The 139,090-nt window shown below is 53.3% G+C and overlaps 4 protein-coding genes, 1 long non-coding RNA gene and 1 pseudogene across 26 annotated transcripts in view; 4 read left to right on the top strand and 2 right to left on the bottom strand.

Annotated features, from left to right (window-relative positions):
* The window catches only part of BHLHE23 (basic helix-loop-helix family member e23), a 6,296-nt gene extending 4,635 nt beyond the window's left edge, over window positions 1–1,661 (top strand). For both annotated transcript variants that reach the window (XM_015430066.4, XM_045364112.2), the window contains exon 2: window positions 1,085–1,661. The gene's annotated coding sequence lies outside the window, so the exon portion shown is untranslated. The remainder of the gene's footprint in view (window positions 1–1,084) is intronic.
* Window positions 1,662–24,895: 23,234 nt separating this feature from the next.
* On the top strand, window positions 24,896–27,503 carry LOC123567165 (uncharacterized). 2 transcript variants are annotated; one of them, XR_012418465.1, is made up of 4 exons: window positions 24,896–25,255; window positions 25,352–26,122; window positions 26,546–26,623; window positions 27,377–27,503. It is a non-coding gene; the product is annotated as an uncharacterized lncRNA (long non-coding RNA). The 2 variants fall into 2 exon arrangements; XR_006689967.2 differs by having other exon boundaries at window positions 27,348–27,503.
* Window positions 27,504–33,621: 6,118 nt separating this feature from the next.
* Window positions 33,622–51,251, bottom strand: SLC17A9 (solute carrier family 17 member 9). 13 transcript variants are annotated; one of them, XM_065523391.2, is made up of 13 exons: window positions 51,070–51,251; window positions 45,825–46,022; window positions 45,209–45,348; window positions 42,409–42,508; window positions 40,656–40,786; window positions 39,916–40,012; window positions 39,605–39,701; window positions 38,965–39,052; window positions 37,348–37,408; window positions 36,790–36,905; window positions 36,270–36,325; window positions 36,119–36,148; window positions 33,622–35,515 (listed from the first exon to the last, which is right to left on the bottom strand). In XM_065523391.2, exons 1-13 carry the CDS (start codon window positions 51,126–51,128, stop codon window positions 35,483–35,485), a joined length of 1,206 nt encoding a protein of 401 aa, XP_065379463.1. In that variant the 5' UTR covers window positions 51,129–51,251; the 3' UTR covers window positions 33,622–35,482. The 13 variants fall into 13 exon arrangements, 9 of the variants coding, with proteins under 9 accessions (XP_065379463.1, XP_065379462.1, XP_073861760.1 ...); XM_065523390.2 differs by having other exon boundaries at window positions 37,348–37,382; XM_074005659.1 differs by having other exon boundaries at window positions 37,348–37,434; window positions 40,676–40,786.
* A 4,562-nt stretch (window positions 51,252–55,813) lies between these two features.
* On the bottom strand, window positions 55,814–65,986 carry GID8 (GID complex subunit 8 homolog). The gene is made up of 5 exons (XM_045363287.3): window positions 65,772–65,986; window positions 62,930–63,059; window positions 60,997–61,193; window positions 60,490–60,687; window positions 55,814–59,466 (listed from the first exon to the last, which is right to left on the bottom strand). Exons 2-5 carry the CDS (start codon window positions 63,045–63,047, stop codon window positions 59,293–59,295), a joined length of 687 nt encoding a protein of 228 aa, XP_045219222.1. The 5' UTR covers window positions 63,048–63,059; window positions 65,772–65,986; the 3' UTR covers window positions 55,814–59,292.
* A 155-nt stretch (window positions 65,987–66,141) lies between these two features.
* Window positions 66,142–128,867, top strand: DIDO1 (death inducer-obliterator 1). 8 transcript variants are annotated; one of them, XM_045363286.3, is made up of 17 exons: window positions 66,142–66,236; window positions 89,673–89,886; window positions 90,872–91,069; window positions 93,533–94,373; window positions 95,143–95,464; window positions 98,089–98,301; window positions 99,956–100,169; window positions 108,844–109,300; window positions 109,438–109,597; window positions 110,997–111,113; window positions 111,247–111,351; window positions 111,648–111,783; window positions 112,008–112,536; window positions 113,260–113,413; window positions 114,138–114,227; window positions 115,034–115,229; window positions 124,178–128,867. In XM_045363286.3, exons 4-17 carry the CDS (start codon window positions 93,535–93,537, stop codon window positions 127,360–127,362), a joined length of 6,717 nt encoding a protein of 2,238 aa, XP_045219221.2. In that variant the 5' UTR covers window positions 66,142–66,236; window positions 89,673–89,886; window positions 90,872–91,069; window positions 93,533–93,534; the 3' UTR covers window positions 127,363–128,867. The 8 variants fall into 8 exon arrangements, with proteins under 8 accessions (XP_045219221.2, XP_045219220.2, XP_005569603.3 ...); XM_045363285.3 differs by having other exon boundaries at window positions 66,142–66,495; XM_045363284.3 differs by lacking the exon at window positions 66,142–66,236 and adding an exon at window positions 77,874–77,963.
* A 3,755-nt stretch (window positions 128,868–132,622) lies between these two features.
* LOC107131061 (ADP-ribosylation factor 4-like) lies at window positions 132,623–133,581 on the top strand (annotated as a pseudogene).
* The last annotated feature ends 5,509 nt before the right edge of the window (window positions 133,582–139,090 follow it).

Below are 139,090 nucleotides of genomic sequence, written 5' to 3'. Positions count from 1 at the left end.
TCACTGCAACCTCTGCCTCCTGGGTTCAAGCTATTCTTCTGCTTCACCTCCTGAGTAACTGAGATTATAGACGAGTGCCACCACACTTGGCTAATTTGTGTGTTTTTAGTAGAGGCGTCATTTTGCCATGTTGCCCAGGCTGGTCTTAAAGTCCTGACCTCAAGTGATCCACCTGCCTCAGCCTCCCAAAGTGCTGGGATTACAGGCATGAGCCACCGCACCTGGCCAAGACCCATTCTCTTGATGGCTTGGCCTCTCTTTGGAAAGGGGTCCTTTTGTGAAGCCTAGTTTGTGGAAGCTTGGGACAGGCTTCTCCGAGCCCAGTGGCTCTGTAAGAGTCCCTCGCTGGGGTCAGGAGACGCAGATTGCCTGACTAGGTCCCACTTGTGTCTTCATGCACTGATGGCCATGCCTGCTCCCTTGCTCCCCAAGGACTCTCTAGCTTGCTGGGTAAAAATAGAGGGCCCAGCAGGTTAAAAAACAAACAAGGGGTTCACAGGGCCTCTCCTTTTTTCATTTCTTAAAGAGACAGACGCTTCTCCTGCATTTCCGCACGTTTGGATGCCCCGTGGTCAGTATACCTCAGACAAGGCAGCCCTTAAAATGCAGTTTCCTGCCTGAAACCAAGGTGCCCTGGACTTTGCCACCTCCTGGGTGAGGCACCGTGGCCCTAGCACTTTTGGTTCCAATGGTGCCCAGTGTGTTACAAAGAGCTTTGCTTCCCCCAGTTAAGAAATTCACTCACCTGAAACTGCATCCCTGGTTTTCAGTAACAGGCAATTGGCCTCGTATCTCAGGGCAGAACTGCCCCAGCTCCAGCTCCACCCTAGGACCTGTCCGGTGCCACTGGGTCCATCCAGCCCACAGAAGTTCATGCACAGACCCTGGTCGACCAGGCACGCTGGCTTCCAACAGCTTCCTTTAGCTGATAATTTCATCCCAACGATGGGATTTTTTTTTCATGAGCGCAGCTGTCACTAGACTCGTTGGGGAACTTTGTTTTACCTTATGGTTAAGCCAATGACCAGCCGCCTGCTTTACAGACGCTTACGTTACCAAATGCGCGTGTCTGTTTCCCTTGCAGGAGGGGAACATGAGAAGAGGCACCTCTTCGTGAAGGACAAACACCGTTCTCCTGAAAGGATGGGTGAAATGCACAAACGGTCTCCAACCCCAAAGCCACTCTGGCTTCCCCATCGCTCTCCGAAGACCTCCTGTTGGAACCAGCCGCCAGAGGCTCCTCAACCCTGGTTAATCCAGCAGAGTGATTACAGCAATTTTCTAATGTGAATTTGCTTGTGATATGTTTTTAGTCTTTAATCGCTTTTGGCATCCCATTTGAAGAGATGGAAATAGAGGGATTTGTGATGTATTAAATTATTTCTCCAACAATTACCTCTTTGAACTCATAACCCTGGATCCTGTGTTCCAATACTCCAACCAAAGTCTGTTTCGTAAAATTAGAAAGTTGATGTGCGTTTGCAAATTTAATCCCAAAGGGACAAAACCTGTGCTACCCCGAATGCAGAAAAGGTTCAAACAATTAGCAAAGTCACCTTTGATTCAACTGTTTTACTTGTTGTAAAAAGTGATTTATGCTGTATTATTTCCAATCTGACGTGCCTGAGGCACATTTACTCACATAAATGTATAAAAGCTGTTGTGTAGTAGCTGAGTGGGAAGACAGTCAGAATTATCCTCGAAGTTAACATAAGAGGAGGAGCCCCTCTGAGGGGCATGGATGGAAGGGGGTCTCTGAGCACACCAGTGTGCTCTCTCCTGTCTCTGTATTTCCCTGGTGTGTCTTTGCCCAGGCATCTGTGGGCATCCTCTGAGAGCCGCCCTCGCAGGCAAGCTGCCTCTGCGTGCGTTTCTGGGGGCCATGGTGGTCAGAAACAGCGCAGAGCGGCACACGGGCCTGCCAATGGTCTCTGTTGCCCTAGACACACACGGCCAGCACGCGTGCCTGCCCCACCTGGGACCCCAGGGGACGGGACCATGATCTTGGCTAAAGTGTGCCTCAGAGAATGTCTACACCTCTTCCTAGCCAGCCTCGTTTTGCCTCCAAGCTGGGTTTTGTCAAAAGTAATGAGCCCACAGTCAGTTGCTCCCCTGGGACCCCCTGATTCGCCCTGACGTGAGGCCAATCTCCCCATGCACGTGGGTGGCCCTTGCTGTCCTAATGAGGCCTCCACCAGTCCGGATCTGTGGCCGCAAACCCCGAGACACAGACAGGACCCACGGTGCTCTCTGATGGCCACAAGGCATCTGACAGGACGCATTTTTGTCACCGTTGTCCAGAGCCTCTACGCGCTCTTGGCATCTGGAGCTGCTTCCGGCCCCTAGCACTTCCTGCTTTCCGAACACAGATAACACCAAAGCTACCAAAGTTACAGGGTCAAACGGTCTCTGCGTTTCATGCACGGAAACAAAACCATCGTCCACAGCCAGCAGACTCCTGGGGCATTGCGTCCCGGTGGGTCCACGTAATGCAAACTGGTGGGAGACTCCTCGCAAGGGTGTTCCGTCCATGAACACACCCACAGCTTTAGGGACTGGGATTCCGAAACCCACCGACCATGAGCCAGTGAGTGCCAACAGGCCCAGGCTGCTGGTGGAAGAAACAGAGGGGAGAAACTCGTTCTCCAGACCCCACACTAACCAAGCCCCTGGGCAGAACCATCCCACCTGCCAGAGAGTGTCCCCATGGCCCTCAGCTGAGAAGTTGGTGAAGCCCTCGCTTTCATTTCAAGCACTACAGACAAACGGGAAGGTGTTCATTTCACATTCAGGAATCTGAGTTTCCAAAATAAGCATCTTCACCTACTGCCAGGAGGAGAAAAGCACGCCCCTGCTTTTACTCTGGATCCACCCTCAGGGTGGTGGCCTCAGCGGTGTGTCCAGAATGAGCAGATGCATCCAAAGCCGTCTGCTCTCCTGCCCTCTACCTTAGCAGCTTCCAGAGCGCTAACAGAAGGAAAAGCATTGGGCTTGTTCTCCCCTGTTCCCCCTCCCCTTCCCCTCCCGCCGCCTCCTCCTCCTCTCTCAATGTTCTCTGCAGAAGATGAGGTGCTTCTGCAGTGCACCCCCTCTTGTCTGAGTAGCTCTGCTCCCCTAACCATCAACCCATGCTTTTAAAAATATCCCAAATGTATAGTGAGTCTCAAGCCCCTGGTCACTGGTTTCATCTGGCTTGTGGGAGGCCTGGCGGGTCTGGAAAGAAAAGACTGGCTTTGGTGGGGCAACTGACCGCCTGTCGTCAGCCTAGTCTCGAGACAGGCAGACATCAGATGGGGCAAAAATTATCTCTGCCCAAGTGTGTTACCCAAACTTGTGTTTGTGTCTGTGTATGTGTGTCTGTGTGTGCTGTATGTGTGTGTCCATGTGGTGTGCCTGTGTGGACACGTGTGAATATATGATGTGTGTGTGCATGCGTCCATATGTGGTGTGTGTGTGTCTGCATATGGGTGGTGTGTGTGCGTGCATCTGGTGGTGTGCATATGTGTGCACGTGTGTGATGTGTGTGCATGCATGTGGTGGTGTGCACGTGTGTGCACGTGTGTGATGTGTGTGCATGCATGTGGTGGTGTGCACGTGTGTGCACGTGTGTGATGTGTGTGCATGCATGTGGTGGTGTGCACGTGTGTGCACGTGTGTGATGTGTGTGCATGCATGTGGTGGTGTGCATGTGTGTGCACGTGTGTGATGTGTGTGCATGCATGTGGTGTGCATGTGTGTGCACGTGTGTGATGTGTGTGCATGCATGTGGGGTGTGCATATGTGCGGTGTGTGCATGCATGTGGGGGGTGTGCATATGTGTGGTGTGTCTTCATGCATGTGCAGTGTGTGTGCATGTGTGAGGTGTGTGTGCATGTGTGAGGTGTGTGTGCATGCATGCAGGGTGTGTGTATGTGTGTGCATATGTGTGGTGTATGTGCATGCATGTGGGGGTGTGCATATGTGTGGTGTGTGCATGCATGGGGGTGTGCATATGTGTGGGGATGTGTACTTGCATGTGGGGTGTGTGTGCATATGTGTGGTATGTCTGCATGTATATGCAGTGTGTGTGCATGTGTGAGTGCATGCATGTGGTGTGTGTGCATGCATGCAGGGTGTGTGTATGTGTGCACGTATGTGTGGTGTGTGTGCATGCATGAGTGTGCACGTGTGTGGCATGTGTGCATACATGTGGGGGTGTGTATGCATGTGTGAGGTGTGTGCATGCATGTTGGGTGCTTTCATGTGTGTGCATGCATGTGGGGTGTGTGCACGTGCGTGCATATATAAGCATGTTTGTGGTGTGGTGTTGCATACAGCTCTCTTTCTGTGTGGGTTTCCAGCCCCCTCGCCTTCATCCTCTTACAGCACAACCCTGACCTGCCAGGACAGCCCTGCTGCCCCCACTTCCCTCCGCCCCCAGCCCGGAGAGATCTCTGGGGCCCTCCTTCCCTTTCTGTCGAGTTTGCCTTGTGTGTTTCACCGAGGTGAGATGGGAGCCACCATTCTAATTCCCAGGACACAGCCCTTTCAGTCTTAAAACCTGGAAAGCCCTGGCAAATAGAATGAGTCGGGTGCCCCAGAGGTCAGGTCCTGTAACCCTTTCTGGAAGGAGAAGAGAGAGTCAGAGCTTTGGAGGTTCCCGGGCTGTCCCCACCGATGAGTGTGCCCATCGAAGGGGTGAGCATAGAGAGGGAAGGGAAGATGGGAGCAGGCCAGTGTGTCCTCATTGCCCGGCAGGAAGGCTGAGTGGCACCCAGGGCACACCCCACTCGCAGATGTCACAGCCAGAGGCACATGGAGCCTCCCTGAACCCAGACACAGAGGAGGGCGAGGAAAAGGGAGGATGGCGGCCTGTCCTCGGTGTGGGGGTCCTTCGGCCATGGCTCCCTTCAGGCTTTCTCCCCCCCGCAAGGGAAACTGGGGTGAACACCACATCCGGCCTGGGGTCACTCCAGGGCAGGCTTTGCTATCAAATGAGTGTTTTTTTTAACATTTCCGTTTTCAGAGCCTTTTGAAATGGAAGCTGTGGACTGGAGACAACAGGCCTGTGGGATTCCATTGACCATTTTTTCAGGAGAAACCTTAGGCTGGGAGAGAAGGTTACTCTTTCCAAAGCACCAAAGCTCAGATTTAAAACTTGACTGTCAGGCTGGGCGCGGTGGCTCACACCTGTAATCCCAACACTTTGGGAGGCCAAGGCAGACAGATCACCTGAGGTCAGGAGTTCAAGACCGGCCTGGCCAACATGGCAAAACCAGTCTCTACTGAAAATACAAGAAAAAAATTAGCCGGGCATGGTGTGCACCCATAGTCCCAGCTACTCTGGAGGCTGAGGCAGGAGAATCGCTTGAACTGGGGAGGCAGAGGTTGCAGTGAGCCGAGATCGTGGCCATTGCACTCCAGCCTGGGCGACAAAGCAAGACTTCATCTCAAAAAATATTAAAAATAAAATTAAACTTTACTGTCAGTCCCCGAGGCCACAGCTGTGCCCACTGCAGCATCGCCCCAAGACACACAGTGTAGAGATGTGGCCCGAGACCAAAGAGCATCTCGTGGCTGTGGCCTGGAGGAAATGGGGTGTCAGCCTGGGAGAAACGCCTGAGCCTCACACAGGGTGGGGTCACCTCTGCCTCATGGCTGTTCCGGAAGGTGGGCGAGAGCGTTCAGTGCAGACCGGAGGCGGAGGAAGGGCCGGTGCATGAGGTGGCAGCCACCTAGTCAGGATGGGAATGGCGGAATATGGCGAATATTGGCTCTGCAGAAAGGGATTAAGAACTAGGTTGGTGGGGCGGGGGTTCCATCCCCTGAGCCTCAGTCACTTCCTGGGTCCCAATATTTTGCCCCTGGAAGCCTCCACCTGACCCGCCCTGCTCAGCCAGCAGCTGGGCCTCCTGGGCCATCAGATTTGACAAGAGGAAGAAGGGGGGCTTCCTGCAAGGGCAGGGAGTCCGAGGTGGGGCATGGGGGGGTCGGCACCTTTCAGTGAGCATGGGTGTGGCAAGTCGGCTCTGATTTTCTGCTTAATGAGGCTTAAAAGGTAACTTTGAGGGGACATGGCTCCCCCAAACCTGCTGGTTATCAGTGAGGGACGCGTCTCCGGCACAGGTGGTGGTGATGCTGTGGCTAATTGATATTGTGTGGGAATGCAGCTGTGCGGACAGAGGAGGGGACGGGGACAGACGGACTCTCCAGGAGGCAGTGTCACTAAGCAGCCTCTACACAGCCTGCGGCAGCAAACTGTGTTGTGGAAAGAGGACGCTCCCCACACCTTGCCCCAATCATGTAGCTGAACAGGTGTTTCCAAAATAATTACAAATGAACAGACGCACTCAGAGGCTGGCGTGCTGGGGAGGGAGGGGCGTGTCCAGGGCCCTGCTGCTGTCCAGACACACTGCCTGGCAGGCTGAGGGTAAGGTCTCCACCTGGGCTCCAGCCTTGGCATTGTGCCCCTGTCCTTGGCAAACTCCATGCCAGGTGGCCGGCTGAGGGCTGCACCTGCAGGCTGGCCCTGGCTCCCCTCACCCGTCTGGCCACCTTCTCTGCTGGGGATGACCGTCATTGAACCGCATCCTGAGGGTTAAGGGGGGACCTCCCCACTCCAGGCCCACATGGGCACTGCATCAGCGTCAGCTGCAGTCCCACAGACGCAGCAGCCTCCAACCGGACCAGAGTCACGCGGCTCCACGCGTATGGTCGTGATGCAGGCACCACAGCCCTTCACTAAAGAGCAGCAGCCGGAAGGGGCAGGTGCAGCAAGTTCTCGCTTGAAGAGTCTGCAGTGGAGGAAACGTGGGGCAGCTCCTCCGGGCGGCAGTGAATTCCCTCGAAGGCGATTGTTTTCTTTCTCCTGTTGTGGTGAAATATGCATCACCTGGAGCTCACCGTGGTAACCGTTTTTAAGTGTATGGTTCGGTGGCATGAAGGACACGCAGTGTGGCACAGCCAGCGTCACGCTCCATGTCCAGGACTTTGCTATGATTTGATCATTTGTCTTGTATATTGAGGTATAATTTATGTACAGTAGCATTCACCCTTCTGAGACACCACGGCCGCGTGGCCCCCACCAGTCGAGACAAAGAACACTGCATCACCCCAAAGGTCCTGCTGTGGCCCCAGTCCCAGCCCCTGGGATCCCTGGCTTGTGTTCTGTCCCGAGTTCTGCCTTTTCCAGAATGTCATATAAACGGAGTCACGGGATTGGGGCCTTCGAGTCTGTCTTCCTTCCCTCCCCGTGACCCGGACTGACAATCCGCGCTAACGTGGCTGCTCTGGGGAGTTGAGGAGCTGCAGGAGGTGCTTCCGTGAACCCCGGCGCGGCCAGGCCAGGAGTTGCTGTCATTCTTATTCTGCTGCCCCACTGGGGCTCTCACTGAAGCTCTGAAAGTCATATACTGCCTTGATTTTTGCAGGAGGAGCCCTGCATGAGCCTTTGTGATGTGAAAGAGACGTTTGGGGAATGAAGTGATTGGCCTGGCCTTAATCTTGCTGGAAAGATCCACGGACCTGCCTGCAGTTCTGGGCCACTGAGCACGGCACACGGAGAATCCACAGTGCGATGCGTGCTTGGCAGCCCTTCGGAAGCAGCCCAGCTGTCTCCCACATTTCCAGAAACACTTCTCCAGATTCCAGCCGCAGCGCAGCACACCGAGCGCCGGGTTGACGGGTGGAGACAGGCAAGGGGAGTGAGTTGGTCAGGCACGCACGGGCGAAGGGAAGGCTGCGTGGCGTGGAAAGGCCTGGGGTGCTGGGGGCTGAGGCCCTTGCAGGACTGACAGATTGAAACAGCAGCAATGGTCTGGAGGGGACGCCAGGGAGGCCCCTGTGAGCTCAGCCCCCAGGGCTGCTGCTAAGCTGCCTGTCACTTGGCATTAACCTGGAGACGTCCCCAGCCCTGACTGCAAACACTGCAGAATATAAACCAGTCACGAAACGGCTATGCGATCTTGCAATAAACCAGCAAATGAGAAAGGACCAGACTAGCAGCTCCTGATGTGGAATGGGCCCAGCCAGAGACATGTTTTACAGTTCTTTGTCTCTAGAAGGTGCAACACGGCGGGTGGGTTTTCCTACTCGGATCTTGTCTCAAATTTTTCTCTTGTATGTCTTGATGGACAGGCCTTTAATAGACAAAGCAGGTTTAGGGTGCTCCCACCAGGGGAAGTCACGATGTTAAGACATCAGCACCCCAAACGGAGCCTGGTGCATTGCTCCCAGCCACCTCCCAGGCCGGGCCCAGACACAGCGGGGCTGTCTCCACAAGCCCACATTCCTAATCCCCCTCTAGGCAGCTCAGTTATCTGTCGGGCACTGTGGGATGTTATGGATAAGCTCTGATTATATTTCCCCCGTAACACCCTAAGTCAATCTTCGCAATTTTCATTTTGCCGAGATTTAATGTAGATTGTGCCCTGTTGTTGACTCCCATTTTAATCCAAAATCGCTCATTAAATGGAGACCAGCAGGCGTCGGTGGGTGAGGCCTGTGGGCTGAGCCTTGGCCAAGAGAGACCAGAGCAAGTTCCAGATGGACAGAAGCAGCTGCCCTCGTTACGTGCTGGGCGCTAATCTGAAACGCTGACCCGCTTCTCTGCACATTACGGTTATTAAATGCAACCAAAATTCCAGGGATGACGTGGTCCCTGGATGCCTCTGGACCAGGAGCCTGCCTGGGGCTGCACTCCTGCCTCAGAACCTCAATGGGAGGAGGACAGGCAGGTCTGCACAGAAGCGGCTGTCCGGCCCCAGGGTCTGCTACAGGCAAAGGCCCCCGACTCGGTACCCACGGACAAAGCCTGCCTGGAAACCGCTGGGATTCCCTGCCCACCTGGCTGAACACCCCCAGCTGGGGTGCCAGATTCAGAAACAGTAACTAGGTCCCAAGTATTGCATGGGGCATATTTACCCTACAAATGTATTTATAGTCATCTGAAACTCGAAGTTAACTGGGGGCATCCCGTGTTCTTACTTGCTACATCTGGTCTCCCTCCCCTGCCTCCCAGCCTCCCCTGCCTCCAGCTTGTCCTGCTCCCAGCCTCCCCTGCTCCCAGCCTCCCCTGCCTCCCAGTGTCCCCTGCTCCCAGCCTCCCCTGCCTCCCAGCCTCCCCTGCTCCCAGCCTCCCCTGCCTCCCAGCCTCCCCTGCTCCCAGCCTCCCCTGCCTCCCAGCCTCCCCTGCTCCCAGCCTCCCCTGCCTCCAACTTCTCCTGCTCCCAGCCTCCTCTGCTTCCAGCCTCCTCTGCTCCTAGCCTCCCCTGCTCCCAGCCTCTGCCTGCCTCCCAGCCTTCCCTGCATCCCAGCCTCCCCTGCTCCCAGCCTCCCCTGCTCCCAGCCTCCTCTGCTCCCAGCCTCCCCTGTCTCCCAGCCTCCCCTGCTCCCACCCTCTGCCTGCCTCCCAGCCTCCCCTGCTCCCAGCCTCCCCTGCCACACTAACCAGGTAAACTCCTGCAGCTGCCAGCACCTTAGATGCTGTTGCAGTTATTAAATGCAACCAAAATTCCAGGAGTGACCTTGCCCTGCTGCCCCTTCCTCCAAAGGATGATGTAAACACCTTTCCAGTGAGTTTCCTGGGGGCAGGACTGGCTACAGAATTTGCAGTCCCGGCACAAAATGAAAATATGGGGACCTTGTTCCAAAGCTGTCAAGGATTTCAATATGGCGACTTCGGAGAATTAAACCAAGCACAGGTCCCTGCTCATCACAGGGCCCTGGGCAGCTGCTCAGGGCATGCACGGTGAAGCCAGCCATGCCTGGGGAGGAGAGGGGTGTACCTCGAACCCCAGTCAGCCTGCACAGCAAGCTGGGCCCATGAAAAACCCACTTCTTACCACCCTCCTCTTCCTCCATCCCTCTCGGCCCCTTCATCCCAGTACCCAACGGTCACATCCATATATGTGTGCACACGTCTGCACACACACCCTGGGGCACACACTTCCACACTTCCATCTGGACACTGCTGCCTGTGTGGGAGGTAGAGACAGGCCTGGTCTAGCTGCTGCTGCCCTCGCTCCCATCCGTGGAACAGCGTCTGTTCAAACTCCATTTGGAGAGGAGACGGGCAGTTCCTATCTCATGGGAGAGGCTCGGGTTTCCCTGTGGGATCTGTCCCTCAGCATAGGCAGGCCAGAGCATGAATCAGAGCATTGCTGGTCACACAGGTGACATGGCCCCATCTGTCTTCACATCACCTTCTCCTCTTTGTGCATTCGTCCCCAAACTCCCCTGCCTCTCTCTTCTAAGGATGCATGCAGGCCAGGTGTGGTGGTACACACCTGTGGTCCCAGCTACTCAGGAGACTGAGGTAGGAGGATCACTTGAGCCCGGGGGGTTTCGGCCGCAGCGGTGAGCTGCGATGGTGCCATTGCACTCCAGTCAGGGCAATAGAGCAAGACCCTGTCTCAAAAAAAAAAAAAAAAAAAAGAAAAGGAAAAAAGCATGTATGTTGTATTAGTCATTCTCACATTGCTATAAAGAACTACCTGAGGCTGGGTAGTTTATAAAGAAAAGAAGTTTAATTGGCTCTGGTTCCCTAGGCTGTGCAGGAAGTGTGGCTGGGGAAGCCTCAGGAAACTTACAGTCTACGGTGGAAGGCAAAGGGGAAGCCAGGGCATCCTACATGGCTGGAGCAGGAGGAAGAGAGAGTGGGGTGTGGGGGCACTACGCACTTTTAGTCCACCAGCTCTCGTGAGAATTCTATCACGAGACAGCACGCAGGGATGGTTCTAAACCATTAGAAGCCACTCCCATGGCCTAACCACCTCCCACCAGGCCCCGCCTCCAACTCTCGGGATCACAATTCAACATGAGATTTGAGTGGGGACACAGAGCCAGACCATGTCACAGGTAATGGCATCAGGGGGCCCTCTGGGGACCCAGGATAAGCCCCTCTTCTTGGAACCCTCAACCTAATTACGTGTTTTGCCACATTCACAGGCTCTGAAGATTCGGGTGTGGACCTGCCTTCTCAGGGCTACCACTTAGGCCACTATGGATATTTTCTTCTGTTAAGAATGTTCCCAGTGGCGGAGGACAGTTTCAAATGAGACACAGCTCCAGGAATCAGGCCTCCCTGTCCTCCTGCCGGGACGAGCGCCTTCCTCAGAAGGTGCGCAGTGGCTGGTTTCTCATCTGCCTGCAGAGACACCGTGTATCTGAGTAAATATCCCTTCCCTAGAAGCAGAATGACAGCCTGTTGCAAACAGGGCTTCTGGCTGCTTCCTTAGTCGACCTGGGAACTGTGTGCATCGTGTGTGTGACGGAGCCCGGCTCCTCTGAGCAGCAGCCCAGGGTTCCATCTCTGACTTCCTGGCCTTTGCCAATGGCTTGTAGTGCTGCGAGCCAGGACTGACGGCCACCACCAGATGTAGACAGAAGCAAGGAGAGTCCCCCTAGGAGGACTTACGCCCCGCCCACACCTTGATCTAGAACTTTTGGCCTCCAGGACCATGAGGGGATCCGTTTCTCTTGGTTAAGCTGCCCAGTTTGTGGTGCTTCATGGTGGCAGCCCCAGAAGACAAAAGCAGCACCTGCTGTGAGATCTCCTAAACCTGAGCCGCAGTGTGGACCTGCGCCCCACGCCCTTTGGCATCCTCCTGGGGTGGCAGCTTTCCTTTCCACTTGGGCCTGTTCACATCTTCCCTGTACGTTTTTTCTCCCAGAGGAATGAGAGGAGAGGGTGGGCAAACTGTCAGTATGAAAGTCCACCAAGTGTGCATGACAGCAAAGCTGCTCCCACCCCATATGTCAGGTCAGCCAGGGTGCCCAGAAATTGGGCACAGAGACCCTTGTGTGGTGCTGTGGGCCTCTGCAGCCCAGCCCGGGAGCTCCCACTGTGGAGGTGTTGGATATTGGGTGGGTCAGGTACTGGGCACTCAGGAGCCCAGGGCAGGAGCCCCCACTGTGGAGATGAGGTGGGTCAGGTACTAGGCTCAGCAGCCCCCACTGTGGAGGTGTTGGAGATGAGGTGGGTGAGGTACTAATTGCTCTATAGCCCAGCTCAGGAGCCGCCGTGTGGAGTTGTTGGAGATGGGGTGGGCTCAGGTACTAAGTGCCCACCAGCCGGCACACTCCCACCTGGGACCTAATCACGCATTACCACATTCACAGGCTCTGAAGAGCTGTGGAGATTGGGTGGGTCAGGTCCTAAGCGCTCTGCAGTGCAAGCCACGAAGCCAGGCTCCCCTTCCCCTCTTGCAGATGGGGCGGTGGCAGGTGAAGGAGACCCAGGGCCTCCCGCTGCTTTCGGAGGAGCCGGAACCCAGAGTCCAAGGCAGCCGCAGGCGCGTCTCCCTGCTGGCCCCACAGAGGCAGCCCCTGCCTGGGGTGGAATGTGTGCGGGGAGGCAGCTCTCTGGCACACACACACGCTCTCGTGGTCCAGGCATTTGCGTTCTTGAGCAAAAGGTCATGCACCGTCCACCTCAGGATGCTCAGACCGAGGAGCACGGAGGGTGGGCTTGCCGGGCTCTCCTGAGAGTCGCGAGCACCTTGGGGGCCACCCCAGGAACGTTAGGAGAAGGCGATGCCAGCCGGGCCACCCAGAGGGGCATGTGCCAGTGGCTGGGAGGATGGCTTCAGTCCTCCGTGTCCACACCAGGAAACAGGTGTGGGGCCTGGGCTGACGGAGAGGAGACGAGCAGGGAAAGGGGTCCTGATCCAGACCCCAAGAAAGGGTTTTTGGGTCTCATGCAAGAAAGAATTTGGGGCGAGTCCACAAAGTGAAAGTAAATTAAGAAAGTAAAAGAATACAAGAACGGGGACTTCGTAGGCAGAGCCACCGCATGGCCTGCTGACTAAGGGCACTTACGGTTACTTCTTGATTATATGCTAAGCGAGGGGTGGATTATTGGTGAGTTCTCTGGGAAAGAGGTGGGCAATTCCAGGAACTGAGGGTTCCTCTCCTTTTTGGACCATATAGCATAACTTCCTGATGTTGCCATGGCATCTGTAAACTGTCATGGCCCTGGCGGGAGTGTCTTTTAGCCGCCAACGTATTATAATTAGTGGGTAATGAGCAGGGCGGGTGAGCAGAGGCCAATCTTCTCACCATCTTGGTTTTGGTCATTTTGGCTGGCATCTTTACCACATCCTGTTTTTCAGCAGGATCTTTACGACCTGCATCCTGTGATACCAGCGTCCTGCCAACCTCCTGTCTCATCCTGTGACTCAGAACGCCTCACCCCTGGGAGTGCAGCCCAGCAGGTCTGAGCCTCATTTTACCCAGTCCCTACTCAAGATGGACTCGCTCTGCTTTGAACCCCTCTGACCACAGTATCGGAGGAACAGGAATTGGGGTGTGGCTTAGCTGGGCGGTTTTCACAGGAGGTTGCTGTAATCCCAACACTTTGGGAGGCCCAGGTGGGAGGATAACTTGAGACCAGGAGTTGGAGACCAACCTGGCCAACAATGGTGAAACCCCGTTTCTACTAAAAAATACAAAAATCAGCCAGGCATGGTGGTGCGCGCCTGTAATCCCAGCTACTCAGGAGACTGAGGCAGGAGAATCGCTTGAACCTGAGAGGTGGAGGTTGCAGTGAGATGAGATGGTGTCACTGCACTCCAGCCTGAGCAACAAAAGGAGACTCTGTCTCAAAAAAATAAAATAGAACAAAATAAAATAATATAAAATATAAAGAAAACCACCCAAAGATCCCTCCACACATATAAAAATAATGATGGGGTCTAAATTCAACCTTCAGATGAGTCTCCAGCCTCTGGAGTTAGCATCCCAAAAGAGGGGCCACGTACGAAGGAATGTCCGTCATCGACCCTTCAAGACCAATCACCGTCCTCTCTCGGGGGTCTTTGGTGACAGTGACCTCTGTCCTCAGGGCGAAGTCTGTGTGTGTCACTTCATCCTCACTGCTCCTGTCCGGCAGGTACAAGTAGTCGCCTCACATGCCTGGCTTTCCCGAGGCTGGATGGGTGTGTCCCCCAAGCTCTGTGTTCACCGCGTCCTCAGGGCGGGAGCAGCTGGGTGTGAGAATGTGATTGTTTTGCAGCTTTAGCAGGGCCTCTCTGGGCCCCCCAGCTGTCTCTGCTGAGTCCCCCATCCCCACCCCCCATGTGCCCACCCCTGCAGCTACACTGGCTCCATCAATCCCCTGAGACTATCTTTTATCAGCAGTAATAATGCTCACGTTAATTAACTTAACGAGCTTAACCCAGGTCATGACTCAATCACAGGAGAATTCCAGGTCTCAGTAAAAACTGTGACATCATTACATTTCCTCCGCATGTTTACGTTAAGCTTCTATTGTTCTGAAACAAAGCGGAGCTTCCACAGGAACGTTCTGGAGGGGACGCTGGAGCCACACTGCTTGCCCCAATAGAAAATGGAAGCACACTGGAGTGCTAAAATCCCAAACGTGCCCCCCGGCTCTCTCTGCAGAACCCTCTCGCCCACCATGCTGGCCTGGCCCACAGGAGGGTGCAGGCTGCGATAGGAGACTGGGGCACCCCACAAGGCAGGGGCCAGAGCCTGAACCAATGCCCGAGAGACTGGGCAAGCCGCTGGCCACCGTGAGCCTCCGTGTCCTGGTCTGTGAAATGACACGGCTCCTGCCACCCTTGGGCTCAGCAGACGAGGCCCACAGACACCTAGGAGGGGTGGACACCCTCTTAAAAGTGAGAATGCACAACAGGACGGAGTTCACAGACACCAACTGGCACCGTTTTCAGGAGGATAATCCTGTTCTAGGGACACATTTTCCCCTGTTAAAATCAGTTTCCTAGCTCCAAGGCTCTGAAGTCGCAGGGCTGGACATTTGCATTTGAATTAAGGGCAGAGCGGAGAATTACACCTACAGGCAACCGTACACCCATGCCTACATCACCCCCATGTCAGCCTCCAGCCACCTGCACCCCCACCCACCTGCACCCACGCCCGCCTACACCCACACCCGCCTGCAACCCCCCCGCCTGCACCCTCTGCCCACCTACACCCTCTGGCCCCATCGCCCTTTTCCCACCTGTACCCCACCCATCTACACCCCTGCCCATCTACACTCCCACCTATCTGCATCCCCACCCACCTGTGCCCCTGCACACCTGCACCCCTACCCACCAGCACTCTCTGCCCACCTGAACAGTGCCCGCCTGCACCACTAACCACCTGTACCCCCTGCCCACCTGTACCCCCTGCCCATCTGTACCCCCACTCACCTGTACCCCAGTCCACCTGCACCTCAGTCCACCTATCCTGTCCCACTGCCCACCCGTACCCTCTGCCCACCTGTACCGCCTGCCCACCTGTACCCCAGTCCACCTGCACCCCAGTCCACCTGCACCCCAGTCCACCTATCCTGTCCCACTGCCCACCTGCACAATGCCACTTGCACCACCGAGCAGCCCCAGGCTCTCCTCCATCCCAGCCTCATCCTCAGAGCCTGAAGTGCCTGCTCCTGCTTCCGGGCCCTCCTCCCCAGGTTTCCTCACTGTTGGTCATTTCTAGGCTTAGGAGAGGTGTCCTCAGGCCTGACAAAGTCCTGAGGAGGGCTGGACACAGGCTGGAAGGTCTCTCCTCCCACAGCGCCAGCTCCTGTGAGGAGATGACTGTGGTGTCCCCCAGCCTGCCTGGGCAGTAACCAGGGCGAGGGACTTTGTCTGACAGAGCTGGGCCAAGCAGGTGTCAAGACCAACATGTTTGCATGAAAGATTGTGGTTCTGGGGCCCCCAGGGGCTGCCTGGTGCCCGTACCCGCCTCTCCTGAGAACCTCACCTAAACAGGGGCCACCTCACCCCCAGGTCCAAGCGCCTATCAGGTTTTGTGTTCTAACATCAGGAAGGAGACGCTTGCATCCTTACACCCCAGGCAAGTGTGGGCAGGGGGCACTTCCCTCTCAGAAGGACGCTGGGACCAAGACGGGCGAGGAACCGGGGTGGCCTCACCCACGTCGGCCAGCTCCCAGGTCCAGACTGGACCCTGGCTCAGGCGCCAGGCCCTGGAGCTAAACGTGTCCCCGGAGTCCTTGCCTGAGAACCACGTGCAGTGGCCTTTCTCAGATGCTCCGATGCCGGGGAATCTGGGGCCAGCACTCCCTTGAGGCCAGGCCTTTTCCAGATGCTGGAGTCCTCCCCAGCCTGCCCAGGCCCTGCCTCTTAAGACACCAGTTCTCCGTGTGGTCCGTGTCAGGATGGAGCAAGATGATTGGAGAGGGCCTCAGGAGAGCACCGTAGACCCTGAGCAAAGCCCCTGTGATACTGGCTGAAATCAACAAATCAGAGTGTGATGGATGGACAGGTCAGACCACAAAGGACCGGCGTCTCTGCGTGTCAGTGATGTCCCCTGTCCTGGACTCACGTCAGTCCCCTGGGGCCTCCATCCACTTGGCGAGCATCGTGTGAAAATCAACCTCTGCATTTGAAAACAGCCGAGGTCAGGCTGTCCGTGGATTCAGACAGGTGTTCTCCCTGGTCGTTCTCAGCTTTTTTGTTTTTTGTTTTTTTGTTTTTTGTTTTTTTGTTTTTTTGCAAAGGGTGCCTGTGTGGTCCTGGGCCTCCCTCCCAGGGCCTCCCATCCTTCCAGGGCCTTCTCTCTCCCTCGCTTCCCAGTCTGGGGAGCCTCTGGCTTCGCATGGAGCCTGGGCTGACCTCTACCCCTCATCCATTCGAGAACTGTGGCCTCTGTACAGTCCTGGCCCGTTTCTCAGAGGCTCATAGGGACTCTGGAGGCAGAACTTGTTCCTCCCTGCCAGCCAACGCCCAGAGTCAGTGCCACGGAGAGGTGTCCGGCCTTTGGCTGCCTTGTGCTCTCTGTAAACCCAGCCACGAAGGCCCAGCTTATGAATATTGATGGTGCCTCCTTTGTGGTGAGTGCGTGCCCAGCCACCCGGGCCTGATGCAGAGCAGCCACCCCTCGAAGATCGATCCGGCTTTGTTGAGTGTCAGGACACACGGCGGCGACAGATGGACGCTCGCCTTCAAGCCTCTGTGCGCCTGGGCCCGGCACAAAAGAGCCCAGGATGTTTTTAATATCACACACTTGCCTCAGGGCTTGTTTTAAATCCCCATTTACCAAGGGTTCCAGCTTTTTATCAGTCAAACGCCTTAAGCACTTTGTCAACCTGGACATCTGGCCGCACGTTTAAAAAATTTTTATTCACTAAAATATTTAGTAGTGTGGCAGGGGGGCTAGCTGGAGACGTGGGCGGCCACGCATATGCTCACACCCAGACACTCCTGCAAAGAGCTCAAGTTGCTTCGCCAGCTCGGGGCTTGGCTGCTCCAGCCCAGGATGGGGGAGGGAGGTCAGGAATTGGAGAGGATGAGCTCTGTCCTGGCAGGAGGGGCCTCCTATGGATAACCAGAATCTGCCCCAGTCGGGGGCAGGGTGGGCACTCTTGGGGAGGATTTGTAGCCCTCCCCACACACCAAAGACCAAAGGGGAATCTGCAACCTCAGGAGACAGTTGCAGCTGAAAACAGGGGATCAGCCAAAGCTGTACACGTGCATCTCGAGAACGGCAGAATTCAACGCGTCTTCAACAGGACACAGGAGCCACGCGGGGGTGTCCGGCCCAGTGCCCTCAGCCAAGGCCAAGGACAGATCAGTGAAACGCCGTCCACCCCGGCACCTCCATGCCATGGTCCGCCCTTGCAGTGTAAGTGAAGCACAGATTCCTGCTACAACAGGGGCGAACCTTGAAAACTCGACGTTCCGTGGAAGAGGCCAGACACAAAGGGTACTTATGATTCCACTTTCATGAAATGTCAGAAATGGCAAAGGCACGGAGACAATAAGGAGATTGGTGGTTGCCAGGGGCTGGGGGCAGGGGGTTGGGAGTGATGGCTTAGAGGTACAAGGTGTGTTTTGACAAATTGAAAAGATTCTGGAAGTAGATGGTGGTGATGGTTGCACAACGTTGTGAATGTCCTTAATGCCACTGAAAAGCACACTTAACAATGGCTGAATTTGCTGGGAGTGGTGGTGCAGGCCTGTAGTTCAGCTGCTCAGGAGGCTGAGGCGGGAGAATTGCTTAAGCCTGGGAGGTCAAGGCTATGGTGAGCTGTGATTGCACCACTGTAGTCCAGCCTGGGCTTGCCTCAAAAAACAAACAAACAAACAAACAAAACAAAACAAAACAAAAAAACAATGGCTGAAATGGTAAGTTTTCTGTTATGTGTATTATGGCACCTTTTTTTTTGAGACAGAGTCTCGCTCTCTTGCCCAGGCTGGAGTGCAGTGGCGCGATCTCAGCTCACTGCAAGCTCCGCCTCTTGGATTCACGCCATTCTCCCGCCTCAGCCCCCCGAGCAGCTGGGATTACAGCGCCCGCCACACACCTGGCTAATTTTTTGTATTTTCAGTAGAGATGGGGTTTCACCGTGTTGGCCAGGATGGTCTCGATTTCCTGACCCCATGATCCGCCTGCCTCGGCCTCCCAAAGTGCTGGGATTACAGGCGTGAGCCACGGCGCCCGGCCTGGCACATTCTTTACAAAGATAATCACAAAGAAGAGATGGCGCTGGTGTCGATGGTCTCGGCCTTAACCCTGTCAACACTGACTGATGGTCACAGGCCTCTGCGTGCCCGCTGAGGACATGACAATGGACAAGAGCGGCCTGGCCTCACCTCAGTAGAATCCCCAGTCAAGAGCAGGCACAGCAGTAACTAGCCCACTCAGCCTGAGAAGAAGGAAGACTTCCTGGAGGAGGTGACCCTTGGGGTGGGCATCCAGGCAGGGGAACAGCACATGCAGGGCCCTGAGGCAGCAATGAGGGTGCTCAGGGAAGGGGAAAGGGTGTGTGGGTGGGGCAGGGGGACTAAGACTGGGGAGGGCGGTGCCAGGTGCCTGGTTGGAACGGAGGTCAGGGCCTGGTGCCCTGGTTGGAATGGAGGTCGGGGCCTGGTGCCCTGGTTGGAATGGAGGTCGGGGCCTGGTGCCCTGGTTGGAATGGAGGTCGGGGCCTGGTGCCCTGGTTGGAATGGAGGTCGGGGCCTGGTGCCCTGGTTGGAATGGAGGTCGGGGCCTGGTGCCCTGGTTGGAATGGAGGTCGGGGCCTGGTGCCCTGGTTGGAATGGAGGTCGGGGCCTGTACTGGGGACAGGGAGGGGTCTGCTCTTTGCCCTGAGCGCAGGGGTTGCCACTGTAGGAAGGGGGTGGGGATGATGAGGGTAGTTCAAATATCTGTGATGGAAACCCCCATTCTGTGTGCCCGCCGGGGAGGCCATGGGCCTGCAGTTTTGGGGCAGGGCCCTCAGTCCTCTGTGAGGGCAGGTAAGGAGGCACCACCATCCCCCACCCTCTTCTCAGCCACCTTTAAGGCCACCCATGGGTTCCACAGCTTCCCTATTCCCCATTCCAGGAACTACCCGGGTTCCCGCCCGTGTGAGCCATCGAGGTGCAGCCGGCTCCTCCGCCATCCACTTGGAGAGGGCTCAGCCACCAGCACCGCCCCGGCCGGGTCTCAGTCCCGCCTGCAGAGCCTCTGGAAGCCCCAGAATGCACAGGCCATGAAATGGATTTGTCTTTGCCTATTAATTAACAATGCATTAGCCCAATCACAAAGCATTAGTTGGAAAGCCAGGAAGGACGAGAGTTACAGCCGTGAAATGGTCCCAGGGGCAGTGGCCGTGGGCCAGGCAGGGTGAGGTGGGAGGGCATCATTTGTTTTCAGGCTTAAACCTGTGACCTCCTCCATGTTCCCTCCCCACTGCCCACAGGATTGGGACAGGGGAGATGGTGCTCAGCCCCAGGACTTGCCCCCAGGCCTGAGAACCTGAAGTCTTCTCATGCCAGATCCTGAGGGCAGGCTGCACTCCTGGCCCCTTGGGCTCACAGCTCTGGTGTCCAGCAGAGAAGGACACCCAGCTCTAGGGCTGTCAGGGACCCCCAGAGCCTCTGAGCACAGGGAAGACACAGGGCAGAGCACCCTCAGTGTGGAGAACTGGGTGGGGTCTGGAGAGATGAGGGTCCTCCCCAAGCTTATGGCCTGGCAGCTGTGGTCACTGGAAGGAAACCTCTGGGAGGAAGTGGAGAGAGGTGGGGAGGGGTTGGGGCATCTCTGCTGTTGGGGCCCTTCTGGAGGAGGCCAGAGCTGGGCACTGCTGGTTGCCTTCCAGGGTCCCTGCACTCAAGGCCTCACCAGCCTCAGACAGGCCCGGCCTGCTCCTGCTGCCTCCTGCTGCCCCTCTCTCAGCTTGTCCCCTTCTCCTGATGCCCAGGGCCCTCTGCTGTCCCCAGCCCAAGTGGAGTCCTGGTCCCCCAGTCTCTGTCCCACCAAGGGCCTGCTTACTGCTCCCCAGCAGGTCTTGGTGTGGCCGCTCCCTGGCCCACTGGCCCCTGAGGCCTCACACCTGCACCCACGGTCCACAGGCTTCACGCTGGCGAGGAGAGAGACAGTCCCGAGGCCTCAGAGTGGGTCACCCTCAGCATCGGAAGGAGCACACTGAGGGTCAGAAGATTCCGGAGGGTTCCGTGCAGCCAACTCACCCTTGGAGCCCTCGCCTGTCCTGGATTCTCACAAAGAGACGTTAAACCGCCGCCCCCAAACCCACCCAGCCTTTGCCCATACTGGTCCCGAAGCCCCGCCTGCCCTCCCCAGCTCTTCATGGCCTCTCTGCCCTGAGGACACCGCGCCTGGCTTCCCCTAGCCCAGAGTCCCACTTTCCCACTGCATGAGCGGATTCATGCAGTTTTCCGAACCTGGGAAGATGGCGGGACTTCCCAGCACCATGGACAGAGCCTGGGGCCGAGGGGAGCCCCGTAGGAACCCCAGAAGGGTGCACACGGCCCCATCCTGATGCACAGAAGGGACAACAGCACGAAGTGACTTTGAGCACGGGGGTGGCAGCGGCGCCCGCCCAGCTGAGCCTGCCCCAGAGGAGAGACCCACGGAGGTTGCTGGGGGGAGGGGGAAAGGGCGGAAAGGGGGGAGGGGGACGGGGGAGGGGCAGGGCCAGCCACCCGCCGCCACCCGCCGCCACCGCCCGCCACTCCAGAAGCCTCTCCTCTGACACCGGCCCCGCTCGCCGCAAACTTCTTCAAAGGCAACATTTGTTCTCCTCTCAAGGAGACAGGCACGTCCCCTCCCCTGCTTTCAAGTCCCGGCAAAGGCGCCAGTCAGCATGAGCGCTCTTGCCTGGAGCCTGCCAATTACGCCGGTCCCGGAACGCAGCCGAGCTCTCGTGTGACCCGCGTTTCAGCGACAGGAGGCTGCTGAGCCCCTCCCGCCGAGCGGCTCCGCGCCGGTCACCCCCGCCCCCTGCCTCTCTGTGCGCCCCGTGCCGCGCTGTGCGGTGCCGTCTGCACCCCGTCCCCGGGGGCCCCGGGGGGTCTGGGCGCGCGGCCCCTCCACCAGCGACGCCGGACCCAGGCCGCAGGTTTGGACTGTGTTGTCTCCTTTACCTTTAGATGTTCAGCAGCATGAATATTCTTATTTTTTATTTAAAACTAATTTGGAGTTCTCGCTCTCCAAGGGGCTTCTAATCACCAAAAAGTGCCTCCGGCGAGAGCTGATTGACAGGCAGCCTGGCCACTTCTGAAGAGCAAATTGGCCACTGGCAGCACGACGCACAAAGGGAACGCGCAGTGCTTATTATTTATGAGCTATTAGGGAGAATGCGATTAGCATCTGCTTCCCACATGGGCAAAAACACCTGTCAGACATCAGGAAACCGTAAAACATTGCACGTTTAACAGCTACTTTGTTTAAAAAGTCATTAAAATTGAATGTCAGCTAAAACTTAGGAAAACATTTATACTTCAACCCCCTTTGAATGGTGCTGGTGAGCAAAGGAAGATGGGACTGATTTTGTCCGGGACAGACACCCATGGTTTGAGCGCAGAGAGGGCCTCCCCCTGAGCAGGCACCGCTGCCGGGCTGGGCAGCGATGGGGAGTGCACTTGAGCCTGAGTTGCAGGGTTAGGACTGCAGGACCCTCGCCCGTGGGGTTCAGACCAGAACTGGCAGGGAAGCCCCCTGTCCCTGCCTGGGGCCGCTGGAATGAAAGGACCCAGTCAGATCTGGCAACTGTGGGCTGCATTCGTGCAGAGGCTATTCTCCTCTCTTCGTTTTTCTACAAACAAACCAAGTTTCCTTGCCAGCTCTAGACAGCGTCCAGCCAGCGGGGTTGGGCAGGGCTGGCAGGCAGTCCTGTCTCCTCGCCTCCCCTGCAGGGTCCCCTGCACACTGGCTGAGACGGCAGCTCTCCGCCCACGGGGGGATGGCCGCTGCCCCTCACTCTTCTCTCTGAGAGCTGCCGAGAAGCCGCCAATTAGGGCAATCCTGGAGATGACTGGGGACAGGAGCCTGTGGCCCAGAGCGGGTCTGCACCGCAGGCAGGGACGCTAATGAAGGAGCTGGAGCAGCCTGAGCCATGCTGAGGGGCTCTCCATGCTGCAGTGTTGAGCATCTGTCTGTCCTCTCCCAGGCCCCAACTTGCCCAGGGACAGGGCGGGCCTGAGCTGCTTGCTGTCCATGGTCACTACTCCGTATGGACTGATCTATATGGAAAATCCAAGACCATCACGAGCTTTGTATTGCAGTGGGAGGCACAGAAAGCTCCATTATGGGCAGAGCTGCTGTCACCTCAGCCTTCCTGGCAGAGGGGGCAGAGAGGGCCCAGCCAGACAGAGCCGCGTCCTTGGCCCTCGCTGGATGAGGGGAGGACCAGCCAGGGCACCGAGCTCTGGTCAGGCACAGGAGCCAGTATGTGTTCTCAGCTCTTATTGGGAGGCCCTGGCTCAGCTGTTTGGGCCCCAAACACTTGTGATCCAGGTTTTCGACTGCTTTTGCCTGGGGCCTGTGCAGTGCTGTTGAGCTCAGGGTCATGTTTGTTACCCACTAAAGGCCGATGGGAGAACAACCTCCACTTGACGTCAGCTAGAGCTTCAAACCTGGCCAGGAAAATGCAGGTGCCCAAGAGAGATGGGACATGATGATTGGCAAATTTTGACAGTGGCCAAGCCTTATTCTAAGTTTTCCACATAAAAAAATTAATGTTGGTAAAATCATTTCCTCCAATTAAACACGGAAATGGAAAATGTTTGAAAACTGGGTACGTGACTGGGGATCCTTGAGTTCCCTTGGCTTAGCAAGGGAATGTCCTGGAAAGTCCCTCCTAAAACCATCTTCTCCATGGGATGCTGGCAGAAACACAGAGACAGGTTGTCCTGGGGGCAGCGTGGGGGCAGCGGTCGGTCGCGTGGTGCCTTCCCGAGCCTGCGTCCAGGTTGTCTATTTGGGGGAAAAAATGGCGGCGCAGGGAGCACATAAACAGCCTAAAGGGCGGAGGCAGCTCCTTCCCTGAAAACCCCTCGGGCCCCGTGAGAAATCCCAAAGGTGACTGAGTGTCCACAGGAAACACCCCGGCCTCCGAGGGTCCCCCCGTCCCTGGGTGGCACCGTCATCCACCAAGCTCCGCCCCCCAGGACAATGGGGTGAGGAAGTGCTGCCCGTGCCCGGCTCGTGCCCTGAAGAGGAGGGGCCTGGCTGCTCAGGGCTTGTCTCCAGCTTCCCCACGCTGGCTCAGGCCGAGGGAACAGAGGATGCTTGGGGACAGGAGGAGCTGCAGAAGCAGAACCGAGACTCAGAGACCATGGAGGGGGTGGAGGCTGAGTCTTCCTGGGCTGAGCAGGGGGAACTCCAGCCCCCAGTTGCCCAAATGAGCTTCAGGAAAGGCTCTGGGCCTTACTCAGGTGAGCAATCCTCTCATCCTTGCCTGGGCACTATCCTGGCTCTGGGGGAGGAAGGAAGGAGGACGGCCTGGGTATAAATGGCAGGGAGATGCCCAAAGGAAGTAGCCAATCCCAGATCCCACTCTCAGCCACCTGGGACAGTTGAGGTGGTGTCCGGGGTTGGAAGCAGGGAGCAGTTTTCTTGGCCTCTGGGGCTCACAGCCCCCTGGTGTGTGTCCCTGGTGAGGCCCAGGGAGGGGGTTGCTGAGCAGGGGTGTCTCAGCAGAGGGAGAGGGGGGTGGGACAGCCGCTGCCCTGGACAAGAGACCCTACGACCCGGCAGGAGAACGCTTCCCAGCAGGGGGCACAGGGGGACCACGGTGCACAGACATCCAGCATCTCGAAGGATACTGACCAAACCCCAGAGGATGACCGGGCAGCGTTTCTTCCCTCCGTTCACTCGTGTGTTTCACCTTCTCAGACAACGGTATGCGGTTTCTGGGACGTCCATCAAGGTGACATCCTGAAACCAGAAAAAGGAAGTGCACCAGGAGGGGAGACAGCCCACGGGAGCTGTGAGACCCCACCCTGGCCTCGTACCCTCTCAGGGACTGGCCGCCCCAGCAGGGTGGTGGGGACGGTTCGGGGCCACGTCCACGTGCTCCGCCTTCACAGGGGTATCAGCAGCTCCCCGACACCAGGCGGGCTCTCGGGACCCTCTACGGCCTCAGCCCCTCCTGATCCTCCCGTGGATCACAGTTCCAGCCATTCTAGTGCGCGCGGCATCTGGTGGGGGTTTCTATTTTGTTTACGATGACACGTAATAACAGTGCATGTTGCAGGCACAGCGTCCCGTTGCACACAGGGCACAGCCATCGGAACAGCGCAGCTGGCATCTCCACGCCTCGGGCGGGTTCTGTGGGGCTGACAGACACTCCAAGCCCAGCTTTCCCGGCTCTGGAGCTTGTGTCACCCCGCTCACCACAGAGCCGCGTCCCCTGTGGCAGCACCGCCTGCCTGGACCCATCCCCAGGGCTCCATCTGTCCCCAGCTTCCTCCTGGCTGGACTGAGTCCTGTGGGATTGTGGCTGAACATGTCATCTGCTGTGGTCCTCTCAACCTGGTTTAGTGTTTCTTTCCTTATTAATATGGAGGGTCTGCTGGGAGCCCTCCCAGCAAGGGGCTTGGGGTCTTGCCTTAGGCCGGGCCCCCACAAACTTGATGGAGATGGAGATTTGCCAAGGGAGAGTTCTGGGGCGGGGGGGCAAGGCGGGGCGGGGGGGCAAGGCAGGGCGGGGGAGAAGTTAGGGTGCGATGCGGCTCCGACAGAAGCTTCTGCGGCCCACAGGTGCTCTGGAGCCTCCGCGGCTTCAGCTTTGGGGTTGATCCCCCGTGCTGATCAGTCGTCAACTTGCCAGCGTGAGACCCAGGAGAGGGGCTCAGCTGTGAGCCGTCTGTTGCCACAACCCCTCAGTCCCCAAGGAGGTCGGGGCAACGCCAGGGCAACGCCAGGCTGTTGTACGCTCTCGGGCAGCCTCACTGCTTGGCAGGCCCTGGGTCCAGGACAGGCAGGAATGAAGCCTTGCTGTGCTGGGCTGAACCGTGTGCCTCCCGTTCCTGTGCAGAAGGCCTAACTCCCACCTCGGGTGCAGTCTCATTCGGAGTTAGGGTCTTTAAAGAGGTAAGGCGGGCACACTGGGAGAGAGCTCATTTCTTTTGTTTGTTTTTGCTTTTTGAGACAGGGTCTTGCTGTGTCGCCCAGGCTGGATTGCAGTGAAACAACCATAGCTCATGGCAGCCTTGACCTCCTGGGTTTAAGCCATCCTTCCACCTTGGCCTCTGGAGTAGCTGGGACTACAGGCTCGCACACCCACACCTGCCTAATATTTCTTCTTTTTTGTAGAGACGGGGTCTTGCCATGTTGCCCAGGCTAGTCTCAAACTCCTGGGTTCAAGCAATGCTCCTGCCTTGGCCTCCCAAAGTGCTGGGATTCTAGCCACTGTGCCCTGCTGAGAAAACTCATTCTTATTGTTTAGGCTGCCCTGTCACAGGGCCCTGCTAGGGCAGCAGAGGTTAACTCACACCACACCGTCAGATCCACCCCAGCACCAGCCTGTCTGTGTGAGAGTTCCGGATTCTGTTCACGGAAAACGTTCCTACAGGCAGCTCTAAAAATAGATGGCAAGGGGTGAAGGGGGCAGAAAGACCCAGAGCCTCCCTGCTGGGGGAAGGTTGGGGGGAGGTATGGGTGTGGGGCTGGTGTAGGTGGGTCTGGGGCACCAGAGGCAGTCCTGTGCCTGCTGGGGGAAGGCTGGGGGCAGATGTGGGTGGGTCTGGGGCACCAGAGGCAGTCCTGCGGCTCCTGTGCTGGGGTGGGAGCGTGCCCCCAAGACCCCCGCATCACAGGGGCACAGGGAAAACAGTAAAATACATTTCCAGCCTGAGTTCTAGCTGAAGGTTCTCCAAGCCGGAGGAAAGAGGGAAGATGTGAGCCACTGCAGGTTTGGAGGATGGTAATTAATGTTAAAGGCATTCAATAATTTAATGGGACAGGCTGTATTTTATCCCGCATGTCTCTGGCATTTTTAGTGGCCTCTCAGGTTTGTCCTTGGCACAGACACCATTGGCTGAGGACTTTTTCCTGAAGCAACTCTGAGGTCCAGCTGCCCACCTCAGGGGTGGGGTGGAGGTGAAGTCAGTGCTGGTCAGATTCTCTCTGAGCAACAAACAGCCATGAGCAGAGGCCAGATAGCCACAGAGGGCTAGGGCTCTCCGGGCAGCAGCTGGCTGGCACTGGCACTCGGGCCAGCACGCAGGCATTCCCTGCCCAGCACTCCCTGCCAGCCCCCTTCTGCCACCAGGGATCCTGGGACTGTTCTCTTAGTCAACAGCCTTCCCTCCTCCAACCAGCTCAGACACCCCCACCCCCACCCTAGGTGCATGTCCGGCCTCTCCCGGTGGCTCCTGTGTGGCGTGATTCAGCTTCCTCACAACATGGTGGCCAGGTCCTGAGAGTGAGTGCCCAGGAGATACAGGCAGAAGCTGCAGAAGTCACATTTAACTTCAGAAGCAGTCACAAGCCCCCACCCCCAGATTCAAGGGGAGGGGACACAGGCTCCATCTCTTGAGGGAAAGAATGTGGGCGCCAGTTTTAAAACAGCCTTAGCAGGGCACCCTCCCACGATGGGCACAAAGGTGCCCAGGCAGTGCTGAGATGGGAAGACCCTAGAATTTCTGCAAACCAGTGTAGGAGACAAGTGTCCCTGGGTGCCCCTCAGACATTATACTTCCAACCAGCAGATAGATAAGTTGGCGGGGGAGCAGGGGCAGAGAAGAGTGTTTGGACCCCAAGGGGGGGTCACAGGGGCCTTGGCCTCCCCATCCATGGCTCTCTGGCCCAGGGCCCCTCCTGTACCCCACACGGCCACCAGGTTGTCCAATGGACTCCAAGGAGGACCAGCCAGAGCTGGTCTGGAAGGCGAGGGGTGCCCTGAGGGTGGACGGCCCCGGCAGCCCCCACTCCCTTGCATGAGCACAGCCTCCCTGTCAGCTTCTTTGAAAGTTGGGAGCGTCTTTTGTATCGCAAAGGCCAAAGGGCCAAGCACGCCTTTAATTAAAATGCACGTCCTTTAATTAAAGGCCTCATAACACATGAAGGGCATCCACTGAAATACGATGCGTGACATAGTCATTACCCTGCTGTTAATTACTAATTAATGAAGCTATTTCAATTAATAGCTTCCCCACCGCCGCTCCCCCTCGGACAGGCCCCGTGCTGGATGCGTTAGAAGACAGACTTCAGCTCCAAGCCAGCAGCCGGCAACACTGAATATTCATGCCTCGACTTCCACGCTTTTCAATTAAACACAATAAAGTAAATTCCCGTCAAAAGTGTATTTCCAACCGCTGCCCATCTTTCCTTCTGACCGACTTGGCAGGACCCGGTGGAGGGGAGGGGCCGGGCAGCCCGGCGGTACCCACTGCCGACAGGCAGACCGCGGCTGGAGGGCTCCTGAGAGGTCTTCCCAAGAGGGCGTCCCCAGGCATCGTCCCAGCTCGGTGTCCCCATCCAGGGGGATGAATGTCCAGGGTCCCCAAGGGGGCAAGCGGAGACCTCCAGGTATTGCTGTCCCACAAATGAAGGACAATGGCCCGGAAATGGGAGGACAGACAGCCCAGAGCGGAGGAGGGGTTATTAACATACTAATGATGGCTATTAAGCTGCCATTAAAGATCCTGATTTAAAGAAAAGACGGAAAGGCCGGGTGCAGTGGCCCACGCCTGTAATCCCAGCACTTTGGGAGGCTGAGGTGGGCGGATCATGAGGTCAGGAGATTGTGACCATCCTGGCTAACACGGTGAAACCCCGTCTCTACTAAAAATAAAAAAAATTAGCCATGCTTGGTGGTGGGCACCTGTAGTCCCAGCTACTCGGGAGGCTGAGGCAGGAGAAAGGTGTGAACCCGGGAGGTGGAGCTTGCAGTGAGCCGAGATCGAGATCGCGCCACTGCACTCTGCCTGGGAGACAGAGGGAGACCCCATCAGGGAAGGGAAGAGAAGGGGAGGGGAGGGGAGGGGAGTGGGGAGGGGGAGGGGAGGGGGAATGGGGAGGGGAGGGGGGAGGGGAGGGGGGAGGGGAGGGGGGAGGGGAGGGGGGAGGGGAGGGGGGAGGGGAGGGGAGGGGAAGGGAAGGGAAGGGCAAGGCGTCTTACAGTGACCAGGAGGGGATGTGAGTAGGAGAGCCCTGGGGAGGCCGGCGTGGGGCTGTCAGGAGCCTGGGGACAGGACCTGGGGGTCAGGGAGCTAGGGCAGGAGGGCAGGAGGGCAGGCACAGCCCCAGCCCTGGAGGGACGTGCAGGGGGTGGGGTGGGAGGACTCAGGGCAGTGGGCTTGGGGAGAACCGGGGAAGTGACCAGGGTGAGGCCTCTGGGGCTTGTGGGCTGCGAGGCCGGCAGGGGCAGTCGCGGCTCCACTGCAGCCCGCCGGGAAACTCGTTCTCCCCTCGACAGGCCTCTGTGTTTCCCAGTTCTCCAGACCGGTCATCACAATAGTCAACATTTCCAACAGGACTTCCCGTCACGGGGACTCGAAATCTTCGTGCAAAGTCCGGTGGGAAAGAGCAAGCGCAGAGCTGGGGGTGGCACTGCGGCTCCGGGACCACCAGAGCCGGCCCCGCCCGCGCGTGACCCCGCCCCAGCCCGTGGTCCGGAGCCGGTGCTGCACCCACAGCCCTGTGCCTCGCCAGCCTCCCCAGCGCCGCGGACCCGGAGCCGCTCCTTAGACGCTGATCGTCCTGGATGGGGCCGGGACTGCAGCCCCCGCCACGGAACTCCCACCCGAGCCGTCTGTCCACACTGCAGCCCTGCCCGGCCCTGCTGAGCCTGTGCTCTGTGAGGGGCAGGGCACGGGGGCGAGCTGGGCATGGGGAGGGCGGCGAGGACGGCCTGTAGCTCTGCCCTGGGCCAGGATTCTGCCCCTTGTCCTTTAAGGGGGAGGCAGGACACGCCGGGCACCCAGGGGAAGGACGCGCCGGGCGCCCACGGGAAGGACACGCCTGGCACCCAGGCTGGGGACGGAGGCGATGGTGAAATTCTCGCCCTCGGTGCATCCGGCCCCTGCGGCACCCCCAGCAGTCCTGCGAGGATCCAGTGCCCACGCCTGTCCCCCGCCACGTCCCGCTCGTGGGCCTCACCCTCTCCCTCCTCCCATCCCAAACTGGACGTCACTTTGCCCCCTGCCGTCCCCCAGGCTGTTCCTCCACCTCCTAGGTCTCCCTTCCAAGCCGTCCCTCCTCTGCCAGCAGAGCGGCCGGCGCCTCCCCACGCGGGCGCCTCCCCACGCGGGGTCCCGGGCAGGAGACGGCTGTGCTGGGAGCGCGGAGAGCGGGCACAGGCCTGTCCAACGGCGCCCTCTGTCGGCCCGACCGGGAATGACCACCGCGGCCGGGTCCTGAGGTTGTGGCGCACGGGCAGGTGCACACTCAGACATGAACACACAGACGCGCATGTTCACGTGCACACGCACATGCGGCAACTCGCACACTCAGGCACATGCACACTCGGATGCGTGCACACACGTGCGTGCTCACCCACACTCAAAACACAGGGCTACACACTCATAAATACACAGACACTATACACTCCCACACACACCCAGACACAGGGCCACACACTCATAAATACACAGACACTATACACTCCCACACACACTCAGACACAGGGCCACACACTCATACACCGACACGCACGCTCCCACACACACACTCGGACACAGGGCCACACACACACAGACACAAGCTCCCACACTCAAACACAGGGCTACACACTCATACACAGACACGCTCCCACACACACTCAGACACAGGGTCACACACTCATAAATGCACACACGGACACATACATGCTCCCACACGCAGCCCCAGCCGGCCAGAGCCCCTGCTTCCAGGGCACGAGGGCGCCGAGGAGAGGTGCTGTGGGCCTGTTGCGTCCTCTTGGCTTTCAGCTGCCCGCAGGGCTCCAACCTAGCAGCAGAGTGGTTTGTCGGGCCCCAGAACAGTAGTGAGGGCCTGGGTCACCCTGGGGGTGGCACAAGAACTGCCTGGGGCTTCAGAAAATCCAGACTCAGAAATGGGAGCTCCTCGTGGGCCAGCCTCAGGATCTGAGGTGGGTGGGCTTCGGGAGCCGGGTCTGATGCGGCACTGACAGCACGTCCTGCCTTCTAGCAAGGTCCCAGGCGGCAGGCACCAAGCACCAGGACCAGGAGCCTATGTGCGGCTGGGGGTCTCCTGCCCCCGGCTGTCCTGTGCTGACCTGCACAGAGGCCTCCAGGCTCAGAATCCACCCAAGCAGGCCCTGACGCTCCCTCCGCAAATGACCGCAGGGCCTGGACGCTCCTCCCCAGCCTTCCCAGGCAGGTTCCCTCTCATTCCCGCCCACGTCCCAGCCCCTCTGCCCCAGCCCGTGGCAGGACTGCCACCCAAGCCTGGAGCTGACCTGGCCGAAGCAGAGTCAGCAGCTGTGGCCGCACAGCTCATGGAAGAAGGAGCCAGCACATGGGTGAATGGATGAGCAGGCTCTGCCACCAGCACTCACTCTGCGGCCGAGGAGCCTCCATCCCATGGTGCATCTTACTCCAGACCACGGGGCTCCCACAGCTCCTGCACCAAGATGCCGCAGAGCTGCCCCACAGGGTGCGGAGGGCATCCGGGCCTGTCTGCAGCGACAGCAACGTGCAGACCCCACCATCCCCTCTGCTGGAGCTGGAGAACAGCAAACCACCCACAAACTCCCGGACTCCCGACCGTCTCGGGTCCCAACATCCGCCTGACAAAAGGCCTGGGAAGTGGCACCAGAAGCCGCTGGGCGGGAAGGGGATGGGCCTGCCTGCTGTGCCTGGGCCTGTGCCCCCACATCCCACATGACAGCCTCGCCCGGCCTCCACTCTGCAAGGAAGTGACAGAAACTTGACAGAATCCAGAGGGCCTAGGAACCTTGGTCCTGCAGGACTGTGCAGCCCAAGGGGCGGCCCGCACTGCCCACCTAGTCCTGTATCCCTTCCGGGTTCTCCACTCCAGTTCCCTGGGCAGGGCTGCCTCCTGGCTCTCAGAGATTTTACAGCTGGCCGTGGATGTTAGACGGTGCTAACTGGTTGGGCACCGTGGTTCATGCCTGTAATCCCAACACTCTGGGAAGCCATGGTGACAGGATCACTTGAGCCCAGGAGTTCAAGGCCAGCCTGGGCAACACAGCGAGAGCTGGGCGTGGTGGTGTGCACCTGTGGTTCCAGCTGCTTGGGAGGCTGAGGTGGGACGATCGACTGGAGTCAGGGAAGTTGAGGCTGCAGTGAGCTGTGATTGTGCCACTGCGTTCCAGCCTGGGTGATGGAGCAAGACCCTGTCTCCAAAAAAAATAATAATAATAAAAGTTGGCTGGGGCCAGGCGTGGTGGCTCACGCCTGCAATCCTGGTACTTTGGGAGGCCGAGGCAGGTGGATCACCTGAGGTCAGGAGTTTGCGGCCAGCCTGGCCAACATAGTGAAACCCCATCTCTACTAAAAATACAAACATTAGCCTGGCGTGGTGACAGGCACCTGTAATCCCAGCTACTTGGGAGGCTGAGGCAGGAGAATCTCTTGAACCTGAGAGGTAGAGTTTGCAGTGAGCCGAGATCAAGCCACTGCATTCCAACCTGGGGGATAGAGTGAGCCTCTGTCTCCAAAAAATAAATAAAATAAAAATAAAAGGTGCTAAGTGCACACTCATGCTCATAGGTCCATCAGTGGGTGAACAGATACACAAAACATGGCTTATCCACACAGTATTTTATTCAGCCTTAAAAATGAGAAAAATGCTGACACTTGCTGCAAAACGAACAAAACCGGAGGACGCTCTGCTGAGTGAAATAAGCCAGACGCAGGCAAACCCAGCAGCCCTCCACTCGCACTGGTCCCCAGAGCAGCCACACTTCAAGTCGAGACACAAAGTGGAATGGGGCTGCCGGGGCTGGGGGAGAGCAACGGGGAGCTAGCGTTTAATGAGCACAGAGCTTCGGTTTGGGAAGATGAGAAAGTTCTGAAGGCGGAGGGTGGCAGTGGCTGCACAACACAAATGTACCTAATGCCACAGAACCGTGCACTTAAAAATGGCTAAAATGGTGAATTTTATGTTATGTGGATGTAGGCAAGAGGAGGAGGAGAGAGAGAGGAATTCATTCACAATGCACGGACCCCATCTCTGAACTCAGCCGAAGGTAGTTTCCTGGGCGTGGCTTCCCGGTCTCCAAACAGCAACTGCCAGGCTTCTGGAAACCCCTCCTCCCCCGAGACCCCCCAGCGGCGTCCAGCAGGGCCGTCCCCAAGCCTCTGTGGGGGTGATGCTCTGGGCTGTACCCATGGTGCCACAGGGCTAGGGCTGACCGAAACTGATGGTGCCACAGGGCTAGGGCTGACCGAACCTGATGGTGCCACAGGGCTACGGCTGACCGAAACTGATGGTGCCACAGGGCTAGGGCTGACCGAAACTGATGGTGCCACAGGGCTAGGGCTGACGGAAACTGATGGTGCCACAGGGCTAGGGCTGACGGAAACTGATGGTGCCACAGGGCTAGGGCTGACGGAAACTGATGGTGCCACAGGGCTAGGGCTGACCGAAACTGATGGTGCCACAGGGCTAGGGCTGACCGAAACTGATGGTGCCACAGGGCTAGGGCTGACGGAAACTGATGGTGCCACAGGGCTAGGGCTGACCGAAACTGATGGTGCCACAGGGCTAGGGCTGACCGAAACTGGTGGTGCCACAGGGCTAGGGCTGACGGAAACTGATGGTGCCACAGGGCTAGGGCTGACGGAAACTGATGGTGCCACAGGGCTAGGGCTGACCGAAACTGGTGGTGCCACAGGGCTAGGGCTGACGGAAACTGATGGTGCCACAGGGCTAGGGCTGACCGAAACTGATGGTGCCACAGGGCTAGGGCTGACCGAAACTGATGGTGCCACAGGGCTAGGGCAGACCGAAACTGATGGTGCCACAGGGCTAGGGCTGACCGAAACTGGTGGTGCCACAGGGCTAGGGCTGACGGAAACTGATGGTGCCACAGGGCTAGGGCTGACTGAAACTGATTGTGCCACAGGGCTAGGGCTGACCGAAACTGGGGAGATTGTAGGGGAACATTTGTGCTCAAGTGCAAAATTCCACCTTGTCTTTCCACAGCACACCTGGGCTGTCTGACTCCATGGGGGCCCCACATCTTGGGAAAGCTGGGTGGACAGCTGATAGCAGGGCACATCGCTGTCATCTGAGACACTCAGGACCCCTGCCGGCAAAGGAACCCCAAAACCCAGCCTGGCTCTGCTGGCACACTCATTTCAACACTCCCAGCCTACGAGTCTGTTCCTGGGGTTCTCCTTTGACCTGGTTCCAACGTGTTACAGGTTTCCTCAAGAATTAGTTATAAAAAGTCTTTAACATGGTGTTCACTCTTAAAAAACAAAGGTGTTAAATAAAGCAACAGTCTTCTTTTTGAATAGTTTAATAGTTGCTATTTAAATAAGGCTTTGGCGTGCTTTTCCACATTTTTAGGTTTTTTTCTTTACGTGTACACCTTGCAAGATGTATCATTAACTCATGAAACCACCAGCTCATCAGGCAATGAAAAGGGAGGTTGAAAAAACGCCAGAGGCCGGGCGCGGTGGCTCACGCCTGTAATCCCAGCACTTTGGGAGGCCGAGGCGGGCGGATCACGCGGTCAGGAGAACAAGGCCATCCTGACTAACACTGTGAAATCCCGTCTCTACTAAAAAATACAAAACAAAATTAGCCGGGCGTAATGGCGGCGCCTGTAGTCCCAGCTACATGGGAGGCTGAGGCAGGATGAAGCAGGAGAATGGCGTGAACACGGGAGGCGGAGCTTGCAGTGAGCAGAGATGGCGCCACTCACTCCAGCCTGGGCGACAGAGCGAGACTCCGTCTAAAAAAAAAAAAGAAAGAGAAAGGAGAGAGAGAGAGAGGGAGGGAGGGAGGGAGAGAGAGAGAAGAAGAAAGGGAAGGGAAGGAAAGGAAGGAAGGAAGGAAGGGAAGGAAGGAAGGGGGGAAGGGAAGGGAGGAAGGGAAGGAAGGAAAGGAAGGAAGAAAGGAAGGAAGGGAAGGAAGGAAGGGAGGAAGGGAAGGGAGGAAGGGAAGGAAGGGAAGGAAGGAAAGGAAGGGAAGGAAGGAAGGGAAGGAAGGAAGGGAGGAAGGGAAGGGAGGAAGGAAGGAAACCAGAAAGGTGGGTCTGTGTGTTCTGGTGCATGGAGCCCACCCCCGAGGAAGGTGCCAACCGTCCCTGGAGAGCAGAATCACCAGGCCTGGGAAAGCCATGTGGGTTCGAGAGCCTGTGCCACGGCAATGCTGGGCAGGGCCCAAGGGGTGCCCAGGCATCTGCCCACTGAGAACACTGCTAGTGTGGAGGGATCCACAGGAGGAGAGAGCGGCGCCAGGGTCCCAGAGATGGGCCAGGGTCTCTAACCCGCCACCCACCCACGCCCTGGGAGTCTCTGTCAGGCTGCTGGGAGACGCAGTGACTCTGAAGTCGTGTCTCGAGGGTGGCTACCTGGGGAGGCTGAGCAGAGTCTGGAGACATTTCTGGCTGTTGTCTGACTGGGAGGAGGGAGGGTAGGTGCTGCTGGCAAGGGGTGGGTGGAGGCCAGGGATGCCTTTAAGCATCCTACAGCGCACAGGGCGGGTCCGCCAGAGACACAGCAAAGTGGGCTGGGGTTGGGGAGGCTGCAGCCTGGTGCCGGCCTCACATTGGCAGGCGGGCGCTGCAGGAGGCTTGCGGAGAGCATGGCGGCTGCAGGAGGCTTGGCGGGACCCACAGCAGCCACGGGAGGCTTGGCAGGACCCACGGCACTGTGGGAGGCTTGGCGGGACCACGCGGAACAGATCGTGGTGGGAATGAGGCTGCGCCTACTAACAATAACTCCACTCACCCTAACGGCCACACCAGCCTGTGAGGAAGACAGGGCCGAGCCCGCTGGCAGGTGGGGAAACTGAGGCCCAGAGAGCAGCGAGCCTGGTCTGGACCCAGGCCCACCCCACCCTCCGGCCAGCTGGTGTGGACTCTCCTTAAGGAGCTTCAGGGTCTACAGTGGTTTGCGTTCCTCTCTGCTCATGTGTCTGACATGGAGTGACCAAGTCCCACACACTGAGTCCCCTCTGTCCCGGGGCTGCTGGTGCCTGGGTCCTCGGAGAGGCTGTGGGGTTGGAAGCTAGAGGTCCTCGTGGGTGGAGCTCAGGTCCACCCTCTGGGCCTGTCCAAATACCAGGAAGGTGCACAGCCCCAGGCTGCTGATGATGGCCACAAGGTTGAACAGGCAGGTCCAGGAGCCCGTGGTCTCGATCAAGTAGCCGCCCAGACACACACCCACGACACCTGCCCAAGAGAGGCCCAGGCGGGCTGAGCATTCCCAGGCAGCCCAGGCCCCATGCCCACCCTAGGTCCCAGGGTAGTGCCGGGGAAGGGCTGGGGGTCTAGCGCCTGATAGAAGCCCCCATGGTTCCCAGGGCTGAATTCGGTGTCCCAGCTGTGGGTCAGGCTCAGACTTGGAGGGTGTTGGAGGGGCAGAGATCTCAAAGGCCATCCAGGAAATGGCCTGGTAATGAGTCCCCCTTGTCCCGCTGAAGGGGAAATGGGAACCACAGGCCGACCCAGGCGAGGCTGAGCTGGAGAAGGAGCCCCCACCATCCAAGGCACTCAGCAGGGCCAGGCTGTGTCCCGGGGACCCTGGGCTACCAGGATTGGAACGTATTTGTGAGTCAGGGCAGATGGCGACCCTTGAGCCACCTGCTGTCAGCAAAGTCCAGTGGAACCTGGAAGGCAGCCACATCCTCCTCTCCTGGGCCTGCTCTGGGGTCTGTGCCCTCCCCTGACACCGGGACCCCCTCTGAAGGGAAGCACACCCCCACCCTGCAGCACCTCGGTGGGCTCAAACCCCACAGACAGGCAAACTCCTGGGCACAGAGCCCCGCCCCTCACCTGCCAAGGCCCCAGCTGTGTTGGCCACACCTGTGAACAGGCCGGAGCGAGAGAGAATACGGACGGTCAGCGAAAGCCCTCTGGGATCTCCCAAGGCCCACCCACCCGGAGGCCCAGGGAGAGGCAAAGCTGGGGTGGGCAAGGTCCTCACCAAACAGAAAGCCGGCACAGGACGGGGCCAAGTCCTGGATGTTAACGGAAATGCCACTGCGGGGAGGAAAGAGGGTGGTGAGCGGCCCTGGCCACCACCGAGCTTGCGGCCCAGGGCTGTCAAGGGGGAAGCGGGGAAACAAGGTCTAGTGGAGACACGGGAGGGGCTGGGAGACACTCAGGCCTGCTCCCTGGCCAAAACACTCCAGCCCTGCACACCACGCCAAGCCGAGCCCCAGCCGCCCGTCTTCATGGAGGACCTGGTGCAGGAAGCGTCTCCTGAGAGTAAAGCACTGTGGGGAAAGCACGTTCGCACCAATCACGCACACGTGCTGCTCACTGATGGGAAGTGCTGGTTCCTATTGAGTCTTCGATGCAGTAGCTGCCCAGCAGCTTGGGAAGGGGGTGAAGTGTGAGGAAGACACTCAGAGAAAGGCGGACAGAGACCCCTCTTCACATGCGCGGCCCTGGGGCATGCGGGCAGCATGGTGGCTCTGGTGGATGGAGCAGTCCGCCCTCACCTGTGGTTGAAGGTCTGGAGGCCGATGGAGGCTGATGCAAACACCACAGACTCACAGAAGCTGGAGGTGTGGCCCAGGCACAGAGCAAAGACGCTTGAGAGGCCAAGGCCCATGCCCTGCAGGAAAGCACCACTGTGACGGGCAGGCACCCGGCCTGCCTGCAGCTGGGCCCTCTCCTGACTCGGCCGCCCGACAGCTGCCCTGGGCACACTGCACAAGGGTCAGGTCAGCTGGGACCGAAAACTTCTCTCGGACCAGGACCCCTAGAGGAGATCTGGGAGGAGGCTCCCCAAGAATCAGCCCCGCTCCACGGAGAGGCCCTATTCGACATGGGCAAGCCCAGGCCTGGGCCCAGAGGGGCACAGGATGCTGACCCCAGCCTGCCCCCCAACAGCTGTCTAAACAGCCCCCTCTGGACCCCGGGGCTGGACACGTGGAGAGGCCTGGCATTTGCCTGGTCCCAGACATCAGGGTACTTGGGGACACAAGCCTGTGGTCCTGGGAGACCCTGAACAAAGCAGGGATATCCAGAAAGAATGACTGGAATGATTCTCCTACCTGCATGAACTTCCGCACTGTGATGGCTCTGTAACCTGCAGGGGAGGGACGGCCGTGTAACCTACAGGGGAGGGACGGCCGTGTAACCTGCAGGGGAGGGACGGCCGTGTAACCTGCAGGGGAGGGACGGCCGTGTAACCTGCAGGGGAGGGACGGCCGTGTAACCTGCAGGGGAGGGACGGCCGTGTAACCTGCAGGGGAGGGACGGCCGTGTAACCTGCAGGGGAGGGTCGGCCGTGTAACCTGCAGGGGAGGGACGGCTCTGTAACCTGCAGGGGAGGGTCGGCCGTGTAACCTGCAGGGGAGGGACGGCCGTGTAACCTGCAGCAGGGGAGGGACGGCCGTGTAACCTGCAGGGGAGGGACGGCCGTGGTGTAACCTGCAGGGGGAGGGACGGCCGTGGTGTAACCTGCAGGGGAGGGACGGCCGTGGTGTAACCTGCAGGGGGAGGGACGGCCGTGGTGTAACCTGCAGGGGAGGGTCGGCCGTGTAACCTACAGGGGAGGGACGGCTCTGTAACCTGCAGGGGAGGGACGGCCGTGTAACCTGCAGGGGGAGGGACGGCCGTGGTGTAACCTGCAGGGGAGGGACGGCCGTGGTGTAACCTACAGGGGGAGGGATGGCCATGGTGTAACCTGCAGGGGAGGGACGGCTCTGTAACCTACAGGGGAGGGTCGGCTGTGTAACCTACAGGGGAGGGTCGGCTGTGTAACCTGCAGGGGAGGGACGGCCGTGTAACCTGCAGGGGAGGGACGGCCGTGTAACCTGCAGGGGAGGGACGGCCGTGTAACCTGCAGGGGGAGGCCGAGGAAGGGGCTCCCATTAGGCCTTTCATGCTGACACCCCAGACAGCGCCCAGAGGGGTCCCATCCTGAACAGCTGCAGAGGGGCAGCAGGGGAGGAGGAGGCTTAGGGCTCAAGACAGCTATCCTGTGCTGTGGGCAAAAACGTGTGCACACACGTGTGTGTGGCACAGCTATGAGGCAGCGCCTGTGCCCTTGGAAGCTTCCCAAGGCGGGGGTCTGGGCAGAAACACAGAACAGTCACACAGCAGTTACAGAGGTGGAAACAGGCGAGTGGCCCCACTTCCTCTGCTGCTCCAGATTTTCTAACTTTTCCACAACGCGTGTGTATTCCTTTTGCAATTAGGAAAAACACGAATGTTCTAGGAATAGGCATACGTGTGTGGAGAGAGCATGTGGGCACGCGTGTGCACCTGCCTGCACCTGTCTGTGAGGACACTGCGCTAGGGGAAGAAACACGCAGCCCACTTGGGGCTCATCCCAGCGTGGGTCTGGAGCACATGGAACAAAGACAGAAGCTCTTCCAAAGGTTCAAGGATGTTTGCAACCTCTGGCCCCACCAGGTGCCTTCCCAGAGGGTCAGGGGCTGCATCTGGCCCCCAGGGGCGAGCTCCACGGTCACCGTGAGACCAGACCCTCTCACCACAGTCTAACCCCACCCTTTAAGGAGGAGGCCGAGCCTGGAAAGAAGTGCCCCTCTGTCCCAGCTCTCCATGTGCTGAAGCTGCACCCCCAGGAGAAGAGCATCTTGCCCCTTGAAAGTGAGGCGAATCAGGGTGTGGCCCCCGGCCCCGGTCCCCGCCCCAGGGCTCACCCTGATTGATGAGATGATCAGAGAGAAACCCGCTGAATAGACTGGCAGGAATCGCCACCAACCAAGGCACCACGTTGAAGATCCAACCCTGCAGGGGGGAGTGTGGCCTCAGAGGGGGCCAGGGCTAGCACCCGGCCATCTGGAAGAGGATACTCAGGCTGGACAGCCCCCACATGCCCACCGCTGCCCAGGAAAGTTCTCCGCAGGGCCAGCCCTGCTCCTGGGAATGTGCAGCTCTGGAGTCGACCACCACCCGGGGGGGCAGCAAGTCAACCTCAGAGAAGGAACCGTACTGACCGCAGGTGACCCCTCTGTCCACATCCCGGGTCCTGCACCGGCCTCCTCGGGCCCTGAAGTCGGGCTCTGCAGGCCAGCAGGTCACCGGTGAGGGCTGGGAGGGCTGCAGCCACAGCCGGAAGGCACCGAGCGCCCACATCGTTTCCAGCCTCAAACACAGAAACCTGCCCCGAGCGTGGACTGGGTCCTCTCCAGAGGAAAAGCCTGGCGGTGCCAGGACCCTCGGAGCCCAGGAGGAGCCGAGGGTTCCACCATCTGCAGGCCAAGGACCCGCGGTGCCTGGTGCAGCTCAAGCCTCGTGCCTTCTGGGCGCTCCTTCACCCTGTAGGAGCCCCCCACTCACCTTGGCGTCGGGGAAGGTCTCCTTGAAGAAGGTGGGCAGCCAGGAGATGAGGACGAAGAAGGAGCAGGCTGCAGAGAGCTGGGAGATGACGGCTGCCCTGCGGGGCCCAACGGTGGACCATGACTCTGGTGCTGCGCAAGCTGGCCGGGCCTGTGGGACCCACCCTGAGAGACCTCCCCTGGGGGCTAGAGTCCCACCTCTCTGAGCCCTAGGCCCTGCTGGCTTGGGGGCTGTCAGATCCAGCCAGGTTCACACCCCCATGGTCACCAGCCCTGCCACTGCTCCAAGGGGCGGCACAGGTCCCAGCTCACCAGACAGCAGGCTTCCGGAAGAGCTGTCTCCAGGGGACTCTGTTGTGCCTGGACACCGGCAGGCCTTGGGCCAGGACTCCCAAGGCCAGGACGAGATCTGAGGGAGCAATGGTTTCAAAGTGATGGCTATCAGGGCGGGAGGTGCCGTCTATTTCCAAAGGATTGGGTATTGGGGGTGGTTCCAGAGGGTCAGCAGCCCTCGTCCACACCTCAGGCTGCACACGGGCGCCGGCCTCCCGCTCACCCCTCAGGCTGCACACGGGCGCCGGCCTCCCGCTCACCCCTCAGGCTGCACACGGGCGCCGGCCTCCCGCTCACCCCTCAGGCTGCACACGGGCGCCGGCCTCCCGCTCACCCCTCAGGCTGCACACGGGCGCTGGCCTCCCGTGGCCTTCCCTACCAGGCACCTAACCGCGCTCTGAACGACCCTCCCCACAGCCTCCTCCAGAGCCCCCTCCTGGCCACCCAAAGACTCGGCTGCTCCTGCACCCTGCCTTGACCTGCCCAGCAGGTCTCCCTGGGTGTCTGCCTTAGCCCTAGATGGAACCTTCTAGACCGAATTAGGTGGCAGAGCCGCTGACAGCTCAGCACCTGAGCACTCTGCCTCACTGGTGGATTCTTTGAGAGGTCAAGGCCGCTGTCTCCGGGCTCCTGCTCCAGGCTGCTCAGTGGCTGCCACCAAGGGAGGAGGCACTGGGCAGCCGTGGGTGCCCGGAACTAGCCCGCCCGGCCTGCGTTACCTTTTCCACTCAGCAGGTACCTGTACACGTACCACACCCAAAGCAAGGTGAGGCCGCCGGAGAAATAGAAGACGCTCTGCCAGCCGTACCATTCCAGGAGCAGGGAGCCCACTGCCCCGGTCAGCAGCGTCCTGCAAAGACAGGGGAAGCGTGGCCAGGCCCCTCAGCGGCACCCCTCGGGCGAGGAGGGGCCTCTCAGAAACCCCACCTTGGTGCAGGCTGAGCCCCTGGAAAAGGGTGTTTTCATGGCCTTCAGAGCGGCAGCTCAGAGCCCCCATCCCGGCCTGTTTGGTTAAGGACTCCGGACACTCGGGGCCAGTGGGGCCAGTCGGGCGGCTGCTGTGGAACTCATGTTGTTTTTCACATCTTGCTTCTAGGCCTTCACATTGGCCTACAATTTGTCATGTGGATCCTTTTCAACTAAAAACGGCACCGAGGAGGAGACGGTGATGAGAGTATACTACAGTGAAACTCCACACGGATTTTGTGCTTCAAACCTCATTGAGGATAAAATTCACAAAGATTTCTAGATGCAAAAATACCACGACGGCCAAATCCAACAGCCCCCATCCCCTGTCCCCATGATCTCATTGTCCCAAATAGCTCCTCAGAGGCTCCTTCTGGGTGCAACCTGGCTGGTAGCCCAGCCCCCATCTGCCGCAGAGACCCCTCCGCTGGCACCTGCGGGAACAGTTAATATCATGGCAAAAGGAGGAAGAGAGAGACCCAAAGCCGGGCCTGGCATCCAGATGGGGCCTCTTTCCTCCCGCTGAGCCTCTGCGGGGTGGACACAGCTCCTGCGGCAGCAGGGCTTGGCCTTGGGCGCCAGGGCGGGCTGGGGTAGCACTCTTCCTGCCCCTTCCAGTCCACGCTTGACCCTCTCTCTGTTCCCCACCTGCGTGCAGAAAAACCGCAGGACACCCAAAGAAACCAGGTTTTGGAGAAGTGAGGATTCATTCTTTTAGTAGAAGTATATCCCCTCTGGTTTATCTGAAATTCACGTTCCTCTGGGCAGTCTGTTTTTATTTCATGAATCTGGTCACCCTGGGCCTGCCTGGGGCTGCTCCTGGCCCCACCTACAGGGGCCGCCTCCGCACTCTGAACCTCAGCAACAGTAACATGAGGGCCCGAGCCCAGCGACTGGGAAGCCCCTGCCAGCTCCTGCACTTATCCACCCTGCTACAACCATTGGGAAGGTCTCCCACCCCAGGCCTGGCCTTGATCCAGGTTGCCAGCATCGCTAGAGGGTCTGGAGCTGCCCAAGGAGTGGGCACTGGGAAGGAGGACCGATGGGCACAGGGTTACTGCCTTGTGGATGAGGACAAGCCGCCCTCCAGCCAGCTGATAGCCCACCCAGGGCTCACAGACTCTCCTGTGCTCCAGGGCTCACAGACTCTCCTGTCGGGGGTGGGGGCCAGCAGAGGGTGGGGATGGCATCTGGCTTCGTTAGCACAGATGAAAGAAAATGAGAGGATATGGCCACTCCCCCAACCCCTGTCCCCAAGTCCCAGCCTCATCACCTGCCAGCCACTCCAGAAAGGCAGAAATACGCACAAAGCAAGCGAGGTGCCCGGGGCTGGCACCTGCCGAGCACAGCCTTGGGCTACAGAGCCCAAAAGGCGCCTGCCGGACCCACCTCACCCATGGTGGCCCTGCAGGCCCATGTGGCCCATCTGCCACCCAGACCAGGGGCCACTTGGCAAGGGGCTCATCTGGTGGCCTCTCCTGGGCCCTGTCTGAGGCCAGGACTTACCCAAACTGGGAGCCGGCGCCCACGGTGCTGTAGGTGAAGGCTCGCTCACTGTCCCGCACCTTCTGCGACAGCAGGCTGGTCAGGGCGGGGAAGTAAACCCCTGCAACGAGTGGAGGGAGAGTCTCTCGGGGTCCAGCCAGGGAGGCTCATCCCGGCCCATCTGCTCAGGTTTGGGCTGTGATTCCAGAGGACGTCCACCTGTCCCTCTCGCTCACCTCGCCCACCCAAGGGACCAGCAGGGCAGGGTTTTTTGTGCCACTGAGGAAACAGACTCCTTTTGGGCGAGGCTCGCTCAGGGTCGTGCCACCCGCATAGCTGCGGGAAACACCCCTACTTTGAAGCCAGCCCTCCCACCCCACGCACACGCACATGTGCACACTCTCACCGCCAGCCTCCAGCTGTGCTCTACAGAGTCCTGGCACCAACACACACACACGCGGCATGTGCACACGCACCTGCACACGCACGGGTCCACCAGCACACCACTTCTCGGCAGTGCTGCATGGTGCTCACACTGACGCAGATACACGCATACGCACGAAGATACACACCTGCATGCACAGAAACCTGCCGCACGCGTGCACAGACACATACTTCCCCCAGGAAACCTGCCTTTCCCTGTTGTATTAACTGAGCTTCCTCCCGGGATTTCTTTTGGACCAAGTGTTCTCGGCCGCTTTAGAAGTTTGGAAACCACCTTACCACCCCATGCGGCCCCACAGCCAGAGGGCCCTGAGCCTGGCGCTGTGAGGGGAGGCACCACGGAGCCACCGTGACAACAGAAGCTTGTCCCCCAAACCCATGGGCCCTGTCTACAAGGCACTGATGCTACCCTGCAGGAGGGCATCGTCAAACAGACGGCCACACACAGGAAGCGCCTGCCTGGCTAGTGCCTGTAACTTCTAATCACAGAGCGCTCACTCACAGGCTCATGGCTCAGAGGCAGGGCCCATCCCTCACTCCCTCAAGGGAGGCTGGGGGCCGCCTGGCAGGGCTCCGTGGGGTTTCCTCCAGAAGTCCGATACCCCACAGCAAGAGCCACAAGTCTTGGGACACCCGGCGTCTCTACTCTGCCCGAGGACAGTGTGCACAAACACAGCAAAGCCAGCCGCAGGTGGTGCCCATGGTTACCATGCGGCCGCCATTGCTGACCCCCAGACCCCCAGAGTAGGCTTGTGGGCACAGGATGACATCTGACATTGAGACGTGCCAGACTTTGAAGTTTTCTAGAAAACGGAATATGCCACAGGTGCCAAATCATCATAGCACAACAAGCTGACCCCCGCAGAGGAAGCGCAGCTGGAGCCGGCAGCGAGCCCACAGGGTCTGGCTGCCTGCTGGGTCCTCAGAGCTGCCCACGAGGACAGCTGCCTGCCCCAGGGCCGAGGGTCTTCTCAGTGACACCTAGGAGGCATTGGTCAGCCCAGTCTGAGGCAGTGCCACTGTTTTCTTCACAGCTTCAGCCTTGGGACCCTCCTCCCTCACCCCAAAGACCCTCCAGTAAACAAAGATGAGGGCCCCCACCCCCCGACAGGCCTGTCCTCCCCTCCAGGTGGTTGCGATTCGTTCGTTCCTCCCCTCCTCCTCCAGCTCCTGCAGTGGGACCTGGGCAGTGCCTGGGGAGGTGGTGATGCTGGAGGGTCTGGCTCTGGGATGGGGTCTCACAGTAAACACACAATCCTAAGTCCTCAGTCGCACTCACTGCACCCTCTTCTGAAGGTGGGCCATGCACAGGGCCCGGTGGGCACTGGTGGTAGGGCCCTTGTTCTCATGTGAGACCCTGTGACCATGACAGTGGCCTCTCTCCTGGGCAGACCCCCTTCCTCTGTTACAGAGAGAGTCCCAGGCAGCACCTTCCAGGCGTCACCTTGGGGAGTGAGGGTGTGGAGAGGGAGGAGAAAGAGACCTGGGAGTGAACTCCCCAAAGTCTCTGGACTTGGGGGAGAGGTAGGGCAGAGGTTCTAGGGGAGCCATGGCCAGGGATCTGAACCTGAGGCCGGCTCAGGAAGGTAGGGGGAGTCCTCAGTGGGGAGTCTGGATGGCCCAGGACACTGGGGGAGGAGTAGCCCGGCCGGGAACTGCCAATGGATGGGGCAGCCAGGCAGGCTGGGGTGGGGCAGGCAGGCCCCTGCAGGCTGGAGGCCTAGCTGTTTCTCCAGGGGACCTCAGACAAGTAGGGGCCCCCAAAGCCCCCTTGGCCCCTCACCCACCTTGTTCTCCTGACAATTAAGGCGCTCCAAGGCCCTAGTATTGGAGGCATCATCGGCATACATGTGACCAAAATTCACAAAACCCAGAGTCCCACAGCAGGTCCCTTGCAGCTGGAATCCACCACTGAACTAAGGTGTTTGGTAACAAAATTCAGGGGCAGGAGCAAGTTCACTACGCAGGTGTCCCCTGTGACCCTGTGTGTCACTGCAGAGTGTGCACTTACAGAAGGCACATGCATGGCCACACATACACCTGCATACGGGCACGCTCACGCACGTACACACGCATATGGGCATGCACGCTACCTGCACACACACGTGCACACTCACACGTGTGCATGCACACATATGTACACACAAGCACAAGCACACACATACGTGCATACTGCTTGCACACACGTGTCTGCAGGGACATATGCACTTGCACATGCACACACACTGGTGTATGCATGCACACAGGCATACCCATACACACACACTTGTACACCACCTGCATGCACGCGTGCACCTGCACACACATCCGTGCACACTCCCCTTGTCTCCCCACCTGGTGCCAGAGAGCGTGAGGGAAGCGCCTGAGTGCCCCTTACCTTGGAGCAAGCCCATGAGGATGCGTGAGAAGGTCATGAAGGCCAGGTGGGCACTGCTCAGCTGAGCGAGCAGCGGGGTGACGGCCGTGATGGAGCCCCAGGCAGAGGCTGACAGCAGGATGACCTTCTCACCCCCAATCCTGGAGGGGAGACAGAAGGCGGTGAGAATGTGGCTGCGCAGGACCAAGGAGCACCACCCTGACTCAGGGCTGCCCTCGAGTGGGTGCTCGGAGATGGGCCTGGCCTATCTGCCTCTACAGGGCCTGCTCATGACCCCAGAGCTGCCTCGTGAGGAGACCAGGTACTCCAGGGGAGCCGCCTGCCTCCTCTGCGGCCTTGCCACGCCTGGCCTCTCCCCTCCCAGCTCCCATCTTCCCCTGGGTGTGTCTTCTGCCCAAATGTATCCACCAAGCTCCTTCCCCGGGAGTTGCATCCTCTGTGTGCAGCAGCACAGCCTCTGGAGGCCCCAGGGGAGCAGCCCCCACCAGCCTGGAGACGGGGAAGGGGCAGTTACCGGTCCCCGAGGTGGCCGCCCACAGCACAGCCAGCCCACTGGCCTCTGGAGGCCCCAGGGGAGCAGCCCCCACCAGCCTGGAGACGGGGAAGGGGCAGTTACCGGTCCCCGAGGTGGCCGCCCACAACCTGCGTCAGGCAGTAGCCCCAGAAGAAGCTGCTGAGTACGATGCCGGCCTCCTTCTTATTCCAGCCGAAGTCCTGGCTCATGGAGACAGTGCAGATGGGCATGCTGGAGCGGGCGCAGTAGAGCAGGCACGTGCCCAGCAGCAGCGTCCCTGTCCATGCCTGGCACTCGGGCCTGAGGGAGAGGAGATGGTCAGGCCCTGGGGAGGCCCCACAGCCCTGCTGCTTCGAGTTCATCACTCAGAGACCTCCCCCAGAGCTGGGGGATGTGGGACTGAATGGAGACAGCTTCGATGGAAGGCAACTTGGCAAGCATTCAAACGCCTAATCACACCTGTCTGCTGACCCCTGGGAGGACACAGGCAGCCAGAAATGAGGCACAGTGACGGCTGGGAGCAGCCGAGTGGCCAGCACTCAGGCAGGGCACAGCAACAACTCATCCCCACAAAAGGTGCCTGGGCTGGGCTCCGCTTATTCCCCACGATGGGCGACCAGGCCACCAGGCCCCCAAAGCCAAGGACCAGTAGTACGTGGTGCCACATTCTCAAGCCTCCCTCGGCCCAGGCAAGCACCAGACAGGCACCAGGCAGGAATGATGGCTGAGAGCCCACTGACTGTAGGGGTGGGGTGTGGTGGGTAAGGGGCCCCCAGAGCGGCAGGGCTGAGGCAGCACAGGAGGTCTTCACTGAGAACCTCAAGGCAGGTGGGGCTGGGTGGCCAGGAGAGGACACAGTGCCAGGGGGATGGTTGACCCCTTGAAGGAAGCTGGGCAGGGGTGAGGCCTTCCCAGCCAGGGCCTCTGAATTCTGCACATGGCTCCTGGCTCCTGTGCAAATGAGGCTCCTTGGCTGCTGTTGTCCCTGATTAAAGAGAGTTGTAGGGAAGCTCCATCCCTGGGTCCTGTGGCTGAGCCAAAGGCACCCGTTGGGGGTGAGCTGGGAGGCTGCTGGGGTGTGCAGGTGTGTGAGGAGAGGTGCACAGGCTGCAGGGCCATGGGGGTCAGCAGGACTCAGAGCAGCACACAGGGCTGGACATGGACAGTCCGCTAGATACGCAGACTTCTCTCTGTGCCCTGAGATGGATGGGGGCACTGAGTGGGGCCCCAGATGGGGAGAGGGTTTGGAACTTGCTGAGTCAGATGCTGGAGAGAGGGGTTGGGCAGGGTCAGCACTGGATCAGCAGCGACTCTCACAGAGGAGGGAAGGGCCTGGGAGGCAGGAGGGGAATTAGAGGATTTCCCACTGGCCACTTCCGATTTTTGTGAAGCAGGTGAGGATGGCCCCCTGAGAGTACAGGCTGTCAGGAGGGCAACAAGGACAAACAGCCACTGTGAGGTAGGGGTAGGGGCCAGGTCCTGATGGCACGCTGGGTGCTGGTCACCCCTGGGAGGCCGGGTCTGCACAGTGGGGAGGGGAAGCTGATGCCAGGGTCCCGCCAGGGCTCCAAGCCTGGGGCCTGAGTCCTGGCCAGCGAACCAAAGGGGTTCGAGGTATTAGTGCTGGGAGTCTTGATGAAGGGCAGGACTGAGGACCGGCAGGCCAAAGAGAGGAGAAGGTCAAGGGTGAGGGCCAGGGTGCCATATGGACAGCCCCTGTGGACTTCAAAGTCACCCAAGAGAATGGCAGGAGTCAGCCGAGGAGGCGTAGCCAGGAGCCAAGAGCCAGCATAGCCAGGGATAGGGGGACATCCAGGAGGAGGAGGCCGCATGGGCCTCAAAGAGAACAGGGCAGAGGGTGACCAGCAGACGAGTCGGACACTGGAGAGTCTCACCCCACCCTTCCCAAAAGGTCCGGTCTGCCCGTGCGGGCAGCCGGCTGCACTCGGGGGTGTGCTCCCAAGAACCTGCCAGAGTGGACAAGGGTGTGCCGTGGATGGAGGGGCAGGTATCTGGCCTTCCTGGTGCTCTCTGGAAGTCTGTGCCTGGACGCTTCCCACAGCAGAAAAGACCACCAAGTCAGGCATTTGGCGGTCTTGACCATGAGCTTGACCTTGACCATGCCTGAGGTCAGAGCCAGGCCGGCCAGCTCACACTCCCAGTCCCGGTGAGGGAGGCCCAGTGAGATCTTAGAGGCAAGAACAGCTCGCTCCAACACCTCCCGCTCTGCCAGAGGCTGTCCTGCTCCAGCCCCTCCCCACATCAGGGCCAACAATTAACCCCTGAAGTCTGGAGAAGGTCATGTGGGAGGAAGTGCTGTCTGTCCTGGAACTTGGCTGTGAGTGTGGTTTTGCCAGCATCATTTGCAGCCAGCTTCCACTCTGGGGACAACTGGCTTGCCCCATATCTGGCTGTGGCCTGGGTCTGGGGACCAGGTCTGCTCCCTGGGTTACCACAGAAGGACACAGTCCTCACTGCCAGCCCGCCTAACCCAGTACGGCCCTGGCCTCCACGCCCTGCCCTGGCATGGTTGATACCCGCAGCCCTGTTATTTATCTGGCCCCAGGCTCTCTGTAAACAGTTTTCATTGACTTAACGCAGGAGGCTTGCAGAAGGGACATGGGGGCCCCCCCACTAACTTTCCACTAAAAGTCACACAGTCCAAAGGTGCCTTTAAAAAGGAGCTTTAGGGACAGGTACGGTGGCTTATGCCTGTGATCCCAGCACTTTGGGAGGCGAAGGCGGGCAGATCACTCGAGCCCCAGAGTTCAAGACCAGCCTGGGAAACATAGGGAGGTCCCCGGCTCCACAAAAAGAAAAACACAACTTTAAAAATTAGCCAGGGCTGGGCATGGTGGCTCACATCTGTAATCCCAGCACTTGGGGAGGCTGAGGGAGGGTGGATCACAAGGTCAGGAGTTCAAGACCAGCCTGGCCCACATGGTGAAACTCCGTCTCTACTAAAAATACAAAAATTAGCCAGGCGTGGTGGCAGGTGCCTGTAATCCCAGCTACTCCAGAGGCTGAGGCAGGAGAATCACTTGAACCTGGGAGGCAGAGGTTGCAGTGAGCCGAGATCAAACCACTGAACTTCAGCCTGGGCGATAGAGTGAGACTCCATCTAGTGAGACTCCATCTCAAAAAAACAAAAACAAAAAAATGAAACAAAACAAACAAAAAAACAATTAGCTGAGTGGCTGAGTGTGGTGGTGTGCACCTGTGGCCCCAGCTGGGAGGCTGAAGTAGGAGGAGCACATGAGCCCAGGAGGTCAAGGTTGCAGTGAGCCAAGACTGCACCATTGCACTCCAGCCTGGGTAACAGAGATTCCGTCTTGAAAAAAAAAAGTGGCGGGGGGGGGGGGAAGGAGAGGGACCTGTGTCCAGGTGGTACCTGCCCCGCACTGTCTGGCTGTCAGCTAGAAATGGCAGAAAGCTCAGTGGCACTGATTCTCACCCCCATCGAGGCCAGCACAGTGCTGAGAACACAGAGCCACTCCCTGGCCTCCTTGGAAGGAGGAAGTCAAGAACAGCCCTTCCAGGCAGGCAATCTGCCCTATGCTGCAGGCGGCAGCCACAGCCCCTTCTCTGAGCTGGGCAGGTGGTGCTGGCCAGGGGGGCACAAGGGCACCCTCCACAGCCGCTGGGAAGACAAGGATGTCAGGCTGGAGAGGTTGACCCATACAGTCAGCTGCCTGAGGGCTCACTAGGACTTCAAGCCAGGAATCCTCCATCCTGCTGGGGGCGCGGGAGGCGGGGGGTGCCAAGAACCGGAAAGCTTTGGGCAGCCTGAGCAGCTCCCTCCCACCACTCTGCACTCCCTGAGCCCAGCAGGCTGCTTCCTGTGAACTTTCTAGAGCAAATCGCCCCTGTGCAGAAGCAGCATCCACGGCTGAGCAAACAGGTGGTCACATGGCCCATGATTCAGAAAAGGGAACTGTGCCGGGGCCAGGCCAGGAGAGCAGCAAGCTGGAGAGGACACTCGAGTGTGGGTGCCACCTCTCCAGCTCTGTTCTCGCCTGGCCCAGCCTCGGTGATGTGGCTGCAGGAGGGAGGGCTCTTGCCCCCGCAGAGGGCTAGGAAAAGGCGTGGGCGTGGCAGCCTTGACCCACAGGCCCCTCCAGAATCCTTGGCGCTACCCAGTAAGGGCCTGCAAAGGAAGTTGCCAGAGCTGTGGCAAGGGCTCTTTTTGAAACATCGAGCCCGGGAGGGACGCAGTGAAGGCGGAGCCACTCAAACCACCAGTGAGGAGGCCCCGAAGCCCCGGGGAGCTGGCCCTGCCTGGCAGGCCTGGATGAACGTGGGTGGGGGAAGAGGAAGAGAGCAAGGGGCAGGCCCGCCCCTCTAACTGGCGCCTGGCAGGGAGACTCTCGGGCTGTGATCTGGGCTGCCAGCTTTTCCCACGCAGCCAGCGCTCCCTTCATCTGGGTGCCAATGTCCGATGGTGGCACTGCCCCTTTGGGCCTTCCTGCAACTCTTCCCAGCACTTCCAGGGTCCTCAGCCCTCATAGAGCTGGGAACTGGTGAGGCCAGAAGGTGCTACTACCTTGCCGTGGTCAGGGTAGGTACTCTGGGGACTCAGTGCGGGAGTCTGCTCTGGAACCCACAGGGCCTGAGTCTAGGCCCAGGGTCCAGCCACTTGAGGGCTCAGCCCAAGACCCAGAGCAAGGGGGTTCAGCAGTGTGGGGGCTGCTCTCAGGAGCCCTGGCAGAGGCCCTCCCCAGCTGGCCAACGGCCCGCGGTCACCATCTCACCCGGTTTCTGAGGCATCACCTGCCCAGGGAGCCTCCTACCGGCAGCAGTGCTGGTGGCCAGGCAACCTGCCCAGGCCCTGCTTCTCCCCACCACCAAATGCTCTGAGCGCTGAAGCCAGCGGGGAGCTCGTCCCCAGCACACAGCTGGCACATGGTGGCAGGACCCCCCGTCCAGCTGCAGGCTCCAGCTCGTGCCCCATACCCAGCCTCCTGACTGTCTTGGCACCTGCCTGTCGGGGTCATGCACACACAGGGTGGGCCCATCTGGCGGGGGCTATGTCTCCTGACCATCCAGGACAATGCCCCTGGCCTGGGGAACACAGACCTGCCTGGAAGAGCCCCAGGAACACTGGCTGCCATAGGGCACTTGCCAGGTCCGGTCCTGGAATCTGATGGCAGGGAGGAAGGACAGGGCACTCACCTCCTTCCACCTCCCAAAAGGAATACAGGAAGCCCCAAAGCCAGAGGAGCCTGCACAGCTCAGCGCTCCCTGCCTAGCATAGTCCCACCCAGCAGCATCTCAGCTCCCTCCCCACAGCCCCACCCCGACTGCTCCCCCCCCACCCACTCCCCCGCTCCCCTCACCCCCGCCACACCTGGACCACTGGCTGTCCCCGGCCCTGTCCCTCCGGGCCTCATCTGGGGTTGGCTGCATCGGGCTTGGGGTGCTCAGACGGCGTGGGCACAGCTGTGTCCCGGGGCTGCCTCCCAGCCCGGGCCGACCCACCAGGGCAGCACCGCCCAAGTCCACGTGTCAGTCCCAGCGGCGCTTCCGTCTGGTTCTCCCAGGACTTGTCGCCCCCAGACGGCCACCAGGGCGGGCAGGCGGGGCAGGGCGGGGCATACCACTCTGGCGCCCGCCCCACCCTGCTGACGTCCCTCCCTGCTGCCCCATAGGAGCGGGGCCGACGGTCGCCCTGGCTGGTCTGACGCACCCTGGCTCAGCCCCAGCTGAAGTTAGTGTCGGAGCAGGGGGGGTTCCCAGCAGCAGGCCGCTCAGACTGGGGCTTCAGAGAAAGGCCCTGGTGGTGAGTCTAGTCCCAGAGGTGCCAGCCCATCCTTTGGACACCACAGGGAGCCATGGTCTGTATAGACATGGTCTGTCCTCTGTCTATAAAATAGGGGGTGATGGCAGTCCCTACCTCACCGATCAAAGTCTTTTTTTTTTGGTTTTTTTTTTGAGATGGAGTCTTGTTCTGTGGCCCAGGCTGGAGTGCGGTGGTGCGATCCTGGCTCACTGCAAGCTCCGCCTCCCGGGTTCACGCCATTCTCCTGCCTCAGCCTCCTGAGTAGCGCCGCCACCAGGCCCGGCTAATTTTTCTGTATTTTTAGTAGAGACGGGGTTTCACCGTGTTAGCCAGGATGGTCTCCATCTCCTGACCTCGTGATCGCCCGCCTCGGCCTCCCAAAGTGCTGGGATTACAGGTGTGAGCCACCGCGCCCAGCCAGGAATAAAGTCTTAACCAAGTGTAAAGAGAGTAAAAGTCCAGGGTGACTGACTTTTAAAATGGATCTCTCGGGGCAGGGATGGGTCCACTCCTGAGCTCTTGGACCAAGCCTGGGAGAGCTGGGCAAATCCAGCGCTGGCCAGTGTCTTCAAGCAGATGCCTGTGAGGTTGTCATTGGCCCCTGGGATCCTGGACAAAAGGTGCCCTGAGCACCTATCACAGGCCAGGCTCTGGGCTCAGGCGCAGGGGTGATGGGGTGATCACAGGCCAGGCTCTGGGCTCAGGCGCAGGGGTGATGGGGTGGGGCCCCCACTCTGCATGCTCCTGCTGCCCTGCCGAGGACGAAGCCGGCAGGGGAAGGCCTCGACCCTGTAGCCTTTCCCCAGGAGGCGGCAGGGCCTGCTCCTCAGGCGTCACCCCCACCTCCACTAGGGCCCACCTCAGTCCATCCTCCACGCAGCAGCCACCACCCAGGGGCCGAGGAAGACACACCTAAGGTGGGGCCCTGCGCTTACAACAGGACTCCTTCCCCCCACCCCCCAGCCCTCAGGTCTCCAACAGCCCAACCCACTGCACTGCAGAGCCTGCTCCCAGAGCCTAGTGCCGAACAGATTTTAAAGACACAAGTGCCTTAAAAAGCAAGGCCATGCTTTCATCCATCCTGATGTAGGGTAGGGTGAAAAGATGGTGGCAGAGAGAGGTTTATCGCCCCAAACAGCCCTCGCCCACAGTCAGAAAGTTTGGAAACTGTCGCTGAACGTATCACTGTCAACAGCATCCTCTTTGCAGTGATTCGCTTCCATGCACTCTGTGATGGTGATTTCCTACCAAGATCTGTGATCACGCTGCAGCAGACATTTGCCATCTGGTTACCCAAAGTCCCCTTCCTCCTGGAGCTGATGTTCTGGGGCCGGTAGACAAAAATCAAAGAAGTGAAAGGGGTAGGGAAGGGGTGTTACTTCAAGTAGGTTGGGCTAAGGAGGCACCCTTGGACACCTGAGTGAAGGCTGGATGAGCTGAAGGAACGGGCCGTGCAGGGATGGGTGGGTGGGCGAAGGGTTCATCTCACAGGGACATTATAAAGCTGGGTGTTGGTGGTGGCCAGATGGAGGCTCTCCAGGCTTCTGGTTGATTCTGAGAGCTGCCCCGCACCCAAGCACCTTTGAAGCCTAAGGTGAAAAATTACATATGGACAGTAGACAGTCAACACCTGGGTTTTCAAGGACAGTGGGTGACCTTGTGGACAGGGCAGTCACAGCCAGCACCCACTGGCCTCTGCTTCTGGAGGGCTGCGTTCCTCCCTCTTGTTGGTCTGGCCCACCTAACTTCCACTTGTTTATTCAAGTGCTGCTAAGGGGAGACGATGCTAGAGTTTTTTTTTTTAAAGCAAATTTATGCCTCACTACATGCGTGGCTCCCGTTTTTCGGCCTCTGCCTACACTCACCCCTGCAGAGGCCCCAGGAGAGCCCAGCACAGCCTTTTGTAAACCAAGACAAGCCAGCCCTGGGCCTGGGGCTCCTCCCTGCACCCCACTTAGCCCTGCACCCTTCCAGCCCAACTACAATTCTCAAGACAAGGAGTCCGTAAAAAGGAGACTGACAGATGACACTTTCCTCCGCCATGACTGACAGGCAGCAGCAAGAGGGGAGAACGCGGCACTGGACATCACATGCAGGAACTGCCTCAAAAGTAGGGGCACCTTTCGGGCTGAGTTAATCCTGTCAACAGCAGACTGGAATAAGACGAGGAACTGTGTGCTTGAAACCAGAAGATGGTGCTCGAAACCAGAAGATGAATTCTGTGATGACGATAAATGGACTCAGTGCAATGTGGGTGCTATACAGAGAATCATTCCTCAAGGTTCTGGAGCAGTTCATTTTTTTCAGCACCGTAAACTCACTGTTCGAATCTTACAAGCACTAGTGTTCAGCATTTCTAAAACTGGAGGGCCCAGTGAGGACTGGATGGGCACACAAATCTATAAACGAGCAGGGACGAACCCTGGGCTGCTGTGACCGCCAGCACCTCTTCCCGATCCTCCAAGACCCTCTGTGGCAGAGAATCCTTGGTGACGGGTCAGCCTGCTTCACTTTCAAAGCCAGCTGGGAAAATTATCAAAGCTGTCAGTCACACACCGTGATCCACAGGAGGGAGAAAAGCTCGTCTGTGTGAGGAACGCCTGCGGATGTGTCTCCAGGAAGCAGAAGTCACAGCCAGGCAGAGACCCTGCCTGACAGGGCAGCTCAAGGCAACAGCAACTCCACCGCTTCTCCCTGGTTCCCAAGCTCATCAATTCCATCTCAAATACACAGAGACCCACACAGGAGGCACTGCTGCACCCAGCACTCTTCATCTCCAAAGTGAGCCTGTGGGGTGAGCAACTGCCTTGTTTGGGTGGACAGCCGGTGGAAGAGCCTGCAACGTGACCTGCATTTAAAAACGTGGGAAAACCTGTGGAGGAAACCCACTCACCTTCGGTTGCTACTCCTTTTGTGAATTCTTTTGGTTATAGCTGTGCCTATGGGTCTACGGGCTTCACCTGACAAATGGTCTTCTGTACTACGGACAATCTGGACCCGTAAACCTGGCCTTCCAACTAGGCGACACTGAAATGTTGCAGACAAATCAGAATGTCACTTCCCTTTAAATATTCCCCACACACATGCACCAGGCTGACTGGTGGATACTGGGGTGTGAAATGAGAGAAACAGCCCCCAACGCACAGACGCGGGGACATGATTATTACCAATTAACCACAGGCTGCACTTCAGCTCCTGCGCACCAGGTGCCTCGTGCCGGTGGCTCTGTAGCACTGGCCTGTTTCTCTCCAAAGCCATTCTGTGGCTTCTGGAAAAGGCAAACAAGCTCAGGACATTGTACCTCCAAGGAGCACATCTCTTAGAAGATTCTTGCCATAGCTAGTTACACCAAAGGCCCATTCAAACCCCATGTTCTACTTTTACAGAAGTGAAAAATTACAGGCAAGGATGGCATTCCAAAATAAGGCAGAATATCCAAGACAGGAAGGTCACGTGTGCAAGGACGGTGTGAGCCTCCAGACTGTAGTGTGGGAGCTCACGCTAAAGCATTCCTGGTGACGCCCACGTCCACCAAGAACTACCGTGCTGCCTTCTGACCCGTGAGGCTAACGGACTGGCAGAACACTGTGACATGCCACTGCCACACAGGGAGGAGCAGCAGGTGAGGAGAGGCCTTCCCTGTTCTCTGATACCCAACAAACATCCAAGTGCTTGACGCCTCGCTCCATGATGCCCACTGCTCAGCTTCTGTGCACAGGCAGTTTCTGAATTTCACCTCAGGCCCTTGAAGTGGTCCGTCTGAGTCCTTTCCAAGAACCCTAAAACTGCCTTCCACTCATGAAAGCACTCATGGACCTGAAAGCATGGTAGCCACCCAGGAACAGACACCTGTGGTTATCTCCTGCCTGGGGCTCAGGCAGGCGGTGGTAGGTGTCAGGCTGACTGGTGGATACTGGGGTGTGCTGGCATATTCCCTCTGTTTTTAATATGCTTGGAAATTTTAATTAAGCAAGAAAAAAAAAGAATAATTACTTAGGCTATTCAAATCCGTTTAAAATCATGCAATGGGTAGCTCAAAAGTTCTATTTCCTTCATACCAAGGAAACTAGTTTATGAAACATTAAGTGCCCCAGTCTAGACAGCAGCTGATAGGTTTCAAATTAAACACACACAAGTATAGATTCACAAACTAAAAGGCGCGGCACTGTCAGAGCGGGAGGAGAGCCAACTACAGTTCCATGAGGCGAGCTTTCTTCTGTCCTTCCATTCCAAGATACCAACTTTCAATACAAATGCATTAGTATTTGTTATTAAAATATCCTTAGGAAAAAAGAGAGCTTCCAGATAACAGTTCTGAGAAAAATGTGAAAACTTTTACTGTTACATTAAGAACAGGCAGTAGAAGCAACCTATTCTGCACTTCTCAGAAGATACTGGGGGGCACATATGCCACGCTGGAATAAAGAATACAGAATCAAACATGTACAAAGGTACCACAGCAGGTTATGGTTCATACAGGACTTTAAATGACCAATGTTGACAATACAATTTGCAAAGAATATGAGAAAAGCAATACATATTTCTGAAACAAAAACACACCTGTTATAAAAAATAACACGCATAGTATCAGAATAGAACAGTCAACAGAGCAGCAGTTACTGAAGACAGATGGCAACAGGCAGCTGCACCAACCATGGGTCTGCTGTGTGTCCACACCCGTGAGGCCCTATTGTGAACAACGCAACGTTCTCCATCAGCGGGGAAGCACACAGACCACTTGGCCACCATGCTTTCCGCCCGGTCTGTTCACACTCAGATTTAGCAGTAATAGCCCAGAAGGGAATGCAGCTCCATGCTCCCTAAGACATCGATGTCTTCAACACATGTGTAAGATTCTTTCTGAAGCCCCTAGCTCCTCCACTCTTCCAAACTAACAACATACAGAAATAGAAACAAGAAAGCAAAGACATCACGTTGCCTTAGAAAAGCTGTCCTCAACTCATCTTCTCTACATGTTTTCAGATCCTATCCTGATGGAATGGAAAGAGCAGCTCCGCCTCCCCGAGGCTTCCGGGGACTCCTCACACACACGACCACCAGTCTTCAGTCACACACCATGGAGACTTTGGTCCCAACCAGTGTCTGCCTTTTCTAGAAACTGGAGACCCTGATTCAAATGGCAAGATTTGTTAGTTCCCATTTGCCTTGCAATAACCCTATGCTTCACAAAGATTCCAGACTAGGGGTTATTCCTCACCCAACTTCATGCATCAGGAACACAGAGTACCAGAATATTCTCACATTTTATTTCAAGGCACTCTCCACCAGAAAGTATGAAAAGAATAAACTACTCTGTAAAATGTGACTATATTTTTATAAACACAACAGTGAGATCCAAAATGAGACAAAGTAGAATTATACTGAATGCTCATTATCCCAAAGTGGCTTAATTTCATTTGCTTGCTGCAAAGACAAAGACTGTAAAAAGGAGCAGAAAGAGAAAGCGTGCAAAGCACTTCCTTGGAAGATCTCCAGTCCACTAACAGATCGCGAGAAAATCAGATGTGTCCCTCACAGAAGGGACGGCAGGCAGTCACTTCGCAGACTTCCCAGGCTCCCCGACGGCTGCTCACGCTGGGTGCTGGCACCGGCGTATCAGCTACCCACTGGCTGAACTGGCAATCAACACGAGCACTTCACGTGACAGCCAGAGTGACAGTCCAGGCATGTGATGACCCCACTCGTGTCCCCCAGTTTGTAGAGAGACTTCCCATTGCTGTGCTTCTCACACCCTCTAGTTTTAAGAATATGTCAAATTGATTATATATTATGCAAGTAAATTATCTTATATACATGAATAGTAAAAGGTAATTAGGAATATGCTGAATCATCTGCTGTTGTTGAAGAAAACATGCAGATGTATCTCTCTCACCTAACAGTTTTCTTCTAGCTTCCGCTATATTTCATCACCTATTAGTTACTCTCTTTCTCTCCAACTTCTCTTCATCCTCAAACCTCAGAGGAAATAATTGCAAAGGTCACGTCTGGGAGAGCGGTAGCTGGAAGGCAGCATTTCTAGGGGGTAGGGAAGCACCACCTCCCCAGTACTGCATCCTCACAAAATCCAAAGGGCAGCCAATGAGTCGGTCTGGAGGCCACCAGGTTTCTGTAACAACTGCAGCAATTTTACCTTTGCATCTCTTACTGGACTACACAAGCCATCTAGGTAAAAGTAAATACTGCCAAAAGCTCCCACCTACTGGAAAGAGAAGTAGAGGGCTTGAAAACACAACTTCGACAGGCTTCAACGGAGAAGGAAGCATCATTCAGAGATGAGAACAATGCTATGGACACCTCGTGATCAACACTCAAGGGATGCAGGAGCTCAGTGAGGATGATTCCTCAGAGGCAGACGACCTGACCGGCTCAGGCACTGGCGAGCTGGCTACCACACCCAGACTGCGCTTGTCAAGATGCCTTGCTCCTTGAAAATAAGGCAAGATCCCAGATTCAAGTGCTAGCAGCATTTCGCCCCTCAGATGCACCTGCAGGCTCCACTGGCTCCAAAGGACGCCCTTGGATGGGTCAGCAATTCCATGAACATCCACAAAACCAACACTTAGCACTGCTCAGTGGGATCAACAGTGCCCGTGGTCTGCTGCAACGAATCCAAACACATCTGCGCCCAGAGCTACATGGCCATGTGCCCATCAACTGTCCCGACTCGCAGGCAATGCACACGGCCCTGCACCACTTCCCTCCTGCCCACCATGGAGCAGGGGACAGTTCTGTGAGTGAACAGAAGCAGGACATCCACAGAGCCGGCTGACGATGGAAGATGAGATGCTGCCGAGATGCTGAAGGGCAGATCACTGAGGCTGAACACGCGTTCCTTCTGCCAAGAGTCGCACACACCAGCTGGGGCCCTGCGTCCCCACTGCCCAAGGGCTGCCTCGTTCTAATGAAGGCTGCTCACTCAGCACAGGGCCAAGTGGCCTTTCTAGCTGCAGGTACCAGAAAAAGCCACTGCCACTAACACAGGGGAAGAATGCCCCAAAGACAAAAGGTCATTTGAGATGATTAACACCTTTTAGAGGCCATTTTGGTCATTCTTGAAATCAAAGAGAAACCTTTATTTTCAACAAAACTGCCCAGAAGAGATGGTTCATTGATCCACTATGAACAAGTCTTTCACCATACACAGCACCAAAATATATATTTAAAAAATTAAAAAACACATAGCCCCTCACACGCATCTCCCAAAAGCCACACAACCCAGACCAAAGGGAAAACAGATCAAACTCAATGCCCTCACACACACGCCGTCTTTGAATTAGGATTTACAAATTTATATATTCTTTCCTATGGAAGAAAAAAAAAACACACAAAAAACCACTGGGGTAAGGAAAAACTTGTAGGTGAAGGCCCAATGTCTGCCTAAGCTAACAGAAAGCAGAATCATGATTCGTGCTTTTCCTGTATTTTGAGTGGGATGCAGCCTAACAGCACAGCCCTCCGTGGCCAACCAAATCCTTCAGCAGTCAGAGGCCGCCGGAACGCTGGAAGAGCAAACCGCAGCCTTCCAGATTCTTCAGCGAGTGCCAGAGTGCAGGCTCTGCATCAGACTGCCAAAGAGACGGCAGCTTTCCTTGCAAGTTTTCCACTGCCTACAAAGGCCATTTTTCCCTATAAAAAAGATGCCAGGTCAAAAAAAAGTACAAGGGAGAAAAAGAGTTCTCTACTGCAGTGAGAATCTTGCAGTCGCAGGCTGATCTGAGGCAAGTCCCACGACGCAGGGGTGGTGCTGGGTCCACCACACAAGCGCAGGCGTTACTTGGGTTCCTCGATCACGCCCTTGCTGAGGTCTGTCATTTTGGGATATTTTACTTTCTTCTGGTCCAGCTCGTTCTGAGCCCAAAGTAGTAGTTTCAGTAATTTTGCCAGTTTGGGTGTTGACTCGCGATTTTCATAATCTAGGACAGCTTGGTTAACTTCACTCCACACCTAGAATGTAAATACATCAGATAAAAACCACCACACACGCAGAGCACCAGTAGAGTCTATTAAAAATATGCAGTTTAAACAAAGATTAAGCCCTTAACTGCAAGACGCTCTCGGGACATGAAACACATAGTCCTTGCCTGGAGAAGCTCACAGTCTGGTCGGCAAATGTCACATCCAGCCTCGATGGCAGTTAAGTGCCATGAGCAAGGCTTGAACAAAGTGCTGAGGGGACTGTGGAGAGGCAAGACCAGCGTAGCAGGACATACCAGCACCCTCCTCACAAGCCTCAAGAAAACATCTCAAGTGGACTCTAGGACAGGCCATCCTTCCAAGACAGTGTAGGGAGGACAGAGCCCTAGGAGAGGACCTGGGGGAAGAGGGACCTGGGTCTGGGAAGATGAGGAGCTGTCATGTTCTGCCAGACAAAAACAGCAGTGAGGAGAGAAAAGTTTCAGAAAACAGGATTTTAAATGAAAAATACTTGGGACCTAAACAGGAAGAAGGTTCAGATAAACATGAGAAATCAGCAAAGGGTGTGAATACTCTGCAACGGACACCAAGTCTGTTGCCCCTAGTTTGACAAAAGATTAAAAGCCAGAGATGGGCCAGGCACGGTGGCTCACACCTGTAATCTCAGCACTCTGGGAGGCTGGATCACCTGAGGTCAGGAGTTTGAGAGCAGCCTGGCCAATATGGTGAAACCCCGTCTCTACTAAAAATACAAAAATTAGCTGGGCGTGGTGGCGCACTCCTGTAGTTCAGTTACTAGGGAGGTAGAGGCAGGAGAACTGCTTGAACACAGGAGGCGGGGGTTGCAGTGAACCGAGATCTCGTCACTGCACTCCAGCCTGGGCGACAGAGCAAGACTTCATCTCCAAAAAAAAAGTCATGAGGGAACCACTTAGCATCCCAGGCACAGAAGCCACCTCAGTCCACACCACAAAGCCACACACTTGGTGTCTTTGCGAAGCCCTCTCGGAGCACGCTGGGAGTGGAAGAAAGCTTCCCTCTGGTGGGCCCCACCTTCTGCCTCTGCATGGTGTGGAGGAGGTCTCCGAAGGGCGACTCCTCGGGACTGTCAAAGGCCAGCAGTGCCAGCGTACGCTCCATCTCTGTGAGGCACTCTCGGCTCTCCTCGCCCTGCTCCGCCAGCTGAGTCTGCGCAAACTCCAGCGCCGCCTCTGTCTCCCGCTGGCGGATCAGCTCGATCAAATGCTGTTGCTGGAGGCAGAGACAGACAAGCTTGACCCCCACACACCCAAGACAGGGACTCAGGGCAGGTGGTACCAGGGTCCCCATCAAAAGTACATCACAGAGGGAAGACTTCTCTTGCATCTCTGAGTTATCAAATTCACATTTTTAAAACAAAAAATAGCTTCTGAACTACATAAAAGAGCAAACTCAAACCCCTACCCCGCACATGCATTAAAATAACATTAAAGCAAATTAGCCTAGTTATTTCTCGATCATTGCAAATAACTTTAACTTATCAAGTATCCACAAACCAGATTGCTCTCTCCTGAAACTTACCTGCAAATGGAAGTAAAGATACCGGTTTGTGTCCAAGAGCTCTGGGTGGAGGCTGTTGATCAAGGCGATGGCCTCCTGAATCTGACCTTTCAGTATCATCTCCCGGATCTTGATTCGTTCATCAAGTGTTTCCAGATCCACACTAGGTTCGATCCCAGATTCCATTCGAAACTTCTCCGCTGCTTCCTTAAAGCCCTCTGAAAAGAGAAACCATCTTCACTGCTAGGAAAGTGAGCAAGGAATTAAGGCAAAGACTTTGTATCTCCAGAAACTCCAACTGCCTCAATTAATCACCTCTAATGTGAACCACACTTTCTCAGGAACCCGGTATTAATATCTTTGTAATTTACAAGTCATGCTCTCAAAATACATACAGAAAATGAGAAGAATATACCTTGTTATCCCATCCAAAAACTCTAACCTGTTAGCAAAGGGGTCAGAATGGCTGCTGACCTAGTGTGTTGGTGTGGGCTCCTTTGAGAGGACAGATAATAGGTCCAGATGCCAGCAGCTGCAGCTCTGGTGCCAGATTAGGCAAGTCACACTGGCTCAGCCTCCACAGCCGGCCCAGCCTCCACAGCCGGCCCAGCCTCCACAGCCGGCTCAGCCTCCACAGCACAGGAGCCCTCCACGGCCAGCTCCACCTGCAGTGGCCTGGTGACTCCCACCTCTTAAGAGTGTCTACAATTTTTTTGGCCGGGCGCGGTGGCTCACGCCTGTAATCCCAGCACTTTGGGAGGCCGAGGCGGGCGGATCACGAGGTCAGGAGATCGAGACCATCCTGGCTAACACGGTGAAACCCCGTCTCTACTAAAAATGCAAAAAATTAGCCGGGCGAGGCGGCAGGCGCCTGTAGTCCCAGCTACTTGGGAGGCTGAGGCAGGAGAATGGCGTGAACCCGGGAGGCGGAGCTTGCAGAGAGCCGAGATCGTGCCACTGCACTCCAGCCCGGGCGACAGAGCGAGACTCCGTCTCAAAAAAAAAAAAAAAAAAAAAAGAGTGTCTACAATTTTTTAAAGCTAGCATGTGTGCCCCTTCCCCTGCCCCCGACATAATTATAGGCCTAAATTTCCTCATCACCTTTCAAAAATATTTTTTTTTGAGATGGGGTCCCACTCACTCTCCCAGGCTGGACGGCGGTGACACAGTCTTGGCTCACTGCAACCTCCACCTCCCGGGCTTAAGTGATCCTCCCACCTCAGCCTCCCAAGTAGCTGGGACTACAGGCACAAGCCACCATACCCAGCTAATTAAAAAATTGTTTTTGTAGAGACAAGGTCTTACTATGTTGCCCAGGCTGATCTCCAACTTCTAGGCTCAAGTAATCTTCCTCTGTCTCTCAAAGTGCTGGGATTACAAGCATGAGCCACCATGTTTGGCCTAAAAAATTTTCACAGAGATTAATCTGGGAGTACGAAATGGGGACTAACAGGAGGGAGATTTTTCATGTCATGCCTTTTAAAAACATCTATTTTCTCGCCATATAAAGCACTGCCCTTCCTCCAGCCAACATCAAGAACAGCCTGAGTCTTATTTCCCTCTGCACACTTCTGCCCTTCCCCATTCTCGTCCTGAGTTGGGCATACCTTCTGGAAACAGGCCACCATACTCAAGCAGACTGGCCAGAGGAGATCAACAATTTGGCTTTAAATATACTTACTTCACAACAGTCTCAGTTATCTTGACTAACTATAAAACTGTCAAAGGCTGAGAAATGGGTTTGTGTTAGGGCTCAGAGACCTGGAATAATCTCATCTTCAGAAAAGGTTATCTTTCACATGATAATTTACAAACTTATCAGGTTAGCATTGTGTTTTTATAATGTCTGAACACAAATAACTACGTCATCAAACCTCACGGCTACAGCACTCCTTATGTATTCAAAAAGGGAGAATCACATTCGCGCAACAACATCCTTGCTGTAAGCCATTACCTGTGACCAGGTAGTTCATGATGAGGCGGTTCATGTCTGCTCTCTGGACGTGCAAGTTATTGAGCTTTTCCATCCACTCATCTTTCGTGATTTCATCGGGTTTTTCTGCATAACTCATTCTGATTTATTTCTACAGGAAAAAAATAACAGCTGAGGGAGGGGTTTAGATGCTCCTCCAGGTGCAAAGGGTAGCACTGGAGAGCTGTGAGCTAGAGAATCCCACACTGAGCATGCACTGAAAGAGAACGCTGCCATGGGACACCCACCGGACTGAGAACGCCAGTGCTTAGCAAAGAAGAAGTTCACTTGAACTTTTCTACTGCATTATCAGGAGAATGGACTATACTACGAAAACAATCTGGCATTCCTTATGAAGCTGAATATGTGTGCTCCTCACAACCAGGAATTCTATTTTTAAGACATTTATATTCTAGAAAAACTCATCAGGATGCACCAAACACAGACAACGCTGTTCATAGAAGCACTGTTCAAAGCGGCAGAAATGTGGAAGTCACCCACCTGAGCGTTCCTTCAACAGCAGCATGGACCAAGGGACTGTGGCACACAGAACAACTGTGTGTTTAAAACCCTTGGGCAGATGGGTTTTGGAATTCAGAATTCTTCAATGTACAACGATTATTTGGCACAATTTACCATATAACAGCCTCACTGGAGTTTGGGGGAGCTCCCCATCATCAGACATTATTTCTTCAGTGTAATGTGTTAAGTATCCATACTAAGTAGTAGAGGCTATTGAACTTCACCTGGTGAGGTTTTGGCCACCAAACAGGTTAAAAACAAAACCAGAAACTTTGGTTTTAGAGATGTTTAGATTTCAGCATTGCTGAGAAGGGACAGTGGTCATGTATTCACACAAGAGAATTTCATAAAGCAGTTAAAATAAATGAACATCACACAAAGTCACATGGATGACTCTCATAAAACAATCTGAATGAAAAGAGAGAGATGAGGGAGAGGCAAAATGTGGCCTGAGTTTTTTTAGGAACAAGAAGACAAAATACATGATATGTGCTTTAGCAACAAATATGTGGCAAACCTATTTTGTTTTTTAAAACAAGGGCATGAAAGCTGACACTCAGGAGGGGGTTATCTGTGGGAAGGGCAAATGACTGAAGCCCGAGGCAGTTGTTGCAGCTATGGGAGAATGAGCAGGTGCCTGAGACAGGCAGGGGCACGCCACAGTCCACTCGGTCTTTCTGTTTTGTCACTGATACATATGTTATACGATGCTACTTTATACAAAGCACTGCTGAGGTGTTTCAATAAATTAAAAAACTTTGGTCTCTTGGCTGAAAATGGGATGAATGCAGGGTGGTGAGAGCTGAGCAGCAGGTCCATTAGGGAGACACCCAAGTGAGAGAGAACATCGTCAGAAGAGATGGGGAGCAAGGTGAGATCAAGATGCTTTGGCCGCAGAGTCAATGGCTGCTGCTGGACAGAAGATTACCGGACAAAAGAAAGGGAAGAATCGAAGATGGTCACAGGTTTCAAGCATGAGAGGCCCTGCAAGATGGGACCACAAATAAGGAGGAAGGACTGGAAGAAGAACAGGTTTGAGGAGCAGGGCAAGTTTGACGTGACTATTAGACATGCGGCTGGAGAAATCAAGCAGGTGCCTGGATTACAGATCCTGAGCTCACTGCTGAAAACATGAATTAGTGAAACGGGGGGGGGGGGTGGGAGCACAGGGATATTTAAAACCAAGAATTCAGCAAAGACCATAGAGTGAGTGTAGATAGGGAATGAGAATCGTCATTACTTGGAGGATGCCATCCTTGAAGGTCAAGCAGAGAAAGTGGCACCAGCAGAAGAAAACTTGCTGCGGAGCGGCAGGTAAAGTGGAGGAGAAACCAGGAGTCAATCGCTGTCACACACGAACACCCATTCTCTCATAATCAATTGCAAAACTCACTGAGACCAAATTTTTATTCACGACAATTAAAGGTAACTTAAGGACCCATTTTCTCTTTCTTTTTTCTTTTTTTGAGACAGGCTGGAGGGCAGTGGCGCGATCATGGCTCACTGCAGCCTCGACCTCCTGGGCTCAAGCGATCCTCCCACCTCAGCCTCCCTAGGAGCTGGGACAACAGGAGCGCACCACCCCGCCTGGCTAATTTTTTTATTTTTAGCAGAGACGGGAGTCTCGCTGTTTCCCCGGCTGGTCTCGAACTCGCGGGCTCAAGAGATCCGCCCACTTCGACCTCTGCCACCGCGCACGGCCCTAGGACCAAGGTTAAGAGGTCCCTAAGGTTAAAAGGCACCTTTTTCTCTCAGCCCATTCGGTGTTGGGCACTCACAGCGCTTCCACTCCGGGCAGTTACATGCGCCCATGAAAAGCAACAACTTTGTAGAACTGGCCCGTCCTGTTGTTAGCAGGAAGAGCTCGGTAGTCTCAGACTCCAGCATAACAAGATTCAACAGAAGAAAACCCTACTTTCCATGCCACACTTTACGTCCTCACCCGCTCGGTTTCTGCTTTAAAGCAGCAGATTTTGTTTAAAAGACCTCGTTACAGACGTCGCTCCTCCACAGAGACAGCTACCGCCGCCCCTCAGGCTGGCAAGGACCGCCCCTGAACACCGGCGCCTGAGGCCGCGCGCCTGGAGGCTGAGCCCTGACTGCCCCCTGGGCACCGGCGCGGGGCGGCCATCCGGAGCGGGACTCACTGCACGCCCCAGCTCCGCACCTGCCAGCGCCGGCGCTTCCAAGGCCCCCAAAACGCGGGCGGCGCGCACCCCAGCCGCATCCCGCCTGCCCGCCCGCCCCGGTCCCGGGAGACGCTCGGCCCGGCCGCCCGGGCCCGCCGCCGCCGCCATCTTACCGTGCGGAACCTGCCTCCAACGCTGCGCGGTCTGGGCGGCCGCGATTCCGCAGCCTCTCCTGGGCCGGGGAGGGGTGGCGGCGGCTGGGGCGCCCGAGTAGAAGGAGGCGGAGGCGGGGGCCGCGGCGGAGGCGGAGGCGGGGGCGGGGGCGGGGGCGGGGAGCGGGAGGGCAGGCGCACCGGCGGCCGCCCCTCAGCACCTCTCGCGACAGCACGAGAGCGCGAGAGCGCGAGCCGATGACCAATGAAGCGCCCCCGCGAGGAGGCGGGGCGGACGGCCTCCCGGAAGCGCGGGACCTAGTTTCCGTCCTTGCGCAGAACTCCCCTCGCGGAGTCGTCGCGCTACGGGTTGGCGCGAGAGTCAAAAGGCGTCGGCCGCCTCTGGCAAGATGGCTGCTGCGGAGGCGTTGGAGTGCGGAAACCTGGAGCCGGGATGGCGACGTCTACACTGAGTCGGAGGCGAAGGTCCCAGCTCTTTTCCTGTCGTTTGCGTGAGGCTGGACGGAGTGGGGCGGGGGAAAGGCGCCGGGTGTCCGCGGCCGCCCCTGAGACGGGGAAGGAGTCCCCTCCCGACCGGCGGCCTTCCAGGGCTGGTGTCCCTGAGGCCCAGGGAGAGACCGCGGACCCGAGACCGGGCTGGGCGAGAGCTGTGCTCTTTGCTCGTTGAAGCGAGTTCCTCGGCTTTACTCGAGATGTTATTGAGCGCGTCCTCACTCGAGGCCAGGTGGGGAATCAGAAGGGCCCTGCCCTCAGGGCGCCTCCCAGGGGCTGCGCCGAAGGGCGGGTCGCGGCCAGGGCGCGCGGGACAAAGGAGACCCCACATGCTTGCGGGGCGGAGTCCCGGCGGCGGCGCGGGGCAGGGCCGGGGGTACTCGGTCACTGGAGACCGCCGGGCAGGAGCGCGGGTTGAGGCCGCACTTGGGTATTTGCGCGTTTGCTTGCTTATTGCCTGTCCGCTCGGGAGGAATGCAAACTCTGTCATCGCAGGGTCCCATGTTTCTGTTGCTGGGAAGTAACTTAAAGTATGTAATAGAGCCGAAGGAAGAAATAGAGTCTTTGAGGGGCAGCCCCTGATTTCATCTGCGAGGAATTCACGGGACGGCTTCTTTCTGAAGTAGCAGTCGGGGGTGAGGTGGTTTCGTGTGTTTGCTTACAAGTGAGCTGAATAACGTGTAAGCTATGTCCGTCTGTCTACTCAGCGACAGTAAGTCCAGTTCGGCAAATAGTTTGGAGGAAGACTGGTTTTGGACATTTTCCGTTAATCGAAGGAGCTAAATCTACAGGTCTAAAGTCTTGACAACATTATGCTTCATACACAGAGGCAGTACAAGCCAGTAATTACATCATTTGCAACTACCTAACCCTCTGGTCAACAGTTCTTGGTATTTATGTATTTGTTTATTTTAGACGGAGTCTCACTCTGTCGCCAGGCTGGAGCGCAGTGGCGTCATCTCGGCTTACTGCAACTTCCACCTCCCGGGTTCAAGCGATTCTCCTGTCTCAGCCTCTCGAGTAGTTGGGACTACAGGCGCGCGCCACCACGCCCAGCTAATTTTTGTATTTTTAGTAGAGATGGGGTTTCACCTTGTTCGTCAGGCTGGTCTCGATCTCTTGACCTCGTGATCCGCCCGCCTCAGCCTCCCAAAGTGCTAGGAATTACAGGCGCGAGCCCCGGCGCCCGGCCTATTTTTATTTTATTTTATTTATTTTTTGAGAAGGAGTCTCACTTTGTTGCCCAGGCTGGAGTGCACTGTCACGATATCCGCTCACTGCAACCTCTGCCTCCTGGGTTCAAGTGATTCTCCTGCCTCAGCCTCCCGAGTAGCTGGAACTACAGGCACCCGCCACCACGCCCAGCTGATTATTTTGTGTTTTTAGAACAGGCGGGGTTTCACCATGTTGGCCAGGCTGGTCTCGAACTCCTGACCTCAAATGATCACCCACCTTGGCCTCCCAGGGTGCTGGGATTAAACCACTGCGCCCGGCCTATTTTTATTTTTTAAGTTTTTTAGAGACGGGGTCTTGCCTTCTTGCCTAGGCTGGTCTCGATCTTCTGGGCTCAAGCCATCCTCCCACCTCGGCCTCCGAAGTGCTGGGTTTACGGGCGTTAGCCACCACGCCCAGCCTGAACGTCAACGAAAAAGTTGCAAGGGGATGCAGGTGTGCAAGGGGATGTGTGAGCAGAAAGCTTGAGTGCTAGCGCCTTCAGGGGACATTCCTTAACATTCCAGGTCAAAGAGGCTTTCTCAGTGCTTGCCTGTGGGTCACAGGTTAATACCTCTCCTCCCAGCAGCCAGCCAGTTACCAAGTCCTACTTGAGCCCCCTCCTTAATCCTCTCTAGAAACTGGCTCCTTTGTGTTGTTTCCCAGCCTCTTCCACCATAAATGGAAACCATCATCTTTGCTTTTTGGACTGCCAGGTCGTCTCCATAACTCCTGTTGAGTTCCAGAAGTCCTGTCACTACCTCTCACATAGCAGACGGGATGATCTCTCCAAAAGCCATCACTCATTGACTCTAGCCTCCTAACATCCCTTGGGGACTCCCAAATTGCCTACGTAAAGTTAGCGCAGCTGTAAGTCTGCACTCCTGATCTTACTCTCTGCTCCAGCCATCCCAGCCGACTGGAGGTTTTCTCATGTCAGCAAGCTTTGTTATCCCTGTGCTCTCACAGTCTGGGCCCTGCGTGTAAAACACTTCCCTAGGCTAACTCCTGCTCACCTCCTCAGTAGAGACGAGGCTTTCTTGGGGAAGTCTTCCTTAAACAAAGCTGGATTGAGTGCCTTTCCTTTATACTTGCACACAATCCTAAATTACCTGTTGGTGGCTCTTAGCACACGGTCCGTGTGGTTACCACCTGATGGGATGTCATGATTCACCGTAAAATGGTAAGCTTCATGCGAGTTGATTATGGCTGAAGTCTAGTTCGTAATAGGAGCTCCATAAATATTTATTTGTTGAGTGATGAAGGAATAAATGAGAGAATGATTATGAGGATCTTAACTAGAAGCAATACTAGCAAAAATGGAAAGAGACCTTCAGTCAGGGGGGAAATGAGCAGTCCTTGGTGGGACTGCTAATTTGTGGGAGCTAAGAAGGAAGACCAGAGTGATGCAGGTGAGTAGCACAGCTGATGAGGTGGTGGCACCAACTGAGAATGATCATGAGGAAGAAGGAGGTGCAACAACGAGGGAAAGGTGGTGCATTCAGCGTGGGCCTCATTGAATTGGAGGTGCCTGTAGGACACATCTAAAGCTCAAGGGGAAGAGCAGGGTGAGAGCTGAGAGTTGATGGGTACAGTATTCAGAGGAAGTCTGTGGAGACAAGGAGTGGATCAAGTCCGGAATGCAGAGCTGCAAGCTGTATTCGCTGAGGAAGAAGTTGCCTATGAACGGTAGCAAGAAGATGACCAGGGGGGTCTGACAAGAACCAGGGGCTTCAAAGGTGCTCCTTGAAGCCACAGGGTGTTGAGTTTCAAGAAGCTATGTTAGCAGTTTCCAGCAGGGAAGTCCAGGGTGAAGCTGCCACAACTCGCCTTTTGATAGTTTTTGGTGAGAGAGCAAGAAGTTGAGTGATGTGATGGGAATGGGAAACATTGGAGTGTGTTGAACAGGGGTGAGGTGAAGACAGCGTAGTATATTGAAGGCGTTCAGAAGCCATTCGGGCCACACACATATGTACTGAGAAGTGAGCAGTGAGCTAGATGCCACCAAATGCTGCAGCAGCAGGTGAGACTGAGGAGCAGGGAGGGGGGTCAAGGATCATTTCTCAGCTTCTGGCCTATGAATGTATAGAGTGGTGGGACCATCCTCTGGATAGGGAACGCCAGAGAAGAGTCTGGATGTATGTAGTAGGGAGGTCAGAAGTCCTAAGCTCATTTTGCTTGTGTTAGATAGGTTTTGAAGTGCATTTGAGGCATTCACGTGGAGATGCCAGGGGAGCAGGTGAATGATGGTGCCTGGATCCAGGCAGAGATAAAGGCACCTACAGCCAGGTGTGCATGAAGTCTCCGTGGAGAAGGTATGGGTGGAGGGAGAGGAGGAGAGCCTGGGCCAGAGCTCTGAAGACACCAGCATGGAGGGTCACCAAGGGTGCAGGAGAGCAGGAAAGAGGTAGGTGGGTCCTGGGACAGCTCGAGAGGGTGCAGGGCTACACCGGTTGACATCTGGGACAGTGACAAGGATTTCAGCCTGCTGAAATCACAGTCACAACTGCCTGAGCTTTCCTGTGACAGAGGTGGGCCTGTGGACTAGAGAAACCACAGGCTTGGCCCTTACCGTCAGCTGAGGGGCAACCACGTGTTCAGAGCTTCCAGTGTCTTGCAAGCTGAGGTGGTGGCTTTGAACTTGAGTTCTTTCATATTGAAAGAGATGAACAGAAAGAGGAGTGCTAAAGGTATATTAGTTGTAAAAGAACATTAGTGAGTTTTTAAAAGGGGGAAAGCAGTTTGCCTAGGCTGGAGTGCAGTGGTGTGATAACAGCTCACTGCAACCTACACTTACACCTCCCAGCTAATCATCCCATGTTAGCCTCTTGAGTAGCTGGGACTACAAGCGGAAGCCACCACACCCAGCTAATTTCATTTATTTTTTGTAGAGGAGAGTTCTCACTATGTTGCCCAGGCTGTTTTCAAACTTCTGGGCGCAAGCAATCCTCCTGCCTCGGCCTCCCAGTGTGCTGGGATTACAGGTGTAATTACGTAGAGTGTTTCCTGTACTCAAATCATAGAATGTTTAAAAAACCAGGATATCAGCCGTGTTTCAAAACCACATTATTCCCATGGATGTTTTGTTTTACTCTGAAAACCCAAAAGCATAAAATCAAACCCCTACATACTGGAGACTTCAGGCTTTCAAAGAGATTGGGCAAATCAAACCACCTTATTTTTCAGGATAGTTGATAAACCCATCCGTTGTTGATGCTCAGAATGATTGGCACAAGTAGGAAGGAAACATGCAGACCTCAATTTTCATAGACTTCACTTTTCACAGTATTTTAAACAATTATTCTTAGACATGTTGGAAAGGGGTAAGGAAGAATTTTCCTGTAGTCTGCTGCACATATTATTATTATTATTATTATTTTTTTTTTTTTTGAGACAGAATTTCGCTCTTGTTGCCCAGGCTGGAGTGCAGTGGCGCGATCTTGGCTCACCACAACCTCCGCCTCCCAGTTTAAGCGATTCTCCTGCCTCAGCCTCCTGAGTAGCTGGGATTACAGACATGTGCCACCACGCTCGGCTAATTTTGTATTTTTAGTAGAGATAGGGTTTCTTCATGGTGGTCAGGCTGGTCTCGAACTCCAGACCTCAGGTGATCCGCCTGCCTCGGCCTCCCAAAGTGCTGGGATGAGAGGCATGAGCCACCACCCCTGCCCTGCTGCACATATTCTGACACCATGTGTTTGGTGAACCCAGACCCTGTAGAGCATCTTTAACTGGCGATTGTTTGATACAGTTGCCCTTCCCCCTCCCTCTATTTGCCTGATTTTATTTCCCTTTCTAGATTATACCACTCAGTCAGAAAGCACTGAATATTTTGTAAGTTTGTTTGGGTGAGAGCAAGAATAATCTTTTCTTGATTTTTTTTTTTTTTTTAAACCTTTAACTGCTGCTGAGGTTGAGACATAAGCTATCTAGCATACTGTTACCTGAAACACACATGGCGGGAGGGAAGGTGATACAGTCCTGCCATTGCAGACCAGTGGGAAAGGCCAAAGAGTGTTTTGAGTAGCAATGTACATGGTCAAAGCATCATGTATGTACTATTTCATTTGAGTTTGATTATGCACTTTGAACCTGGCTGGTTAGGATTTGATAGACAGTTATTGGTTTGGGATTTTTTTTAATGAAAATTAACAAAATATATATATAAATATACACACATACATGTGGATAGTTCTTTCTGTGTCTTAAGTTCTTTGTATGCATGCAGCTATTGTGATCACATGTCTGATGGGCAGGTAGAAGTAGGCATAGAGTTCCTGTGTTTCCCAGGCTGGCCTTCAACTCCTGGGCTCCAGTTATCCTCCCTCCTGGGCCTCCCAAAGTGTTGAGATTACAGGCGTGGGCCACCGTGCCTGGCTCTACATTTACTCTTTAAATACTTTCCTATTGGAATGAAAGAGGCAGGGTGGCTCACACCTATAATCCCAGCACTTTGGGGAGGCTGAGACAAGAGGATTCCTCGAGGCCAGGAGTCTGAGACTAGCCAGGTCAACAAAGCAAGACCTCCCTGCTGTTTCTTAAAAGAAGGGAAAAAATCTCAAGTTCCCATTGGGGTATCTTTTGGAAACTGCTGATAGCTCAGCCTTTGTTGCTATTGTTGGTATTTTCTCCAAACACACTCTCAGTTTTACCATTTTGTTTTTGTGAACTAAGCAAGAACAGGAATTAATTTATACAGTTAATCCTATCTGGACAAATTCTGGAAGGTTACTGAAGTCTCTTTCACTTCTTTTTTTTTTTTTTTTTTTTTTTTTTTTTTGAGACGGAGTCTCGCTGTGTCTCCCAGGCTGGAGTGCAGTGGCGTGATCTCGGCTCACTGCAAGCTCCGCCTCCCGGGTTCACACCATTCTCCCGCCTCAGCCTCCCAAGTAGCTGAGACTACAGGCGCCCGCCACCACGCCCGGCTAGTTTTTTGTATTTTTAGTAGAGACGGGGTTTCACCGTGTTAGCCAGGATAGTCTCGATCTCCTGACCTCGTGATCCACCCGCCTCGGCCTCCCAAAGTGCTGGGATTACAGGCTTGAGCCACCACGCCCGGCCTCTTTCACTTCTTAAAGTGTTTTCATTTAAGAAAAAAGTCTATAATTGTAGTCTGCACAATTGTAGCCCTATCCCTCCCCGTGAGGTCCCATACTCTGGAGGCATTGAGGTTAGGCAGAAGGCACAGGAATGGGGCCAGGGCCCATTGCGTCTGGAACTGATGGCTGCCTCTGACCTCATGGACATCCCTGCACCTTCTTCCTAGTGCTCACCAGCAGGTGCAGGTATTCAGCCATCCATGGGTATTCAGCCATCCATGGGTCTATATGCCGTGGTGTGAATAGCCTGTAAGGGCAAGTACCCTATTTGGGTACAACCACTTTACTCTTACTCTGTCAGAATCTGTGAAAGCGTTTTTTTGGCTTTCTTGTTTGCTGTGTTCCTTTAAAGACGGTTGAGATAAAACCACTCAAAAATAAATAGTTTTTTGCCTTATACTTACTAAAATATTAATTTATTCCAAAGTTGTCTTTATTTACTTTTCACTGACCTCATAGGGAAAACTTAGACAACTAAGAGAAACATGAAACATTCTCAGAGGAAGGAGTAATGAGCATGGTTCTGCATTAATGTGTTCTCTCCTTAGCAGAGGATATAGAACTACTGCAGCTCGGGCCAGGCGTTGTGGCTCATGCCTGTAATCCCAGCACTTTGGGAGGCAGAGGCGGGTGGATCCCTGGAGTCCGAGACCAGCCTGGGCAACATAGTGAAACCCCATCTCTACAAAAAATACAAAAATTAGCCAGGTGCGGTCACAGGCGTGCTGCGCCTGTAGTCCCAGCTAGCTACTCAGGAGGCTGAGGCAGAAGGGTTGCTTGAGCCTGGGAGGCGGAGGTTGCAGACAGCCAATATCACACTACTGCACTCCAGCCTGGCGACAGAGTGAGACCTTGTCTCAAGGAAAGCAACACCACAAACTGCAGCTCATTCTTTCTAAAGATATCTGGAAAATGACAAAAGAGAGAGTAACACATCCAGATTCAGTTCCCTACCATGAGAAGTTCCTTTTGCCTTGTTTGTGGATATTGTTGTAAGTTCATTGCAGCTGCCTTGAGTAACGTACAGAGGCTAATGTGATCAAAGAAAGATTCATCCCTTGTTTTTCTAGTTAAAAGTCATAGCACAGGTTTCTAGTAACATTCAAATGATAAGACACTGTCCGTAATGCTAATTACAAAAATGCAGTATGTATAGTAATTTGGTACAGCATTTAAGGGGGATGATGCCCTCCTCCCATCTCATTTCCCTCCCTTTTTCGTATTTCACATTTATTCTTTTGCCTAAAAGACAGAAAATTGGTATGATTCTCATATGCTGCATAGAACATGTAGCTCCATCACATCCCACGGCTTTCTAGAGGTCTTCGGGGTTGGAACACGAAGTGTAACTTCTGTTTCTGTTTTTCCTTGAATTCTTTTGTTTCCTGGCCCTTTTCCATCCTGTCAGTTCCCCTTAACTTACCACCCACTGTCCTCCATACTCCCCCTCTGTGTTGGTTGTCTCAAAACAGCATTCAGCGGAATTCACTGAGTGGGTGAATTCTAGTGAAGTTGCCTTTTCTGGCAGTGCTGTTGCTCAGTGATGCACAAACGTGGCATTTGCCCTTTGGTAGACAAAGATCTGGGTTTTTTTGTTTTGTTTTGTTTTGTTTTGTTGTTTTTGTTTTTTTTTGTTTTGAGACAGAGTCTCCCAGGCTGGAGTGCAGTGGGTTCAAGAAATTCTCCTGCCTTATCCTCCTGAGTAGCTGGGATTACAGGCGCCGCCACCACGCGCGGCTAATTTTTCTATTTTTAGTAGAGATGGGGTTTCACCATGTTGGTCAGGCTGGTCTTGAACTCAGGAGCTCAGGTGATCCGCCCGCCTCGGCCTCACAAAGTGCTGAGATTACAGGCGTAAGCCACTGCGCCCGGCAAATCTGGCTAATATTCTTTAAAGGAGCCAAAGGCAGTGCTTTACTGTTTGCTTTGAGGGGAAGTAGTGGCCGATCTGATTGTGACACCTTTTAGCATTGGTGACTTGATTTATCTAAAGTTAACTGTTAAAGTTAGCTGGCCTTATACAATGTAAAAGTAATGAAAATTCAGTTTCTCCAAAACAACAACAACACCACACACACAGCACACAGTGGCTGAAGTTGTTAGCAATAAGAAAACAGTAGGCATATATATATATATGCATATATATACACACACATATATGCATATATATATACACACACATATATATATTCCCCGCCACCGGGAATCCACGTTCTCCTCCTGGGTAAAGGAGAGGGTTGTATTTTGTGATTCCTTTTTCCTGCCCCAAGTGGCTAGCGATATAGCCCCAGCGCGCCGGGCACTGAGTCCCTGGAGCACGGCGTGGGGCGCCTGGCGCAGACACGACTCAGGCCCAGGTCGGTCTCCGGCCAGAAAGAACTATGTTCCGGCCGCGCGGGTCGCGGGTCCAGGATGCATCACTGCAGGCCTCCATCCTGCCTCGGCGGAAGTCTGCAAGAATCCTGCGGGCGTCCTCCAGAGCGAGCAGAGGAGGAGCTCAGCGCCGAGGCCCCTCCCCGTGCCCCTCCGCCGCTGCTCCCCTCGCAAAGGGGAGACCTGGACGCTGCCCGGTGGCCTCGGCGGGGGCCCTGTGCTTAGCGGCTCTGAATCCCAAGTGAGAAGAATGAAACGTCCTGACGCTGTCCGGCTTCCGGTTCTGGAGAGGGCGGGAACTCTCCGCCGAGAGAACGGTGCGCAGCCAGGAAGCGCTGGCGCTCCTTCGCTTTCACGGCACTAAGCGAAATCCGACTTTAAACCAAGTAAAGCCGGCTGCCTGCTGGAGTATTTTTGTCATAGTATTTTTATTTTGGGATCAGGGTATTCTGCTGCGGACCCCGAGTCCCAATGGAGGAGGCTTATAACCGCGGAAAGCAATTTTTTTTTTTTTTTTAAAGAATTGCTGAGTTTTCCGGATTGTACTTTCAAAAACTTTCCTTAAACTTTGCGTGGCGTGTGTGTTGCAGAAACTGGTGTCTACACGTTACAAAAGTGTACTGTCTACACCTATTTGTGATGCACCCATCGTGTTTTTTTTCCATGGACCACCTATTAAACTTCCTGCTGGAGCGCTCTTGGCCCCCTTCCTGCTTTCGGGGCCACATCCTGTTGTAAATCGGTGCTACTTGTGGGGTTTTGTTTGTGGATTGGGAATATTTAAGGAACAATTTATCGAAACAACTGAAGACTTTGTTTTCTCCTTTGGGTTTTACTTTTTACATAAATTCGGTTAGGAAAAAGCATTCTTTTGCTAGTGGAGTTCAAATTCAAATACCCAGACTGTAGATTCTCCAAATGCCTTTCTCACCAGGGAGGGCAGCTCCCAGGTGTAGTGACGGCAGGTAAGCTGGGAGAGGCTGACTTCATCACCTTGTAGGTGGGGAAGGCCAGAGTGGATAGTCTGGCCAGGCCTCCACAGCTGAGCCAGCTTCTGGGTGGCGGGGAAGATGAGAACGAGAGGCAGGTTCCAGTATCCTCTGGACTTGCAGGAAGGCAGGCATTCTGCGTATCGCTGAGCACTGCGGTGAGCGTTCCGTTTACTCATGTATTCCTGCCTTTTTCTTTCTCTTGGTTCTCTTGTTCCTGAGCCGCCTTGTCCACTCTTTCTATTCCCTTAGTGCCTTTCCATCTATCTCTCCTGAGTGCCCAACCTGAAACTGCACCCAAGAGTTAAAATCTCTTAAAATCTCACCGTCTTGCAGAAATAAATTGAGGCTGGTTTAAAGATCCTCAGCAAAAGAGAGTGGGCTGAGGTTCCCCCATACCAGTAGGATTCAGAGAGAGCCTCTTGTAGGGAGGCCTCATGTGGTCTTCACCTGGACCTCAGCATGTGAGCCCTCCTTTAACAGAGAGCTCGCCCAAGACCACAGTGCTTGTTAAAGGTGGTCTCAACCCCGTCTAAGCTTCCCACTACCCCGTGTCTGAGGGCAAAAACCCCTCTTTGCAACCTGAAGACACACTCAAGATGGAAGACTGTCAAGGCCATCCCTGCCAGATTCCATTAATGTGGTCCTAATGGGCCACACCAGCAGAAATAAGCTGCGTTGTATTCCTTTGAAGAAAACTAAGTCCGCCTCAGAAACTGGCAGACCCTGTAATCTTCAGAGGTAGTATTTTAAAAAGCACACCTGCCTCAAAGCCCCCTGGTTCATCCACGGAAGCATCGCAGAAGCCTCTCTGTATTAGGGGCAGCTTTACGGCACTCTGGGCCCCTTTTGCTCTTGACCAGGGCCGACGCCAAAGGCTAGATGGTGCATGCTTCCAGGTAGCCCATCACTAGTGGTTCACAGAAGCGAAAGCAATGGGGCCACCTCCCCCTACAAGTCCCTGCCCTCGGAGCAAGTGGCCAGTGCTCATGGTGCCTCAAGGCAGCAGCTGCCCCTCCTGCCCCCTCCCAGTCTCTTTCCTGCAGTATCTGGGGACAGACAGGTGATGGGGTGTCACACTAGTTACTATTGAGCGAATTGAAGAAAATCCACATGGAAGGTTAACATCTACCATACCTCACTTTCCCCTGTCCTGATTGTAAATGTCTAATCGTTCCCTCCAACCCCTGTGGGCAAACATATCCATGCATTCTTTTTGAGTTCTAGCTACTGGTCAGTAGTTCTGAGTGTAGGATTGACATGGTGGGACACCGCCAAGGTGCCTGGGGCCTAGAGGTCCAGCGTGCCCGCCTCCTTTCCTCGCTGTGCTCCTTCGGCTCCCCCCACCCCACGCTCTTGGTTTCTGGCGCCGAGCTTGGGGTGGGGAGGCAGCTGGGTAGGGTCTTCAAGTTGGAGAGAAACCCCGCCCACGCCTGGACCCCGCCGCTCCCTGCCACTCCCAGCGGAGGCCGTCAGGGGCTTGCGGTTTGAGAAATACAATCTGAAAGAGAAAACTTGGGCCTTTTCTTCCATTATCCTCTGTCCCCGCCCCCCACACCTCTTACAAATTTAGCCCAGGAGCTTCCTATCCCCACCGACTTGAAGGGTTTATCGGTCTTAAGAGCGAAATCCTGGCGGAGTGCAGTCCCTCAGGGCTAGCATCCACGTTCCGCCTTTGCCCTGCCCGAGCTGTTCCGAGGGATCCCCGCAAGGGCAGCGCTCCAGCTTTCACCCTTGGGGTCGGGGAAGTAAGGCATCCACAAAGGATGCAACCACGTCATCGTCAGTGCAGACCCAAAGGACGCACCCGAAGTGCAGGTAGGGAAGGCGGGCGCATGCGCGCAGTACGGGGTTAGGCTTCCCAGCCTGGGGCGCCGCTCTAGCCCCGCAGCGTCTCGGTGGCCGGCCTCGTCCTCCGCCTGCCGCGCGGGGGCGCCGCTCTAGCCCCGCGCCGTCTCGGTGGCCGGCCGCCCACTCCGCGGCGTTCGGGGAAATGGCTGCGAGACCCTACAGGCCTGCGGCCTGCGGTAAGTGGCGTCCCGGGCGCCGGGTAGAGGAGCCGGCTGCCTCTTGGGCCGCCCTTGGGAGCGGGGCGGGGCCGGCATCGGAGCCCGGCCGGTGAGAGCCGCGGATCCCTCACAGGCCGCTCCCGCCGAGAAGATGGCGGCCGCGGAAGGGAGCGAGCGGGCGGGCGGGGCCGGTGAGACCAGCCCCGGGCAGGGGGCGCGGGCCTCAGACGCCGGCCCTGGTGGGCTGCGTGAGGTTGAGGCGACTGGCGAGCACTCTGTGGTCGCGGCAGGAACGGTTTCGAGGGTGGAAGTCGGGGAGGCTGCTCGCGGGGAGGAGCGCAAGACTGGCCTGGGCGAGTGCGGCCCTGGGCTCGGGGGGCTGCGCAGCTGATTTCCCTAAGCATCCCCGGGAGCCTTGGCGCTTTCTCCCGGGCCGTGGGTGCGGCCACCCCGTGGCCGGCTTAGCTTCTGGCGTGCCTTCGGGGGATTCCGGCACTGCGGGGCGGCTGGCGCTGCGGGAAGCGCGAAGAGCGGGGTTTCGCTTCCTAAAGAATGTGTCCTTACCTCCCCGCGCTGGTTTTCAGTTTTTTTGTGGAATCGTTTGTTGCGTTGGTGTGTACTGGCCGTATCTGTGACACATTTTGCCTTCCAGTGACCCTGGAAGCCGAAAAGGCCAGTTCCTGCGCTCGGCGGGTGGGGTGCCCGTACTGCCTCCGCTGCGGCGTCCGGGGCTCCTCCTCGCGGTTCTGAGACAGTGGAGGTCAGGGCCGGCTTTTCTGCTGTGAATAAAGCACCTTAATATTTAAGTTTAGAGTTTGGGCCATAGGTAGTAGTAGCTTACAGAGTTACCAGTTATTGAAAATACTCTTTAACTTGTGCCTGGGCCATCGATATCCATGTCATCTGCCTGCTGATGGAATGAGATTTGAGCTTAGTGTACTCAGGGACTTAGAGAAGGGAAAGGCAGATGGGAACGCCTTTTCGGTATATTCACATAGCCTAGCTATACCTCGTTTTGCATGGTTTCCCTAGGGCCACGTATGACTTGGTTGAAATACAGTTCTCAAGAGTGAAAAGGTCCTTAGCAGTGCGTTTTAAGGAGTAAATACAGTCGTTTTATTAATGGACATTCATTGCATACTGTGTTAGCACGAGGGATACAGCAGTGACCAAGGTGGCCCCTGTCCCAGTCCTCCTGGAGACAAGTTCAGTGGGGAACTTGAGAGATTATTCCACCTCCTTCCTTTAAATCAGGTGTTGCCAACCCATTTACCCTGGACCCTAGGGCTCGTTAGTGGCCCTTTGGGTTGCTGTTTGTGTCTGTATGTGTGTCTGTGACTATTCCACTATTTTTCTATTTTAAATACAGTATAGACATCTCAGAAGTGTCACCCAGGAAGACAGACACAGCCCTGTTGTGAAAGTCCCTGCCTAATGCACACTTGGTTTCCTACTTGCTGTGTACATGGGGAGGAGGTGTCTGTTCTTGTAGACTTGTTTCAACAAGTTTCATGAGTACGATACTGCTTATCTTGTTTTGGAAAAGCGTATATCTTGAATTTTCTTCAGGCTTTCCACCAGAGGCTGACCCTTATTAGTAGGTGGCTGAATTCAGACTATGTCAAGCAGAGCAAATTGTGCTGTGATGAGAAGACAGGGCACAAATAAGATAATTTGTGATTGACTGCCCAGCTGTACCCATGGTTACCAGACAGCCCAGCCCATGTTGCATGTGTATGTGTGAGCATCACAATGGCTTGTCTAGGACGTGTGTATCATCAATTGGGCCTTGAAGGGTGGTGGAGTTTCTTCATGTGAGGAGGGAATGATTGGAATGGGCATTGGCTCCCGTTTTGTTTCGCGGTGAAGTTGGCAGGTTCTGCTGTTGATACTGTGAGTTTTTCTACAGCCTTAGGGTTATAATTTCTTAAGGTCAGTTCTGTGGAGCCCAGTGGGGTGCTTCTTTTTGGTGTTTATTTTTAAGCTGTGCCACGTCTTCATTGTTTGGAATCTCTGTAAACAAGGCACATTTTTCCTTTTTGTATACCTGTCCCATGATACCAAGTGGCTTGTTTGGCTCTTGAAGAGCAAAGATTGAATGTGTTTAACAGGTGACTCCCTACTGTCCGTGGTCCCTGCACTCTCCACTTGCCTGAGAGGTCTCATCTCTGTCTGGCAGGCTTAGAAGACCACTAGGAAATTCTCTGTAAACAGAGTCTCTCACTTACCTTTCTTATTTAAATGATGGGGTCCCTTACAGTGGTGGATACTAAGATCAGCCTCTTTATGGCTACTATCAAATGATGTACGTTAACTGCATTACAAAGGTTCTATGATAAACAGTTAATGGAAATGTACTAATTGGGAAAGAGGAGGTCAAAGAACAAAGTCCGATTTGCTTATTTCATGTATGTGTAGACACTCATCTGTGAGACAGTCTGTGTTGTGTAGGCCTCATTTTATTTTTTGAGTAGTAATTTTGAGGGTAAGTTGTTATGTGAATAGGTAATTGTACATATTTTGATAAGAATTCTGTAACCATGACCATAAAACTTAATAGGTGGTAATAATTGTGTGTTAAATTGTAAAGGAGGCATTTCTCTCCTTGGGTATCACATTTTGATGCCGTGGTTTTGTTTTGCATATACTGATAGAGACATTTAAGTGGTATTTAATATACCTTTTTAATAAGATCAACTTTTTTTCCGAAATGAAGATACCTTAATGTGTTTGGTTACAAAAATAATACACATACGGGAAACTTAAACATTATGTAAAAATAGTAAAAACACCAGAAAGGGCACTGTCCTGAAAAGCTCCACATTACAGCTGTTTTGCACTGGTGAACGCGATGTATTGGAGGCTGTGGCCACTGCCCTGGCCAGCTTGTCCCCGGCTCTCAATCACGTGCCAGGGAGTTTTTCTCACGGCTGTGCATGTGATGATTCATCACCCTTAAAGAATTCCCGGCCGGGCATGGTGGCTCATGCCTGGTGTCCCAGCATTTTGGGAGGCCAAGACACTTGTCAGAAGTTCGAGACCAGCCTGGCCAACATGGTGAAACCCTGTCTCTAATTAAAAATACAAAAATTAGCTGGGTTTGGTGGCACCTGCCTGTAATCCCAGCTACTTGAGAGGCCGAGGTGGAAGAATCGCTTGAACCTGGGAGGTCCAGGTTGCAGTAAGCCAAGACCGCACCACTGCACTCCAGCCTGGGTGACAGACTGTCTCAAAAAAAAAAAAAAAGAATTCCCGGCTGGGCGTGGTGGCTCAAGCCTATAATCCCAGCACTTTGGGAGGCCAAGGCGGGCAGATCACGAGGTCAGGAGATCGAGACCATCCTGGCTAACATGGTGAAACCCCGTCTCTACTTAAAAAAAAATACAAAAAACTAGCCAGGCATTGTGGCGGGCGCCTGTAGTCCCAGCTACTCAGGAGGCTGAGGCAGAAGAATGGTGTGAACCCGGGAGGTGGAGCTTGCAGTGAGCTGAGATCCGGCCACTGCCCACCAGCCGGGGTGACAGAGCCAGACTCCGTCTCAAAAAAAAAAAAAAAAAGAATTCCCTTAGGCCAAGCGTGCAGATGCGCTCTTGTAGTTCCAGCACTTTGGGAGGCTGAGGCCAGAAGATCTCTTGAAGCCAGGAGTTCCAGGCTGTAGTGAGCTGTGATTGTGCTACTGCTCTCCAGCCTGGGTGACAAAGCAAGACTCTGTCTACCCCTCACCCCCCCAAAAAAAAGAATTTCACTATATAGATGTTTCTTGATTTTTCAAAGTAGTGTGTTAGTTTGTATTCAGTTTGTCACCTTTCTGAGAAAAAAAACCTCGTAAGTTTGTGTGTACTTCCTGCTTATTTCTTCTGGGTCACCGTGAAGCACTCCCTGCCCTCCATGAAAACAGTATGTCTCCTGCTCTCTTCCCTGTGCCAAGCCCATATGGGGCTGTTGGCAAATATGTCGGACAAATAGACTCACCTAAGAGGGCATTTCTCCAAACCCTCGCCAGCACAGGCTGTGTCACTTTCTCAGGTGACACCTACCATCTGTTGCACACTTGCCACAGATGATTTGGCACTTGACATGTCGCTTCAGAAAACCTTGTAGGAAGCTGTGAGGTCATTACCATCCCCATTTCACAGACAGGAAAGTGCAGCCCTTAGAAGCACTGCCTGGTACACTGTGGGCCCCGCATTTGTAGACAGATGCACTGCCTGGTACCCTGTGGCCCCCGCATTTGTAGATAGATGCACTGCCTGGTACCCTGTGGCCCCTGCATTTGTAGACAGATGCACTGCCTGGTACCCTGTGGGCCCCTTCCCCCCTGCTGCCCCACTGCCACTGTTACCATTTGCAGCTGGGGTCTAACCCTGCATTCATAGACAGGTTCCCCCTTGAGCCCCCCAACCTCCCATCTGCTTAACTGAGGACTTGTCCTGTTTGTAAATGTCTGGGTGGGGGTGGGCACTGCTGGCTGCAGCTGTCAGGACTGGGAACGCGGAACCTGCACCAAGGGGAGTGGGCCCCAGAGATACTCCCAAGACCCTGGAGACACAGGCCAGGTAGACACTAGCCTGGCCTCTTTGGATTTGCTAGACTGTAACTAAAAGATAATGTTTTCCCTTTCACATGTTTGAGTAGTAAAACGCCTTTCTGCTCACTTCTTCCTACCCATGCAGCAGTGATTGGGGGCCCGGGAAGTTGCTTGTCATACATGTTTGACTCTGTCGAATCCAGCTGTACATGTAAAAATGGATACAGAAAAAAAAAAACAACCTTTTATGTCAAAACTCCTCTTTGTCTTCAGCTGGGACCGTCCTCCTACCCCCTAAAACAGAACTAGACATTGGCCTCTCAATCCCGGGGAAAGAAAGGAAGATTCCAGCTGAAATACAAAGTTAATTCTTGACTTTTGAGTTTACAAGGTCCCCAAGCAGTAATTTTGCCCCTTAGGCTGTGACCTTCATGAGTTGGAATTCCAGGCTGGGTGTGAGGGCTGACGCACTTTGAAAGACTGAGGCGTGATGATCACTTGAGCCCAGGAGTTCGAGATCAGACCGGGCAACATGGCAAAACCCTGTTATTGGTTGGGGGGGAATATATATATATATATTCATATATATAATTTATACATATATGTATAACTTATTTATAATTTATGTATTTTTATATATTTACATATAATTTATATTAGGTATGTAATATATAGATGTACAACATTAATTTATAAATTTATATATATACAAATAGCCGGGCACTGTAGTGCATGCTTGTAGTCGCAGCTACCAGGGAGGCTGAGGTAGAAGGATAACCTGAGCCCAGGGAGATTGAGGCTGCAGTGAGCCCTGATCATTCGCTCCACTGCCCTCTAGCCTGGGTGGCAGAGACCCCATCTCAACAACAACAAAAAAATTGGCTGCAGCTCCAATTTGAGAAGCAAATTCATGTGAGAGAAAGGGTTTTAAAGAAGAAACCGCATTCTCTCCACCTGAACTTAGGTGGACATCATCTCACTTGGCCTTGTCAGTAATCACACGAAACTGAATGAGAATAGACGGGGTGTCTGGAACAACGGAATGTGAAAGCAGTACCTGTCACTGCGATGAGGATCGTGACTGAACCGGAACGGCCTCGGGGTTGCTCTTGTGAGTCGGGGAGCAGCCTTTCTGGCTTCAGCAGTGGAAGGCGCTGCTCTGTGTCAGTGGATCCCAGACTGGCTGGACCCAGGACTGCTTTACACTCCTAAAAAGCGTGGAAGACTCCAAAGAGCTTTTGTTATATCTGTTGATAGTCACCATGTTTGACATTTAAAAATGAGTCATTTAAATGCTTAAGTGCCTTCTATTTAAAATTGTAAACCAGCCTGGCACGGTGGCTGGTGCCTGTAATACTAGCACTTTGGGAGGCCCAAGTGGGCGGATCACCTGAGGTCGGGAGTTCAAGACCAGCATGGCCAACATGGTGAAACCCTTTCTTTACTAAAAACACACAAAAAATAACTGGGTGTGGTGGCACACGCCGGTAACCCCAGCTATTCTGGAGACTGAGGCAGGAGAATCCTTTGAACCTAGGAGGTGGAGGTTGCAGTGAGCCAAGATGGTGCCACTGCACTCCAACCTGAGTGAGAGCAAGACACCATCTCAAAATAAATAAGTAAAATTGTAAACCATTATATATTAACATAAGTAACGTTTTGTGGAACCTGTTTTCAATGACCAAAACAATTTAATGAGAAAGATGGTTTTGTTTTGTTTTCACAAATCTCTTTGGCTTAACTGACAGCTGCTGGATTTGCACATCTCCTTCCGAATTCAAACTTGGTGTCATCTTCGTTCAGCTTCTGAAATGCTCTAGCATATACTCAGAGTGACTGTGGAAACAGCACGGAATGTTAGTGTTGTGCAGACTGCTTTGATCCTGGGGGCCTCCCAAAAGGACCCCTGGACCACCCTTTTTGAGAACCACTTCTCTAGGAGTTGTAAAATAGTTGGCTGTAAACACTTGGGGAAATTGATGACTTCTAGGAAGATAAGCTGTGTCTTTGAACAGTTTTTAGTGGTTCAACCACGTGCTTGCCACTTGGGGCAAGTGTGGAATCAGTCTTCGCTGTCACCTGTAAAGCTGTTCCAGTACACACCTCCCTCAAAGTGCCCTGCACATCCGCTTGCTGAATCCTCAGCAGCAACTCCTGCAGCAGTGAAAATCAGGGGTTGGGTGGGAGGCAAGAGTAGGCTGTGCTTGGGGCCATGGAATTGCACAGGTCTCTAAGGGTGTGGACCAAGGAAGACATAAAGGAACAGTGATTTAAACCCGTAATAAACAGATGCGCTTGAGGGGAAGCAGCCCACGCAGTACCCTGCGGGGATGACCTCCCGAAGCGCACCCTATCCCGCATGGTCTCCAGAGAGCTCACACTGCCACACATGTGGCATGAGGTGGATTTCTTCATGGGGACAAGAACCTGTGCCTTGTGGTCCTCACCAAGGCCCGGGCGGTAACCTTTTATTAGGCAGCCGGAATCCTGGTATATAGAATTGGGGCTGTATCTTAGTGTTTGAAACCATATTTTCTTTTTTGCTGAGAGGCAAGAGGAGCCCATCAAAGGTAGTAGTTTAGGAGACTTTATGTCCAGCCATTAACTAGAGAACAATAAACCTCACTTCTCCTTAACCTCGATAAATGATTTTATGTGACTGTTTCTGGTTCCTGGCATTCATTTGGAGAGTTGAAATTTCCCACCTGAGTTGCCCACCAAGGTCACAAGCCTGTGTTTTGCACGAGAAAGTGGATAGAGGGAAATGGCAGAATTGTTGCAAGCTCACACCGGGGAGCTTGGGAGCTTGGCAGCCTGGCTGTAGCCCAGGGCTGACCAAAGCGTTAGTCCTCAGCAGGTTTTTCAGTAACAAGTTTTGCTTTTTGTCTCCGTGTATCTATAAAAACACAAATACCCAAGAAATGTAAAACAACAATATAGGTTGTTTCTGGATTTTTCTCTGTATTTTCCTTGTGAAAAACATATTGTGTTGTGGCACCCTTGCTGCTTTTTTTTTTGAGAGGGAGTTTTGCTCTTGTTGCCCAGACTGGAGTACAGTGGCACAATCTCAGCTCAGTGCAACCCCCGCCTCCCCGGTTTAAGTGATTCTCCTACCTCAGCCTCCCAAGTAGCTGGGATTACAGGCACCCGCCACCACACCCTGCTAATTTTTGTGTTTTTAGTAGAGATGGGGGTTTCATCATGTTGGCCAGGCTGGTCTCAAACTCCTGACCTCAGGTGATCCACCTGCCTCAGCCTCCCAAAGTGCAGGCATGAGCCACCGCACCCGGCCCAGAATAATTTTTATAATGACAGTGTTACTTGGTAAGCAGCAAAACTTTGAATTTGCCTTCTGAAGGATTTAAATGTAATCTCTGCAATTGAGTCAGAGTCTGCATAGATACTGAAGTAAATGAAAGTTGGGCTTCTCCGTTTCCTTGTGGGCCCAGATCTCTCTCTCTCCCGGTTTGGTGAGTGCGGCACAGTTTCCTGCTGCAAGCTGGTGAAGCTTTGAGTGGGCCGTCGTGGTACAGCAACGGCTGCTGCTGGTGACTGGAGAACACATCGCATTTGGGGATGTCTAGTTTTTAGGTATATCCTCCTAGTGACTGTTCTATTAGTGAAAACTGAGCTATCAAGAGTCTTTTATTGGGTAATCTTTCCTTCATTTGTGGTAGTTTAAAGAACTTTTAGTTAGTGTCTTCTCTTTCCCTCCTCATCTGCATAATAAACAGATTGATGAGCCAGGAGGCCCTTAATAGGCAAAATAGAAATAAACGGAAACTTTGGCCTCTACCCTGTGAGAGTTAACAAAATAATGAAGTTTAGAATAGTGAGGTTTTACTGTAGCGTTATAATTTCTGACTGGTGGGTTAAAATTGTTTTGAGTATTGTTTCAGGGGAATATGAGGTTTGAAGAAACAGAATGTTTGCCACCAGGCGAGGTAAAATATGCATTTTTGTTTTATCTTTCTGCTTAGAAGTCAGAGCTCTTTTCTTGGAGGTGTGATGTTATGAAAATAGAAACTTAATTATGGTCATATGTCATATGTTAAAGTGTCTTGGAGATTAATTACTCAGAAACTAGTCTCAGGTTTTTGGAACTGAAAATCTTTAGGTGGGGGCTGGGCACCGTGGCTCACATCTGTGGTGTCCCAGCTCCTCAGGTGGAGGCGGAAGGATTGGAAGGATCGTTTGAACTTGTGTGGTGGAGGCTGCAGTGCGCCCTGATCATGTGGCTGCACCCCAACCTGGAAGTGGGCATGCTTGAGTTGATTACTCCAAGCAGATTTTAGAGTAGTACAAGTTGAGTGCACAGATTTGCGGTGGTTGCACACCCATGCTTTTGTAATAGTTGTAGTTGGGCTTTTTAAAGTAACATAGAGCTGACCTTTCGGGAGGATATTTTTATTTGGTTTTTAAGAAATTTCACTTTTGGCTGCTTCCTGTTTTGGTGAGTTGGGGAATCTGAGGGGAGATTAACAGGTAGTTATAGAACACTTGTGGAGGGAAATGTTTAAAGTCTCTTCTGATGTCTGAAGCATAGATATGTATTATTGCTTTGCACATACCCAGTGTACTCCTAAACTGGTAGAAATGGCATGTTGCCACAGTTCTCTGTGTTCCATGGACCCCTGAGGGGGAAGTCCTTGAAGACTTTTCTGGGGCTAAGAGGTGAAGATGACTTCTGCATAATAGTCATTTAATAGTACAGGCCTGTTCTGTTGAGTTTGACATTTGCGCCAGTGGCACAGGGCAGATTGGAGCCTCTTCAGCACCGTGCATGGGCACCAAATGTTTAGAATATGCCAATTTTCCCAAATAATGTCCCTGATGATGCAGTAAATATTAATTTTATTCATTTGGAACCCCCAAACATACATCTTTTTAACTTTCTGTGTGATTAAATGTCAAGTCACATATAAAGCCCCTGCTGCATCCCCACGTGGGTAGTGTCCACGCACAGCCCTAGGGGATTGAGCTGGGAGCTGACAACAACAGACGGAGGACAGTTTTCAGACTTGGCATGTGGCAGGCGTTTTGTCCAAAACAAAGGATGTCTCAAAGAACGAACGAACAGTATTTGTTGCTAAGGATAAAATTTGAGCTTTGGGGTGAAAATTGGAAGTTTAGAAAACTTGTATCTGCCATCGTAAACTTGATGGCTTTCTAGTAACTAAAGTCTTCGTGGAGATTGGACCTGACATTATCAGCCAGGTGAGGTGACTCACACCTGTAATCCCAGCACTCTGGAAGGCGGAGGTGGATAAATGCTTGATCCCAGGAGTTCGAGACCAGCATCAGCAACATAGACCCTGTCTCTACAAAAAAAATGTAAACATTAACCGGGCATGGTGGCATGACCTGTAGTCCCAGCTACTGGGGAGGGTGAGGTGGGAAGACCGCTTGAGCCTGGTGGCAGTGTGGGTGGGGGAGGTGCTGAGGCTGCAGTGAGCCTTGCTTGCACCACTGCACTCCAGCCTGGGCAGCAGAAAAAAGAAATGTTTGTTTTATGCTATCTGATGAGATGTGTGGACATTGAGAATCTCTGTCTGCAACTTGAACCCGTGTCATCCAGGTGACCAGCATGCACATGGGTCCAGAGTGCAAGGACGTGTTCAGAGTAAACACAGCAGTCAATTTTCGAGTAAGAAACTGCTACTTGGCGAGAGTTGGTGTAGTATCAGTGCACATCCACAGTTATGTGAACATGGTTACAATACTCCATTCTAAAGACTTGTCTGCGTGAGGCGAGATTTTGATGCCGTGTTTTAGCTGAAACACTCTGTGGGAGCAGATTGAAGGCAGAAGTAGACATGAACGTGGAGCTATCTTCTGTTAAGCCAGAGATTCGCAAAAATATACAACAGGGCCACCCTTCCTGTACGTTTTTGTTTTAGAAGTAACTTTCATTAAAGATACTGTTAATGTATTAATAGGTTTGTTTTTAATACATATTTAGAATTTTGAAAATAGCAATATATTCCACATAAACAACAGCTCTTTGGTGTTCTCAACTTGTAAGGGTAAAGGTGTCTTGAGGCAAAAGGTTTGAGAGCCACCACTCAAGCATTCGGAAATCAGTGTGTGTCCTCTGCTTGAATCACCACTCATCAGCTACTTCCAGTTAATAGGAAATGAAGCAGTTTTCAGCTGGGGGAAAAGATGTGCTTAGAAATGTAGAGAAATACTAAATTTGGTACATTCTGTTTTAACGTGTCGTTTGTTCACTTCCCAGTTTCAAGGATACACACAGTTTTCTTTCTGGGGAAAAGTCGTTACTGATACAATGTGGTTGCAGTTTTCTGAGCACATTCCCTCTGCGATGTGCTGTGTGGTGTGTAGAATCACACACTAATTCCGCACACCCACAAGTTATGTTAGAACACGGTGTTTTTTGCTTGTGCCTTGATATACATGTTTTTATTTTACAAGCTGACTGAAATGTTATAGTACGTTTTCTTTATTGAAGGCATTATGAAAATAAATCAGTTTTGTAAAGGAAAGTGATCTGATCTTTTCTGAAGGTATATCCTTCATTGAATTCTACTTAACAGAAATAACTACGTTTTTCTGATTACTCAGAACTCAAATCTAGTAGCGTGTTTATTTTGCAGATTAACGTAAATTGAATTTTTAGAAATCAGTTTTCATTCCTGAGAACTTCTTAATTTGTTTGCTTTTATAAATGTTCAGTGTTGGCTGGGCACAGTGGCTCGTGCCTGTAATCCCCAAAACTCTGGAGGCTGAGGCAGGAGGATTGCTTGAGGCTAGGAGTTCAGGACCAGCCTGGATAACATAGCAAAACCCTGTCTCTAAAAGAAATTTTTTCAAAAATTAGCTGGGCATAGTGGCACGCATCCATAGTCCCAGTTGCTCATGAGACTAAGCTGGGAGGATCACTTGAGCCCAGGAGTTTGAGACTGTAGTGAGCCATGATCGGGCCACTGCACTCCAGCCTGGGCAATGAAGCAAGATGCCAACTCTTTAAAAAGTGAAATAAAATAAATTAAATGCTCAGTGTTGCGAAATATAAGTTTATTTCCAGTGTTTTCTGAACAGTCATTTCTGAATTCTTGAAGTAGTTGTTTTGAGTATGATAGTTGTACCACATTGAAGAGATAGTGACTATGAAGATGCCATTTGGCTCATCAGAGGGAATGTCTACGTGATCCTTGTCTTATTTTTATTTTTTGTAGAGATGGTGTCTACATGCTGACATGTTGCCTGGGCTGGTCTTGAACTCCTGGGCTCAAGCAGTCCTCCCAAGCAGCTGGGATCTCAGATGCGAAATACTGTGCCCAGTTGTCACTGTCCCTTTAAAAGGAGGGGAGTTGGAATGTTTGTCCCTTGTTCTGAGGTTGCCAGGGAGACCACAGAGGGAAGGCAGTTGGTCTTGAGGCTGAGGAAGAGGTGAGAGCGGGGGCTCGGCTTGGGAGTGTGGGCTTTGGGGCAGGGAGCTAGCTAGAAACCAGGCACCTGGAACCTTTGAGTGTTTTGATATGACTATTTGAAAGAGGATACAGGAGAAGTGTTTTTTAAATACACGTGGTGAACTGTATCGTGCTGATTTTAGTAAGTCAAACAGTCTTCTAAAATTTTTCTTGAGTTTTTAATTAAAATAATACAGCTACGATATTAAGAATTTTCAGGCTGGGCGCGGTGGCTCAAGCCTGTAATCCCAGCACTTTGGGAGGCCGAGACGGGCGGATCACGAGGTCAGGAGATCAAGACCATCCTGGCTAACACGGTGAAACCCCGTCTCTACTAAAAAATACAAAAAACTAGCCGGGCGAGGTGGCGGGCGCCTGTAGTCCCAGCTACTCGGGAGGCTGAGGCAGGAGAATGGCGTAAACTCGGGCGGCGGAGCTTGCAGTGAGCTGAGATCCGGCCACTGCACTCCAGCTTGGGCGACAGAGCGAGACTCCGTCTCAAAAAAAAAAAAAAAAAAAGAATTTTCAATAATTACATTCGTATATAATTTCGTTATTCAGTCTTTTCACTTTTTGTTCTTGTTCTTCTGTTTTGTGGTGGATTTTATTGAGTGGGGTCCATCTCGGACATAGGCTCCAAATGGAAAAGAAGCTGATGCTTGGCAACTCATCTCTGGCCCTGGTCTGGCTGTGCCTCTGCCTGTCTCTCTGGGGCAGGCCTAGGACTCCACTCCTTCTTGCGCTGCCCCAACCCCTTTCTCTCGGGGGTTGGTAGCATCTGCTGTCCTGGGTAGACGTCCTTAAGGACACTGCTCGCATGCTTGTTTTCAACCCCCTAGCTGTCTTTGTGGGTCACACGGTATAACTCAAATAATAGGTTACTCGAGAATTCAGTGCTCCCTTTTAATTGTTGTTGGTACGTAATTTACTTAAGATATGTAAAATATTTTCTTATTTTCTTTTAGGAGCTTACTCCATGGGAACAGCCTCTAGATAATCCGAGTTGTTGAAAATACGAAGCCTGTTACTCGTGAACAGTGGCTGACAACAGTGTTGTTGTGAGCCTGGCTGTCTGCTTGGACCAAGAGGTTTCGTCTGCCAGGGTTTTTTGGTCGTATTTAGGATTTCAGGGAAAAGTGTCCAAGCTTTCAGTGTTGGAGCAGGTAAGGTATCAATACTGTCAGTAGCAACAAAATTTTAACTGAATGAGTCTGTGTTTGCTATTTATAAAGTGGCATTTGTAAAGAAACTGATGGAATGTAGTACTTGTATTTATTTGAAATACACTCAGCCATTTGATCAGCAGTCTCTGTAGCAGCAGATTCTGCATCTATGGATTCCACCAGCTGCCGATTGAAAATATTTGGGGGGCAAACAATAAATAACAATAAAAAATAAAAATTTTATGAAACAGTGTAGTACAGCAACTGTTTCTATGATGTACTCTAGAGGTGATTTAAATACTTGAGAGGTTGTACATAGGTCATATGCAAATAGTCTGTTCTCTCTTTAATGAGAATCCAGTTTTATAAACTAGAGCTCTTCCCATAGAAAGCTACCAGCATGGAGGCACCAGCCCTTTTCAGCTGGGTTGGAACTTCATAGGCCCAGAGGCAGAGGGGACTGCAGCTTTGTGCCCTTCTGGGCAAAGGCTGGTGCGAGCCCTTCAAACTCCATCTTCAATAGAAACTCCAAGTGTTGCATGAAAACATGGGCTTGACCCTCTTTTGAGATGACTGTCACATTTCTTGCAAATATTTTGGCTTGCACAAGCAGAAAAACTTTCCCTAAATGTAAAATTTCCAATGAGAATGAATAAGCCATTTTAACTGATGTGGTTTAATAATTGCTCTACCATATATATTTGTAAGCAGTATTCTCTGCTTTGCCCTTAACCTTTGAGGTCAGCGTTGCCTCCTGGATCAGAGCAGTTCCTTGTGACTTGCCTGGAGTCACCTGGCTGGTGAAGGAAGCCCCCTTTCTGTTTACCACCATCTCTAGTGCCCCCCTCACACAGCAGCCTCCAGAGTTTGCACCCTGACTTGGAGTCGCTGCTGGCACCCTGATCGAGTTTAGCTGTGTCCTTTAACAATGGGGTCAGCTCAGGCGAGCAGAGAAGTGATGGGTCCCTTATCTCCAAGGCTTCTGTGGAGTGACCTGGGGGTGTGGGTCACATTTACAGAGCATGGAGGCCATGGCCAGGCAGCATCACAGGAAATGAGAAGTGACAGCATTTAGAGGGAAGCAAAAAGAACAACACAGGTTGCAAGTAATTTTCCATTTTGTATTTTTTTTCTTTTTTTTTTTTTTGAGACTGAGTCTTGCTCTATCGCCCAGGCTGGAGTGCAGTGGCGTGATCGCGGCTCACTGCAACCTCAGCCTCCCGGGTGCAAGCGATTCTCCTGCCTCAGCCTCCCAAGTATGTGGGATTACAGGCGCCCACCACCATGCCCGACTCGTTTTTGTATTTTTAGTAGGGACGGGGTTTCACCATCTTGGCCAGGCTGGTCTCGAACTCCTAACCTCCAGTGATCCACCTGCCTCGGCCTCCCAAAGTGCTGGGATAATAGGCTTGAGCCACCAGGCCCGGCCCCATTTTGTATATTTTTTAAGGCTTTCATTTTATGCCTGTCCTTCCCCCAGGATGGAACATGGCATAAAATCAGAGACATCATTAGCATTTACATATAATTAAAACTTGGACAGCTTGGAAAAGAATTCTCAAAGTATATACTATCTTTTTCAGATTTTTGTCGTTTCAACAAGACTAAAAGTTTCACAAATAAGATTCTTTAATAATGTATTAGAATGAAAGTGAAAAAGAATACAGAAAAGTAATGTATTGGCCTGGCATGGGGGCTCACTCCAGCCTGGGGACAGAGCAAGACTCCATCTCATAAAGTGATCGCCTTGACCATATTTTCTAAGTGCCCCAGTTGTATGTTGCTGCTAACAATATCTCCAAAGCTCAGTAGACTAAGACAAGCTTTGTTTCATATGACACAGTCTGTGGGTTGGGAGTCGGGCAGTTCTCTCACCTTGTGCCCATGAGGGTCAATGAGGGCCATTCCCTTGGCAGCAGGGCTGGCACGCAGGGTCCCAGATAGTGAGAGCATCCTTCCTGGCCCCAGCCCCTGGTTGGGGAGCTGAAAGTCGGGACTCAGCTTCTTCATACCCTCTTTTCAGCATGGTAGTGGCCAGCCCATGCTTGCAAAGTCCAGAACAGACTTGGGTCCCCTTGCAGGCCACGTCCAAACTGGCACAGCGTCTTGTTCACTGTGCTTGTGGTCAGAGCAGCCCATCTGCCTGCAGAGGTACTGAGGAACTCGTGCCGCCTCTGAGCTACCCCACTGTACTGTCCATTATTTCATATTTATCCCTGCTACCTGGCTTGTGAAGCCTTTTCCTAAGCAGTTAAATGATGAAATTGTACATTTGATTTGCTAGCTGTATTTTTGTCTAAACATTAGTTGTTTATTAAAATTATCTTTACGAATCATCTCGAATCATCTCACATAGCACACATTAGGAAACACTGGTCAGAAGGACTTGGTTTGTGTTTGGCGGCAATGTCATCTTTTGTTCGGTGGTCGGTTGGTCATGATGTGCTTACACTTTTCCACTAGGTATGGATGACAAAGGTGACCCGAGCAACGAGGAGGCACCTAAGGCCATCAAACCCACCAGCAAAGAGTTCAGGAAAACATGGGGTTTTCGAAGGACCACTATCGCCAAGCGAGAGGGTGCAGGGGATGCAGAGGCTGACCCACTAGAGCCACCGCCCCCACAGCAGCAGCTGGGCCTGTCCCTGCGGCGCAGTGGGAGGCAGCCCAAGCGCACTGAGCGTGTGGAGCAGTTCCTGACCATTGCGCGGCGCCGCGGCAGGAGGAGCGCGCCCGTCTCCCTGGAGGATTCTGGTGAGCCCACGTCCTGTCCCGCCACAGATGCTGAGACAGCCTCCGAGGGCAGCGTGGAAAGTGCTTCTGAGACCAGAAGCGGCACCCAGTCTGCTTCCACGCCTGTGAAGGAACGACCAGCCTCTTCTGAAAAGGTGAAAGGAGGGGATGACCATGACGACACCTCCGATAGTGACAGCGATGGCCTGACCTTGAAAGAGCTTCAGAATCGCCTTCGCAGGAAGCGGGAACAGGAGCCCACCGAGAGGCCCCTGAAAGGGATCCAGAGTCGCCTGCGGAAGAAGCGCCGGGAGGAGGGTCCTGCTGAAACTGTGGGCTCCGAGGCCAGTGACACTGTGGAGGGTGTCCTGCCCAGTAAGCAGGAGCCCGAGAATGATCAGGGGACTGCGTCCCAGGCTGGGAAAGACGACAGAGAGAGTAAGTTGGAGGGAAAGGCGGCTCAGGACGTCAAAGAGGAGGAGCCTGGAGACTCGGGCAGATCGAAGCCTGAATGTGAGGGTTATGACCCCAATGCCCTATATTGCATTTGCCGTCAGCCTCACAACAACAGGTAGGTCATGTGTGGGCACGCTGCCTCGGCTCCCACAGAAATCCCAGGGTTACAAACAGAATTTTCCATTTGTTTTCATTTTAAAGGGCTATAGAGCTGGGCTGGATGAGCCATTTGTTAAGTTGGAAACGATGAACAAGTCATTGTCAAAAAAGAAACATAGAGTGGCTAAGGACTTCCTAGAGCCACCTCTCCACCCTGGTTGCCACCAGCCACACATGACTGTTTCCAGTCAAGTGAGGAGATGAATAGCTCCCCACCCCAGTCACGTGAGCCACATGCAGCCAGTGGCTCTGTGTAGACGGCACGGAGGAGAATGCGTCTGTCACTCGGGCGACTGTCTGTCTGAGACCGTTCCTCTAGACTGTCCCTTGGGAGACTTAACAGAGGGCCATGTGCAGACTGCAACTAGCCTAGTACAAACATTTGGGGTAGCTCAAAAGACCTCTGCTAGGACTGGATGTCAGATGGTGATAGGCAGCCTGTTGGCTTGGTGCTGGGATAAAGGCATTGGTGCAGTTTTGAGGGGAGACTTGCTGAGGTATTTGTGGTGGAATGCCTTGGAGTTCGCTCCTAAAATGCCCTACTCTTAAAAAATGGTGAACCAAATTTGATTGAATGTTAAAATTAAGGGAAAGGCATGAGGACGTTCTTATTCTCTACTTTGTATATTTGCATTTTTTCATAATGTTAAAACCAATTGGCTTATTAATATGTTGAAAAGTGCTTGTCACTTCCCATTACTAATACCGTTATTTTATAATTTCAGGTTTATGATTTGCTGTGACCGCTGTGAAGAATGGTTTCATGGCGATTGTGTGGGCATTTCTGAGGCTCGAGGGAGGCTTTTGGAAAGGAATGGGGAAGACTATATCTGCCCAAACTGCACCATTCTGCAAGTGCAGGATGAGACTAATTCAGAAACCACAGATCAGCAAGAAGCTAAATTGAGACCTGGAGATGCTGATGGCACCGATTGTACGAGTATAGGAACAATAGAGCAGAAGTCTAGCGAAGACCAAGGGATAAAGGGTAGAATTGAGAAAGCTGCAAATCCAAGTGGCAAGAAGAAACTCAAGATCTTCCAACCTGTAAGTGTCCGCTGAGACAAGCATTCAGCGGTCGGCCTCGTGGGTTTCCTCGCTCTCGCTCTCGATAGGAATTCCTCCCAGGACGGGAGCTGCACCCATGTGGGGCAGTGCCTCTCCTGGGTTCCTGCCTCACTCCACCTGGGTGAGGCCTTTCTATTTTTATTATTACCCTGTCTACCTCCTCTACTATTAATGACTTAATTTTTGAAATCAGCCCATCTTTGAGGATTTGGATGTTGCTTATATGTTTTGTGTGCACTAGTGGAATTGTTTCTGAACGATGGGAGTGGCGGTACTCCTGGGTCACCTGCCATCTCCGGCTTCCTCCTGGTTCTGGTGCTGGCTCCTCGGGGTGTTTGTGTTGAGAGTGTGGTTTGTCTTGTGGCTGTGTTGACTTAATTCTCTCCCCCTGGTGTTTATGACATTTCCCACACGCTGTTGGCTTCTGATGCTGTCTTGTGTTTGCAGTCTCCATTCCAGTCCCCACAGGGCAGGTCTGACTTGGTGTGTTTTCACTCTGGGCCTTCCCGGGTCCCGGACATGTCCCCACCCAGCTACCTGTCCTCTGGCAGGTATTGGAGATTGATGTGTCTAGAAGCATCTCTGCCTTCACACTCTTGCACTGGGTTAGCTGCAACGTGAGGATGTGGGAAGGCCGGGCTGTGCACATAGGAGCGTGCCCTGGAGGCATGGAAGGGCTGAAGGCTCATGCTGCAGCGCTGTCAGGGACCACATCTAGGCATTCAGAGATGAGTGGAAATGGGAATTCATGAGAAAAGTCAGTGATTTTATGTCTTTCTTTTTAAATGTATTGATTCTATTTTTTGTGCAGTTGAGGCTTCGCTCTGTTGCCCAGGCTGGAGTTCAGTGGCACAGTCCCAGCTCACTGCAGTGGGCTTGAGTGATCCTCGCACCTTAGCCTCCCAAGTAGCTGGGACTACAAGCACACACCACCACACCCAACATTTTTTTTTTTTAATTGTCAATGTGCTTGACATAACCCTGCACAAACCTAAATTGTATTCTCAGTTAAACTGAGATTCTGTGGAGGAAAACCAATTCTGTTAAATATTTAATTTGAGAAATAAGGTTTTGCTTATGTATGTGTGAAGGACACGTTCATGTGTGCTGAGGCCTGATCATGGAGACAGACTCTGTAAACAGCAGCAGTCGCGCTGCCTGTGGTACGTGAGTGTCCTCCTGCTGCGTGGTGAGTGACTGCAGTCCTGGCTTGAAGGAGCCCATGTTTATGCCTCCATTTCCATAGGAAGCCTGGGCCTGCTGCTCAGGTCTTACAGGACTGCAGTCACGGTGCAGCAGGGGCTGTGGTCTCGAGAGGCTTGGCGGGGGATTCCCTCACACTGTTTTTACTAGATAAGTGTGTCTGTCTGGGTGTTGTGGCTCACACCTGTAATCCCAGCACTTTGAGAAGTCAAGATGGGAGGATCACTTGAGGCCAAGAGTTCAAGACCAGCCTGGGCAATGTAGTGAGACCCCCATCTCTACAAAAAAATAATTAGCTGGGCGTGGTGGTATGTGCCTGTAGTCCCAGCTACTGGGAAGGCTGAGGTGGATCAATTGAGCTCAGGACATCAAGGCTGCAGTGAGCTATGATTGTGCCACTGCTCTCCGGCCTGGGCAACAGAGCAAGACCCTGTCTCACACAAAAAAAGTATGTGTCATGCAATTTGGGGGGCATACTTTTTTTGGTTTTTTTTTTTGTTTTTTTTTTGAGACGGAGTCTCAGCTCTGTCCCCAGGCTGGAGTGCAATGGCGCGATCTGGGCTCACTGCAAGCTCCGCCTCCCGGGTTCACGCCATTCTCCTGCCTCAGCCTTCCGAGTAGCTGGGACTACAGGCGCCCGCCACCACGCCTGGCTAATTTTTTGTATTTTTAGTAGAGACGGGGTTTCACCCTGTTAGCCAGGATGGTCTCGATCTTCTGACCTCGTGATCCGCCCGCCTCGGCCTCCCAAAGTGCTGGGATTACAGGCGTGAGCCACCACGCCTGGCCTTGGGGAGCATACTTACACTGAAAAATTACTCATTTTTTATCTGACATTCAGATTTCATTGGCATCCTGTATTTTACTTGGCAACCTTGCCCTCAGATCCTAGCTACAGGTAACCCTCTCAAAGCAGGGAAGCTTACTTCAAAACCAGCTCTGAAGTTTTCTCTCTTCACAAAAGACCCAGTTCCTCTTTTAAGGGTTTTTACCTGATTAAGTTTGACCCATTTGACTTGCAGTCATCCCAGTTAGAGCAAAAGCCCTGCATGAGGGTCCTCTAGCTGAGCCTCTTTGTGGATGTGAGGTCCCGTGGGCCCCGCGGGCCCCGCCCACCCTCGGAGGTGCACCTAACTGAGGGCGGGAGTCCAGGGGTCTCCTCAGACTCCTGCCTCCTGCGGGGCATGACGGGCAGTGACAGTGTGAATGCCTTACCTGGAGCAAGGGGATTTTCATAGCTTGAATAAACAAAATAAATGTTTCTTCATATTAAAAGTACTACTAGTATCTCATTTTAAAACTCTGGCCTTGGTACTATAAGTGGTGATTTTACAAGACACACACTTAACTGCTTAAAATTGGCAAGTACATTGTTTGAAGTCATCTGTTTCGCTCTGCAGGTGATAGAGACGCCTGGTGCCTCAAAATGTATTGGTCCCGGGTGCTGTCAGGTGGCGCAGCCCGACTCCGTGTACTGCAGTAATGACTGTATCCTCAAACATGCCGCAGCAACAATGAAGTTTCTAAGCTCAGGTAAAGAACAGAAGCCAAAGCCTAAAGAAAAGATGAAGATGAAGCCAGAGAAGCCCAGTCTTCCAAAATGTGGTGTTCAGGTGAGTGAACCGGGACCACCGCCCGGGCGGTGGATGCATGGGCGCGAGAGCATTTGTTGCAGACCTGTTGGTTTGTCGACCGCGTGCGTGGGGGTGGCAGGTGTAGGAGGCGCACACGTGGTGTCGCCTTGACCTTTGTCTTCCACCTTCCCACCAGTTTTCTCTTTTCTGCCCGTTAGCTGAGGGGTTAATACAAGTGCAGTAAAGCAAATGCTGACAGTGGCACTGCACGGGGGGCATAAGACTTCAGGACACACCCTGCTGTCTTGCGAGAAGAGTCGGTAACCACCCGGTGGAGTTTGTAAAGCGTAGACTTGCAGGCAGGCAGGAGTGGGAGGTGGGTTTGGGGCAAGGCCATGGGCTTCATTTAAGACCCGGCTCTCAGAATTGTCTCATGTTTGTACTCCATGTGATTTGGAAAGAATCAAGGATGTTCAGAAATCACAGACTCTTGTCTTAGACTTGAAGCCCCTTCTGAGGCTCAGGTGGCTGTGGCTGTGTCACTGCCCCTGTTATGTTTGTGACCGGCAAAGCATAACTAGCACTGTTTGAGGAGTTTCTTGATTATTTTCAAATTGATTCCTTAGCCTTCGAATGACTTAATTTTTTTTTTTTTTTTTTTTTTTTGAGACAGAGTCTTGCTCTGTCGCCCAGGCTGGGGTGCAGTGGCCAGATCTCAGCTCACTGCAAGCTCCGCCTCCCGGGTTTAGACCATTCTCCTGCCTCAGCCTCCCGAGTAGCTGGGACTACAGGCGCCCGCCACCTCACCCGGCTAGTTTTTTGTATTTTTTTAGTAGAGACGGGGTTTCACTGTGTTAGCCAGGATGGTCTCGATCTCCTGACCTCATGATCCGCCCTTCTTGGCCTCCCAAAGTGCTGGGATTACAGGCTTGAGCCACCGCGCCCGGCCGAATGACTTAAATTTTTTTTTTTTTTTTTTTTGAGATGGAGTCTCGCTGTGTCTCCCAGGCTGGAGTGCAGTGGCGCGATCTCGGCTCACTGCAAGCTCCGCCCCCTGGGTTCACGCCATTCTCCCGACTCAGCCTCCCAAGTAGCTGGGACTACAGGCGCCCGCTACCACGCCCGGCTAATTTTTTTGTATTTTTAGTAGAGACGGGGTTTCACCGTGTTAGGCAGGATAGTCTCGATCTCCTGACCTCCTGATCCACCCGCCTCGGCCTCCCAAAGTGCTGGGATTACAGGCTTGAGCCACCGCGCCCGGCCGAATGACTTAATTTTTAAGGCTGGTCCTTTTGAACCCTTGGCATTGGGCAGCCTCCTGCGCAGGCCTTTCCACTCATTTGGCTCATTTGGTTCATTGCCGCACTCCTCCTGTCTTGGCAGCCTGTCCAGTGGCTTCTCCTCCTGCCTGTCATCTTGGCAACCTGGCACCTCATCAGGGTTGCAGGTGACTCCATGCCAGGCGCCCTTCATGGAGCGCAAGTGCCTGAAGTCCTCAGTTTTACCCGGGGACACTGCGGGCCCACTGGATACGCAAGTGTGTTGAACGGCTGCCAAGCAGGCACAGGATGGGTGCAGGGTCTTCAGATGGCCTCAAGAAGACATTGGGTCCCCACCTTCATTTCTTAGTGAAATGAAGTGAAGATGTAATTTCTTACCTTCTTAATGATTTGGGGTTTTACTGATTATCCAGGCAGGTATTAAAATCTCTTCTGTGCACAAGAGACCAGCTCCAGAAAAAAAAGAGACCACAGTGAAGAAGGCAGTGGTGGTCCCTGCGCGGAGTGAAGCACTCGGGAAGGAAGCAGCTTGTGAGAGCAGCACGCCGTCGTGGGCGAGCGATCACAATTACAATGCAGTAAAGCCAGAAAAGACTGCTGCTCCCTCGCCGTCACTGTTGTATAAATGTATGTATCACCTAGGGGTTGGCCTCCTGGACCCCTCCCGTTCTTTCTGGATAGCCATCCCCTGGGCCTGTCCAGGACTGGGAGTTGCAGCTGTGTGTTAAGCTGATCACAGACACCGGCTGCACCATCAGCGGGAAGCAGAGCCCATGTCCAGGATGCCTCCTGCTGCCCTGTGTCCATCCCTAGTCTGTCGGGACTTGCTGTCACTGTTTTCCAAAGCTGTACAAACCTCACTGGTGAATGTTCACCTTGATGATTGATTTTTTAATCTCTATTTTCACTGTCAGGCTCTGGTAAGTATTCGTATTCTCTTCATGCCAGTCTGATTGCATAGCCACACTGCCCAGCACTCCACATCCACCCGTCTGCACCATCAGTTGTTTGACGACGGCGCTGTATACGCTTCAGTTTTTCCACATTATCCACAGCCAGCACATGAAAGCATCACTTCTTTTTTATGTTGTGGGAATCTTTGCAAGTTAGTGTTGCATCTGATGCTCAACTTACGTATGCTTTTCAGGTGTACATTTATTTTTGACTGGGCAGATAGGGGATTTTTTTTTTCATGTCCGATTCACATGCTACACACCTGCATGAACACATTCGAACTTCGAAGGCCACGCATTGCTGCTTCATAGGCCCCACGGTAAGTGAGTTCACACCTAGAACACTGTCCTGACCGCAGGACGCGTGGCTTGGACTTGGTATTCTACATGTGACTGGCTTTCTTGCCCTCATCTCTCAAATGTTTAGAGTGTTAAGATCATATCCTGCCCCAAATTTCAAATTGATGAGGCGAAGATATTTCAAACAGATCTTTGAAACCTCAGATTCTGTGGTGCAACTTTAATGTTTTCTTGTTTCTCAGTTTTCTGCTATAAAACTATTTTCAGTTCATTCTTTAACGTCTTCTGTCTATAGTGCATTTTGTGCTTTTTAAAAAAAGCACTGAAAGGTTAAATAGCCTCAATTCAGAGACGATCACAGAGTGCCCTGCTTTCCCCGTCGTCAGACTTTGAGCAGATTCCCTAAGGGATGGCACTTATGCAGGTGGGCAGACCTGTACTAGGTCTGGTGTGCTTTACAAAAATATGCTTGTGTGTGTGTGTGTGTGTGAGAGAGAGAGAGAGAGAGAGAGAGTCTCGCTCTGTCGCCCAGGCTGGAGTACAGTGGCGCGATCTCGGCTCACTGCAACCTCCACCTCCAGGTTCAAACGATTCTCCTGCCTCAGCCTCCCAAGTAGCTGAGATTACAGGCCCTTGACACCATGCCTGACTAATTTTTGTATTTTTAATAGAGATAGGGTTTCACTATGCTGGCCGGACTGGTCTTGAACTCCCGGCCTCATGTGATCCGCCCAACTCGGCCTCCCAAAGTGCTAGAATTGGAGGTGTGAGCCACTGTGCCTGGCGAAAAATATGCAGTTATTGAGCATGAATAACTGAATAAAAGAAAAATATGTCATTCGTTTTGATCACGTAAACAGCCTAGACCTAAGAAATTGAGCCGCACATAAATTGAACCATGCTATTGATGCATTATAATGAATCTTGAGATACCTTACATTGTTTGAGCTGAGAATTTTATGCTAGCAAATGTCTCAAATGTTCATCAGCTTCTAGCACCTCTACAGTAGAACAGTGATAATTTCAGCTTGATTAATTTCCATCTGTGTCAACCAGAATTGAAAAGCTGCCAGAGACTCCACACGTGTAGCTGGAAGAGTCCGAGTACATTGCGGGAAGGGAGCATTGGTGGGAAGATGGGGAAAGGAGGGGCTCTCAGCCCTGGGTTATTGCTTCCTGCCTGCCTCCTGCACTGTGAGTGGGGAGAGGTCGACCAGGAGGCTGCTGCTCTGCCCATAGCGGGGTCCTCTGACCTTTTCTCCTTCTTCCCTCCTTTGCCACAGATCAGCTCCTCTGGGAAGCTGATTTGCTCCAGGGACAGGAAGTGGGGGAAATTGCCTGTTAGCCTTCCCAACACATCACCTCAAGTTAAAATTGGTGGATTTCCAGAATTTATACAGGGTGTGAATGGGGACGACACACTTTTGAGCTAGTAGCTTTCTGCTCGTTTTGTTATCCCAGAAATGTCGTCTTCCCAAAATGTGATTGATTGGAGCAGAGTTAGAGGCATTGGTGAGAGCAGGTACCATGTCTCTGTCTGTCTCCTAAACAACCTCTGCACTTTCACGGGCTCGACAGCTACTGGGGAGCCTGCCACCACTGTCCGCCTTTGAGGCCCCCGCCCTACCTCCCTTGCTGGCCACAGAGCTCGCCCTCCCTGGTAGGGGGTGAGGTTGGAAGTGAGAGGCTGGTGTGGGTCTGTCCCATGAGTTGATTCACACTTGCCTCACCGTACATGCCGTCAGAAGACCCACGTGGTGGAGCTGCCACTGCTGCTCCCCAGAGTGCACCTAGGCACCCTCCTGTCCTTCCCATGGTACTCGGTTGACCTGGGGGCTCCTGTGCAACAGGCGAGGTCTCGTGTGCACAGACGTTCTGCTGCTGCTGGAAGGAGGCTATGCCCCCTACTAAGGTATCAGGAGGTCCTTCACAGCCTCAACTTGTTCCTCCCATTTGTTTTTAAAAATTGTTTCTTATATATACAGTTTCTTTAGCTTATGTAAACATTTGGCACATAACTTCTCAAAGATCATGATGTTTCTTTTGTGTTTTTATAAATTCTTGTTCCATTTTTTTCTCTTTATTTCCACTGTTCACCTCCCATTATTGTCCAGGCATGAAGTCAGTTGGAAATTTTTTTCTGAGATGTACCTGACTGACCAGAATTTTGAGATAGAATTCTGGTATTTATGGGTATAATTCCTAGTATTTTGGACTCCCTAAATGGCTCATTAAGTGACTTAAACACTGAGGATCTGAACAGATTTTGACTGCAAAGCAGATTCTACAGTTCATTTCATCTAACCATTGGAGTTAAAATGGAAAACCTTGCCAGTTTGTAAACCCAAATCCAGATGCTGTGTTAAGCATGGTGCCCAGGTGGAAGCACTGCCTCTTGTTCCCACGTGCTGCCACAGAGATGGCCCTGGTGGCGTGAAATGGACGGAGAACACCGTTCACAACGATAACTCATGGTGTGAGCTCCAGAAGCACATGTCACTGAAATCCTAAGAGGATCCATTTTCAGTTTTCAATAATAAAACAATACATGGGGGATTCTAGAATCTAAGAGTGTTTTGCAGGAATTTAAAGCCGGGAGAGGAGGGTGGCTTGTTCACTGGTCCCGTGAGCTCTTTTTTGTCTGTCTCCTCCAGAGTTGTCAGCGGCAATAAAATGAGGCTGAGAGAGTCATCAGACTCTACGTGTCCACCAATCTCTTCCTCCCAATTAGAAAAATCAGAATCTGGACTGAGAAAGGCTATAGCTTGAGAGTTGTTTTTTCTGTTATCCATATAACTGGAAGTTTCTTGGGCTGTCAGTAGTAACATTCTTTTGGTATTTTTAAGTGTTTTACTTTTTATAAACTTAAAAAGCAGCCTGCTGTTGAGAAAATTACACCAGGGAAAGGTTTCACACCTCCGTAACCGTGAGCCTGCACGGTGAAGCCCCACGTCGTCACCGCCCTGTGGCGCCCCTGTCGGTCCCTCAGCTGCCCCCTTTGTGCTTATGCTTCACCCACCTTGGGCAGGTGGGGTGCAGGGATGGAAGTTTCCAGCAGGATCAGTCCCCCTGAATTCACCACCTCTTCAGTGACCTTCATAGGACCTTTTGGAGCTATGGATCTACTCTGATAGTCTAAAGATGAATGCTCAGGAAAGCCTCCTTGGCATTATCGGTGTCACAGAGTGTAGAGGTCAGCTCTGAAGACACCTGCTACGATTCCTCCAGTGTGGTACCCAAGTTTCAGGTCGATTTCTATGAAGTTGTGGAATAATACTGGGTTTCTTTTTCTTTTTTGTCTGCTAACACATCAGCATACACGTTATATTCTTAGCTTCTAAAAGTTAGAGAAGTAACTTAGAAGATTGACAAGAATTTTTGCACTTATTTAAATGAAGGTTGTGGCAACTTTCATTTGCCGCAAACCTGGAAGAGTTCGGCAAGAAGAGCGTAAGGTAACTGACTTTATCCTCAACTGACCTGCTTGGTGCTGTCAGCTAGGGGCTTTATACTGAGTATGGCCCTTTGGGACTGGAGGGATTACGGGGGAGGGTTGTGGACTAATTTAACCTGCCCCTAACATGTTGGTTTAAGTAGTAAACAATTTAGATAAAGGTTAAATTACTGGTGTGGGAGATCTTGGGAAGAGCAGCAGCTCTGCTCCCAAATGGGTTTGGCAGCCAGGCACACACCATGTGCAGCTGGGCACAACTGAAATTGCAGTTGAGTGGAACGTCCATCTGTCTACGTGGCCCTCACACAAGTTTCTTAAGGAGAATGACCTCTCCATTAAGTTGGAAGGCACTCAAATAGTGGGTATTAGTAAGAAAACTGACCAAGGAAAGCTTTGAGTATTCCAAAGCATGGCAGTCTAGCTGTGGACCCTGCAAGGGTGTCCTGGCTGTAGTGATGGTCTCCTCTGAGGAGCGTCTGGGATGTAGTCTGCCTGCTTTATTTGGGAATTAACCATTTCCCCCCAACATGAAAGCAAGCTAGTAACTACTTGTAAGAGGCTAATTCATTTGAACACATTTTAGCACGTTGAGAAGAGCAAAAGCAGAACATTTTCTCTTGCCACTGTCACCTTGATTGTTCCCACTGGGGGCAATCTTGGTAGTGAAGAAACAGGTAAAGCGGGAAAATGTGTAAAACATTGTTGTACACACGCCTCACTGAGGGCTGGAAATAGGCCTGACGTCACAGTTTACAGAATTTACTTCCACGGGTCCTTCCCTGTGTCTCTTGAGTGTATTTTCAGGTGCATAGCATAGGAACAGCCCTTAGAGCTGTAGCGGACGGTGATAGGCAGCGTCAGGACACCGCGGGAGGCCGGTTGGAGGTCTGAGTGCCCCAGCTTCCCTAAACCAGCCAGCAGTACTGTGACAGGGCAGGCCACTTCGTCGTTAACACCTATGCGAGGGCGAGTGGTGGCTTTTAGTGATTTCTATAACCAGTTCCTTTCCCTGTGAGGAGCCATCCAGCACATAAGGTCGCTACACGTGGGCCTCTGCACAGGCCAGAACTGAGCAGACTTGGGTCTCTTGCCCCATATTTTAATCCCTGTCCTGCTAAAACTTCCACTGGGGCAATTGGATGGGTTCTACAGAGAGGAGCCGAATAGCACCATCCTCCGGTGGGGGCCTGGTTTTCTCCTCCCCGTCTCTGCTCAGGCCCTGGTGCCACCCAGTGGCCAGCGGCACAGTAGCACCCAAACCAGCCAGCCTTCTGCTTTGGGGGAAATTGGCCAATTAGAGTGTGCTGCTGATCCATGTGCACGACGACGACCTGCTTCATTCTGCAGTTGGCTGAAACCCAGACCCGGCAGCAACAGTTTCATCTGGGCCAGTGGCCTAGGCAGGCCCCCAGAATATGGGAGCTAAAGGAGACAGCGCTGCAACCAAGGGGCAGAGAGGTGTGGGGAGGGGCAGGGAACTGGTAGCTCTCAGGCATCAGTGCTGTGTGGTGTGACCAGGTCACCACCACTGCTGCCCTCAGGGAACCCAGCAGCGTGTAGGGGAGGCTCATGCCCTGACAGGGCCCTGTTTATCTGCAGTGGGTTTTTTCCCAGGTTGCTTGGAGTTGCTGTTTGCCCCTCTCTAATGCTATACACCATAATAGTTAAAAGTGAATTTGGATGAACTTGCAAATCGAATTTTAGCTCTACTAAAAAGTGAGTTTCCCCATTTCGTCAGCAGCTGACTCAAGTTGAGCACCAGCCATGCTGTCCCACCTGGTGTGGAATGGCTGTGTGCTCGGGTCCCTGGAGCAGTCGCTGGATGGAACATGTCCCTTCCGAGCAGGAATGGGGCTTTGTGTGTTGCAGGACACTGCTCCCGGAGGCCCAGCTTGGAACATTCTGCCGTTCAGTCACCTGACTGCCCATTTCCATGCTCTTTAAAGCACAGGTGAGGGATGACAAAGGGAGCAGTTAATTTTCTAAAATAGCAATGGTTAAGGAAAGGTATCTCCTGCTTTTCAAATAAATTACGTTCATCTGCTGTCCCCACTCTTGAGTAATGGGTGGTTTTAATCCCGTGTATTGGGAATGCCCTAAAATTTGTGTCTCAACTTGGGTTTTCCCTAAGTGAGGGAGACAGTACTCTAGTTACACGAGCAGAGACACTGAGCGTGGCCATGGACATCTCATTCCAACACTTAGGATCTGGAGAAATGGAGTTAATGTTTTTAAAGTTAGCATATAACCCTAACTTGAAACAAGGTGAACGTTAAACATCACTAAAGATATCGTTCAGGTCACAGCACACAGGCGTTCTGTGTGACAGCCAAGGCATTTTGTTGAGGTTTCTGGAAATGCCTTAAGCCAGCTTTTTAGAGTTCTTTAAACGTGATATTAAAACACTCCCCAGTTTTCTAGTGCAGGCACTGAATTGGTTTGAGGTTTCAGTTTGAATCATGATTCGGGCTGGCTTCCTGGCAGGTGTTTGCCGCCTCTGGAGACCAGGGCTTGGTTCTGGGTGCCTGCCTGGTGTCAGCTTCCTGCCTGTGTGCCTCCAGGGCCCTAGGCCTGCTGTGCCTTTTCATTCCATCCCCACCCCACCCCCTCACTGCTTCCCCCAAGAAAAAGGGCCTCCACTGATTTTTATTTAGCCTGACTGACCTATTGGAACCCTGCAGGCAAGATGCTGCAGACCTGTGAGCTAAGTCTGAGTTAAACTGAGTTGTTACAAACAGATTTGCAAACACTAAGGTAGTGACTACTTTGGTGTATAGACCTGATCTGATGAAATAGTACATGTAGAATTAAAAGCAAAGTTTCCAGGACAGGTAAAAACTAGCTGTCACCTTTGTTCCTGTTTTGTTAGACATTACCATTGCTTTATAGTGCACTTTGAAGATCCAGCTCCAACAGGAATGAGTGTTTTGGGGTGCAGTTGTGGGTGAGCAAGGCAGGGCCTGGCAGCGTTGCCAAGCAGGGCATCCTGTGGCTGGACCACGTCTAGCAAGGGGTAGGCAGGGGCCATGAGGTTCGACGGGCTCTAAGATGAAAATACAGGATTTGCCTTTACTTAGTTACCATTAAAATGATGGTTAGGAAAGAACACATGGAACTCTTGAAAGTCGGGGTGAATATATGTTAACAGTGACACCATTGTTTGGAAGTCGGGGTATCTGTTAACAGTGACACCATATTTTGGATCCATGTCGTACTGTTGCAAGTTTTGTAACATGGAAGGAATTGTACTTATCTGGGAAGTTGGGAAGACTCACAGCCCTGAGGCTGCTGCTTGATGGATTGGCTGCTGGGGAGGACTGGCACCCGCTGCCAACATGGCCAAGCCTGGCAGCACATGCAGGGCGTCCTGCAGGACCAAGCTGGGGCAGGCTGTTGAATCAGGCCTATTTGTAGAGTCTTGGCTCTTTCCTGAGCTTTCAGACTTCCCTCATTTATTGAAAGCAGTCAGTAAGACGACGGTGGAGGAGCGCGGTTTTGTTTTCAATCCCTGGGTAAAACCGAAGCGCTCTTGAGAGCATCTGTCACGTTCTCCCATTAGGCCTTTGGGAGTTTGGGAGGCTTGCTGCTGCACAGATCGTTGGAAAAGCCTTTCCCTAGGAGGGGCCTTGTTTACTTGATCACCCAAGGTAGCTCCCAGGCACTTGCCGTGGAGCTGAGACGGCCTCTGCTGTCCTGGGGCCCTCACGGGGGCCCCCTATTCCCCAGGCGCTTCACTCCTTTGTCCCCACTAGCTGGATCCCTGCCCTGTCTTGCGGTGCACCCCAGTGAGCCCTGTCCACTGGCACGCTGTCTGTCCCCTGCTCGAGGGCCTTTGCGCTCTGACAGTCTCACACGGGGTTATAAAGTGATTGATTCTCCACTGGCATAGAAGGCTTTTTGTGCAAGTTGAGGGAGTTTGACATCTTTGAGCTTTTAATTATAATCCTTGTTTGGATTAATACTTAATGGAATTACAGCATGAGGGTTTTGAATGGAAACACTCCTGTAACAGCACTGCTGCGTTCTCAGCTTCTCACTCTTTGTGTAAAGGTGTGGCTGCTCTTCCCGTGGTGCAGGTGTATGCCAGCTTTCCTTATTTTTATTAATGGCATCACCTCCAATGGACTCCAGTCTGGAAGGACAATGAAGTGAGATGTGTCAACCCCACCCACCAGGCTAAGAGAACCTGTTTTACCCTTCTAAACGATCTTTTTCACTGAAGTTTACAAAAAAGCTTGCAGTTGAATTAATGATGTGCTGTTCTAAATCTGCCTTTTTAAAATTGATAGTGTGAGATTGTCCTTCAGTTTTGAAGCTTAGCTAGTGCTCAAGTCAAGCCTTTAATAACCAGAGTTTGCTGGTTGAAGGTAAAAGATGTAATAAAGCATTTTTCTTTCTGAAATAAAATGTAGTCACCGTCATAAATGCTGCTGGCGGTCTTCCCTTACACTCCTCTGAATGTTAAGATTTTACAAATCCTTTTCTCTATGTGTATCCTATTCAGTAATGCCAGGTGGGCACTTACAGGTTTAGAGTCAGGTGACAGCACCCCGCGGTGTCCTCCCTCACTCAGCGCCTGTGTTCTCCTTTGTAGCCACGAAGGAAGACAGGAGGTCCGAGGAGAAAGCGGCAGCCACGGCAGCCTCAAAGAAAACAGCCCCTCCGGGCTCTGCGGTGGGCAAGCAGCCTGCACCTAGAAACCTCGTGCCAAAGAAATCTTCTTTTGCTAATGTGGCAGCAGCCACACCAGCCATTAAAAAGCCACCCTCAGGTTTCAAGGGCACCATCCCCAAGAGGCCATGGCTCTCCGCTACCCCATCGAGTGGTGCTTCAGTTGCCAGGCAGGCAGGACCGGCACCTGCAGCTGCCTCCAAGAAGTTCCCCGGCTCTGCTGCCTTGGTGGGAGCCGTAAGGAAGCCAGTGGTACCTTCTGTTCCAACGGCCTCGCCAGCCCCAGGACGCCTCGGGGCTATGAGTGCTGCCCCATCGCAGCCAAATTCACAAATTCGGCAAAATATCAGACGCTCCTTAAAAGAGATTTTGTGGAAAAGGTGGGCTGTTCTGCTTGATTTCTTACCCATTAAAATGGAAGGGCTTTCATTACAGTGTGGCTGCAGGATTGCCTCACTGTTCAAAAGGTTTAATATACGCAGGTGTCTTACGTAGTTCCTTTTTTTATTCTGTTCAGAGTCAATGACAGCGATGACCTGATCATGACAGAAAACGAAGTAGGAAAAATCGCCCTCCATATTGAGAAGGAGATGTTTAACTTGTTTCAAGTTACAGATAATCGCTACAAGAGTAAATACCGCAGCATCATGTTCAACCTGAAGGACCCTAAAAATCAGGTGTGTGCCTGGTGTCGGTGCATTGGAGTATTCCTGTTCTGTTCACTGGATGCTAAAGGGATAAACCAAACAGTATTTTGAGATGTTTGTGTCCTTTCCAGGAAAGCTGAGACAACTCCTTCTCCTTTGTGACCCTTCCGCCAGCCCATGTATTGCCGTATTGGTGTTGAGGGTCCTGGAAGGTCCTTCCCTTCCCTGCCTTAACTGGGGTCCTGTCTGCTTATTGGCTTCCCTGAAGTCCACGTTTTATCACCAGATTAGCCTCCTCTAAACATTGCCTCTAAAATTACAAGCCAGTCGCTTCACTGGCTCCAAAATAAAGTCCAATTTTTTTTTTTTTGAGACGGAGTCTCGCTCTGTCACCCAGGCTGGAGTGCAGTGGCCGGATCTCAGCTCACTGCAAGCTCCGCCTCCCAGGTTCCCGCCATTCTCCTGCCTCAGCCTCCCAAGTAGCTGGGACTACAGGCGCCCACCACCTTGCCTGGCTAGTTTTTTATATTTTTAGTAGAGATGGGGTTTCACCGTGTTAGCCGGGATGGTCTCGATCTCTTGACCTCGTGATCCACCTGCCTCGGCCTCCCAAAGTGCTGGGATTACAGGTGTGAGCCACCGTGCCCAGCCAAAGTCCCAATTCTTTGTCCCAGTATATGAGGGTGTCCATATTACGGCCTCAGACAGCCTTTTCCACCTTATTTTCTCATATTGCTCACCAGCTGAGTGAACCTGACGGTTTGGGCTGCTTTAGTGAGTTCTCACCACTTGGAGCAGGGGCTGCTCATGCCCAGGTTGTGGAATCAGTCCTTCCTCACTGCAGTGTGGGGTGGGCGGTGCTTGGCCCATGCGACAGGGCCAGAAACTCCAGCTGGGAGGGATAGGCTGCCTGCCTGGTGGCCTCTCGCCGCCAGGCTTACAGCCTTCTGGTGTTCTCTCTCCATCGGCCTCCAAACCCCTCCCTGTTTAGAATTTTAGAATATTGAAAGACCCTGACTTTGCATCTCACCATTGAACAGCCACAAACAAAAATGATTTCTTCCTTCCTTTGTCCCTGACACTACCTTTTTGACTTGTGTCCACCTTGTGTACGTAATTGTTTTTCGTGAGGTGTTATGTGTTGTTTTTTTAGCAGAGCCAGTGCAGCATGGGCCATGAGACCCACTGTTTAACCTTATGACTTGTGCTCTCTGGGCCCCCATTTGCTCACAGCAGGGATGACCCAGGGCGCACTCTCACAAGGCCATTTGGGGAGTTAGAGAGGTCTGCCCAGTGCCACACGCAAGTGGGCCCTGAGGGCGTTTGTCCTGTGCCCGCTAAACTTCTGGGCAGCTCTGTTCTCCATAAGCTCTCTGTACTGACGGATACAGGAATAGTGTTTGAGTAAATGAAAAATATTTGTTTATAGGGACTCTTCCACCGTGTTCTGCGTGAGGAAATCTCTTTGGCAAAACTCGTGAGACTGAAGCCAGAAGAACTTGTATCTAAAGAGCTTTCCACGTGGAAAGAGAGGCCGACGAGATCTGTGAGTGCAGAGGGCACCTGCGGAGGCACCCGGGACTCGAGTTTAACAGAAACAAATTCATAGACGGCTGCATGAGCAATGCTTTCCTCCTAGAAAACAAGGCTTAAGCTCTGTTGTGTCTTTTTCATTTCAGGTGATGGAGTCCAGAATTAAACTGCACAATGAAAGCAAGAAGACGGCCCCCAGGCAGGAGGCCATCCCCGATCTGGAGGACTCTCCGCCAGTGTCAGATTCAGAGGTAAGCATTTGGGAGCTTTTGTGTTCACCAAGATAGATTAATCCATCCCATATGTTTTGAGGTTGTCTTAAATTATTGGGCAGGACACTGAGCTTACAGCAGGTGTATGTCATTGTGGCATTCCTCAGTCCTTGTATTCGGTGTATGTCATTGTGGCATTCCTCAGTCCTTGTACTCGGTGGTCCTTTTTTCTCCCCCGTGGGTCTCAATCCCATGAGACCACTTTTCTTGGGTGTTGTTAATTTGGAGCTGAGTTTGGAGAAGAAATGACCTCACCTTTTTTCTTTTTCTTTTAGGAACAGCAGGAGTCAGCACGTGCTGTCCCTGAGAAGAGCACAGCGCCGCTCCTCGATGTCTTCAGCTGCATGTTGAAAGACACCACCAGTCAGCACCGCGCACACCTCTTCGATCTCAACTGTAAAATTTGCACAGGTGAGCACAGTTTGGGGGATGGAGCCTTGAAGCTGAGACTAAACTTGATTTTGTTAAATATCACTGAATCCTTCTAAAAGCAACTACACTTAAGCCAAGCTTAAACATGCAGAAAGGCCAGAATGATTTCCTGCCCTGCCTTTAGAGTGTTGCTTTCGGCTTGGTGTGAGAAACAGTCGTGTGCCGGCTGGGTTTCTCACAGAGCCTTTCCTTGCCTTCTTCAGGCCAGGTTCCCTCTGCAGAAGATGAGCCAGCTCCAAAAAAACAAAAATTGTCAGCTTCTGTTAAGAAAGAAGACTTAAAATCGAAACCTGACAGCTCTGCCCCTGACCCAGCTCCTGATCCAGCTGATGAGGTGATGCCGGAGGCTCTGCCTGAAGTTGCCTCTGAGCCAGGCCTGGAAAGTGCTTCTCATCCAAACGCGGACAGAACGTACTTCCCTGGGCCTCTAGGAGATGGTCATCCCGAGCCCTCCCCGCTGGAAGACCTGTCCCCCTGCCCAGCCTCCTGTGGGAGCGGGTTGGTCACCACCGTCACAGTGTCCGGCCGGGACCCCAGGACCGCTCCAAGCAGTTCATGCACAGCCGTGGCCTCCGCAGCAGCCCGCCCAGACAGCACCCACGTGGTGGAAGCCAGACAGGACGTGCCGAAGCCTGTCTTGACTTCTGTGATGGTGCCCAAGTCCATACTAGCTAAGCCGTCCTCATCTCCTGACCCAAGATACTTGTCAGTTCCTCCGTCACCAAATATCAGGTGGGTACTTCAGGTGTGGTCTCAACAAGCCAGACTTTTTTTAGATTAACAAAAGGAAAGATAACTGGTGACTAAATAGTTGAACTCAGAAATTTAAGCTGGAATACAACTTCACTCTCATCTTTTAGAACATTCCAGTTGTAGGGTGCCTTATTGTCCTTTTGGAAGTAGAGATCTTGGAAATTTACATTTAGATTTGTGCTCATCCAGTTTTGTTGTCTATTCACTTTATTTTTCTTTAACCAAAATGTCTGTATCATTATAATTAAAGTAAGTAATTGGCAAAAGTAAGCTACCAAAAACGTAAAACTTACAAGAGTTCACTTTTGCTTTTACATATAAAGTCTTTGTACTCTTGAAGCCAGGCACAGTGGCTCACACCTGTCACCCCAGCATGTTGCAGGGCAGAGGTGGGAGGTGTGCCTGAGCCCAGGAGTTTGAAACCAGCCTGAGCAACATGGCAAAACCCCATCTCTACAAAAAGGACAAAAATTAGCCAGGCGAGATAATGCACGCCTGTAGTCCCAGCTACTTGAAAGGCTGAGGTGGGAGGATCACCTGAGCCTGGGAGGTGGAGACTGCAGCCAGCCGTGTTGCCCCACTGCACTCCAGCCTGCACGACAGAATGAGATCCTGTCTCAAAAAAAAAAAAAAAAAATCTACTTTTGAAATTCTCATTTCACAGAGGGACATTGACTTTTTTTTCATGGTTTTGTTTTACAGCACCTCAGAATCACGGTCCCCTCCAGAGGGAGACACGACCCTCTTTTTGTCTCGACTCAGCACCATTTGGAAAGGATTTATTAACATGCAGAGTGTGGCAAAATTTGTCACTAAGGCGTATCCTGTCTCTGGGTGTTTTGATTACCTCAGTGAGGTTAGAACCAAGAAAATGTGTGTGCGTGTGTGTGTGTCTTTCATAGGAGTTTCTAAACTAGAGTCAAACACATGACTTTCAAGAAGTAGGAGAGAAACAGAAATGCCTGACACCCTTGCAACTGACTATCTGGTTACAGAAATGCCTCTAAATGCAAAGTGGTGATGGCTATGATGAGTCCACAGGTTCAGCAGTTTGGAAAGGGTCAGAAATGTGAGCCTGTAGTCTGGCCTGTCAGTGACCAGTTTCGCTGGGGCACTGACCAGATGGCTGTGCGCACAGCCACCAGCACAGCCAGGTGTTCGGAGCCAGCTCTACACACACCTGGCCACTTGTGGGGTGGCGCATATGACCCCATGGCAGGCCTTTTAGTTCTAGAATTAACCAGAAAACAGCACTGGAATTTATGACTTTAATGCAAGGAGTCACCCTGGCTCATACGTGAATCGTTACTCTCTGTGTATGTACATAAAGACAGCATAGAAGTGTTGGGCAGTGATTTCTAAACATAATCTGTTTGGCAGAAGGTTGGCATCATCCCCCCCTCGGATTTGGTAACTTGTAATCCTGGATTTAATACAACATTTAATACAAGAATGACTGTTTTCCTTGGAATAGTGGTGGTCTTCTTGAATCTTGGATAGTATGTGCCTTCAAATGACTGCATTCATCTTTTTGTGACTACTGCAGTTCAAAGTGATTTACTCCAGTGCTTTCTGTTTAGGATTTGCCTGACACGATCCACATTGGTGGGAGGATTGCACCGAAGACAGTTTGGGATTATGTTGGCAAACTCAAGTCTTCTGTGTCTAAGGTATCTGCTTATAGTATAAATTCGGCAACCATGGAAAATTGTGTTTATTTAAACACATCTTTTTTTAACCTCTTATTTTGATGGGTTAACACTTAAAATGTTAGCCTATTTCCAGGTGAATATTAAAAATTAAGTTTTGCAGTGAGCTGAGATCACACCACTGCACTCCAGCCTGGGAGAGCAAGACTGTCAAAAAAAAAAAAAGTTTATACAGTTGTATTACTATGTGAAGGTGTTTGAGTATACAGTGGTAGGAGGTTGTTTCTAATTTATTATAATGTATGTGCAGTTAAATTTTAGTAAGAAATATATAAGCTTTATTTTCTTGTTTTTTTAATGATTGAAGGAGCAGGTGGTGTCTTTTGCGGGGGTGATCAGGCTCAGGGCACTCAACCTGGGCTCTTAAACGGTCTTGGTTTTCTGGGACCCCTGAGATTTAGCTACAGCTGTGTGTGTCTGTGGTTTTCTCTGGGGAAGCTCTAGTCTTCGTCAGGTTCACAAAAGGGCTAGATCCTGTCGTCTAGTTTAACCCTCCTCTGGGGAGGTGCACAGCCAGCCATTGCAGATCATGCAGCTGGTTCCTCGTGACCGGGGCCATCATGCATGTAGGAAAAGCCAGCTCTGCTCCAGACACTGCTGGGCTTACATGTCACGTGAATTGCCTCACTGAGACAGGAGCTCTGTGAGATCATGGCTGTGAGTAGGAGAGATTTTACAAGGTTTCCTGTTGAAAGCAGGATGTGAATCGGGCGTGTGATGCTTGAGCCGCATTTTCTTTATGAGTGCTTCCCACTCTTCCATTGCAGGAGCTCTGTCTGATCCGCTTCCACCCCGCCACAGAGGAAGAGGAGGTCGCCTATATCTCTCTCTACTCCTATTTTAGCAGCCGTGGCCGCTTTGGTGTTGTAGCTAATAACAACAGGCACGTCAAGGACCTCTACCTGATCCCACTGAGCGCCCAGGACCCTGTTCCATCCAAACTCTTGCCCTTTGAGGGACCAGGTAAGCGCTGGCTTTCTGGGTGGAGGTGAGGCCCACCTGCACCTGCACCCCTCCTCCCACTGACGTGCCCCGCTGGGTCCTGACCAGCCCAGGGCTCTTTGGGAGCAGGAGTTAGGAGCACAGACTCAGCGGTTAGCAATAGGATTGATCTTTGAGGGCGTAGGACTGTGGCACTAGAAGTGCCCCCTATTCACAGCATAAATTGTCTTAGAAGAGTTTTTTAGAGAGGGAAAAACCCACAGCTTGCAACCAGCTCATCCTGGCCTCAGGTCAGAGAAGACGCAGTGCCCGGGAGCCCGAGGCTCAGCCAGAAAGGGAGGTGACACTCCCAGCTGCCTTGTTCTTTCCTCCAGATAGACTCAGGAGCCAGCACACACCAGGAAGTGGCTCCATCAGGGGTGACTTCTCTAACAGGGATGGATTTCCAGGAGATTTAAAAATAATGACATAGAAAACTATTTCTAGAAAGAATTACTTTCAAATCTGTGGCTCAAATTGTAATAGCTTCATTCATCTTTGGCCAGCTACTTTGTGTTTGCACATTCCTTGGGAAGTACTGTACTTAAACGATTATTTACAAATAGCCTAAAATATATCTTCTTTGTCAAGGGTTGAGGGTGGTTCCAGGGGCCACATGCTCTGTCAGTGACCAGCTCTTTCATAGCCCCTTAGCAAAAGCTGATGTGACTTCAGTTAGGGATGAGTATCCGCTGCCCAACTGCAGTGTCTCCTTGGCCATGCAGTCCTCAGAGGATCAGTGTTCTCTAAAAGTGGGTGCGTGAATCACACAGTGTCCTCTTAAGTGCTTCGTCATAAAGGCAGGTGCTGTCTAGACCCTGTGCCTCAGTGCCCTCTGTCCCTGTCACCAGGCCTCGGCAGGTGTTCCTGCCACAGCTGTGCAGGGTGCTCCCACCCACACTCCTCACGCCGCACCCTAGCTAGCTGGGTCCTGTAGGGGCCACTCCACATCTTGGGCGAGGCTTCTGTCACCCCAGGCACAGCCTATGTTCCTACTGGAGCCCATTTCACAGCTGGAGTGGGCTCAGCCTGTGCCTCTGTTGTGGAATTGTATGTCCATAAAGGGATTGGTTGGTATCAGTAATTTCAGGGTTAAATATTTGCTGGCATGATGCATTAAATTATTTTAGTGCCAGATACATTTTTAAAAGCAAAGTGCTTTAGTGTGTCCCCTCAAATCCTACTTGGGACAAAGAGATGCCACCTAATGGGTGGCAGAAAGGACCCTGGTAGAGGTTCTAGGTGATGCTTGTGAAGAGCTCTGGCCAGCTCCACGTGACCAGGGAGAGGAAAAGCCCGGCCCTCCTGGAGGTGAAGACCGAGAAGCTGACCTCTCCGGCACCTGTGAAGACCCCCTGGTCAGTTGCAAGTGCAGCAGCAGTGTGTGTGCAGTCAGTGCAGACACTGCGGCGCCTCAGCGCCTCACTGCTGGGGTGAAAAGAGCACTTTTTATTTACAGAAACGTGAATTCATAGATAGCGAGCCTCCCCTTTTTAAAAAAATTGAAGCGGGCCGGGCGCGGTGGCTCAAGCCTGTAATCCCAGCACTTTGGGAGGCCGAGACGGGCGGATCACGAGGTCAGGAGATCGAGACCATCCTGGCGAACACGGTGAAACCCCGTCTCTACTAAAAAAATACAAAAAACTAGCCGGGCGAGGTGGCGGGCGCCTGTAGTCCCAGCTACACAGGAGGCTGAGGCAGGAGAATGGCGTGAACCCGGGAGGCGGAGCTTGCAGTGAGCTGAGATCCGGCCACTGCGCTCCAGCCCCGGTGACAGAGCGAGACTCCGTCTCAAAAAAAAAAAAAAAAAAAAAAATTGAAGCGATATTTCGTCCTTTTTTGAGCTCCTCTCCCTACTCCATCTCCAAACTTGGAGCTGTCAGGTGAGCACAGGTTGTAGGGTGTTGAGCGAGCCCTGGCACATGCCGGGCACAGGGTTCCCCACACTGGGCAGGGACAGGGCCCAGGGAGGGCCTCGGATGGGGTTCCCCACACTGGGCAGTGATGGGGCCCAGGGAGGCCACCAGAGGAGCGGCACCCCCGTTCTCCCCACAGCAAGGGCTGGCTGGGCAGGTGCAGCCCTGGGGCAGAGGGAGAGGACAGGTCTCCCGGCACCTCCCGGATGGCACCGGGACAAGGAGGGCTGGGCTGGGGTCACTCACCTTGTCTGTTGAGTGCGATGGTGCCAACCACCCACACTGTCAGCTCCGCGACCAGCTGGGGAAACGTCACACTCGCCCACCAAGGCACTCGCTGAGGCCACAACGCCACCTGACGGGGACACACAAACGCTCCGGGGACTTTGATGCACCATAAAGAGCAGAGGCGTCTGGGTAAAGTAACACAGGGCAAGGGACTTTAGAGAAGTAACAGCGAGTGAAACTTTTCCATACACTTCAGAAATGTTTTAACTTAAGGCTTCAGTATAATGTTGAATTCTCCTGATGTCCTTGTTGACATGAATATGTGTGCGTGAAATTTCACACACTTCCATGGTCACTAAACAGCCTTTTCCCCAGGCCAGGCCATTGGGTACTTGGCCCACTTCACGTACTGATTACTTGACTTGGCGTTTTCTAGATATAAACATGTATGTGTGTGTCCTGGCTTTGTGGTGTAAATGTGTAGTGCGTGTGTGTGTGTGTGTGTGTGTGTGTAAGGCTAGGTCTTGGCACGTTTCCTGTCTCAGCGGACCCTGTCCTCATGGAGTTAGTCTCTGCCCAGAAGCCCTTGGACAGCACAGGCCACACCTGAGGGCACTGATGGTGGTGACTCCACAGAGCTGTGGTCAGGGGTGAGTGTGTGCTGCGTGGCCTAGAGTCATGCCCCTGGAAGTGCTGGGCGAGGGTCTGCAGGGCCCAGTGCCATTCCAGAGCCTCAGTTCTCTGCAGCACATGCAGCACAGGCCTGAAGGAGACCTGGCGCCCCAGCCTTGAGCTGCCCATCTGCATCAGGGCACTGATGTGGGAGCATCTTCCCCTGGGGGTGTTAAGGAGAAGGTCCTGTTGGGGGTAGAGATTCACACAGAAAAGAGTGACCGACTCATCCATGTGCCTCAGTTTATACCACACAATTGCAGGTGTCCTGCCTCCCACACATGGGGCCTAATGGGTTCTGACAGCGTGGTGTCTAGTCCCAGCCCCGTTGGTGCTTGCTGTTCACATCTAAGCAAGTGAAGGACTGAAGGTGCCCAGCTGTGCCCTCAGGGGAAACCAAGTCACCCGCCCCGTCAACACTTGGCCCTTCTTGGGCAGTGAGAGTGGAGCTGCCCCTGCAGCACCCTCGGGAGCCGTGCAGTTCACAGCAGTAGCTGGATCTCCCCGAGGACATTTGTCCTTGCATGTCTTAATGATTTGTCCACAAAAACACCAGGTTTTCTTCCTCTGCCCTTCTGCCCTGCAGTGGAGGCACTCTCCGTAACTCAGCATCACTGGGGGGCAACTGGGAGGCCTGGGTCCGGGTGACCTTCTCCACCTAGATATTTACCCCACTCAGTTCCAGCTCTACCAACAGGGCCCCCCGCAGGGACTTGGGGTGGCAGAGTCTGGGCCTGTCTCAGGGCCTTGTTCATGGAAGGGAGATGAGTCGGGTTGAAAGCTCATCGTGGAGGGTTCTGTGTGGGGCCCTTACAGGACTGGACCACAGCCAAGATGCCTGCCTGTAAACCATGCCCAGCCCCCGTCATTTCCACGTGAAGCCGCAGGCCTTGGAGCCTTGGTCTGAAATGCCTGTCGAGTGACCTCGGTCCATAAACATGGGTGCACAGTCTGTTCCCCCCAAGTACAGGGCCGGAGGAATACCGCCCTCTGTAGCTGCTCCAATGGAAAGGGCTCCTTTCTCTGAGGTCTTTATACATTAGAAAGCTCTTCTGGGAAGAATGAATCCATAGTGTCCTTCTGTATTTACTTTTAACTGCTTTCTAAATTAGCTGAGAAATTCTGACTTGAAATATTGTCAGGTAAGCATTTCTTCAGTTTTCATGTGTGTATGTAACAGTAGCTTTGCATGGAAATTGTAATCAGTATTGAATGGAATGTACTGCCTTCTCCTCCTAAATCAATAAACATATTTCGTGGAAACTGGTCCTTGTTTGTTTGAATTGGAACCATTTGGTGGCTCCTGGTCACCTCTCCTAGGCCCCCCTTTGCTTTCCATAAGCCAGCGCAGCACACCCTGGTGGTGCCCCCAGCCCTGCAGCCCGCCTGGCAGGGGCTAGAGCTGACGCGGTGCAGGCTGGTGCTGCCCTGGGGCCCTTCTCAGCACCCCGGCACCCAGAAGAAGATGGACATCGCTCTCTCACCTGAGGCGTGCTGGACCCAGCGGCTTTGTGCAGGTCGTAGGGATTCCCAGTTGGAACGAGGGAGGGTCTGTGTGTGTGTGAGTGGGTGTGTTTGGTGGGCTGGGGGAAGTCACTTCTTCCCACCTTAATTGCCAAGTCTTTCTATCCAAGTCATACTCAGAACCCTTGTTGATTAACTTCCACACAGTTTCTGTTCCAGCAGGTGTGAACATTTTGTTTTGACAGAAGCAGACCATTGAGAGAGTTTTCATTTTAAGAACTGATAGTAGGATGTGCTCGGTGGGTGAGTTTAGGGGTAAAGGCCTCATTGTGATAGTTTGGGGTTGGGAGGAGTCAGGTTTCAGGTGGTTCATTAGTAAGAGGGCGTGTCTTCCTGCAGCCTCAGGTTCAGTACCAAGGGCGCTTCCTGCACCCTCCGAAGCAGGTGGTTCCCTTCGTCAGCTGCCTTGTCCCCCAGTCCCTATTGCTGACACACCTGGACACAGATCCTGGTTTTGGTCTTGGCCCACACAGCTTTTCGAATACACCCTCTGTCTTCAGTGTCTTGCGTTCTTTTCCTTTGCGTGTGGTCTGATTCTGACCACTGAGTCCGGACGCCTCCTTCGTGAATATGCAAAGGACACAGACGTGGTGCTAAAAAGGCCCGTTTGCTTGCACATGATACGCCCAGAAGAAAACCATTTCGCCCTCTGGCCTTTCAGAGGGTGTTGGGGGAACGTCCACACCCTTGTTCCAGGCCTGATCAGTACCCTTCAGTGGAAGTGCAGGGGCACGTTTAGCCACAGCTTGCATCTCCGGGCCCCGGGCCCTGGTTGCTCCTGGCCGCCTGCTTTATGAACTGAGGGCCTCAGTAGCCCTCAGGAGGGAGGTGGGTGGGTAAGCCTGCCGTGCCCTGTGCCGCCTGCGGCCTGGCTGGTGCCTGCTTCACGCAGGCCTCAGTCTCTGCACCTTCCCGGGGCACACTCCCTCCCAGGGTTCACACACACCACGGGGCAGTTGCCGAGGGGAGGGGTGAGCCTGGGAACAGCCCCTGGGCAACCTTGATTGCCCCTCCTGAGGTGGGGGCTCTGTGACCTTTTGACCTTACTGGTCGTCTGGACATGTCAGGCACTGCCAGGCACCCTCTCCTCCAGGGAAGATGGCTCCCAAGGTCCGGTCAGCTGAACGGCACTGCTGCTTCCGTGAAGAGTGATTTCCAAGGTGCTGGCCACTCTTCACATATTCACGCGACCGTAGTAACAAACAGGAGCGGGTGCCGGCCACGTTTTACATGTTCATGCGACCATAGTAACAAACAGGAGTGGGTGACAAGTTTGTTTCACAACGGGTGTGCCTTTTTGGACAGCCCAATTTAAATTTTAAATGGCGGGGAAATTCAGAATGAACACCCATCTGACTCTGCAGCTTTATTCAGTCACCAGTGTCTGCAGATAGCACCAAGAGCTGGGAGCATTTACACGTGCCAGCTGCGTGTTTGATGCCAATCTCCAGATGGTTGCTGTTTTCAAGACTAAAGAATCTTGCCAGAGCTGGGATATACTAATTATTTTTTTCATTAACAAGCAAGTTAGCCATTAAAAGTTTGAGTTGGAGTGACACACCACAAGACGGGACTACGTAACAGTGATTTTGTACATCATTCCGCCACCCTGACAGCCCTTTAGAAGCTGAGAGTCTCCCTTGGGCGGCATGTCCCCTCTGTGTCAATGAGTCAGCACTAGGCTCCCCCAGGTGACTTCCCCACACGAGGCCCCACAAGCCCTACTGCCTGGGGTCCCTCCCGAAGCCTAGCCCAGGCCTGTGTCTCTTCCCCGTGTCAGGTTCACAGGGAGAGGGCCTGGCTTACAGGAACTCAGCCTGAGCCTCAGTGCCCTTCCCACCAGGGCGTGGTGGGCTCTGCAGATGTATGGTCCGGGAAGGCCATAATAGCCAATTTCACAACTGTCCATACCCGAAAAGTGGATTTGAGTAAGCTATGTAACAGCTTATTCAGTAAAAAGATAGCTATTGTGGTGAGAGAAGTACTATTTAAAAATATGTTTAACTCATGTTAATCAGAACGTGAACTTGACAGGTTGCCCTTCATATTTGCTGAGCAGCAGAGCTCAGCTGTGCCCTTCGGTGTGGCCTGGCTGGCTTTCCTGCTTCCCTCCTTCTGTGCCCACCCAGCCCTTTCACTGGCACCATGCTACCATCCGGGGAACAGAATGAAGAGGAGGTGGAGGTGAGGTGCTGGGATACCTCACCCCTCTCGCCGCGCTCGAGTCTCAGCTCTGCCAGGCAGCCTGTGAAGGAAGAGGCCTTTGGCCCTCTCGCCAGGAGGGAGGGAGCATCCCATGAGCAGGCTGGTCCCAACTCAGTCTGGCAGGCCTGGTATTCCTCCCTGAAGGGTGAGATGGACACCCACCACCCTCTGTGCTCAGCCTGTCCATCAATTCCTTAGTGGAATTTAGGGAGATTAACAACAAATGTGTTTAGAACTACAGGGTGGTGCCTGTCCAAACAACCTGAAGCGATCTGTGATGGTCTTTAACATCACCAGAGGCACGGGAAATCGTACTGGTTGTCATTGTAAGGGAAAAAAAGCTGTAACGTGAGCACCTTTTGTATACCACAGTAATGTTAAATTATCTGTACATTGAGTTTTTACGGTTTAGTTTCATATATTGTTACGCTGCCGAAATGCTCTGCCCATGTGTATCATTTTTCCCTCAGCTGCTGTTTTGGGATGTGGGTTTTTCTATTCCCCTTTGGCATTCTTGATTGATTATGAGTGTGGGGAGGGTTGTTACTGGAATATTAGTACTCCTGATCTAAGTTACCACAACTTACAACGTTGGGAATAGTTCTCTTTGAAGAATTTTTTTTTAACTAATACTGTGCCCTAAAATCCCCAGTGCGCGTCGTTCACCTGCTCTGCTCTTTGCCACCCGTTTGCTGAGCACCTCTGGGCTTTACGTGAGCACCGTGTCCTGTGTTTACCAGGACGCAAGCCTCAGGCAGTCTTTGATATGTGAATGCTCACTGAATTTCTTTCTAAACCTAAAACATTTTTTTTTTTCCAAGACGGAGTCTCACTCTGTCACCCAGGCTGGAGTTCAGTGGCACGATCACGGCTCACTGCAATCTCCGCCTCCAAGGTTCAAGCAATTCACCTGCCTCAGTGTCCTGAGTAGCTGGGACTACACGCACACGCCACCACGCCTGGCTACTTTTTGTTTTTTGTTTTGTTTTTTTGAGACCGAGTCTCACTGTGTTGCCCGGGCTGGAGTGCAATGGCGTGATCTTGGCTCACTGCAGCCTCCGCCTCCCGGGTTCAAGCGATTCTCCTGCCTCAGCCTCCTGAGTAGCTGGGACTACAGGTGTGCACCACCATACCCAGCTAATTTTTGTATTTGTAGTAGAGACAGGGTTTCACCATGTTGGCCAGGATGGTCTTGATCTCTTGACCGCATGATCTGCCCACCTTGGCCTCCCAAAGTGCTGGGATTACAGGTGTAAGCCACCGCATCTGGCCCAATTTTTGTATTCTTTGTAGAGACAGGATTTCACCATGTTGGCCAGGCTGGTCTTGAACTCTTGACCTCATGATCCACCTGCCTTGGCCTCCCAAAGTACTGGAATTACAGGCGTGAGCCACCATGCCCAGTCCAAAGCATTTATTTTAGCCATTTCATTTAATGCCGTTTTTCCTGTGTAGTTGTAATTCTGACACCAGAGACTAATGGATGACCTCATGCTTGTGCTTTATTGATAATTCTGAATTGAGTTGAATTGGCACCTAATCAAACATTTAATATTAGTATATTTAGAGTAATTATGTGTTGCAACTCCTAAGTTAAAGACAAAAAGGGGGCCAGGTGTCGTGGTTCATGCCTGTAAGCCCAGCACTTTGGGAGGCCGAGGCGGGTGGATCACCTGAGGTCAGGAGTTCAAGACCAGCTTGGCCAACATGGTGAAACCCCTTATCTACTAAACACACAAAAATTAGCAAGGCATGGTGGTGTGTGCCTGTAATCCCAGCTACTCAGGAGGCTGAGACAGGAGAATTCGCTTGAACCCGGGAGGCAGAGGTTATAGTGAGCCGAGGTTGCGGCAACAGAGCGAGACTCCATCTCAAAAAAAAAAAAAAAAAAGGGCTGTTACCTTCCTGGCAGTGGCACGAGGGGAAAAAGAGCATAGCTGAGCTGTTGTGTTAAGGGCACCTGGGACAATGCCCTTTCCACCCCTGTAGGTTCCCACCACAGCCTCCCTCCCCTCCACACTTCTGCTCTAGCATTACAGATAATTTCTTTAAAATATGTAACAAATTCCGACGATTGGGATGAATTCCCTCGTGAATTGGGCCTTCAGTTCCGTGGTTGGTGACGAGGGGTTAGTCGCCCCCTTCACATGGCTCCGGGAAGACTGGCTTGGTGCGTTCTCGGGATGGTGCGTTCCTGGGACGATGCGTTCCTGGGGCAGAATCATCCAGGCTTTTGCAACTATCTTGACACTTGATTTTATTTTGCCACAGAATGGCTTATTTCTGTCTGTTAAACGTTCCCCATGAAAGCCCTTAATAAAATTCACCTCTAAAGGGTGAAAGTTGGATTTAGATTCTAAAATTTGCAAATATTTTGTTTTTCAGGTCTTGAGTCACCACGTCCGAATATAATTCTTGGATTAGTAATCTGCCAAAAAATAAAACGTCCCGCAAACACTGGAGAGTTAGACAAGATGGATGAAAAGCGAACCCGACTTCAACAAGAAGAAGTGGACGTTCCGGCCTATCCAAAAGTAACCACAGCCCCGCAGTCCGAAAAGAAGCCCTCCAAGTATCAGCTCTACTCTGCAGACACGGCTGTCAGCAGCACACCCCCTGGGTCGCCTCCCCCTCCGCCCCCTCTTCCAGAACCGCCGGTGCTAAAAGTGTTGTCATCCCTCAAACCTGCAGCCACCAGCCCAGCCACAGCAGCCACAACAGCAGCAGCAGCCTCCACGGCAGCTTCCTCCGCCGCTTCCTCTGCTTCCAAAACAGCGTCACCACTGGAGCACATCCTGCAGACTCTCTTTGGAAAGAAGAAATCATTCGACCCCTCTGTCCGGGAGCCGCCTGGGTCCACCGCAGGTCTCCCCCAGGAGCCCAAAACCACAGCAGAGGACGGGGTGCCGGCGCCTCCGCTGTTAGATCCGATCGTCCAGCAGTTCGGTCAGTTCTCAAAAGATAAGGCTCTAGAGGAAGAGGAGGATGACAGGCCATACGACCCCGAGGAGGAGTATGACCCCGAGAGGGCTTTCGACACTCAGCTTGTGGAGCGAGGCCGGCGCCATGAGGTGGAAAGGGCTCCTGAAGCAGCTCCAGCCGAGCGGGAAGAGGTGGCCTACGACCCCGAGGATGAGACCATCTTAGAAGAAGCAAAAGTGACCGTTGATGACTTGCCCAACAGGATGTGTGCCGACGTGAGAAGGAACTCCGTGGACAGGCCTGCTGAGCCGGTGGCTGGGGCCGCCACGCCCTCCTTGGTGGAACAACAGAAGATGCTAGAAGAGCTGAACAAACAGATCGAGGAGCAGAAGAGACAGCTGGAGGAGCAGGAAGAAGCTCTCAGGCAGCAGAGGGCCGCAGTCGGGGTCTCCATGGCCCACTTCTCAGTGTCGGACGCCTTGATGTCTCCACCACCAAAGTCATCCTTGCCCAAGGCGGAGCTGTTCCAGCAAGAGCAGCAGCCCGCAGACAAGCCCACCTCCCTGCCCCCCGCCAGCCAGGCATCAAACCACAGAGACCCACGGCAGGCAAGGCGCCTGGCCGCCGAGACCGGTGACGGGGAGGGGGAGCCTCTCTCCAGGCTTTCGGCACGTGGTGCCCAGGGTGCCCTGCCTGAGAGAGATGCTTGCAGGGGCAGCCTTGTGGGCCAGGCACCCGTGCCAGTCCTGGAGGAAAAGGAGCCAGCCTCTTCCCCCTGGGCTTCAGGTGAAAAGCCCCCAGCGGGGTCCGAGCAGGACGACTGGAAGGCAGAGCCTGGGGAGGGCACCCGCCCTGCCATGGCTGGAGACAGCTCGGCCAGGCCTGCCCGGAGGGTGCTGCTGCCCACACCACCCTGTGGTGCCCTGCAGCCCAGCTTCCCGCTGCAGCACGACGGTGAGCGGGACCCTTTCACCAGCCCGGGGTTCGCGTCGCAGGACAAGGCTCTTGGCTCAGCTCAGTATGAGGACCCAAGAAATCTTCTTTCTGCTGGAAGGAGCAGCAGCCCTGCAGTTGAAACAGAGGGGGACAGAGAGCCACAGGCCAGACCCGGCGAGGGCACCACCCCGCTCCCCACACCAGGACAGAAAGTGGGGGGTGCTCAGCCCCAGTTTCAAGGTCAGCGTGAACCTGGACCTCATGCTTTGGGGATGTCAGGGCTTCATGGCCCCAATTTCCCGGGACCAAGGGGGCCAGCCCCTCCGTTTCCAGAAGAGAGTATCGCCTCTAACGATGGGCCACGAGGGCCTCCGCCAGCCAGATTTGGAGCCCAGAAGGGGCCCATCCCTTCCTTATTCTCGGGGCAACATGGGCCACCTCCTTATGGGGACAGCAGAGGCCCCTCACCCTCTTACCTTGGTGGACCACGAGGAGTGGCACCATCCCAATTTGAAGAACGCAAGGATCCCCATGGGGAGAAGAGGGAGTTCCAGGACGCCCCGTATAACGAGGTCTCGGGCACCCCCGCCCAGTTTGAAGGGACAGAGCAAGCCCCGTTTCTGGGAGGCAGAGGCGGCGCGCCTTTCCAGTTCGGAGGCCAGAGAAGGCCGCTGCTGTCCCAGCTGAAAGGCCCCCGAGGCGGCCCCCCTCCCTCTCAGTTTGGAGGTCAGAGAGGACCACCCCCTGGCCATTTCGTGGGCCCAAGAGGGCCCCATCCTAGTCAGTTTGAAGCTACCCGGGGCCCTCATCCCAACCAGTTCGAAGGACCCAGAGGCCAGGTCCCTAACTTTATGCCAGGTCCCAGGGGCATTCAGCCTCAGCAGTTCGAAGACCAGAGGGTCCATTCACCACCAAGATTCACAAACCAAAGGGCGCCAGCACCGCTGCAGTTTGGTGGACTACGGGGGTCTGCGCCCTTTTCTGAAAAAAACGAGCAGACCCCGTCGCGATTTCACTTCCAGGGCCAAGCCCCGCAGGTGATGAAGCCGGGCCCCAGGCCCCTGCTGGAGCTCCCCAGCCACCCCCCGCAGCACCGGAAGGACCGCTGGGAGGAGGCCGGCCCGCCCTCCGCGCTCTCCTCCGGTGCGCCCGGACAGGGCCCCGAGGCCGACGGACAGTGGGCATCGCCCGACTTCCGAGAGGGCAAAGGCCACGAATACAGAAACCAGACTTTCGAAGGGAGGCAGAGGGAGCGCTTTGACGCGGGCCCCAAAGAGAAGCCGCTGGAGGAGCCCGACGCCCAGGGCCGGGCGTCCGAGGACAGGAGGAGAGAGCGCGAGCGCGGCCGAAACTGGAGCCGAGAGCGGGACTGGGACCGGGCCCGGGAGTGGGACCGACACCGGGACAAGGACTCCAGCCGGGACTGGGACAGAAACCGGGAGAGGAGCGCCAACCGTGACCGAGAGCGCGAGGCCGACCGGGGCAAGGAGTGGGACCGCAGCCGGGAGCGGAGCAGGAACCGAGAGCGCGAGCGAGACCGGAGGCGCGACCGGGACCGGTCCCGGAGCAGAGAGCGGGACCGAGACAAGGCCAGGGACAGGGAGCGGGGCCGCGACCGCAAAGACCGGAGCAAGAGCAAAGAGAGCGCTCGGGACCCGAAGCCCGAGGCCTCGAGGGCCTCCGACGCCGCCGGTACCGCCTCGCAGGCCTAGACGCCCCGGCCGGGCAGAGACCCTTTTTAAAGCCACGTTCGTAACATGCGTTGAACAAATAGCTTTTGAAATAGCCACGATCTTAGATTCAGGATAGAATATTCTGGACTTAAAAATTACTGTAATTTTGTGTAAATGGTTTCTTACTAGATTTCACATCTTTACACTTCTGATGCTTTTTTAAAAAAAACTAAACTTTAATATTTCCATTTAAAGTTAAAGAAATGGGAAATTGCCTACAGAGCATATTGCTTTTTCAGATCATAAAGTTACATTTTCCAATAACTTGACTATTGTAAATTTTAAGGGAATTTCATTGGACCCTAGAGCCATACCTTCACTGACATCTCATCTGTTTGTGTTTCCAGAAGCTGCTTTTACAGGTCTTAGCCGCTGTCCCGGAGGCCGGTGTGGGTGTGACCCGCAGGCGTCCACCCTGCGGCTGGGGAGAAGTGTTAGTAGCTTGTATCTGGAGTCTTGAGAAACACAAAACTTACAAATGCATCTTTCTTTTGTCATAAAATTTGAATTGCAATTTTCAACTGGGAAACACACATTTCTTAGCGAGCTCAGCTTTTGTATGTCACCTTATCAATTTTTTCAAAAACATGATTTAAAGCAACATCTGTCCTAGTATAATTGTTGCATTTTAAATAACAATTTATTGAAAAACGTTAAGTTTGACCAGCCTAAAAAAAAGTAACAAACCAATTAAGTGTACTTTGGGGGCGGGGAGGAGTCCTTGATCTGAATAATCGGAACGTTTTGTTCGTCCAGTTTCACCTTCTGAGCAGTTCTGTGTCCCGAGAAAAGTGCAGTCAGCCTCAAACTGGTATTTGTCAGATGATACATTTAAAAGTTTGTCCTTGAAAGTGGAACAATACTCGTATAAAGTCTGAGATGAGAAATAGTGATTATTAGCTCAAGAACTGCAAATGAGATAGGAAGCTGTTCACTGTGAAACAGTCTCTTGCTTGTGTATTTTTTGAGTACTTCTGAAGTGTGAAGTAAAAAACATCTGGCTAATTTATTTGTACAAATACACTTTGATAATTTTTTATATTTTCATAAAGTTACTTTTACAGATATAAAATTAAAGAACTTCACTTGTCCTTTGGAGTCTGTTATTCCATTGTACGTCACTACAGATTTTTCACTTTATAGCACAGATTTCTTAAGTTAAGAAAACATTGAGAACGTATCAGTTTGAGATGTTTGGTGTTGAAAGCCAAGTGTCCATAGGTTAAATTACATTAAAGTAGGTGTCACTTTCCAACATCTAGTACGATGTGAAGGGTTTTTTTGTTTGTTTGTTTAACATATAAAGCAAATTTTTCTAATTTAAATACACAAATGTAAAAATCAAGTGTGTTTCTTTAGTTTACTTGATAGAGATTCCTGTAAATTGTATTTTATATTGCGGAGGCTTATATCACTGTACATGAGAACATGGAACGACATAGGTTTTGTTACTCGCAGTAGAATAAACAGCCACAGGAAGTTTCTGTCTCGGGTCTTCATCACCCTTTTTCTAACGCCGAGAAGTTTGGGGTCGTGCACGGACGCCCTGGCCACCCAGTTTCTTGTTGATGGTTTGCCTGGGCGTGGGCAGGAGTGCCCTTTGGACCCCTCCCTGAACTCATGCTGAGCCCAGGGTGAGACTGGCTGGGTGCGGGTCCCCACATCCTTCCGTCACGGGGCAACTCTCTCGCTGCCTGTGGGGACTCAGTGCCATGCAGCTCTGGAGACGATGGGCAGGAAGGTCGGGAGGAGGGACTCGCCCCCTTCAGACCCTCTCCTGGGGCTTTCAGAGTGGGAGCCCGAGACCACCGCGACAGCCTCAGCTGTGGTGAAGGGGTCTCATGGTTGAGGAGTGAGCCCCGAAGCCCCAGCCCATCCAGGCCGCAGCGGAGCGTGCGCCCGCGGACTCTGCCGGGCGTGGGGCCGCAGCGGAGCGTGCGCCCGCGGACTCTGCCGGGCGTGGGCTGCAGCACAGAGTGCGCCTGGTGGCTCTGCCAGGCGTGGGCTGCTGCTGAGGACACAGGTGGGCAGGCGGGGTTGGCGGCCCAGACCCAGCAGTGCCAATAGAGGAGACATGGTGCCCCACGTGCCTGCACACAGCGTGGCTGCAGGGACAGGCTCCGTGAGCTGGCGCCTGGCCTGCGCTTGGCTTCTGAACAAGCCTACGGGTCCACAGCCCAGCCATGAGCAGACGCTGGTGGGACGTTCCCGTGCAGACCAGTGCAGCCCCCTTGGCCAAGTGTCTGGTGGGACAGCAACAGCGCTGACCAGCCTTCTCCAACAGCTCCAGACCGTGACCCGTGCAGCCAAAGGGCTTACTGAGCGGAAAAGTGGCGAGGAAGACTCAGCTCCAGTCTGCCTCTGGGCTCATCCGCGGCCCGGTCGGTCACACGAAGCAGGGAAAGGCCCAGGCCCCGGAGCCCTGGCACACCCACAGGCCCACAAGGCACCACAGGGTCACTGAACTGTGGCTCCCTATTCCAGCAGGGAGGCCGAGGCAGCTGTCGGGGAAAATGGAAAGAGCCATCTCACTCGAGAACTCGGCACGGGGGCCTCCAACAGGCGGTAACACCCAAAGCAGCAAGCACCTTCCCTGCCCAGCCCTCACATCAGGCGTCAGTGAGTCCCAGGGAGGAGGCGGCAGTGGGGGCCGTGGCTGTGGCTGAGCTCGGGGGGCCTAACTAGAAGGGCAGAAAAGACAAGACCACAACAGACATGCCCAGACGGACAGTGAGCTCAGCCCTCGGTGGCAGGGCAGGGCCAGTAAACAGGCTGAGCCAGGGCGAGACTGGCTGGGTGCGGGTCCCCACACGCTGGGTCTGTCTTCCTGTGGGACACAGCAAAAGGGAGAAGAACCAAGCCTGCCCAAAACGTCAGACCCAGCAGTCACCGCTGTCGTTATTTTGGTATTTTCCTTAATCTTTTTCTCTCTCTGCATCTAAATTTTGACAAAATCAGGGTCCCTCCAGGAGCACGCTGTGGCCTGGGGTTTGCTCCTCCTCCGGCTGCTCTGCTGCTTCCAGCCGACCTCACTCATGGGCTCAGGGTACCCATGTGGGGACCCTGCCACTGGCTGAGTACGTCTGTTCCACAGGAGGCTGGGAGGCTCAGTGGGCTTACTCAGAGGAAAACCTGAACCAACTCCATCACCCGCCTCCGTAAACCACAGCTCTGCCTGGCATCTGGGCCTCCTTTCAGATCCAGGGTCTAGAAATTCCTAGAAGGCCTGATTATTTCCCATCCCCGTTGCACAGACTCCTGATAAACAGAGGAAGATCCATTTGGGAAGGGGTGGTGGGAAAATTAGCTGCGTATTTTTGGCATTTAGCAGGGCCCCTTCCTCTGGGAGACGGCAGTCTCTCCTCCATTCCAGGGGCCTGGGTCTGTCCAGAGTCTGGAACTTGGCCGAGGGCCCGGAACTCTGTGTTGGGGCTTCCAGTCAGAGCGAAGGACTCCTGCTCTCGAACCTATAGCCTTTCTGCCAGCACAAAACGGGGACGCCTTTGGCAGGATGTCCATTTTTTTCAGTTGTAGGGAAGCTGCACCCATCAGGCAACGCGGGAACTATGTGGGTCAGATGACTGCGCCTCTGTTGCCCCTCACCGCTGTGCTGGGAATCACGTCGGTGGCATGGCTCCCGCCAGCCCGGAGCTCCACCATCCCCACTGCATTGGGAGTCCAGCTGCATGGCAGCAGTTCCCACCGCAGTTTTTGGCCTACAGAAAAGAATGATCATGGAGCTCTTCCCGGGGGGCGAGTGAGGGTGCAGGTGAGGGTGAGGGTGCGGGTGAGGGTGTGGGTGACAGATCGGGTGCGAGTGTGGGTGAGGGTGCGGGTGAGGGTGAGGGTGCGGGTGAGGGTGAGGGTGCGAGTGAGGGTGAGGGTGTGGGTGAAGGTGTGGGTGAGGGTGAGGGTGAGGTGCGGGTGCGGGTGATGGTGTGGGTGAGGGATCGGGTGTGGGTGCAGGTGACAGATCGGGTGCGAGTGTGGGTGAGGGTGCGAGTGAAGGTGTGGGTGACAGATCGGGTGCGAGTGTGGGTGAGGGTGCGGGTGAGGGTGAGGGTGCAGGTGCGGGTGAAGGTCCGGGTGAGGGTGCGGGTGAGGGTCCGGGTGAGGGTGTGGGGCTACCCCGTGAATTCACTCCTCAGAATCCTGGTGAAGGGGTGACCTCCAAGCCCCAAGGACATCAAGCTGGTCTTGCGTGACAAATCCATCCTAGCGTTCCACTGTCCTCTCCAGTATACGAGGAAAGTTCTGGATTTCACTTAGTTTAGGGTAGGCTACCTGTGGGGCAACAGTTTCGGTGATTGATCAAGAAAGTGGGGGCAGGAGGGGTGGTCACTCCCAGCCGTTCACTCCAACACATCAAATCCAGAATCTCGTATCTGAGTCCCTGTCTCACTTATGCAAGCTTATATTCCTTCCACCCAGATCCCACACTCTCAACATCCATTTCCACATATTTTCCCCAGGTTTTGGTAGGGAAGCATTTGTGGGCCACACTTCACACCTTCTCTTTTGGGGCCTGCTGGAACTCCAGTCTGGATCTAGGTCTAGAAGGAAAACAGAGGTGGTGGTGGGTCCTGGGCAGGATGGTGGCGCCTTACAGGGCAGCTCCCTAGGGAAGACACTTGAGGGTCTTCAGGCAAAGGAGTCTCAGCTCCCCAGGCAGTGGTGGAAGAGCCGCATGGGCCTTCAAAGAAGACTTGTGGAGTTTACGGGCAGATCCCAACAGACTTGCGGGGCTTGTGGTCCTCAGCTTCACTGGGATCTTCCCACATGCCCCCATTCCAACATCAGGTTCCAGTTCTTTCCCAACTTCCCTTAAATTTAACAAAAGAGGCACTGCAAAGTCGAAACTGTAGATTATGCTGTAATTAAATCGTCCAGGAGACTAGGCTTCAGGTTTGTTTTGCAGAAATCTCAGCCGCGTGGCTACAGGAGATAAGGACTTATTTTAAGACAGTCATAGAGGCTTTCAGGTTCCTTTTCAGACTCCAAGCCAGGAATTTAAAGCACCGAGAGCTGGAGCTGCTGTGTCCATCACCAGCAGGTCCTTGTCCTGCTAATTCCTGTCTACAGCTTCACCAGCACATGGGCCAGTGACATCCCTGCCTCCCTCCTTCTTCCTCAGCTCTTTCTCTTCCCCCTTGTTCAATTTGCCTGGAAGCATGCAAGAAGAAAGTACAGGGCCGCCCCCAACCCCTCTGCTTCTGCCCATCACAAGTGCCACGAACCTATGGTCCCCACCATCTCCTCTCACTTCTCCCACCTCTTCAGCAAGAAGCAGGTGCACATTTGGATGGTTTGATTGGATGCTGCCTTCACATTGTGTATAAACTGAAGTTAGAGCAGGTACTCACCACAGTTCTTGCCATTGGTTTTAACATGGAAGCAGTAAAATATAAGAACACTTGTTTTGGGCTGGGCGCGGCGGCTCAGCCTATAATCCCAGCACTTTGGGAGGCCAAGGCAGGCAGATCACGAGGTCAGGAATTCAAGACCAGCCTGGCCAATACGGTGGAACCCCATCTCTATTAAATATACAAAAATTAGCCAGGTGTGGTGGTGGGCTCCTGTAATCCCAGCTACTTGGGAGGCCAAGGCAGCAGAATTGCTTGAACCCAGGAGGTGGAGGTTGCAGTGAGCTGAGATCACACCGTTGCGCTCCAGGCTGGTTGACAGAGCGAGACTCTGACTCAAAAAGAGAACACTTGTTTCACAGTGTGGGATGTTGGTGGTCAAGATATAATGAGGCCTCTCTGGAAGCATTACTTCCAGAATACCCAGGGTCTTCTTTTGCTGGTAGACAGCAACGATCATGAAAGAATTCGGGAAGTGGCAGATGTGCTGCAGAAAAGGCTTCAGGCAGGTGAGTGTGGAGATGCAGCGCCACTGCTCTCCGCAAACAAACAGGGTTTGCCCAGCGCTGGGGCCATCAGTGCGACGACAGATGAGCCAGCTCTTCAGTCTCTTCCTAATAGGACATGGTATGTTCAAGCCACTTGTGCAACACAGAGCTGGTGTGGATGAGGGACTTGACTGGCTGTCAAATGAGTTTTCAAAACATTAAATGGAAACTAGACATCTAACCAAAGACATGTTTTGATAAAATTGATCCAGACTTGCTACAGCAAAATTAATTTGTATCTTGGTTAAGAAACAGCATCGGGGGCTGGCTTGGGCAGAATAATAAACTTATTTTGTTGCCAATTATTGTTTGCCAGATCTAATGTTGTTCTTTAGCAATGTGCTTGGTTTTAAAGAAATTCTTCTTAGGAAAAAAGTGTCCCCATTTACTTCCCATAAGCTTAAAACCTGGACATAGTTGTGAAACCTTTAAATATATCCACCTTGGAGATTAAAATACAGACAAGTAAATAAATAAGGCGGGCGCGGTGGCTCACGCCTGGGGGAGCCCTGTTGGGGAGGAGGTGAATCCCCTGAGCTTGCTGGAGACCAGCCTGGGCAACACGATGGACCTTGTTTCTATTTAAAATAAATAAATAAATACACAAATAAATTAATTAATTAATAAGGCCAGGCGCGGTGGCTCGCGCCTGTAATCCCAGCACTTTGGGAGGCTGAGGTGGGTGGATCACGAGGTCAGGAGATCGAGACCATCCTGGCTAACATGATGAAACCCCAAACCCCGTCTCTACTAAAAAAATTAGCCAGCGTGGTGGCACGTGCCTGTAATCCCAGCTACTCGGGAGGCTGAGGCGGAAAAATCACTTGAACCTAGGAGGCGGATGTTGCAGTGAACCGAGATCGTGCCACCGTACTCCAGCCTGGGTGACAGAGACTCCATCTAAAAAAAAAAAAAAAGAAAAAAGAATTCAGGCTGGGCACGGTGACTTACATCTGTAATCCCAGAACTTTGGGAGGCCGAGGGGGGCAGATCACTTGAGGTCAGGAGCTCGAGACCAGCCTGGCCAACATGGCGAAACCCTGTCTCTACCAGAAAAATACAAAACATAGGCAGGCATCGTGGCATGTGCCTGTAATCCCAGCTACTCGGGTGGCTGAGGTAGGAGAATCGCGTGAACCCAGGAGGCGGAGGTGGCAGTGAGCCGAGATCACACCACTGCACTCCAGCCTGGGTGACAGAGCAAGACTCTGCCTCAAAAAAATTAATTAATTAATTAATTAAAAATAAATAAAGCACTGACTCACCATTTTCTTTTCCCAGGTTATCCAGGGCACTTGGGCGAAAGCATCACCCGCTTTTACTAGAATGTTCAATGGCAGCCTTGGTTCCAGAGGCACTTGGTGAATTCTGCCCATCGGTGGCCATTTGCATGAATTATCAGCGCCTCTTTCCCGAGGGAAACGGGGTCACGAATGCTTTTAAATCAAAGGCAATCAAAGATTCAGCTCCAGAAAACCCAGAACCAGCTTTGATCACTCCACATCACAGAAACAGCAACTGGCCCAGGAGTCCAAGAAGCTACAAGAGGATGGGAGGAAGGGGGAGCAGTTGCCAGCCGGTCTGGTGACCCTGCCCTGCGCAACCTTCCAAGAATTAAAAAAAGAAAAAAATAAAACAAAAAAACACCCTGCTTGCTATGGTCTGAGTTTGTATCCCTCCAAGATTCACACTGAAACCTAATCTCCACTGTGGTGGCATTAAGAAGAGGGGTCTAGGCCGGGCGCGGTGGCTCACGCCTGTAATCCCAGCACTTTGGGAGGTCGAGGCAGGCAGATCACAAGCTCAGGAGATCGAGACCATCCTGGCTGACACGGTGAAACCCCGTCTCTATTAAAAATACAAAAAATTAGCCGGGCGTGGTGGTGGGCGCCTGTAGTCCCAGCTACTCAGGAGGCTGAGGCAGGAGAATGGCATGAACCCTGGAGGCAGAGGTTGCCGTGAGCCAAGATCACGCCACTGCACTCCAGCCTGGGCGACAGAGCGAGACTCCATCTCAAAAAAAAAAAAAAAGAAAAGGGGTCTTTAAAACAATGGCTGGGTGCGGTGGCTCATGCCTGTAATCCCAGCCCTTTGGGAAGCCGAGGTGGGAGGATCACCTGAGGTTAGGAGTTCGAGACCAGCCTGACCAACATGGAGAAACCCTGTCTCTACTAAAAGTACAAAAAAATTAGCCGGGTGTTGTGGCACGCGCCTGTAATCCCAGCTACTCAGGAGGCTGAGGCAGGAGAATTGCTTGAACCTGGGAGGCGGATGTTGCAGTGAGCCAAGATCACACCATTGCACTCCAGCCTAGGCAATAAATTGAGACTCCATCTCAAAAACAAAAATAAAAAATAAGAAGAGGGATCTTTAGGAGGTGACTAGGTCATGATGGGAGAGCCATCATGAATGGGATTAGTGCCCTTTGACAACAGGCCTGAGGGAGCTGATTTTCTCTCTCTGGTATGTGAGGATGCAACAGGAAGGCACCATCTGAGCGGAACAGGCCCTAACCAGTCATCATATATGCTGGTGCCTTGATCTGGAACTTTCCAGCTTCCAGAACTAGGAGCAATACATTTCTGTTGTTTATAAGTGACCTAGTCTAAGGTGTATTGTTATGACAGCACAAATGGACTAAGACACTGCTGGATTTTTATTGGAACTGCATACATCAATTTTGGGAATAACATACATCTTAACACTATCAAACCTTCTAATCCATGAACATAGTATACTCTATATTTGTCCATCTTTTTAATTTATTTCAACAGTATTTTGTAGTTATCAGTGTACAGGTCTTTTACATCTTTTGTCAAATTTCTTTCTTTTTTTTTTTTTTTTTTGTTTTGTTTTGTTTTTTTTGAGACGGAGTCTGGCTCTGTTGCCCAGGCTGGAGTGCAGTGGCCGGATCTCAGCTCACTGCAAGCCCCGCCTCCCGGGTTCACGCCATTCTCCTGCCTCAGCCTCCCGAGTAGCTGGGACTACAGGCGCCCGCCACCTCGCCCGGCTAATTTTTTTTTGTATTTTAGTAGAGACGGGGTTTCATCATGTTAGCCAGGATGGTCTCGATCTCCTGAACTCGTGATCCACCCGTCTCGGCCTCCCAAAGTGCTGGGATTACAGGCTTGAGCCACCGCGCCCGGCCTGTCAAATTTATTTCTAAGCTTTTTTTTTTTTTGAGACTGAGTCTCACTTTGTCACTGAGGCTGGACGGCAGTGGCACGATCTCGGCTCACTGTAACCTCTGCCTCCCAGGTTTAAGCAATTCTCCTGCTTCAGCCTCCTGAGTAGCTGGAATTACAGGTGCCTGCCACCAGCCTCGGCTAATTTTTGTATTTTTAGTATAGATGGGGTTTCACCATGTTGGTCAGGCTGGTCTCCGACTCCTGACCTCCGGTGACCCACCCACCTTGGCCTCCCAAAGTGCTGGGATTACAGACGTGAACCACCGTGCCTGGCCCTATTTCTAACTTTTCTCTTTTTTTTTTTTTTTTTTTTTTTTTTTTTTTTTTTTTTGAGACGGAGTCTTGCTCTGTCACCCAGGCTGGAGTGCAGTGGCCGGATCTCAGCTCACTGCAAGCTCCGCCTCCCGGGCTTACGCCGTTCTCCTGCCTCAGCCTCCCAAGTAGCTGGGACTACAGGCGCCCGCCACCTCGCCCGGCTAGTTTTTTTGTATTTTTTAGTAGAGACGGGGTTTCACCGTGTTAGCCGGGATCGTCTCTCGATCTCCTGGCCTCGTGATCCGCCCGTCTCGGCCTCCCAAAGTGCTGGGATTACAGGCTTGAGCCACCGCGCCCGGCCTCTAACTTTTTTCATATTTTTTTAATACCATGGTAAATGCCATCTCTTAAAAATTCAGTTTCTGATTGTTGCTATTGTATAGAAATACAACTGAATTAAAAATTTTTTAATTTGAAATAATTGTAGATTCACAGGAAGTTGCAAAAATAGTACAGAGAGGTCCCATGAAGCTCTCACTCAGTGTCCCTCAGTGGTTACAGTTTACATAACTATAGCCCAATATCAAAACTGGAGGGTGAGCGCGGTGGCTCACACCTGTAATCCCAGCACTTTGGGAGGCCGAGGCGGGTGGATCACCTGACGTCAGGGGTTAGAGACCAGCCTTGTCAACGTGGCAAAACCCCATCTCTACTAAAAATACAAAAATTAGCCGAGTGTGGTAGCAGACGCTTGTAATCCCAGCTACTCCGGAGGCTGAAGCAGGAGGATCGCTTGAACCTGGGAGACGGAGATTGCAGTGAACCGAGGTTGCGCCACTGAATTCCAGGCTGGGCGACAGAGCAAGACGCCATCTCCAGAAAAAAAAAAAAAAAACACCTGGAAACAGATATGGGTACACTGCATGTGTCCAGTTCTGTGGCATTTCCACATGTGCAGATTCACGCGCCACAGCCAAGACCCAGCTCTCCCTCACCACAGAGTCCTTCATGCTACTCCTTAGGGTCAACCCATGTTTCTATCCCCCATTCCTTCCCCTTGGCAACCATAAATTTGTTATCAATTTCTATAATTTTGTTATTTCAATACCATTATATACATGGAATTATACTGTGTAAGTTTCCTGGGGCTGCCATAACAAACCACCACACACTGGGTGGCTTTAAAAAGAAATGTGGCCGGGCGCAGTGGCTCACGCCTGTAATTCCAGCACTTTGGGAGGCCAAGGTGGGTGGATCACTTGAGGCCAGGAGTTTGAGAGCAGCCTGGCCAACATAGTGAAAACCCATCTCTACTAAAAATACAGAAATTAGCTGGGTGTGGTGGCGGGCGCCTGTAATCCCAGCTACTCAGGAGGCTGAGGCAAGAGAACTGCACGAATCTGGGAGGCAGAAGTTGCAGTGAGCCAAGATCGCACTAATGCCCTCCAGCCGGGGTGACAGAGGGAGACTCCACCTCAAAAATATTTAAAAAAATAAAAAAGGTTTTTAATTAAAAAAAATAAAAACGAGAAATTTATTTTCCCACAGTTCTGAAGGCTGGAAGTGCAAGCTCTAAGTGTGGCAGCTCTGGCTTCCTCGAGGCCTCCCTTTCTGGTCGCAGATGGCTGCCTTTCCACTGTATCCTCACGTGGCTTTTTAATGAATCCCTCCTGCCTCTTTTTAATAAGGACCCCAGTCATATCAGATTAGGTCTCACCCTCACGTCCTCGTTTTAACTTAATCACCTCTTTGAAGGCCCTGTCTCCAAATACTGCCACAGGCCGGGCACCGTGGCTCACGCCTGTACTCCCAGCACTTTGAGAGGCCAAGGCGGGTAGATCACGAGGTCAAGAGATCGAGACCAGCCTGATCAACGTGGTGAAACCCCGTCTCTACTAAAAGTACAAAAATTAGCTGAGTGTGGTGGTGGGTGCCCGTAATCCCAGCTACTTGGGAGGCTGAGGCAGGAGAATCGCTTGAACCTGGGAGGTAGAGGTTGCAGTGAGCCGAGAATCGCGCCACTGCACTCCAGCCTGGGCGGCAGAGCGAGACCCCATCTCAAAAACAAACAAACAAAACAAAAAACAAACAGCCACATTCTGGGGTACTGGGGAACTGGGGACTAGGGCGTGAATATATGACCTGGAGGGCCTCACGGTTCAGCCCATGACGTCTACTGTATGTGGTCTTCTGAGACTGTGTGTTTTTTTCACACAGCTCCGTGCCCTTAAGACCCATCCGAGCTGTGCGTGTCAGTGCCCAGTCCTTCTTATTGCCGAGTACAGCTCTGTGGTAAGGATGAGTTCGTTCGTTTGACTGTTCACCTATTGGTTGTTTCGAGTTCTTGGCTCTT

Source organism: Macaca fascicularis, chromosome 10, assembly GCF_037993035.2.
Source record: "Macaca fascicularis isolate 582-1 chromosome 10, T2T-MFA8v1.1".
NCBI classification, from domain to species: Eukaryota; Metazoa; Chordata; class Mammalia; order Primates; family Cercopithecidae; genus Macaca; species Macaca fascicularis.
Note: the sequence above shows the minus strand (reverse complement) of the source record. Positions and strands in the feature narration are given on the sequence as shown.

Excerpts from the sequence above, each read along its gene's own strand:
- DIDO1 (XM_005569546.5), top strand. The coding sequence starts at position 93,535 with ATGGATGACAAAGGTGACCCGAGCAACGAGGAGGCACCTAAGGCCATC. Across the intron at positions 111,114-111,246 it reads AAGAGAGGCCGACGAGATCT|GTGATGGAGTCCAGAATTAA; the intron begins GTGAGTGCAGAG and ends TTTTCATTTCAG. Across the intron at positions 111,352-111,647 it reads CGCCAGTGTCAGATTCAGAG|GAACAGCAGGAGTCAGCACG; the intron begins GTAAGCATTTGG and ends TTTTTCTTTTAG.
- GID8 (XM_045363287.3), bottom strand. The coding sequence starts at position 63,047 with ATGAGTTATGCAGAAAAACCCGATGAAATCACGAAAGATGAGTGGATG. Across the intron at positions 61,194-62,929 it reads CATGAACTACCTGGTCACAG|AGGGCTTTAAGGAAGCAGCG; the intron begins GTAATGGCTTAC and ends TTCTCTTTTCAG. Across the intron at positions 60,688-60,996 it reads ATCTTTACTTCCATTTGCAG|CAACAGCATTTGATCGAGCT; the intron begins GTAAGTTTCAGG and ends CTCTGCCTCCAG.
- SLC17A9 (XM_065523390.2), bottom strand. The coding sequence starts at position 51,128 with ATGCAGCCAACCCCAGATGAGGCCCGGAGGGACAGGGCCGGGGACAGC. Across the intron at positions 39,053-39,604 it reads AGACCTTCCCCGACGCCAAG|GGTTGGATCTTCAACGTGGT; the intron begins GTGAGTGGGGGG and ends TCCCCCCTGCAG. Across the intron at positions 35,516-36,118 it reads CACAGCTGGGGCCTTGGCAG|GTGTCGTGGGTGTGTGTCTG; the intron begins GTGAGGGGCGGG and ends TCTCTTGGGCAG.